The sequence below is a fragment of the Betta splendens genome, chromosome 10, assembly GCF_900634795.4.
Source record: "Betta splendens chromosome 10, fBetSpl5.4, whole genome shotgun sequence".
In the NCBI taxonomy this organism is placed as follows: domain Eukaryota; kingdom Metazoa; phylum Chordata; class Actinopteri; order Anabantiformes; family Osphronemidae; genus Betta; species Betta splendens.
Window position 1 is genome coordinate 613,114 of NC_040890.2, and position 141,878 is coordinate 754,991.

Consider the following 141,878-nt stretch of genomic DNA (forward strand, 5'->3'; position numbering starts at 1 on the left):
CTTACAAGCTGAACAGTCTATTCTGTCAACCATTTGCATCCAAGCACACCTACTCCCCCCACTCCCACACTGTTCCATTATTCGAGGGTAATTCCATTTCTAAACAACAATCGCAGCCCTCATCACAACGGGGGTGCCATCACCTAAACCTGTATGAATGTGGTTAAAGCAACGCGTGTAGCAGAGGTGAACTGGCAGTAACACTATGTATCAGGGAAGATGTGCATGTGGCTTTAGGCAGCTTCTTCAGAATACTTGTACCTAAAGGCCACACCCACCAGTGTGACCCCTCCTCCACCCAGGTGAGGTCTTTTGCCCTTATTTAGTCGTGCTGGGAGCTCAGCTGCTGATTGGTCGAGGATCGACACTGATTGAGACACCTGTACCTGTGCTGGCTTGTACACGTACACATGCACGCGGACATGCATATCATCTCTTAGAACGTGAACGTGAACCACACATGAAGTGTGTCACAGGAAGTAGCTGATGTCAGAAAGCAGTTTACCATCGGGAGGAATTTTAAAGGCATATTGATGTTAACATGTTTAAAGGCATACATTCTGCAGGAGATATTAACACTCTTGTGGGGTTAAAAGTCCCATTTTCAGAATCGGTTTTTATGGGCTTAAGACTCTCTTCTTACCATTTTTAAAGGGATTTAATTGAGATAGAAATTTTTTTTTAATTTCAGCTTTACTCAAATACAATGTTATGTAAAAAAAGTGAACTGTGACATATTTAGGTCTAACTCTGTAATGTGAACTGACAGAAATAGTGACCTCTAGCCGACAAACAATAGAGAACATGAAAAGACGTTAAGGTTGAATTAGTTTTACTAGACAGAAAAGACAGAAGTGGGAATATTCGATTTTTAACTGTTGATTTTATATTCGGTTATAACAGACTGGTTATCATAATAGTTTTCCATGGAGGTCTCATTCAGTCAGAGGGCTCTCCTGCAGACTCCAGTGCAGATAAAATGACTCTGAATAGAAAAGAGAAGAACGTTGGGTTTTTTTGTTAGTTTCTTGATGCATTACACACATCTTCTCCATACAGCAAAGATGGGACATTTGATGAAAGCTGAACAATCCACTGTCCAAGCTCTGGTGCCTGTGATAGGACATGACCAGCTTGGGAAGATTATGAATTGAAATAATTACTAAAAAGCTTACATGATGAATACTGAACCTGACAGTTGATGCTTTACCTTTTATTTTTCATCATGTGTGTTTCTGGTACTCATTTATTGTTTTGTTGCAATTGGCTATTTTCAGTCAACCACTAAGTGAAAAAGCTCATCTTCATGAGTAACACCTGGAATCTAACCTCACCACTCACCTTTGCTCTTCTGTCAGATCAAACTCAGCTAGCGCACGCTGAGCCAACTTGGATGTTGCTGGCAGACAGAAGGCCGCAGACAGCTGGACCAGGTCCACCGCCTTCTGGGCGGAGCCATCGGTGTGACACTCTGAGAGGAAGTCGTTCATCAGCCAATTGCTGGTAAATCCCAGGAGGAAGCACATGGTCACAAACAGCCTAACAAACTCACATCATCAGTGACAGGTGATATTATAGCCACCTGACTTGTTGAACATTGAACAAAATAACTATCATGTAATATCAGAGATTTTTAGATTTAAATGTGACTAACGGGAATTTCACTGCTACAAATAGTAGGTGTGTGGTGCTACCTTTATGAGCTGCTCATAGGGAAGAGTAACTACTGTTTATAAAATCTAAATGTTTTGGTATTATAATTAATTTTCTATATTTATTATATGATTATGTAGTGTGTAGTACACATAGTGTTGTCTTAATAACTGCCGTCAGTGCAAAGACTTACTGAGGAACTCTGTTCTTTTCTTTGAAGAGCTGCAACATCTCCCTGCAGAGAGAAGAACTGCTAAGAATCTCTTCTGACAATGCGTGTTATAAGTCAGGCTACAGTGAATGCTCTGCTGTGAAGGAACAGCTGGAGACAGGTCAGCAGCTGTCTCTCTTACCAGGCTTGTTGGGTCTTGTTGGCTCGCAGCAGCAGGGAGGTTATGTTTGAAAGGGCGTTGGTGCTCCACTCCAGCCTCCCTCTTTCACCCTCAAACACACTCTTTACATCCAGAGCACACTGTGCAAAAGATTCCTGAATCTGCAGACACAGACGCACGCGTTTGTCTTCATCAGACCTTCAAATGGTAGGGAACTGCCAAACCTTCAGACCAGAGATGTCACAGTTTGAGTTAAACCGCCTAATGATGCTGCTTGTTGGTCCCGCTGACCTTAGGACTGTGTTTCTCTCTGGTCATCAGCGTAAGCACGTCCTCTATAACATCCAGCTTCTTCTCATGGCCCAGAGAGCGAATATCTGGAAGCCCAGGTACACAGTATTTAGACATATTCTGCTGAAATGTCTTCTCATAACTTATCCAGCATGTCCAAAAATCTCTCTCTCGCCCTCTGATGTTGAATCCTGCAACAGTAACAGCATCTTGAAACCGACCTTTCCATATACTAGGAAGCAAATCAAGGCGGTTGTCAGTGTCCAGAGCCTGTAGTAGGTCCTTTAATCCCTGTGCGTTCGGGTAGTACAGCTAAAACAGAGAACATAAGTAAAACACATTAATTTTTAAAAAGCAATGATAAGTATATAGTTATAGCCCAGGTTTTATTAAAGACATAACTAATGACCTTCTGAAAAAAACATTTCCACCAAGAGTCAGGCAAAGTTTCCATTTTGTTTTGTTGATGCGCTGAGCTCAAACTACAAAAAAAAATGACCCAAATTTTCAACAATGCCCCATAACTGACAACTGACAACAAAACAGCATCCATGTGCATAAACAGCTCCAGACTGGTCTCATCACAACAAGGAACAGACTTATCTTCTCCTCTCCTTTTCAAATGGAGACACAGGGAAACGTCACTATGTCCTTAATGTCTGTGAAATGAAGCTTTCTTTAACCCCACGGCAATGAAGACACCACAGTCTCCATCTGTAGTGAAACTGTTCTAAACTCACTGAAGGACTTTTACTTACTTAGCTCCGCACAATATTTGTGTAAATCTGTGAACAATCATGTATATTGTTACTGGTAAAAATCTTATACCCATTACTGTGCAATAACCCTGCAATGACCTCATACTCTAACTGTACTGCGTTGTACTGTGCCAACACAAACTGTTCTGTACCTGTATTCTTGCTCATCTGTACTGCTGTTGTGAGAAGTAATTTCCCCACTGCGGGACTATTAAAGGTTTTCTTATTTTATCTCATCTTATCTTATCTTAAGCCTTCCTTCTTGGGATGAGCACCCAGTACTGAACGAATAATGTAATGCTCAAGAAATACATTGCCTATCACTTTACTTTATGTATCACACTTTCCTAAGCAGGACACCAGGTATATCGCCTGCCAGCGTAACCTGTTGCTAAACAAAATGCAGCCTCTTGAATCTTTTTTTGTAAATTTCCTGTGCTGCTCTAAGACAGAATCATCAACAAACCTACTAGATCTTGCAAATGAATTGGAACAGGAAGCCTTACATGGCAGTTTTAGATCGTGTTAATGACACACAGCACCTTGCAGACAGATAAAGTTGTTTGGTGAATCTTACATTAAGGATTTACCTCACAAAGCACTTACTGCTGCTTCATGTCTGCAGTAGTACAAATGAAGAAAACAGTGGAATGCAGAAGTGTACTGACCGAGGGAATGAGCCGTCTGTACCACTTCAACACCATGTCAATGTGCTCCATCATACACAACAAGTTGAAGAAGCGACAACTAGGGACAAGAGGACAATCAAATTAGAAGACACAAAACCACAAATGTTTGGCTTGCGTTTTGTTAGCTTGGTTGATCATTAACCTCATCACTTACTAGTAAATAGTGAGCTGGTAGGGATCTCCCAGCAGTCTCCAATTCTCCCCCACTTCTACTAGACTCTGGACTCTATAACCCATCTCTAGATCTTTAGTGTCCAGACACTATTATGATAAAGATAAACAGAAAAACACATTATGACAGAACAACCATATAGATTCCAATAATTTAGAGTATTAATGAAAACACCTACGATTCGCATTGCACTAGAGAAGAACATAACTTAAAAAGAAGAACAAAAGAGTAAATAAGAAACCCACCTAACAGATAAACCTGTTTCAATTTGGTAAATGTGATTCCACTACTCTACACATTTATCACCATACCGTCATCAGGGTCTTGACAGGTAAAACAGCATCCAGTCACTTCTGACATCACTTCCTGTAAAATGTTCGTGCTGCTTTGCGCAGAGTTGGCTGGAGAGGAATCAGACTTGCTTAATAGCACAAATATAACAGCACCACAATCATGTGTAGCATCAAACATCACTGCTATGTTTACCTGATTTGTAAAAGATTGCCAGCATGTGGTCAAAGGTAGCCAGGCTGGGGGCTAAACACACATACAAACATATAAATGGAGACACTATTTAATAAAATGCTAATGTTGGATTTATTAAGCACACGTGACAGCAACAGATGATAGTACCTATTCCCATAGTTTTCATCTCGTTGAGAGTTTGTAGAGATTGTGACTTGGCCAAAGAGCCGCAGTGCCTCAGAGCTTTGAGAACACTATTGAAGGTCAGCAGGTTGGGCTGCACTTTCTGCTGACTCATCTGTTTCAACAGCTCCTTCAGACAAACAAAGAGATACAAGTGTAAGTGTCTACAGGGTGAGGATAAGTAGAAATATTTCACTTCCTGCAAATGGTTCTAGTACTATACAAACATACGAGGATATAATTTATAAAACTACTCTTTTTATTAAATACCATTCTTTAAAATTACCTTCGGGTAAATCATTTTTACTTTAAAAACAATCCATTGTTATTTTCAAGTAGCATATTTACTTGAAACACTTCATTATTTAAAAATATTATGCCAAACACAATGAATCATTTTAAAGGTAAAGTGGATATTTGTAATGTTTTGGAAACTGCATTTAGCATTTACAGAATACTGAAACCTGACAATTGTAACACATTGATAAGTTTAAAGGTTCTTACAACAAGGAGCTCCAATCTCTCATTGTATTTATCTCTGACATCTGGAACTGCTGAGATCAAAGCATTGAAGATGTGGACATCAGCTGCAGTCAGAGAGAAAATAGTTATTCATGTGCTCCCGATACGCACAGACTTCAACATATAAAGAGCAGTGTGTGTTACATAATCATATGCTGGGATAAGACATTAAAGTGTGACTGCTGGAGTTGGTTGGTTACATCTAAGTCTTTTGCACCATCTACTGGTTCTAACCTTATCAACCAGTGTACTGTAGATGCAAACAAAAAAGAATGAGCTATTTTCTCTACTTGCCATCTCTTAACTCACCACTTAGCCTGTTGTTAAGGAGGTCTGTGAACATGCTGAAGGCCTCTGTGTAGGCTCCATGCTTGGCAGAAATACAAAAAAAACATTTGGATGCAAGAGGTTTCACATTTTTTCTACCGTGCTCGTAAGTACCTGCACCAAAACAAGCAGTAGTCGATCTGTTAATATTCTACCTTCACCATTCCTCTGATCAAAGCAGAGTAACATCGTGTGTCTTTCTCTGGCAGCAGTTTAAAGATTCTCTCAGCGCTGTTGCTTTCTTTCCACGTGGATTTCAGGAGGTCTGAAGCCCACCCTACCCTTACTTTTCTCTTCTTTGCTTCTGCTCCTGATTCCTCCTAAACTCACACAGAGACCAGTAGTAGTATTTATGTAAATCACTGAACATCCCCCGCCATCATGTTTAGATTAGGATTGACTCACAGTCTCCTCCGTCTGTGGTCCCCCCTCTTCGACAGGGTTTCTGTCACAGTAAAGACAAATCAGGTCAAGGAGGTCATGAGTTGTTTCCATGGAGATCGCTGACCCTGGATGGGAAAATTTTTTTAGTAAATTTAGTAAAATTACACCAACTTTTGTATGAAGGAAAAAAGGTAAAGGTATGTGTTCTCACCAGCTTGCAGCAGCTGATCATACATGTCAACAGCAGCTGTAACTTTCCTCAAGTTAATTCGTTCCTTCAGAGCTTCTTCGCTTACCTCCTTAAGATGCAGTGACACTGTCTCGGGCATTAGACACTAAACATGCACACAAACACACAAAAGTCCTTTAAGAATTTAGCCGGCTCTAAATATTCTTTCAAATGTGGGTGAAAAATTCTTACTGGAATATGTGGCTCAGCAAAGTCTTTGGTGAAAAAATTGGGGTTGTTGTTGACAAAGTATTTAGCTGCAGCTCTCCCAGACTCTTGAGAAAGAGTGTACAACTTCTGCAGAATGAAAAAGAATTATGTAAATTCAAATATATGACAAATTGTATAACTTTTAGAAACTGAAATATACTTTTAATCTCTAAATATGAACAGTGGCGTAACAGACATTAAATTGATGATTCTCATTGATATAGAGCAACCATCTTATGCACCATGTTGTCTTATCATCAAAGTCCACAGGTAAAACAAACAGAATCAACCACTGGCAAATGTACATGCGGATGAGTAATGTCAGACAGTAGAAGAATATTTTAACTTACAAACTCATTAAAGGTTCTGGGTGAAAGGTAAGAATCATCCTGGAATTGGTATGGATATGCTGTAGCATCCTGGTAGGAAACAGAACAGATGAGACACATAAACCAAAAATCTGCTTCAAAAACGCCCCGAAAAGGAATGAGAGAACGCTCACCCTGCTGGCAGTTGAAGCCAAAGCTTCCAGCACGGCTTCTTTGCTCCTGTTTTGAAATAATAAAATTTGAATCGACTAACATTTCTTAAAAAGTGAGATATTTTATGGATTATATGGTCAGCTACCATGTTTTCTTCTTGGGGATGACAATAGTCTCTGCTGAGTCTAAAACACAAATGAATAAAGAGGTATGATTTTCATTAACAGTACATTTTTAAAATTACATTGTCATCAAAAACAAAACAGTCTATGATGCAAAGCATAGCCTTTGCTGCTGGCTTACTGTTGTGTTAAGTTATTATAAATTGCCTCCTGTCACAGGAAGACAAGTCAGATGTTACTACAGAGCTGTTTTTGTGTATCTCATTGCAGATCTGAACCCACAATTTTGTTCATCCATCCAACCCAAAGACATACATTTGAGGCAAATGGTGCCAAGTCCAGTCATTTCAAATTACCTTTATTAACCTGGTCAGCTTGTTGTTGCAAAGCTGGAGACCAACTGAAACTCCTGGAAAAAATGAATAAACTGTAACTTAATTAAAAACTCTTCAAGGCATCTATTTTTAAAAAGATAACCCAAACTTGGTGAAACACAACAATACTATAAAACAGTACAATATTCAGCGACATCCATGAGGAGGCTGAAGGTGTAGAACACGGATATCAATCTTGTACTAAAGTTGAACCCACTAAATGGAAACAACTTTATTTGGAACATTTTACGTAAAGATGCCATTACACAGTAGCACGTGTGTTTGAATATTAAAATGCTACTGTGTAATCCAAGGATTGAAATAGAGCGACATCATTAATTCACCTTTTGTCAACTGGTGCAGGTTTTTGCTGACAGTTTCTTTAAAATAACCTATAAGATCGTGTATAAGAACACGTATGTAAGAACAACATTAATAAAGTAAGTACATATCTTAAAACAACTATTACCTGTGAATCCACAATTGCTCAAGGTTATTTAGCAATAACCGACTGTTTCTTTGGATGTGATGTCCTACATGCCTCACGGGCGCCGCCATGTTGTTTCAAAGTGGATTCTGGGTGGAAGAAACCACATGGGCCTGAATAGGGGGACAAACAAATCTGCCTAAATGTAATTTAAGGACAGCATTAAGTGCACACGTTTCACTTAAAGACACGTCTTATATTCTCAATTATATGTTCTAATTGTGCAGGTTAATATTCAAAACAATTTGTGTAGAGAATAGTGATATTGCTTATGTGCCCCCCTCCTGAGGTGCGGTTCGGTCAGGCCGCCCCACGTGCGACAGAGTAGCAAGTTTGTGTAGCATGTGCGACGTGAATTTGTGTTAATAGACACCAAAAGTCCGGTTACTTTTAAAAATGTTGTTTGGAAAAGAAGTGCCATGGCGGCGTTTGGAGGGCATGTCGTTTGGCATGTACACTTCGGAAGAAATAAGGTGAGTGGCAAATTCTTAGCTTTTGGCTAAACAGTTCAAAACACGTACACTGGTGGTAACAACCCTGTAATGGAGCCTTTATTCGAACTTTATCAGCTAGTCACACTCATGCACTGCTGAGTTGTGTGTCAGTGATAATAACTTTTAATGCTGCTTTATATTTACTACGTGTCAAACCGAATCTGGTTTTCCTGTATCAACTCTGAATGTTAAATGAAAGGCGGATTTTACATTATGGTTTTCTCATAATACTTTAAACTTAAACCTATTATCATAATATAGTATTAGAAATACCGTAATGGAATGTAAATCATTCTAACCTGTTATTTTGGTGTGATTTGAAAAAAAAAATAGCATGCTTAGTGCAGTGATAAAATGACCACTGATCAGAACTGGATGCATAATAACAGGGGAAAACAGGCAATGTAAGCATGGATTTCTTTTGTATTCTCTTCAGGAAGTTGAGCGTAAAAACCATCACTAACTTCAGGTTCCTGGATGCTGTCGGAAATGTAGCCCCAAACAGCCTGTATGATCTGGCCCTTGGACCGGCAGACAGCAAAGAGGTACAGATAGAGTTTATTGAAATCATGATTCACACTTTTCATATTACAGTACAATATTTAGACTCTAACTTGCCATAGATTCCTAATTTGTAATCTGATGTATTGTTTATCCTGTTTCCTTTCTTCAGGTGTGTTCAACCTGCTGCCAGGACTTCAACAACTGTCCAGGTCATCTGGGGCATGTAGATTTGCCTCTCCCTGTATACAACCCACTCTTCTTTGATGTAAGCCCGTCCCAAAATACAGTTCACGAATATAGTCATTGTATATATGATTAAACTAAATTCTGGTTTCTAAACGTTTTCCTCAACATGGTTTGAATATGTGTTCATTGGTTCCCATTTTTCTCTACTCAATTGCTTTCATTTAGAAACTGTACCTGTTGATCCGGGGTTCGTGTATGGCATGTAACATGTTAACATGTCCTCGAGCAGCCATCCACCTACTGCTAAATCAGCTGAAGTTAGTGGAGTATGGAGCCATGCAGGAGGCCTACACAGTAGAGCAAGTTCTTAGTCAGGTGGGTTCTCATTTGTACTCGAGACAAATATTAGAAGGCACACAGACGTAATTAAATTTTAATTCTAAAATGGTAATCACAACACAAAAAGAATAATGCACTGTTTTTGTCTTTGTTAGTACCTGGAGGAGAATCCCAAAGCCACTGGGGATGAGATTGCAGAGGTGCTTAGGGAATTTACGGACGCAGCAGTTGCAGAGAACACTAAAGGTTTGGAGAACATCAAACCAGTGAGTACACTTTAAAACACATGCAGTTACATCAGCACTTGAAGAGTGCCTTGTGTCACTTAAATACTAATATTGTTAACCCGTTAAGTGTGATAGTTTTTTGTTGGAACCTTATCAAGGAGCCTAAATGTTAGCATACCCACCTGATTATGCATGTTTTTTTGTTTTTTTTTTCAGATTAAACACCTTGTTGAGAAGAAAAGCAGTCTGATAAATGACTTCTGGAAGGTCCACATGAAAACAAGAAAATGTCCTTACTGCAGGTACCATGACAAAATAATGATGCAAGGGTTGAAGTCAGCTTTGTAAGACCTCTGGAGACATGGGGTGGATATTGATCAATTCATCTCTGAAATCCTCCTTACTGAATCATGGTTTACAGAATGCTTGTGTTTGTAGGAGTGGCAGGTTTACAGTGCGTCGTGAACACAACAGTAAGCTGATTGTCACGATTCCATCAGGAATACAGACCAGTGCCAATACTGACGGTAAGTAATATTAAAAGACAAACATGGAAAACTTTGAAAACAAATATGTTTTGTACATTCGCCAATAAATTATTTGCCATCAGGTTAACATATTAATTTTGTTTGGATTGGAAGGAGCTTCCATTTGCTAGATTATTATTGGAAGCTGCATCTGAAGTATTATACACACTGTGTTCATGCAGTAAAAAATGGCTTGCCTGTTTTTAACTTTTTCCAAAAGAGTTGATGGCTGGAAAGAGAGTTTACCTGACTGCCAGCACTGCCAGAGATCACATCAACAAACTGTGGGAAAATGAAGGTAGAGTAAAAAATCAGCTGATGATGCACTTGATTTTATTAAATTGCTTGTTGTGGCTGCTTTGTTAGTCCCAGATCTCAAACGCATTTATTTCCTACATATTTTAAAAAGAAGGTAGTTAAGCACAGCAGCAGTAGTAGTAGTAATAGTAGTAGTAAAGTAAAACATCATCCATATTAATATATAACAATTGTGTATACATAACTTTAAAAAAATCAACTTTTTTTTCAAATTTCAGGTTTCTTTCTGAAGAGTCTGTTTTCCGGCCTGGAGGGGGCCATGACGTCGCAGGACAGAGAGAACAGTCTTCATCCTGACTTGTTCTTCCTAGAGCTGCTGGTGGTCCCACCTTGCAGGTGCAGACCCTGAATGTATATATCTTAATCTACATTCAATAGTAGTAACAGCATCTGTAAGTGTGAGCAGGGATGCACAGGCGAAATAAACTGCAAATCTAAATAAATAACTATCACAAGTGTTCAGATAACATCATCTTCATCTGTCTTCTGTAATTACTGTAATATGAAAACACCACGTCCTGTCCCTCAACAGGTATCGGCCAATCAATCGACTGGGCGACCAGATGTTTACGAATGGTCAGACAGTCAACATGCAAGCTGTAATGAAGGACTGTGTAGTCATAAGGAAACTTCTGGCTCTCATTGCTGGAGAGAAAACTATTGAAGAAGGAGAGGTAATATCATGTTTGCAGGTGATGATCTCTTATTCATAATGCATAAAAAGCAATAACTGCGAAGATCCTGTTAAATCACCTTGTTACTGTGGGCCAGTCAACCACCACTCAACATGCCTGTCTGTCCTCCTTCATTCATGCCAGGCTCCGGAAGAGACGGACCAGTCATTTCTTTCTGGGATCCCTGGGCAAACCTTAACAGATAAACTCTACAACATCTGGATTCGACTACAGACCCATGTCAACATAGTCTTTGATAGTGACATGGACAAAATGATGACAGAGAAATACCCTGGAATCAGACAGGTATTGCACCGAACACCACACAGCGTGTCACCCTTCCCACGAATAACAGCAGATTTTACCAGCCGTTGTCTGTTACTTACACATCAAATATGGTATGATCCTTAGTTACATGGAACAGTGTAGGTGACTTTCTGTGACGTAAAAAGTGATGATTTCTGTCCTCTCTTCCTGGCAGATTCTGGAAAAAAAGGAGGGATTGTTTCGCAAACACATGATGGGCAAACGAGTGGACTATGCAGCACGATCTGTCATCTGTCCAGACATGTACATTGGAACCGATGAGATAGGAATTCCAATGGTACATAGGCTTCTCTCTCTGATCTTGTTGTGGAAAAGCAGAAAAAATAATCAGACAACAATACTTGTTGAATTCCTCAGTTGACCCACATTAAACTTCTTTCCATATTTTCTTGAAGGTGTTTGCCACCAAGCTGACCTACCCTCAGCCCGTCACTCCTTGGAATGTGAAGGATCTGCGTCAGGCAGTCCTCAATGGGCCCAACGTCCATCCTGGTGCATCCATGGTGATAAACGAGGATGGCAGAAGAACCATCCTATCAGCGACAAATTTAGCCCAGCGAGAAGCAGTAGCCAAGCAGCTGCTCACTCCATGTCCAGGTCCACATAAGATGCCAGTGAAGATTGTGAGTGAAATGCTGTGGTTTTAACTGTAGCCTTTTAAAGACACAAAACCTTCATCAATGAAATAACGTGTGTGTGTGTGTGTGTGTGTGTGTGTGTGTCTCTGTGTGTGTCTCTGTGTGTTTTAAGGTGAACCGTCACATAAAGAATGGAGATGTCTTATTACTTAACAGGCAACCAACTTTGCACAGACCCTCAATACAAGCTCATTGTGCCAGAATCCTCCCAGGGGAGAAGGTAGGATTTGGTCTATGGCTTTGCTATAGAGTGACCTGTCTGCTACAGGATGCTGAGTGTTCCTTTAATACATTTTAATAGATCTTTGTTAATGGTACAGGTACTTAGGCTCCATTATGCCAACTGCAAGGCATACAATGCCGACTTTGATGGAGATGAAATGAATGCTCACTTCCCTCAGAGTGAGCTGGGCAGGGCTGAAGCATACACGTTAGTCAGCACTCACCAGCAGTACCTCGTCCCCAAGGTGAGTCCATGCATTCTGTGCAGAGCAGATTGTCTTAGAACACAGTTGACTATAGGTTTGTACTCAGACAAAAGATTTTCAATTGTTTAATTGTGATTCTGTTTTGCTCATTGTCACCGAGTGGGAATTTATTTCGCATATAAGCATCATAACAAAAGCACAAAATGATAGAACTCCATAATTTAGCTTTTTTTCTTTCTGTCTTTAACAGTAGTGTTTCTGTTAATCTGTGACGTACTGTATCATTTTACTATTTGTACGTTCTACTTAATGGATAAGTACTAGCACAGTGGCATTTAATCTTTTGGTGTAAGCCTTTAGTTTCTTATACACAAGTACATAAACAAGCATCCGTGCTGCACTGTTCTTGTATTTGTAGGACGGCAAACCTTTAGCAGGTCTGATCCAAGACCACATGGTGTCAGGAACAAGGATGACGATTCGTGGCTGTTTCTTCACCAGAGACCAGTACACAGAGTTGGTGTACAGAGGACTGACTGACAAAACAGGCAGAGTGAAACTGCTCCCACCGGCTATACTCAAACCACAGCAGCTGTGGACAGGAAAACAGGTAATTGGACTTAATTGCAAATATGGAGATTACTGAATTTATATGTGAGAAAATGTCATTAATTTCAGCGTTTCTTGTAGGTGGTGTCCACTGTCCTGCTGAATGTGATCCCACAGAAAGCTGTGCCTCTTAATCTGCTTGGCAAGTCAAAAATACCCTGCAAGGCGTGGATTCAAGTCCCACCACGTGCAGCTCCAGGCTACAAACCTGACAGCATGTGTGACTCCCAGGTACTCATAAAACTCCATACACAGGGTGGCACTAATTGACTTTCCTGTAAACTTGTATGAGTCAACAGTGATATCGCTAAATTTTACTGGCACTAGTTTACTAGTCACTGTTTGACAAAGTCCAATTTAAGCTTTGTTCCTCCTCTGCCCTTGGTTTTCCAGGTGGTGATTCGCCAGGGGGAGCTGTTGGTGGGGGTTCTGGATAAAGCCCATTACGGCTCTTCAGCCTACGGACTCGTCCACTGTTGCTACGAGCTGTATGGAGGGGAGACCAGTGGCAAGTTGCTCAGCTGTCTGGCCCGACTTTTCACCGCTTACCTGCAGCTATACAGAGGCTTCACTCTGGGTAACAACCTGGCTACTGTAACAACACCCACATGTCAAGATGCCAGATCTTGGCAGTAGTACAATGTCCGTTTTTGATTTCTGATGCATTTTATTTTTAAATCTTTGTGTGCTTAGGTGTTGAGGATATCCTGGTAAAACCAGGCGCCAACAAACGGAGGAAGAAAGTAATTGAAGAGTCTCTAAAAATTGGAACCAAAGTAAGCTCTTAGTTGGTTAGATTCTGTCAAAAGTAAATGAGCATTTAGAAGAATTGCAGCTTTGTCAAATTCAGTGTTTCCTTCATTGCTGATCCCAGTGGCCAAAATGGCTGCTACATTAAATAGGTAATTGACCACGCAGCGCTTTTAACATGGCTGCTAGGAGTAAATGTCTTCTGCTCACAAACTGGCTAGAATGTTATCCATTCAATAACATATTATTTGAACTGCTTATTCCCCTATGTCGGCTACACAACCTGGACTTGTTGCCAGTTTATCATGAGGTCATGCACAGAAACAGACTGTCATTCACAACCACGCCTTTGGGCAGTTTCGAGTCATCACCTAACCAGGCTGCATGTCTTTGGACTGTGGAGGGAAGCCACATGTACAATATGCACATTCCACACAGAAAGGCTCAAGTTCTCCCTACTTTGAGGCAACAGTGCTAACTACATTTGTCTAATCTTAATTAATTAATAGCGATGTAGTGATTAGAACACTTGACACACAGGTCCTGGGTTCGAAGTGACCTACTGACAGTGACCTAAATCGCAGTATTAATCAATTACGTATGATAAAGGGTGAAAGATAAAGTTGTTGTGTCTTTTTCTCTTCCAGGCTCTTCTGGCTGCATTCAACCTGCCTTCCAGTGTGGATGAAGCTGAGGCTCAGAGCCGCTGGCAGGACGCCCACCTCAACCCAGACCAGAGAGACTTCAGTATGGCCGACCATAAATTTAAAGAACTGGCCAACCAAGTTAACAATGATGTCAACAAGGTAACTATAGCCCACAGTTACTGTGATTGACTGTATCTTACTAGGTATCAGTGCAATCAGCATCCAAACCACATCCACCTCTTATTTTAACCTGGCAGGTAACTTTTCTCACATTTTTTACTGTGGCTGGTGCCCCAGGTCATGATGTTGCAGTGTTTTCCCTGAATTATATTAGGGGTAACCCAAAGGCACCCCTCCGCTACTCTTGAAGTTGATTTTATTTTATTTCCATAAAATAACGAGACATGTTCCTATATAGCAGGTTTGTGCTTTTTTCCACGTGCTGCATGTCCTGCCCCTGACAAGCAGCAAAAGTCTAACCACCACTGAATGACAGAGGTTTTGACTCAGCCAGAGGGCAAATGTTAACTTTTTCTTTTTTAATAAATCCGATGGTTAGTGTTTAGTTCAGTGTACATTTGTTTAGTTATTGTACAGTAATTGTTCAGACATGATATGATATTGGTTTACTGTAATTAAAAGAAAGCTGTGTGTTCATAGGTGTGCATGCCAGTTGGACTCCACACTGCTTTCCCAGACAACAACCTCCAGCTGATGGTCCAATCAGGAGCCAAGGGATCTACTGTTAACACGATGCAGGTAGCCCCAACACTAAGCCCAGCTATTTTTCTATCATACCCAGCTCCAGTTTGACCTTCTGAACAGCTAATCGAGAAAACCTCAAACTGTCCGTTAAAGTGGTTGCATGTCTTTCAGATTTCGTGTCTGCTGGGTCAGATAGAGTTGGAGGGCCGTAGACCTCCCCTGATGCCTTCTGGGAAGTTTTTGCCATGCTTCCAGCCATATGACCCTGCGCTTGGTGCTGGGGGGTTTGTCTCTGGAAGGTTCCTCACAGGCATCAAACCACAGGTATGAAAATAGACTGAGATGCAGGTTGTTACACAGTAAAGTCCTCACCTCTTGTGAGAACTACTATGGTTAATTTATCAGGACTCTTGTTGGTTCATCATCCATGTCCTTCTATGTTTTTGTGGTCAGGAGTTTTTCTTCCACTGCATGGCTGGCAGGGAGGGACTGGTGGACACTGCTGTGAAAACATCTAGATCAGGATACCTGCAGAGGTAATGTAGTGGTCATAGGAGAATATGCATCTCTATGATGGTCAATTTAATGCTATTAACCAGCAGGTGAAATTCATCTGTCTTCTCTCACTCGCCTTCTCTGCTCTGTCAGGTGTATCATCAAGCATTTGGAGGGTTTGGTGGTACAGTATGATCTGACTGTGAGGGACAGTGATGGATCTGTGGTCCAGTTCCTGTACGGTGAAGACGGGTTAGACATCCCCAAGACTCAGTTTTTGCAGCCAAGACAGTTTCCATTCATAGAGGACAACTATGAGGTAACAAAGTGCAAAACCAAAATATGGAAGTATTTTTGTGACTTTTGATATGTTTTTTAACATTGAATAGAAATCCCACTGTGCACTGTGTTTCAGCAAGTCTACTCTTTAGACATTTTCTTATATTTCCAATGCATGTAGTTATACACAAAAGGATTATGTTTGTGGATGATGATAATGAGGTTCTGTTCACATAGATTTAATCTATATTCTGTTCACAACATTCAATTTCGTGCACACAGTGTTCGGGTTTCATTTAGACATTATTTTGAGATTATTGTAATTTTATGGTCATAGCAGCAGATGCTTACTTCTTGTTAAAAATATTTTTGATTCATTTTCACTTATGCAGGTTTTAGCTTAAGAGCGCTGACATATTTTGAAGCTACTAAGGGAAAAATGATCAGCAATGCCATAGGTTGTAGTTTTATAACATTTCTATGACAATGTTGCCCTCCAGAGAGTGATGGGATTGTAGCTTGTAGATTCATGGCTTGGTGGCTCAATTGGTAGAGCATTGGTTTGGGAAGCGGAAGGTTCCAAGTGCAAGCCCACCAGAGCACCAGTGTATCCTTGAGTAAGACACCTCACACTGTGGGTGCCCACCATTTTTGCAGAGATTAATTTCACCAAAGTGGGATCAATAAAGTTTTATTATTATTATTATTATTATTATTATTATTATTATTATTATTATTATTATTATTATTAGAAGCTTTCTAAGAGTAGCTACTGCAGAAAAAACCTACACCGACTTCAAGTCACTGTCAAGTCAGTGAGCAAAAAGCAAAGATGAATGATTATAAAAGTTGCAGTTTTGTCAAATTCAGTGCTTCCTCCTTAGTGGATGCCACTGGCCAAAATGGCTGCTACACTAAAGATGCAGCAAATATGCCCTACACGTCTCTACCATGGTGACTGGGGATGAATATGTCCTGCTTACAAACACAAACGCTGGCCTTCCTCATTTTCCTGCAGAGTTGGTAGAAAAAGTTGCTTAAACAACTATTTCATTTCCCATCAGGTCATTAAAAGGTCTCAGGGCCTTGATAAGATTTTGGCACGTTTGGACCCTCGGTCTGCCAATCAACACTTTGCAGCCATCCAGCGCTGGAAAACCAAGAGAGAGACAGCGTGTCCACGAAAAGGTATGTGGGTGAAAAAAGCATTTCCTGCAATTAAATCATCTCACGCCTGCAGTGGTAACCTCTGTGGCAATGGTACTTTCCAGTCATGTGTGTATGACATTTACTGATAATTTGAATGCTAAATATAAACAATAAGCTTCTTGTCAGTGTTCAGTGGTAATACGTGTTTTGCATTAATTGCCTTTTACAATCTTTGAATATGTAAAAGAAACATGTTTTGGTCATGTGTCAGGAGCGTTCCTGTTGTTTTCCCAAAAGAAACTGGCCAAGCTAAAACAGTCAGAGTTGAATGCCCACGACAGAGAAGCTGCAATAATGCAGGTATTTTTGCACAAAAAAGCTGCTTTTTACTGTAATCTGTGACGTAGGTTGATGAGCATTAAACTTGTTTCTCCCTAGGTTCTACAGCAGTGGCGCTCCCTGGATGAAGCTGGCAGGTCAAAATACACGAAGAAGTCCTCCCGCTGCCCAGAGCCCTCCCTGGGCTTGTTTAGGCCAGACATCAGTTTTGGTTCAGTATCTGAAAACTTTCATGACATTGCAGAGAAATACCTGCAGGATCGAACTGAGACAAGTCCAGACAGCTTGGATACGCACAGGTACTGCATTTTATTTCATAATTGAAACCGTTAGCCTTATCATGAATAATACACACACACTTGTATGAGGTGTGATCTGTAAATTCAGATCCACGTTGTCCGTCTGTCCAGTCTGATCATATCGTTTTGGTGAGCTCAGTAACGCCTTGATGAATTTGTCCCAGTCACTCATTAATTAATTAAAGGATAAATGGAATGTCACTCTTCAAGGAGTCAGGCTACATCATCTCTTGTCTGTCGTGTCCCTCTGTCTAGTTTGTGTTTTGTTTTACTACACCCCTGCTTCTCTCTACCCAAAATCTTTCTTTTAATTTACATCACTGTGAATTGTTCCTTTTTTATTTTTTATTTCATCTAAGCTTTTCTCTTTGGCTTGTTTTCATTTGTTTTCCTAAACTCATTAATAGTAAATTTAAAAGAAAGAATCTATTTCGAACAATGATAAAAATATCTGTTTGTAAAGCAGATGTTTTCTGTTTAATCTACCGATTATGACCGTCAATTACTCATCAATGGTTATTTTTCCTTAGCCTAAAATGTTAAAATTTAAATATTAAATCGTGATTCTCCTGGCTGCCTGTCTACAGCCTTCGCCAGTTATTGCATTACAAGTGGCAGCGGGCACTGTGCGATCCAGGTGAAGCAGTGGGTCTGCTGGCAGCTCAGTCTATAGGAGAGCCCTCCACTCAGATGACCCTCAACACCTTCCACTTTGCTGGCAGAGGAGAGATGAACGTCACATTAGGAATACCTCGGTAATCACTACTTCATTTGACCTTTGCACTCTTTATCGCCATGGGACGAGACAGCATTAGTTAATGCAACATGCTGTTCTGTTACACAGTGGCAACACTGTATATTGTAGATACAAAACCTGTCACCAGCTTGTGTTTTTCAACACCACGCATCAGCAGCATTGACAGCTTTGCATTCAACAGTTCAATGGTGCTGTGTAGATTACCACTTCCATCTTAGACCTTTTTGTATGTATTACTTATTAAGCATACTGCTTTGCCTGGGTTGTCATATCTGGCATAACCACAATTAAACTGACTTCATATCTAGTGGATTAGCTGTATCCCTCAAAGGTTTGTCACCACCACACAATGATCAGATACCTTGTTGATAAGCCTGTATATTTCCGCGTACTTCCCAGACTGAGAGAGATTCTAATGGTGGCCAGCTCCAACATTAGGACTCCTATGATGAGTGTTCCGGTGCTGAACAACAGGAAAGCCCTAAAGAAGGCCAAGACCCTGCGTAAGAAACTCACAAGGGTGTGTCTGGCTGAGGTAAAGTTCCCCCCCCTTTTGTATTTTAGTTTTTATCTCCTGTTTATTCGGTGTGTCTTGCCTTATCTCATTTTTATCCAGTAGTAGTTTTTTTTGTTCCTCTCATGAAGTACAGTATTTAGACATGTTTATAACATTATGTTAAAATTAAACTTTGGCATCCGTAAACTAAAAAGGATGTGTTTAGGTGTATATGCTTGTGTTTGTATGTAGGTGCTGCAGAAGATTGATGTGGTTGAGTCGCTGCGCATTGAAACTCACCAAAAGCTCCGTACGTTCAAAGTCACCTTCCACTTTCTGCCTCATGACCGGTACTGTGACGATAAGATGCTGTCACCCCAACATATTCTCCACTACATGGAAACAAGGTGTGTGTGGATTAAAATTACTGCAAATCTAACCTCAGAGGAATTGCACATTTTATGATGTCTTATCAAGTATCAAAATCTAACGTTTTAATGCTTGCAGGTTTTTCCGTCTTCTCCTCGACGCCATTAAGAAGCGCAGCTCCAAGCTGGCCTCCATCACCGTGGAGATGAGAAAGGCTACTCTCAGAGATAAGGACCATGACGATGATGGAGCAGCTGACACAGCAGGGGTCTGTTTTGAACTTTTATGTTTTTAATTCAGTATTATTTTTTATTTTATTATTTTATTTTTGCATCAGTGTTGTACGTTTTTTTATTTCTTAAACCAAACCATATTCATGTCATCAGGTAGATGATTGGGAGGGAGAAGAGGGCAGAGAGATTGTGGACGACCAGGGGAACGAAGGTGATGCGGATGCTTCAGACGCCAAGAGACAAGACAAACAGGAAGAGGAGGTATGAGGACAGATAAAATATTACAGGATTGCTTGATGGTAAAGTCGGTGCTGTGCTGTGTTGTGGCATGTTTATTCAGATTGCTTCTTCTGGGAAACATACCTCACGTATCTTTAAATTAGCTTAATGGCATTAAACTTGACAGATCATTAACCCATTAGAAGTGATTACTTAAACATGAGTTGACTTGTAAACTAAAAAATGTAACTTCTCCCTCTTGAAGTCAGACTCGAGCAGTTCTGCAACATCTCATCATATCAGAATTACAAATGCTAAGTAAAGCTTTCCTACTAGCATTCATTACATTCCCTTCAGTTTTAGGGCTCGGGAGCTACTAAGCATCCTGAGAGGATTGGGTGTGAACTTTGACATAACTTATATCTGTAGAAAATATGCTTTTTGTGGTTTTAAAACAAGCTGATAGACAGTGACATGATCAGCCACCAGATCTTAACAGATCTTTCCTTTTTGAAAGTATACTCGAACTGGAAGTGACTGTCTTATTTTACTGCTTACATTTGTACTGATATAAAATCATAGTCTGCCACTAAGCCGCTCCAATATTCTGTGGCAAAATAAAGACAAAAACATTATTACATTACAACTTGGACTAGATGTTTGTTGTTGATTTATCAGATACTGATATCTGACATGTTTAATGCCAATTTTTGTTTTCTGCTATAGGTGGACTATGAAAGTGAGGAGGAGGACCTAGGTGACAACACTGAAGATAAAGAAGATCAGTTGGATGAAGAGGAAGAGGAAGAGGATGAGAAAGGGGAGAACAGCACTTTAGAAGAGCTTCTGCAAGAATCTGTGGAGACAAGGATGAAGAAAAAGAAGAAACAACCAAAACAAGGGGGGGCAGGAAGAGGAGAAGCATCCTTGAGTCAAATAAGAATTAACTCTGTTCTGGAGTCCAACCCAGCAATAGAGAGCTACTGCTACGATCACCAGCATGAACTATGGTGTGAGGTGAGTTCATATGTGTCAGCACTAAGATGTTTAAAACATTCTAAGGTTGAATCTCCCATTCATCCATGCGTTTTTTCTGTTAACAGGTTGACATGGTTTTGCCAGTGAGCAAGGTGCACTTTGACCTGACCTCAGTGCTCTCAACACTGGCCCAAAATGCCGTCATCATGGAAACCAAGGGCCTGACTCGCTGCCTGCTGAGTGAAACCACAACAAAGATGGGAGAGAAAGAAATGATTCTTAACACAGAGGGCATCAACATGCATGAAATGTTCAGACACAGCAATGTGCGTAGCACAACACTGTTTTTGGTTTTACACTTTATCACTTGACAGCCGACCGATCATAATGTGACTCTTGCAAAGTCTTATAAAGCTGAGATTATTCTTAATTTTGCTTTAAGATCTTGGACATCAACAGACTGTACTGCAATGAGGTTCATGCCATGGCTAAAACCTATGGGATTGAAGTGGCTCTTAAGGTCATAGAGAAGGAGATCAAGGATGTATTTGCTGTCTATGGTAAACAAAGTCATTCAACCACTTTAAATATAAGGGCCTTCAGACACTACACATGGGTATTTCTTTGTGTTAAGGTATTGAGGTGGACCCCAGACATCTGTCATTGGTGGCAGACTACATGTGTTTTGAAGGTGTATATAAGCCATTGAACCGGCACGCCATCAGGTCCAACTCATCCCCTCTGCAGCAGATGACCTTTGAGACCAGCTACAAATTCCTCAAACAGGCTACAATGATGGGTAAAAAGAATAATCATGTGTTTTTGTTGTAAAACGTGGCATCAGGCCATAATCGGTAAGAGTTTCCTAATGTTACATTTTCTTTCTTTCCAGGGTCGCATGATCAGTTGGTCTCCCCATCAGCCTGCCTGGTGGTGGGGAAGGTGGTTAAGGGTGGAACAGGCCTGTTTGAACTCAAACAACCTCTGCAGTAGCAGAGCATGTTCTGTGGATTTTCACATAAAGACACTGGAGGATGTAGTCTGAACTTTGATGAATTTATGGTTACAGAGCATTCCTGAATGATGTGACACCTCAGTCTTTTCATTATGTTGTCAAGGCATATGTATGTTAGTTGAAGAATGACACAACTGAACAGTCATTAATGAGTTGTAAGTGGGCATTTGTATTAAACTATTATACAATAGAAAGCCTTTATTGAAAGGCTTTTCAATATATACTATATGCAAAATCCTCTTTGTATTTAACAATAAAATTAGAATTCTTTCATTTTGGGCTTTCTGGTGTTTGTAATTTTTAAAGGTTTTACCGGTGTGGTCGTATTTGAGAATACAAAGCTCTTATTGCGAAGGCGGAAGTGATATTTGGTGTGTGGCCGTTGATTGGTTCGTTGGTACGCTGGGCTGCGCAGCTGTGCAACCGTACTCCGTTTTTGTTAGTTTGTTCTTATCCACGCACTCGATCATGGTCCTGCATCTGTATCAATGAAACGGTGAGTGGGTGAGGTCATTCAGCTATCAAATTCTAGGCGGGATGAGACAACTGGCGGTCTAACGACGTCGTGAACGTGACTAAAAGATGCTAGCGGCTTCTTCTATCTGAGCGGCGTCTACTGTAATCGATTATTTCACGTCTTCGTATGAGGCGGTGGGTGAAGTAAGACAAACTGCCTTCTACCTATGGTATTCCAGTGATGCTATGCAAATGAATTTAAGTTCTGATAAATCATCAGCCCCCGGTTCTTTTGTTAGTTAAATCACACGACCCAAAACGCGTTTATACCTTTTAGTAGATTCACATCAAGGCTCGTTTGACGTAGTAACACAAACAGAAGCGTCCTCCCCTGCAGCCGCCGCTCATCCTCACCTCGGTTTCTGCGATCGGATGGACGTTCTCACACTTGGAACATTGTGTAAAGTTATCTTGTCAGAAACCTTTTCCCCGGAGCGACGGTTTTTGTCTGCAGCATATTCTTGGCTGAAAGCTGTGTTGTGATCGACCGTTAGCTTCTTGCGTTAGCTCAGCAATATACTCTCATTAAACGATGATCTGTTCACGTTAGTGTGTGTGTGGTGTGTGGGGCACACGAGAGAACTATAGATATATATTTAAAATTCATTTATTTTATGTATAGATGCTGGTTTGTCTTTATATGTTGACATTTATTAATGCTACTCTTGATACATTCTTGAAGATGTGCTTTCAATGTTCAGGCATTAGCTGTAATAAAAAAATAAATTATATTGTGTATTGTTTTGAAATTGCTTAGAATTACTGGTACTGAAGTTGCAGAAGTTGTTTAGTGAAATAATGTGTTTGTGATCAGCTCGTGATGTACCAAGCATGTGACTCTCCCTCTGCATTCAGGACAGGATCTCCGAGGCCCAGATGCTTCCGGGTTTCAGCAGAGAAACCAAATCTCGTGTCAATGAAGTTAACATGAGGCTTCCCTTGCGGAGGGCGCCACACAGGTGACGTCAGCACCTTCTCTAAGCACTCAGCACTCTTGTGACCCTGCAGTAACACTAACTGAACAATACATGGCTCTTGTGTTTGTGAGGAACACTGGACCTTTTGTGGTCTTTATTTAGCAAAAATACAGGAAACCTGTAATTAGGGTCTCACCTTCTGGAGCCTTCTTACCCCTAACTTTTATGAAATAAACAGTTTCTGCACTATATAGAGAATGTATAAATTCTCTTGATGACAGCTGTTGATGTTTGTCACCTTTTTGAAAGAAATGCAGGGCTGCAGCTCTCGGTTCTTTTAGTGTTCGCTATGAGGATAACATTACTGTCCCATTCAGATACACAGAAACGCAAAGTGATGTGCACATTTAAAAGAATGCATTAGCTTAAACGCAGCGGTCATACTAGCAGCTCTGGGGTGGGTGTATAGACGGACACCCAGGAGTTTAGAAACGAACCCTCTTCTAATTTCTATCTCTATCCAGTCTTGCAACCAATGCCATTTCAGGGTGTCTCCCCGTTTTGAGGACATACTGTAGTGCCTGACCTGCCTGTGACCACCACTGTCTTTCATGCCACAGAACCCATGGCCACCCACACAGACACTCTACCCTTTTTTTGTTTCACCCTGATGCTTCATGAATCCTGTCTGCATGAACCATATGTCAAAGACGTGGAGGTGGGAACTCTAGCTGTGTGGGCCGTGAGTTTATATGTTCAGGGCAGTAAGAAATATCCTAGTAGGAATTCATATAGACTTTTAGTGACTGAGTTTCCCAAGAAGTTATTTCAGTGCCAACTGTTCTAAAGACGTTTTTGTTTTGTTTGTTTTCTGAGGCCGAGATATGGAAGGCTTTCATCTACTAATGCTGTTAGTTAATTTTTTAACTTATGCAGAGCTGCTTCTTATTAAATTATTATTAACTATTAACTGCTGCAGCTGGTATACTGTTTGTTAAAACAGGACAGACAGGAAGCGTCACAATAATGACTGGTCTTCATTAACCCTTTACATAGCCACTTTGGGGAAGCTATATGTTTGATCAGTTCTTTGGACTTGGAGTACACTAATACGGATTTTAATTTTATTTTACTGAACAAAACATGACCCCAGGCTCCACATAGGACAGGGCACTCGATGACGAGGAGTCAAAATGTCACTGCAGATGTCTTTAGTTACACATTTGACTAGTCTAACCTCCGTCACTAAACTGCAGCAGTGAGAGGAGGAAGTTACTGGGCAAACCTGCCTCTCAGTGTTACATTACTGATTCCTTTTTTGTGCTGCAGAGGGAGGGCAAGTTGAAACCTTCTCACTTGACTTGACACCAGATCAGTTTATGCTGATGTGCTGTGTGGTGGGAATTTCCCATAAACAAGCAGATGAGAGAGTTTTCTTTTTATCATCATCAACAAACCAAAAACCAGCTGGGGAGATCAGTGCACACACCACGAAGGTGTGATGCAAAGAGCCCACGATCCTCAAGTTACTTCTGCCTTTTGACCCCTGTCTCTGGCTCTGGTGGAATGTCTCTCTGGACTAATAGAAATGTTTGTGCCACCTTATCTCGCTGTGAGTGAGAATGCAGATGAACCTGCGGAAGGATCATTACTGAAAGCCCCTCAGGCGGTGGCGCCTAGGCGGCCAGATGTCTCAGGACGATGATGCACTGGTGGGTGCGTACAAAGAAAAGAAACATTCATTACATTTTCACTTCTGCATCATCGTGTCTCTTTATCCAAAGGAAGGAACACAGAGCTTCCAAGACAAGATGCATTCGCTTTAACAGCCTTGGGTCTGGTGGGGAGTCCGATAGAAAGGAGCCAGAGTCCGGGTGTAAAAGACAAACATATACTAGAAAAAGTAATTTCTCGAGAAATTACGTGGGAGAGCTGATCTGCTGCCGCAACGATGACAAACGCTGATTAAGCTGCTGACGTCAAAAAAGTTGACTACGTCCAAAAGTTGACTACGGCAAAACGATGAAAACGAGAAAACGATGACAAAGATTAAAACGATGACAAAAGATGGCGATTAAAAAGATGATTAAAAAGATGACCAAGGTCATACTAAGACAAGATTAAAATATGACAATGATTCAAAATTTGAGCAAGGTAAAAAATTAATCAAAGATTAAAAAGTTGACCAGAGTGCATTGTTGACAATCATAAATAAGCTGACTAGCTTTTTAATTTGAAGAAAGTATTTGTAAATAATTACCTGTGTAATAATTTAATAACTAGTAAAAATTTACCAGTCAGAAACAAAAATCTTGCCATTTAAGGTAATAAATTACATTGGTGCTTTTATTTTGAAAGGATTTAGAGGTTGTGTGTGGGCGATTACTAAACTATAAAATAGTTTAGTATTAGATAGTCATAATTTATCATTCAATAGCAACAATAGCCCTATTAAAGCAAAAGATTTAGATTTAGCCCTTTTAGAATAAAAGCACCCTAATAAGTTTGAGTGGCTATTTACTAAACTCTAAAGTAGTCTCTATAACGATTGGCAAGTATTCAGAACCACAAATTTTCTAATCAATCTTGCCATTAAAGGTAATAAATTGTAATTGGTGCTTTTATTTTGAAAGGATTTAGAGGAAATGTGTGGGGGTAATAGCGTAACTGTCAATTAGTCTTTAAATAATCATAATTACCCATTCAAAGGCAAAAACATTGCAGTTAAAGCTAATAATTGGCATTGGTGCTTTTATTTTGAAAGGATTTAGAGGAAGCATGTGTGGGTAATTACTAAACTGTTAATCTATCTTTAAAAAGTCATAAGTACCCATCTAAAAGCAGAAATACTGCTATTAAAGCTAATTATTTGGCTTGGTGCTTTTATTTTGAAAGGATTTAGAGGAAGTGCGTGCTTAATCACTACACAATCCAATAGTGTGGTTGACTAATCAGTAACAAGCATGGAACTGCTCTGTACACTGAGCATCAGCAGTTTGACCTGTCAGTCAAATCTGCAGCTGTGCCGTCGCCATGGAGACAAAAGGCGGGAAAATCAGGCTCACTCTGCTCTGTAAAAGCAGAGTTTCACCCTGTATAAACAGGCTTGTTCCAGCTAAACCATGATAGTTATCACAAAGATTATTTCATTTTACGAGTCCCAAGGCTTCAATGAGCAAATGGTGTGAATTTTATGTTTAAGGACAAAAGCTTGTAGCCACAGTGGCAATTTCAAAATACATCTCCTCTGTTTTTCTCCCCAGACGTCTGCCGAAATTTATCATTAGAGTCTATGGGAGAATTTCGGGATCTCTCTGCACTTTGAGTTCGATAGCGACTAAAGTATAGGTCTGAGGGTAAAGCCAGACACATCATTAAAAAGAAGACAATTATGACTACGATTTAGTGAAGTAATTACGTTGATAGAGTGAAAATTGTGTCCGTAGTGACGAGTTAAAGATAGAAGTTCTGTCTTAAAAAAGTGCACCTTCTCACTGTAGCTGTGACATCACGCACTCTAAATAACCCAATACACACTAATGGAAAAGATGAAAATTGACCAAAAACCACCCAATATTTAAACTTCTATAAATCAGAAACTATTAAAGATATTTAAACAATTTCTGGAAGATTAATAGTTGAATAGTAATAGATTATTTTGTAGTTTAAATGGTGTCTGTAGCTTAAAGTATGCGGAAGTAGTTAAAGCTGAAAGTAGACAAAGTTGAAGAGAATTTGAAAAGTTGTTCCCATTCATTTCAATGGGAAAAAAAGTTAAAAAAAAGCTTAATAACTTGAAAAATATGAAACATATGAATGAGAAAAGTAATAGCACACTTCTCCTTAAAAAGCTGAACATTTTGATATTGGAATCGTTTCTGTAGCTGAAAGTATGCGGGACTAGTTAGATGCAGAAAAACGGGGGGAAGAAAAATAATAATAACTAGAAAAAGTAATTTCTCGAGAAATTACTTGGGAGAGCTGATCTGCTGCCGCAACGATGACAAACGCTGATTAAGCTGCTGACGTCAAAAAAGTTGACTACGTCCAAAAGTTGACTACGGCAAAGCGATGAAAACGAGAAAACGTTGACAAAGAATAAAACGATGACAAAAGATGGCGATTAAAAAGATGACCAATGTCATACTAGGACAAGATTAAAATATGACAATGATTCAAAAGTTGACCAAGGTAAAAAATATATCACAGATTAAAAAGTTGACCAGAGTGCATTGTTGACAATCATAAATAAGCTGACTAGCTTTTTAATTTGAAGAAAGTATTTGTAAATAATTACCTGTGTAATAGTTTAATAACTAGTAAAAATTTACCAGTCAGAAACAAAAATCTTGCCATTTAAGGTAATAAATTACATTGGTGCTTTTATTTTGAAAGGATTTAGAGGTTGTGTGTGGGCGATTACTAAACTATAAAATAGTCATTAGATAATCATAATTTATCATTCAATAGCAAGAATAGCCCTATTAAAGCAAAAGATTTAGATTTAGCCCTTTCAGAATAAAAGCACCCTAATAAGTTTGAGTGGCTATTTACTGAACTCTAAAGTAGTCTCTATAACGATTGGCAAGTATTCAGAACCACAAATTTTCTAATCAATCTTGCCATTAAAGGTAATAAATTGTAATTGGTGCTTTTATTTTGAAAGGATTTAGAGGAAATGTGTGGGGGTAATAGCGTAACTGTCAATTAGTCTTTAAATAATCATAATTAACCATTCAAAGGCAAAAACAGTGCAGTTAAAGCTAATAATTGGCATTGGTGCTTTTATTTTGAAAGGATTTAGAGGAAGCATGTGTGGGTAATTACTAAACTGTTAATCTATCTTTAAAAAGTCATAATTATCCATCTAAAAGCAGAAATACTGCTATTAAAGCTAATTATTTGGCTTGGTGCTTTTATTTTGAAAGGATTTAGAGGAAGTGCGTGCTTAATCACTACACAATCCAATAGTGTGGTTGACTAATCAGTAACAAGCATGGAACTGCTCAGTACACTGAGCATCAGCAGTTTGACCTGTCAGTCAAATCTGCAGCTGCGCCGTCGCCATGGAGACAAAAGGCGGGAAAATCAGGCTCATTCTGCTCTGTAAAAAGCAGAGTTTCACCCTGTATAAACAGGCTTGTTCCAGCTAAACCATAATAGTTATCACAAAGATTATTTCATTTTTCGAGTCCCAAGGCTTCAATGAGCAAATGGTGTGAATTTTATGTTTGAGGACAAACGTTTGTAGCCACAGTCGCAATTTCAAAATATGTTTCCTCCTTGTTTTTCTCCAGACGTCTGCCAAAAATTATCATTAGAGTCTATGGGAGAATTTCAGGATCTCTCTGTGCTTTGAGGTCGATAGCGACTAAAGTATAAGTCTGAGGGTAAAGCCAGACACATCATTAGAAAGAAGACAAGTATGACTACGATTTAGTGAAGTAATTATGTTGATAGAGTAAGCTGTTCAGCTCTCCCACTAATAATAATAAAGCTTAGAAAAACAATACAGTGAATGCTTTGCAGCATTCACTGTGATAAAGCTTAGAAAAACAATACAGTGAAAAATAATAATAATAATAATAATAAAGCTTAGAAAAACAATACAGTGAATGCTTTGCAGCATTCACTGTGATAAAGACCGAAGATAACAATAGTGTGAGAGCTGTTCAGCTCTCCCACTAATAATAAAGACCGAAGATAACAATAGTGTGAGAGCTGTTCAGCTCTCCCACTAATTAGTCAGTCAAATGGAACATCAGATGTTTTAGTTGTGTAAGTGTAAGAATGTTCAGTATTGCACCTAACCAGCACATGACGACTGTGTTGGATAAGAAAAAGCACAAAGGCACAATTTTTTCCATTACACTGCCTTAACTTATAAGTACTTATGTATGTGTTTTTCTCATTTAAATAGACTGGCTTGTGTTTTTTTCTGTTCTGTGTGTGTGTGTGTCTGCGTGCGTGCCTGTCTCCAGGCGAGCATGGGTTCTGGGTGTGACCTTAGGTTTGCTGGCCTTACTGATATTCTGGCTTTTACTGACAAAAAACCCAGAAGATGCTCCAGTCTGGAAAGTCAGCCCTGCACGTAAATCGGTAAGCATGATGTACAGCAGAGGTTCCATGTTGAATCTGTGCTGCTAAATGATTTTGCCTGTGTATTATTTTACTTGTGTGGAGCAGACCATACAGGATGCCTATAGCTTGTATACTTGTATAGCGCTTTTCTACCTAAAGATACTCAAATTTCACATTCATCCGTTCACTCACACAAGCACTCACATATCACACATCTACAGAGCTGCTTTGCAGCTTATGCCAACACCAGGGACAACTTGGGGTTTAGAAGCCAGGAATCAAAGCAGCAGTCCTATGATTGGCAGATGACACCCCTGACAACCCCCCCTTTTACCTCCTTACAGATGTTCCCTTGGTCACAATAAAACAGTAAAAAACAGTTACATTTCCACTCTTTGAGAACCAAATGCTTGACGACCCCCCAGGAGAAACCATACACAACGGACGCGGAGGCCTTAATACTCAAAACAGACATAGCTTTTGTTCACTTTTGTAATATGTTATTTTATTTATTTTAATTGATTTAATTACTTATTTAAGAAATTTAAATAATATTGATTGAGATTCGACTGGTGATGTGGAATGTGCAAACCGGCCGTCATGCTGGCCAAAAGGAATTGCCAAGGAACTATCATTCAACCAAATCCCAGTTGCAGCCTTACAAGAATTATGAATCATTGGCTCTAAAACGACAATGATCCCAGTCCCAATTCTGTCAAAACCAGTGCAGTTGACGCCATCTGATCTGGCATCCATGGCCTTGTACTACTCGGGAAGGACAAAGCTGGTGTCAGATTCATGTTGGACAATCATCCTTTTAACCAATCTTAGATCGCCTTGGTATCCCAACCACTGATGGCACGATCTAGACACATATCTTATTGATCTATATCCTAATTGAAATGAGCACTGATAGTACCAAAGATTATTTCTATGCCCTGCTTCCTATAACATGTCCTATAACTCAGCTCGTGCCAGCAAAGAGGTGGACCCCCAAAGAATGTACTTCAGAACCGAACGAAGGGAACAGTTTTCTTCAAAGAATGCAAATGTGTTGGCCGGTCTATCCTCCATACGCAGGTGAACTACGGACAAAGCAGAAAACAAGCTTTAGTCTTAAGCCAAGGACCAAGGTAAATACTCATCAATTTTTCAAATTACGAATACCTGGAATACACAGTGCTCTAGTGAAGGGAAATGGGAGCACACAAACTGAGAGGTGAGGGCGGCATGGAGAAATGACAGCAGATGAGGATGAAAGCTTGTTGAATGCAGTTATGGCAGTTGGTGAATGTGATCCGATGAGGAGCTGAGGGTTGTGTTTGAGGTGGAGGCCCAGCGGAGTAAATTCCTGAGAGTACCACGGGTGTTTCAATGTCCAGGGTTTTCTGCAGCACTGTAACTGACGTGCTGTCAGTAAGTTCTGCGAAACTGAAAAAAAACATGCAACAAACAAATTGAAGGCGAAACTAAATAGACATACTTTATTGATGCCCTAGGGGAATTATTTCCTTTGCATTTGACCCATACTCACACAAGGAGTAGCAGTGAGCAGCCACACATGGGGCGCTCGGGGAGCTAGTGTGGTGTCACTTGCTCAAGGCCACGCTTGGAGGGATCAGCTGGGTACGAGCAAATGCTCAACCCCCTCATCCACCAGTCCACCTTTACAATTACCAAGCGTTCAGTATGTCTGCAGATGTTATCCATCTGTCTCCTGTCTTCCTCCGAACAGTCTGAGATCTTACTAGTCAGTCCTTTAATCCGGGTCATCCCCTGATGTAATTCATCTAAATGGGCTGAGATGTTACTTGTCAGTCCATCAATCCGGGCCAATCTCTGGTCTAATTCCGTCATCTGAGTAATCATAGCCCCCAGGGGCAGTTGTAACTCCATGGCAGGTGGACATGCCAATAAGCCGGCCGCAAATTTTCCAATCTTCCGATAAAGCAGGGCACCACCAAAGCCAATTATGATTAGCCCTGTTGTCAAAGTTCAAAATATGAATAGATCCTCTGCATCCTCGATCATTGGCTCCAGACACACAGGGCACCAGGAATCCTAAGCGTCTCGCACGTAACCAGAGGCAAAAGTCCCCGATGGGCAGAGTGGTTCTCCAGGTGATTCTTTTCTTTGTCAGAAAACTTTATCCAAGTCGCAGTTCGACATATCCCATCCGAGTCTTTCTAAAATACAAAACCTGAGCAATAAACACTTAAACAGACAAGAAGCTAAAACCTGACGTGGAATCAGAGATCAATAACATTGCTAAGGAGGAACTATGTCCCGATCAACAGTCAATACCGTTCCTCTATAAATAACGCCATGGCTATGCGAGACCCCGATTGCGGCTCCAATCACTATGTGGTCTGACCAAAGATCAAACTGCGGCTAAACTGAGCAAAACCACCAACAAAACAGCCAACCAAACCACCGACTAACATAGAGAACAATGAAAAGCAACTGTCTGAAGCCATGAAATGCTGAAATGCGCTGCTGCGCTCTGCCCACTAGCACAACTAAAAACGCAGCTATGGATCACAGACGAATGCTTGAAACTCTGAAACACGACAATTTCAAACACTGTCGGCAGCTGAATAGAGCAGTCAGAGTTATGATGAAAGAAGATTGTGAGGAATATTGGAACAAAGTAGCAACCTAAATGGATGGAGCTGCATCAAAAAACGAACTGCGGACATTGTACCAAACCATCTGCCGCCTCAGTGGAAAGACCAAATCGACAAATTGCAATATCATGAAGGCTGAGGGAACACTGTCAATCGAGTGTCACAATCATCAAGTGAGCGCAGTGGATGGAGTTCTTGGAAAAAGTGAAACGAGCAATCAAATCGCTCAAGGACAGAAAAGCGCCAGGACAATCCCGCTACAAGAACTAACGGGGCATCAGTCGTATCTCAATCGTAGGCAAAATCTTCATAAAGATCATTCAATCACATTTACAAAAAGCACAAAACAAATTAGTCTGGAACACCAAGCCAGGTTTTGATGAAACTGCGGATGTATAGATCAGATTTTCACGCTCCGACAACTAATGGAGGAACGCATCCGGTGTGCAAAACTGAACTTTGGATCAATACAGACAGTCATGACCACAGATAGCTCACCATCCATCATTCATCTTGATGGAACCCAGTTGGAACAAGTAAGCACTTTTTAATACCATGGCTCAGTGGTACAGGAGAAAAACATGGAAGCGTCATGAAATCTGTGCAATAATTGGATCAGCAACGACGGCGTTCTCGTCCTTGAAGTCGTGCCTTTGAAATAGGCCAATATCTTGACCCAAATTCACCTATACCGTTGGCTCATCTTGCCTATCCTTCTGTGTGGATCAGAACCATGGACGAATCAGATACCAACAAAGTCAAGGCATTCCAAATGCACTGCCTTTGGCTTTGACTTCTCAATCACCACTGAAATGACTCGATACGGGCTGACTGCGACAACGAGTCATCGATCAGCGAATTAATCCAAAGGAGCCATCTGCGCTGGTTTGGACACGTCTGCAGCATGAGCAGCGAGCGGCTCCCATACCAAGTTTTATGGCATAAAACACCAAAAACCTGGAGGGTTCAAAAATCTGCACCAAAGAAGACCTGGGTCAACTATATTGAGCATGATCTACAAAATCAACGCATCAGCATTGAATGAGCAAAAGATATTGCCATTAATCACAGAGTGAAACGGATCGTGATCGAAGCCTCAAAACCAGCGGCCTCCCAGTATTTGACTACGAACCTTTTAATTTTCCATCATATTTATGGATTTCGAATTTTTTGTGTAGTGCTGATGAGCCCTCCCTAAGGCTTTTTGTTTTTGTTTTGTCCTTGTGTTGAAAAGAAAACCTCACCCATTTTCTATGGAGGTTGACCAAAACAACCTTGGGTAGTATGAAGAACGTATGAAGGAAGGGACAGTCAGATTCCTCCATATTTTCTATGCAGAGAAAATATCATTAATTCCTCCTTTAACACACCCCGGCGATTTGTTTGCCATGGGCTCACAGATTACAACTAGTGCTTCCTGGTTTTCTCTGTACCTGCCACAACAACGGCCAGATGGAGATAGGGCGGAGCCACCCTGGTGGAGCGCAACTGCTCTGTCCACCATCGTTTTCCTCACATACGTGTACAGCACTAATATTCAATGGCCAGAGGTCCTGCTGTAGATTATTTAGACAACAGCGAGTTCTTCAGCACAGTCTGATAGTCGTGGTTAGTTGTCTGAACCTGAGTTCAGCGCCGATGAGTTACGCCATTTAGAAGAGGACGAGGCTGCCCGTAAGGAACAGGCACCCGCAGCAGAGAGCCCAAAGCCAGTGTCAGGCAGAGCTAAGGGCCAAATGCATCATGTCTCTGCGCTGAAGGAAGCACAACTGACGTCACGGCCGAGCAGGAACTGAACAGGAACAGAGAGATCAAGGACCCAAATGAGCAGCAAAGAAGACAGAGCTAGAAAAATGAAGGATTTCAATGGCGTAAGTTCCAAAACACAGCAGTAAAAAACATGGTCAGGCAGGCAGCGGTCAAAACCAGTAAATCCAACACAGGCAGAGGTACTGACAAGGATCAGACAGAGTCACAGTCAAAACACAATAACAGGTACTGAGTCTAGCATGGGCAGGAAAACACACGAGAGCTGGGGAATCATGTGACCAGAGATATCAAGCAGAAACTAAACAAGACAGAGCAAAACAAGTATTGTAACATGTATTCAAACTAAAATCTACTAGGAATTGGCACCAGGAGTGGCAATGATTCCAGAGTAGGCATTTGGCAACGACATTGTTTTACATTTTTAACAAAAAGTTATATTTTAAACAGTGTTGAATAAAGACATTATTTGTAAGTCATTTAGCAGCTTTTTTATTTTGAATCAAAGCAGACAGTTTTTAGAAAGTCACAGGTTCTTCATTTAACCAAAACCTTCTTCTTTTCTTCATCTGCTGTTAGTGGCTGGAACAACAAGAGGGTTGTCCCTTTACGGAGTCTCTGTGACGATACGCGACCGGTCGATATTACCTACAAAAAGATGAAATTAATTATTTTATTAGTATTAGAGTTGCTGCCAGCCAAACTAATGCACAGGCTAACGTTAGCAAACTAAGCTAGCGCTACTCCTGACAGTCCAGCAGCTCATAACTGTACTCAAACTTTACAGCACAAGCTAAAAGAATAAACGGTCGAATATATTACTCACTCAGTCCACCGTTCTATCTCAGCTGTTTTTTTCTGGTTTGTCCTTGGCATCCTGAAGCTAGTTTGGACTGCTGCCTTTGTTTATAAGCATCACAAAACTAATGATCCATAATACACACGGTCCCCCGTCAGCAGTAGAATCCACAACTTCAGCCATGAGAAATCGGCAGCGGTTTTACCCAATATTGCCTAGAAAATGAAGTAGTAATATTGAATTATTTGCTGCCAGCCACGCAAAGCTTCTTTTTCTGGTTTCCTCTTCATATCCTGAAGCTAGTTTCCAGCTCCTCTGAACTCATGTAACCCAAAACAGATCACAACAAATACACACAGTCAACAGTATAATGCGCAGCTTAAACCAAGAGGAACCGGTGGTGGTAAATTCATTGGAGCACTGGGATACTCAGTTGGGCTGTCTGCTGTGGGTGCCGGATCCTTACGGGCAGCCTCGTCCTCCAAACGGCATAAGTTGTCGGCGCTGTACTCTGGCTCATACAACTAACCAAGAATATCAGACTGTGCTGTAGAACTTGCTGTCTTCTAAATATTCTACAGCGGGACATTCGGCCATTGAATATTACTGCTGTACATACATGCGAGGAAAAACAGAGGCGGACGGAGCAGTTGCACTCCAGCAGGCTTGCTCCACCCACCTCTCAGCCTGCCCCCACCTCCTCTCAGCCTGGCTCCGCCTCCCTCTCAGTCTGACAGTTAAAAAAACAGGAAGCACTAGTTGTAGTTTTTGAGCCCACAGCAAACCATCTACAGAGGCGTCTTATAGGAAGAATAAATGATAACTTCTCTGCATAGAAATTATGGAGCAATATGAGTCTCCTTTCACTCTTAAATATTATGCGACATCGTTTTGGTCAACCCCCATTGAAAATTGTAGAAGTTTTGCTTTTAAAATTTCCTCTGATCACCCTGTGGTCCAGTAGTTGATCAGGGACACAGCACTGTCTGTATGTGTGTATTCTAGCCAACCACTTCAAGTCATATGTGTAACGACATTGGTCATGTTAGTTAGACAGGTCAGTTAGACTCACCTTTGAAGAGGATGCAGCGTGATAGAACACAGGTATAAGAATCACAATTTAGCAAAAGAAGTATAGAGGTTGTTTATTTATGTAATATGAAATATGTTCCCTGCAACTTGAAAGTTGACTGCATTTAAACAGGTCCTGGGATTCAGTGATGTTTGGTATACTTCTGCATGTTTTTTTTGACATCTGGCAGCAAGTACATGAGCATGTGCACAGTGTTCTGGAGGGAGAGTGTCGCCATGGCAACGCAAGGAAGAACTTGTTGGTCCCCACTTCCAGTCACAAGACCCAGCCCTTCTTGTGGAAAAACGCACCCCTCTCAGAGGACCTCTTCCTTTACCCGCCACCGTTCGGGTTCAGCGGTGTCCAGGACAAGGTCGAGGAGCTGCTACAGCTGGTGAGTGATACATCTTCGGTTTTACTAATGCAATTATTCTATGCATGCTTTTAAAACACTTAAGTGACAAAGAATGTAGCACAATGAATGTAGCAGAATGTACAGTAACTGTAATTTACCTCGAGGCTACGTACAGTATTTAGGTAACTGTCAGGTCTAATTGCAGTTATCTCTCTTTGTTTTTTGGTTTTGTTTACTCGTCAATATAGATTTTTATGTCAGACAGGCAGTGGGGGTTAGTTAGTTAAGGGGCGACAAAATTAGGGCCCACGAACTTTAAGAGACTGGATACAGGCAGGATGGTTGGATCTGCAGCTGCCCATCACAGACAACGAACTTTGAGTCCAATGATACCTGTAGGTAAGGACAGGGGGGGGGGGGAGCTGGGGAGAAACACAACTACTGGAGAGAAAGAGACAAGGTTAGTTAAACATAGAACAATGATGGGAGGTTATTGGACAGAAGAGGTAGAAAGGAACAGAGGAGCTCAGTGTATAAATTAAGTCCCCCAGCAGTCTATGTTTATTGCAGCTTAACTAAGAGATGGTTCCTGTGACTAACAATCATTGCCAGTGACCTGAACCATCTCTAACTATAAGCTTTATCAAAAAGGAAGGTTTTAGCCCCTAATCTTAAAGGTGGAGAGTGTTTCAGCTTCTCAAACCTGAAGAGGGAGCTGGTTCCAAAGGAGAGGAGCTTGGTAGCTAAAAGCTCTGCCTCCCATTCTACATTTAAAGACTCTAGGAACCACAAGTAGCCCAGCGCTCTGAGAATGAAGCGTTTTGCTTGGAGCATAAGGAACTATGAGAAAATTACTAGAAAGAAAATACTAGAAAATTCCACCCCTCTTCCCATTTACTGCATGGTTCTGTCCGTCCACCCGGATCCTATAGACTCGCTGCTGAGTGAGATAGTCAGAGCGTCACCAGTTAAAGCCGCAAGGTCTTTGCGTCAACAAAGCATAAGTCCGGCCATCAGAAAGAAATAGAAAGCTAGCTGAAGCTAGTTTACAAACAGGGAAAATACGTCCAAGATGCGCTATTTGATGAGAGCGGTAAGAGTGCTCGCACAAATTACTTTCCAAGATCCGACCTGTTGTGGAAATCTTCTTTCTTTTCTTACCGGAGATCATCAGTGTGATAAACCATCTCAAAGTTTACTCTCATGTCGACACGGAGTGGATCACAAATACATCTAAGACGTAAGGCACATCTTACTATGTACAAAGTATCCACTTAAGGACTGAGGACACAAGACCTGTATTTATACCCTGTTACAAACCCCCACATTAGCTGTTGACTGGTCTTTGATATACGTGAGTGCAGTAAAGCCCCTTTTACCTTCTTAACAATGTTCCTGTGGTCACTACAGTGAAACCCCATTATTTGATAACCAAATGCTTGATGACCCCCCAGGAACAACCCTCAGCCAGAGGCACAGCATCTCATGACATCAGAAAATTTCCCACACACCTGAAAGGCATCACACTAATTCAATAGCATATGTTTTTCACTATTGAATGTGAAATTGATGTAATTTTGACTGAATACTGATACGATTCTGATGTCAAAACAATAACTAGTTCTGCAGCAAGATTTTAACTTACAACCTTGGAGCAAGGAACCCCAATGGGTCTTAGAAGGAACTAACGATGGAAAGGATTCCTCTACGAGTCAATGGTCTATCTGGGATGGACATGCAAACCTTAAAAGCATCTGACTGCACGCACCACCACACTCCCAAGGCTCACTCTATAGCCAAGAGGTCACAGTCCAAATCAAGATCCTTCACCTCCCTTGCACTTTCTTCTTCGGGTATCACTGCCAACACATTACGGCAATTACTTATCCACTTTGTCAGGTGGAATCCTCCCTCAGTGTATATAGCTCAGAGGTCTGTATTAACAGAGATTGCTTCCCTTTCAGAAACTACAGAAGCAAAGTAGTCATCCACATAAAAATTGTGAGTAGAGTATCAATCACTTGCTGACTGAAGTAGGCTTTATTATCCTCTTCACATTTCCACGGGGCATAATTGGCACAACTGGAGAAGATGCTGCATCAAACAAATGGACAATCATTCTGAATGTCTCCATGCCCCTATGAAAATCCCCATTTGGCCACCAAAGAAATCTTAACAGGTCAACATCCACCTTCAGTACATGCACCTGATGAAATGTGGCTTCAATATCGGACATCACTACAACAGGCTCCTTCCTAAATCTGGTCAACACACCAATTGTGTGTTGATGTATTCGTCACATCAGGACCACTTAAAAGCTGAGTTGAGAGAAATGCCCTTAAAGGGTGCTGCACAGTCGAAGACCACTAGTTTTTCCTTTAATAGGGTGGTAAACTCTATGATATGGGATATGCCACACTTTGCGCTCTAACTCTGCAATTGGCACTCTTTTGTGCATATTCTTTACATAGGAGTTCTTCCATAAATGCAGTAAAGTCTTTGTGGAAATCCTTGTCCTTGACAAAGTTTGTCTTCAAGTTCAAGGTGCATTGTTCTGCATGCATATAGTTGTTTGGCATACTCATATTTCCATCTCTCCATCTCTCAATGGTAAGGCAATGCTGTAGTGGCCATCACGTAAAACCGCTGTGTCACTAATCAACTCCCGGAACTTGGCATCTTCCCTTGAGGGCCCCCATCATGGCTGTTCTCAGGGAAGTCCATCTGAAACTGCTGCTTCCAGAGCTCATCAGGCACAGACAGGCATTTTGCAGTGAAAAGATCAGGCATTTCACAATAGACATCACTGTGTAATGCAGCTACTTTGAGGTCTGGAACAATACAGCGGTTCTCCACTTTCTCTTGTCCCATAGTACGCAGGAGGTCTTGCTTTGAGATTCAATCTATCCATGAGGCTGACTGTACAGAAGGATGCTGAACTCCCTGGATCCAAGAAGGCCTAGGTCTCCACGATCAGCTGACCCTTCTTTGATTTCCCCTTAACTGGTACAATGGCAAGTTTACAATCTTGAACACCAGCCCCAGTAGGACCACTTGTCTGGACAGCAGCAGGATTGCCCTCTGTCTTGATGAGAGCTTTAACATCATTCTTTTCCTTTATGATACATATGAAAAACACTTGGAAGTCTAGAACCACAGATTTCACAGGAGGTGTTGTTTACATTGCTTACTGATGTGCCCAACACACAAGCAGCCAAAGCAGAGGCTGTTTCTTTTAAAGAAGGAAAGTTTGTTGTTATGTGTAGCGGATTCAAATTATTAATAGTTTGATATTAATGCAAAACATTAATATACCTCGAAGTTGGGGCACCAGGTTTGTTTTAAAGCTAAAACCACGCTTGTATCAATCTAGTCAACGCCAGATATCAATTCAATGAGTTACCACTCATGAACAACAATAACCACTTTCTTGTGATAAAACCAAATCAGTCTCTTATGCCGTGAATTCTTGTCGCGGTTCAGTGACCTCTGTTTAAATCTGAAGAACAATGCACACAAAACCAGATTCCTTTTAACGTTTTATTAATCTAACACTACTGGATATATGAATAACAGAATATGGAAATACTCAAATAAACAGAATAGAAAATGAGAGAACGATCAGAATGAAATGATGAACAGTGAATGAATCAATGAGTGAAGACCCAAAGAATGGTCAAGACCTGAGTGTGTGATGGCTTTGATCAAGAGAAAAGAGTGTTTGTCTCTAACTAATTCAAATCTAAGGATAACTAATCAATTTGGAATGTTCAATTTTAGCGCTTTGAGAAACACCAGACTTCTCAGAGGATCAGAGATGTTCGTCTTGCCTTAGTTTGGAGCTGTAGCCGCTGTGCAGCGTCTCCCGTTACCGGTTCGGTTGAGCAGGCGTGCCCTCTCTGGTCCAGGTGCCACGGCCTCTGGGCCAGGAATCGTCGTCCGCGATTGATGATGACGGCTCGGGTTCAGCAAAGTAACAGTCAGCCAGGCTGGACTTCCAAGGTGTTGCAAAGCGTCAGCGCTACTAAACTAGCCCAAAAAGCAAACGGGCTGGAATCTAATTTAATTGGTTCGATCAAAAATAGCGAGTCAATTAAGGACTGGTTGTAATAGTTTCAGTTTCGCAGAGTTTCTTGATGACTTTCTAACGTTACAAAAATCGTTGTTCGTTCGTGTTTCTAAGTTTAACTTAGGTTTACAAAATTTAAGAACAAAGGAAAATTAAAGAAAAGTAATGCGACGCAAAAAGAAAAGGTGAAAGAAGTTTGAAGATAGAGGGAAATTCGTTTTGCCTTGGGTGTCACTGGTTTAAATACCTCTGGGGCAGTGGTCACTGCAGGGCAGAGAAATGACTTCAACCAGTGGTGAAGAGTTCCGCCTCTTCAGATCAGGAATCAAACTATTTGATTTGGATCGCTCCTAAATCTGGGATAACTAAGCTTTCCTCTTTTCATCAAGCTCAAAGTTCCATCACATCATAACACAATAAACATGTAATGATCACTTTGACACTCAAATAAGCAGAGAAGTCAGAATGGTTAAACAGCAATATTAAATGCATAGAATATTAAGGTCTTATATGTGGTCCCTTACAATGCTGTAACAAATTAAATTGTCGTGTATTTCTATTCTCTTCAACCACGACAGAGATTTCACAAGAACTCAACTTTGAAGTTTAAATCAATAGCATACAAATTTATTATACATGACAAATTGAAACAATCATATAATGATTACAAAAGAGTAATAACAAGAGAGGCAGAGACCGAATTCACCTGCTTGTTCCTCTGCAGAGAGAACCGAGAGGTCGGAAAAGGTCCGCTGTGTGCTACCAGCGGACCCTCTGCGAAGCGCTCTGAAAACCCCAGCCTGTGAAGGCCTGCTTTTAACCACCACCTAAAATCTTTCCACATGTCCAAATAAGGACGTGTAGATGTTTTTCTCGGCTACTCGGAAAGTCCTGGCGCTGGGCCGTGTTATCTGTCCAGCTCCAGCTGCATCTGGCCCACCATCAACCTCCCAGTTCCTTTCCCAGGTCGGCGTGACATTTTGAATATTTCCTTAGGAACAGCTTGGATAATCATTGTTAACAACAACAGATTCTGCGAACACGTATTCTGCGAACCCAGTTTACGCAAACTCTTTCACCCCACCTCACACGAACCCATCTACTCTCTGTACTTGTGTACTCTCATAAGCAATGATCAATTTTACTGCTAAAAGTAAATGTAAATGTCTGTTTCCTGGAGTCTATCCCAGATGCTCCCCAGACAACGACCCTGCCAAACTGCAAGGGTTGAGGAACAGTCACTGCATCTTAACCTGACCAGAACATATTGTTCACTACCTATATATATGATACATAAATATACTACAAAATGTTATTCATGATGCCTGGTCTTGTCTTATGCAACACCCAGTAAACACTAAAACATACACGAATAATAAATGCAAGCAAAATCAAATTATAAATGACCTAATCTGGACATTACTAATTAAACAATTGTAACACTTAAAAATGTGATACAATAATGAGGATACCTAATTGTAGCTGGTGGAAATAGTCCATGTGTATGTTGCACAGATTAAAAGAAGTAAAGAAGGTGAGTATCTGTATTTCAACTTTGTGCCTACACACAAAGGAAAGCATGGTGATGAGTTGAAGTCCCTTTGTACTTTAAGAATTTCCTGGCAAATCTGTAGATCAGGCATTGAACATCACACAGGAACCAGTCTAATATCAAATGAAAACATTTTGTCCACAGAATACAATGACATCAGTTTCATGTGAGTTCAAAGTTCTGGTGCATCTGAACCAGAACCTGTGTCCAAATGAAGTCTCTCGTTCTCTTTGATGAGCACATTCCACATTTTATGGCTGGTGGTCCCAGTTCTGGGAGAGACAGCTTCTTGGTGATAAATGTGACAGACTCTCCTTTTGGCATGATAAGAAGAGGTAGAATCCTGAGGGGTTTACAGGTAGATCAACAAAGTGGACTCATGGTTCTTTGATATGGACATTTGAGATGTTGGCGTCAATTGGTGCCTGTGGTGATAGAAGCCAGTCCCCTGTTGTGGAGAAAGGTTCAGGGTCCCTTATCACTGGGGCCTAAAGGGACGTAGGGGCTCTTCAAAGGAGGGAGTTAAGTTCACATGTAGGTCAGGTTACCTCAGTCCAGACGTGGATTGCTACATATGTTGGGCCTTGCCAAGCTGATCACATTTCTCCAGTGCATGATCTTCACAAAACAAGCATAAATCCATGAGATGACCATCTTGTGACTGGATCTTGTGTCCAAATCTTCCTCTCCACAGCAGTAACAGTTGTACAAAAGCTGCTTCTTTTAACCCTTGGATGAGGAAAATGTTTTCCGCTGTAACAATCTTTAACTGCAGTCGCTGAGTTGTCACAAAGATTTCCAGATAGATAGATGTGATCTATAGCAATCTTAACCTGGCGTTCAAGGAATATGACAACATCAGTAAACAAGGCTCTGCGGCGCTGCTTCTCCTGAATGTCACATGCTACTGTTCGCCACTTATTCTTCAGATGCACTCCATGCAAATATTGAACAAACTCGGATTCCATATATAAAATCTGTTTATTCGTTTACTTATTTATAATAACATCCAAATACGTCATCCAGTAATCCACAGAGTAACGTAATGTAGTGGCCTAATAAAGAGGTCAATGAAAATATGCCTTCCCCCATCGCCCACTTACTACAAACTGTCAAATCTAAAACTTGGTGGTGGTAATAATTTAAGGTGATGCACCTCAAGTCATTACCTCCACCAATACCAGTGAGTCCGCACAATGCATCATCACGTGACCCCCCCGTATCTGTCCCCTACACTAACCCACTGCATCAACATACTCAGCTATTCAACAGTGGTCAGTACTCTTTCCATAGTGTGGGGCCCAACCTCAATTTTTTTCATAGCACCCATAACTGTTAGCGGCGTCCCTGCAGACAGGATCACAAAGTGTATCTTCAGGTTATTGGATGTAAAAGTCATGATTCTGTCCATTTTATCCTCAAAAGCTGCCAGACTCAGATGTCCTGCCACAGCTAGCAGCAGATAAATGTCAGCGCTGTGTGGTCATAGGAAATGGAGGCGTCCTCAAAGGTCTGGAGCTGGGCCCATTAATAGACCGATTTGACATCATTATCAGGTCAGACATAAATCAAGTTCTCTAAGAGTAAGTTGAATGAGGTCTAACTGCAATAGGCGTATGTCTTCAGGTTAAACAGCGGTCCTCTGGGAAAGTTCAGTGTTGATGTTGGAAATCGAACCAGCATCAGGATGAGTTACCCCGAGGGAACACCTCTGCACTGGGCCGACACAGACCCACATGCTGTGTTTGTCGGCGTGATGTATAAAAGTGTGGACATCAGCTGGATGTCTGCTATGATCCGCAAGGTTACCGTGGTGAGTAAAGAGTCTGTGTGCATGTTTTTATAAAACTAGATGTAGTTTAAGAGCAAATATGAAACCACTGAATATGTAAAATAACAAATCAGAAATCGACTGATTGATCAAGATTTGTTTATCAGCCACATTTGTAAATACATTCAGAAATTTGAGTAATTAGAATAGTCTGTTTCTGGTGACACAAAGTGGCTCAGCTAAGGAACATGTCCTGATGGAGAGAAACAGTCTTATGCTCATGAGTCAACATCCAGTCGGTGCTATTGTGTCCACTGTACAGTAAATAAGGCTCCAGCTGTGATAGATGTGTACTCTGTGTTACAGTCTTTATGGGACTGGCTGTTCTTCTGGCAAAAGGTTCCGGATCACATCCCCATTGAGCCTCCAAGGTTCAGACTTATAAACCCACACGTGATCAGAGAGACTGCACTAGATCTGCTGAAGTATTCTCCACCCAGACCCCGCCTGTGGGGCTGGGACCAGGTAATGGACGCTCAACCAAGGGCAAGATGGATTTTGGGTGTCTTTTAAAATATTTATTTTGTTTTATATTATTAAAACACAGATTGTGACTCTATAAATTTATTTTAATTAATTAATTAATTTTACCACTGATCTCGATTAGGGTCGCTTTATCATCACAAGTGCATATTGTTATGACAGCAATACTAACAATTGGAAATTGCATTTTCTCACAAAATGTCAGGATCAAATCTAACCACATTAGCCTGAAATAAAACCATGTATAGTTTAGTTAGTTGCCGGAGGCTCTAATTCAATATGTCTTATTCAGGGATTTGTGTGCTTCAAGTCTAACTTATCTTACAAGTGTAGATTAAACCCAGACCTGACCATCAGCACCCATCAGCCATCTGTGTGCAAAGGTTTTTGTTCTGGATGCTCCTAGTGTTAATAGCAAGTAGAATCTACAGTCAAATACAAATTGTGAGAGATTACTGTACGTAGTCCTGTCACATCATTTGAATGAGCAAATAAATAGATGTGAGTCTAAGCTGGAGCTCTTTGCTGCAGTGTCCAAGGCGTATCTAACCTTCAGACAGAACCCTCAGAGTTTATTCTATGGTGAAAGTTTCTGCTCCCTGTCTCTCCCAACACCAACATGTACAAGCAAACAAATTAGAAAAGCAGGATTTAGTCAAACACAACTGAGGATTACAATTACAATTAAGAGATATAAGAGAGAGAGAAAAGATAAGAGATCCAAACTAGCGCTTGGGGAAACATATTTATAATGCTTTTATTACTGTGGAATCTAACTTAAAAATAGAAAATGAACAGTTCAGTTAAAAAATAACGGTAATCATTTTTGTTCTTTATTAACGAATAATGGGCTTGTTTTTCGCAGAATATCCCTACCTTGGGTGTCTCTGCACTAAATCTAGCCAGTCTGCTGTGTGATGAGGTCAGCCTGGCAGGCTTTGGCTACAACCTCTCCCAGCAGGGGACACCACTGCACTACTATGATCACCTGCCCCTCAGCGCCATGTCACGACAGAAGATGCACAATATTGACAAAGAGACTGAGCTCCTCAAACTTCTGGTCAGAGAGGGAACCGTCACGGACCTGACCGGCGGGATTCACTGCTCCTTCTGCCACAGCTGACCTACTGTCAAGGCGTTGTAGATGGCGGAACCACATGCACAGCACAACACAGCGTTTATGAGGTTAAGAGGACAGTTTATTCCAGATACAGAGTCCAATTCAGGCAGAGTCATACACGGGAGATCAGACGGGGTTTAAACAGGATCAGGCAGAGACGGCGTCAGGGACAGGCAAAGTCATACACGAGAGATGGGTACAATACCAAATCGTCGGGCGTCGAATCGTGGGCGGGCGGGCAAGGTCGGTAACAGGCAGTAGCAGGTAATCAAGGCAGACAAGGCAGACAGGGACTAGGCAGGCTCAGAATCAGAGGTCAGAACAGGATGCACGATACACAACAAGATTCGACAATGAACGCTGGAAAGTGGTGATTACACGCAACAATCTGGCGGGTAACAGGTGTGAGAGGTTGAACTTAAATACAGAGCAGACTAATAGCAGATGAGATGCAGGTGTGGGTAATGAAGACCGGTACAAACAGGAAACAGTAGAATGTGTGGTGTTTAACAGGAAGTCCTTTCAGAATAAAGGCGGCTATAAAGCCCGGACGTGACACCTACAGACTGGCAGTAGGACAACTATGTGTTAACTGAGCAAAATTTCTTTTTAAAGTTGTTCCACTACAAAACGTTGAGGTTAAGTTTTATAGTTGAGGTTGAGTTTTACACCAATTATGAACCCAAACAGTATTTTGTGTCTATACCCACCACCCACTGCTAAATATATGCCCACTGTTAACTTTATGGTGTTTTGAAGTCAAAACTGTAGCATCAAACATTACATTACTAGTGTAGTTACCAAAGTATTAAAAAGTCTGTATATATATATGTGTGTGTGTGTGTGTGTGTGTGTGTGTGTGTGTGTGTGTGTGTGTGTGTGTGTGTGTGTGTGTGTGTGTGTGTGTGTGTGTGTGTGTGTGTGTGTGTGTGTGTGTGTGTGTGTGTGTCAAAGCACCATCTCTGTATACAGAGCCATTTGGTCATTGACTGTTAAATTTTGGAATAACAGTATGAATTTATTTGTCTTTATTTCGAAATGAACAAGTACTTAAAGAATGAGCTGTTCAGCCCATTACCGGTAGTTTATTATTTTACTGTGAAACTTTTTATGCAACGCTACAAGATCTGAAAAGTGTTATTTATGAAGGAATTTTTATTAACTTTGTTTTTATCTGTATTTGTTCTGCACATCTGTATTCTTACTTTTAAAATCATGTATTTCTGCTTTAAGTGAGAGACATTCTTTTCATGAAAATATATAAAATACACAAAACAACTGACATCGGCACAAAACAAATGCACACAGCTTAAATGGGAAAAAAAGAAACACTCTTCTTCTACTATCTCTTCTATTATTATGACATATTGAGGAAATATTTACATTACTACACAGTACATAATTTTTATTAAGATGTACTTAAATTTCGTAGTAATGTTTTTAAATTCTCATTTTTTAACAAAAAAAGTTCGAAAATGCAAATGTTGTACAGTGCATCAGTAGGTTTGCTGAATACAGTAACTCCTTTAAAACAGATCAACTGCTAATCTTATCTAGTTTGGATATAATAATTAACTCTTCCAAGTCGTCCACTTGTCTTTTAGATCCATTCCCAACCAGATTACTCAAAGAAGTTCTACCTTTAATCAGCTCGTCCATATTAAATCAAATCAACCAATCTTTACAACTAGGCTATGTACCACAGGCTTTTAAGGTGGCTGTGGTCAAACCTCTATTGAAAAAAACAACCTGGACCCTGGACAACTAGCCAACTATAGGCCCATTTAAAATTTACCCTTTATTTCCAAGATTCTGGAAAAAATCGTGGCTAAACAATTATCTGACCACCTGAGAGTGAATAACCTGTATGAAGATTTTCAGTCAGGATTTAGAAAACATCATAGCACAGAAACAGCTCTGGTTAGAGTCACTAATGATCTTCTATTAGCTTCGGACAATGGTCTAGTTTCTGTCCTTGTCCTGTTAGATCTTAGTGCTGCATTTGATACAATTGATCATCACATTCTATTACAGACACTAGAACATAGAATCGGGATTAATGGAACAGCATTGGGATGGTTTAAATCCTATTTGTTGAACAGATTCCAGTTTGTTCATGTTAATGATAAATTCTCCACACGCACAAGGATTAGCTATGGAGTTCCACAGGGTTCTGTGCTGGGTCCAATTCTGTTTAGCTTATACATGTCTCCTCTAGGTGAGATTATTAGAAAGCATTCTATTAATTTTCATTTTTACGCAGATGATACTCAGCTATACATGTCCTTGGAACCAAATGAAACAGATCAACTAGTCAAAATTCAGGGTTGTTTAAAAGACATCAAATCCTGGATGTCCCAAAACTTCCTTCAACTAAACTCAGATAAAACCGAGATTCTTATTGTTGGGCCTAAAAATCTGAGAGAGACACTATTGAGTCAGATAGCCACCCTGGATGGCATAACATTAGCTTCAGATTCTACTGTGAGGAACCTTGGTGTCATGTTTGACCAGGATCTCTCTTTTACATCATACATTAAACAAATCTCCAGAACCGCCTACTTCCACCTTAGAAATATAGTTAAAATCAGAAGCATCCTCTCTCAGAGCGATGCAGAGAAACTGATCCATGCATTTGTTACCTCTAGGCTGGACTACTGTAACTCCTTACTCATAGGATGTCCTAACAGCTCCTTAAAAAGCCTACAGCTCATTCAAAATGCTGCAGCCAGAGTTCTGACAGGACTTAGAAAGAGAGATCACATTTCTCCTACATTAGCTTCTCTGCACTGGCTGCCTGTAAAATGTAGGATAGAATTTAAAATTCTCCTACTCTGCTTCTTATCTTAAAGACCTCATAGTTCCTTATGCTCCCAACAGAACACTTCGTTCTCAGAGCGCTGGGCTACTTGTTGATCCTAGAGTGTTTAAATGTAGAACAGGGGGCAGAGCTTTTAGCTACCAAGCTCCTCTCCTCTGGAACCAGCTCCCTCTTCAGGTTCGAGAAGCTGACACACTCTCCACCTTTAAGATTAGGCTTAAAACCTTCCTTTTTGATAAAGCTTATAGTTAGAGATGGTTCAGGTCACTGGCAATGATTGTTAGTCACAGGAACCATCTCTTAGTTAAGCTGCCCCCCCCCCCACTCTCTCTCCCTCTCTGTCCTCACCTACAGGTATCACTGGACTCAAAGTTTGGTGTCTGTGATGGGCAGCTGCGGATCCAACCATCCTGCCTGCATCCAGTCCCTGGTCCTACCATCCTGCCTGTGCTCTGTTGTTGCTTGTTGTTGCTTGTTGCTGTTGCTGTGCTTTTCTATCTCTCTATCCTCTCACCCCAACCGGTCGAGGCAGATGGCCGCCCACATCCAGTCTGGTTCTGCTGGAGGTTTCTTCCTCGTTAGAGAGGGAGTTTTTCCTCTCCACTGTTGCTGTCAAATTAAATGCTTGCTGTATGTGGGATTTGTTGGGTTTAGTTGTGTGAGGTTTTAAACCTTACTTTGTAAAGTGCCTTGAAATAACTTTGTTGTGATTTGGCGCTATATAAATAAAATTGAATTGAATTGAATTGAATTGAATTGAATTGAATATACCATCACCTGAGACGCTGGGGTTCTTTAAGAACACATAGTGTTCATCTGCCTGTCCTGCACATGAAACGCACTCGAGAAATATTACTACAGTCAAGTGAGCCGTCGTTCGTTCATCCGTCGTTCAGCCAGCCGCGCTTCAAAAACGTCTTGCGCCCGTATTACGCGCTTTACAGCAGAGCACAAAACACGCTCGTCGCGACTTCCTCTGTTCATAGCGACACGTCTGGTCTGTTCAAAATATGGAAAACTACGAAACAAAATATTGCATATATAGAAAAACTGTCGCCTAATAAAGATCTGTGTCCTTTTACTGTAAAATTAAGCATTTATTAGTATTTAAAACTACCATGTCATACTGTAAAACCTTTAAAACTAATAACTTGACTTTGGTGCATAGTTCCAGGCTCAGACTACTTTCCCCCTGATCTACTAGAGGTGTACTCTAGTAGATCAGATCTCACCACACAAAGATCTGTGTATTTTTACTGTATAGTTTAGGATTTATTAGTATTTAAAGCTACCAGTTCATACTGTAACTGTATGGGCCGTATAGTCAACTTTAATCATTAATAACTTGACTTTGGTGCATAGTTCCAGGCTCAGACCACTTTCCCCTTGTTCTACTAGAAGTGTACTATCACCCCACAAAGATCTGTGTATTTTTATACTGTATAGTTTAGGATTTAGCAGTACTTGAAAGTACTATGTCATACTGTAATACAGTCAACTTTGATGATTAACAACCTGACTTTGGTGCATAGTTCCAGGCCCAGACCACTTTCTCCTTGTTCTACTAGAGATGTACTATCACCCACAAAGATTTGTGCACTTTTACTGTATAGTTTAGGATTCATTAGTATTCAAATCTTCCAGGTCATACTGTAATACTATATGGGCCTTATATTCAACTATGATGATGAATAACTTGACTTCAGTGCATAATGCCAGGCCCAGATTATGTCACTTATCAAATAAAAAACTGAGTGAGGCTAAGCACACACACAATAAATCCTTTTAACATCTGTTAGGACTCCAAAGTGTGACTTTTAATATTGAAACTAAATGTTTAATGTTTAATATAAAGTCATGGAACAGTCAAAAACTAAATATTTATGTGTGAAACATATATTAACGTGGTGGAGGAGATTGTGTGCCTGAATGACCCCAGGAGCTATGTTGTCGGGGGCTAAATGCCCCTGGTAGGGTCTCCCAAGGCAAACAGGTCCTGGGCTGGGCTGAACTGGAGGAAGTGTCCGGAGAGAGGGAAGTTTGGAGTTTGCTTAGACCCGCCCCCAGAAAAAGCGGTTGAAAATGGATGGATGGACGTATAAATACTCATACATACATATAAATGCCAAAATGAACAAAACTACAAGACGAATAGGATATATCCTGTAACTGTTTTATGGTTGAGGAATTATTTACAAAGACAGCAATTCCAGTCCAGTATTCAGTTGTTGCTTTCTTGTGTGTTTTTATCTATATAGAGCATATTAAGCACTGTGCATGAAACCACCTGCAACAGCCATCACACTGTATCTGTAAAAGGGCACATGAACGACCATTTTATAGCACCTGAATGAAATCGTTATTTGTTCTCATTAAACCATTTCCCATGTCTGGAGTTTGTTTTATCAAAGTTATTGCCGTATCTCTTCTTGCACAATTTAATATCTAGTTTTAAACACTAAAATGTAAATACAAAAATGTATATAACCAAATATTCAGGATTAGATTTAATGCAATTATTCTCTCTTCACAATACAGACTTAAAACAATAAAAAAGAAAGTTACACACTACACTGTTTGTAGTGCAGTACTTGGTTTTGTGCTTGACTGTAAGGGCCATATTACAGCATAACATGGTACTTCTAAAATCCTAAACTATACAGTAAAAGTACACAGATCTTTGTGTGGTGAAAGTACACTTCTAGTAGATCAGGGGGAAAGTGATCTTGGCCTGGAACTATGCACCAAAGTCAAGTTATTAATGATTAAAGTTGACTATACGGCCCATACAGTTACAGTATGACATGGTAGTTTTGAATACGAATAAATCCTAAACTATACAGTAAAAATACACAGATCTTTGTGGGGTGATAGTACACATCTAGTAGAACAAGGAGAAAGTGGTCTGAGCCTGGAACTATGCACCAAAGTCAAGTTATTAATTATAAAGGTTTTACATTATGACATGGTATTTTTAAATACTAATAAATGCTTAATTTTACAGTAAAAGTACACAGATCTTTATTAGGCGACAGTTTTTCTATATATGCAATATTTTGTTTCGTAGTTTTCCATATTTTGAACAGACCAGACGTGTCTCTATGAAAAGAGGTTTGTGCTCTGCTGTAAAGCGCGTAATACGGGCGCAAGACGTTTTTGAAGCGCGGCTGGCTGAACGACGGATGAACGAACGACGGCTCACTTGACCGCAGCGAAACGTTTTCTCGTTATACCCAGAAAAGTATGTCGTTATTATGAGAAAAAAAAATGTCGTTATAACAAGAAAGGTATCTCATTATTATGAGAAAATGTGCTAGTTAATGCGAGAGATTTTTCCCAATAACGAGATACCAGTAAAAAAAGAATGTTCTTTTGGTGGCAGTAATAGGTTGCCGAAAAACGGAGACATGTTACAAACACATCTAGAAGGTAGTATTTTACACAGAGTCTACACAAAGCAGAGCTTTAACTTAGTTAAATATCACCAGTCACCTGGTTCTCAACAATTTAGATTCATACTAATCTAGTATGAAGTCTACCGCACTTTTGCAGTGCAAGAATCTCTTCCAAATGCACTCAGCGGTAAAAGTGCTTAGACTTTTTGACTGGACTCAACCTGTCTGCAGACAGAGGTACAGTATAATCACGGAGCTAGTTCGAATATAAGCACAATAATTCAGTGCTACATGCAAAGCTTTTTATTTACGCACACTCAAGTCCTAATCACAGTTTGAAGAAGTTACATTGTCTATCATTATAATTAATGTAAGAAAATGCTTGCTATGTAAAATGTCATTTGTTTATTAATTATATTTAAGTTTAGTCTAATGGAATTTGTGTGCAGCACATTAGTGTTATTTTGAAAGGTTTTTGACGGAAGTTATTTTTACAGCACAACAGGGAGCGCGTGCTCTGCTACAACAAGCCGAGGACAATGGTTACTATCAGGTAGATTATACTTAAATTATTTGTCGCTGGTTTATTAATATTTGAAGAGTGTATTACGTTATGCACGAGGACGTTATGCATAAACTGTTTGGCCTTGACTGGTGCGTTAGAAATTCATTCAAAGTTGCAAAGTTATTTTTCGCTAAAAGTTTGGTGTCTTGGCGCAGAAAAACTCAACTCTCGAACTGCGCTGATTGGACTCCACAGTAACGTTACACGTCTAAATCCGGTCTTTAGCAGTTCTTAGGTAGAGATTGAATGGACTCAAGTGGGTTTTGCCATAGTCTAGTGCTAAAGGTAAATTTAACTTCAAAGTAGGTTTTAGTTTGTCTGAGTCTGTTTTCGACGTGTGGTGGTTACATCCAGTTTCTTTGAGTTTTCTGCAGAAACACAGACTTGATGTGTTGCAGAAGATAACCAGCATCGTGTCTTTGCCGCTTTTGAGGTCAAAAGTCACGTGCCCCTGGTTGGCTGACATCCATGAACCCGCACAGCATTCGTTGTTTTCTTTTTATTTCAACAGACCCCATCCTCCACAGTGCAGTGTCTGCCTCTAACTAGCAAGATGCAGATCCCTCCATCTAAAATAGAGAAGTGTTTCATCAGCTGTTTGGTATAACTGTGTGAACACAAGTTAGGTGAGGACAAGAGACCCCTGTGCTGGAAATTTCCCATAAAGAGGCAGATGAGAGAGTTGTCTTTTGTGTAATTTATTATAAAGATAAAGGAAAATAAGAATAATGGGAAAGCAAATCAAAAGCATGGATGTTGATCGTGCACATCAACAAACCAAAAACCAGCTGGGAGATCAGTGCACACACCACGAAGGTGTGATGCAAAGAGCCCACGATCCTCAAGTTGCTTCTGCCTTTTAACCCTCTGTCCCACTACGGTGAAACGTCTGTGTGGCCCAATCAGACTGATGCACCATCTCCTCCCTGTCACATTGAACAATCTAGGTGAAATGTCTAATACATAGAACAGAAGTAAGACAAAACACAAGATATTAATTGCAGAACATAAGTCATAAATCATATAATAACTGCATAGAATAAGGAAGGAACAAATTTTCTATTACACCCCTAAGTGAGACAAGGTTTAAAGTTAAAGTTTAAGGTTTAAGACCTTACACAACTAAACCCAACAAATCCCACATACAGCAAGTCCTTGATTACAATTTACAGCAACAGTGGAGAGGAAAAACTCCCTCTCTAACGAGGAAGAAACCTCCAGCAAAACCAGGCTGGATGTGGGGGTCATCTGCCTCGACCGGTTGGGGTGAGAGGAAAGAGAGAGAGAAAAGCACAGCAACAACAACAAGCAACAACAAGCAACAACAGAGCACAGGCAGGATGGTAGGACCAGGGACTCCCAGACTCCCAGACCCCAAAATTTGAGTCCAATGATACCTGTAGGTGAGGACAGAGTGGAGGAGAGAGAGAGAGAGAGAGAGAGAGAGAGAGAGAGAGAGAGAGAGAGAGAGAGAGAGAGAGAGAGAGAGAGAGAGAAGAGGTAGAAGGAAACAGAGGAGCTCAGTGTATAAATTAAGTCCCCCAGCAGTCTATGTCTCTTGCAGCTTAACTAAGAGATGGTTCCTGTGACTAACAATCATTGCCAGTGACCTGAACCATCTCTAACCATAAGCTTTATCAAAAAGGAAGGTTTTAAGACTAATCTTAAAGGTGGAGAGTGTGTCAGCTTCTCGAACCTGAAGAGGCAGCTGGTTCCAGAGGAGAGGAGCTTGGTAGCTAAAAGCTCTGCCCCCCGTTCTACATTTAAAGACTCTAGGAACCACAAGTAGACCAGCACTCTGAGAACGAAGCACCCGCTTCGGATGTTATCAGCTATAACGAATGGGCTGATCAGAACTTATCAGCGCATTCGTATGGGCCAGTAGGTGCCCCCTCTCCCTACTCGCGAACAGCTAACAGCTAGCTAAGTTGCTATGTTAAACAGCTTTAGAGGTTATTGTGGTTAGGGTTAGGGTTAGGGTTAGATAACGGGTGGGGGGTTCAGGTTACAGTTAGCTAACACAATACCGCTAGCTACTTGCTAAGTTATGCTCGCTAATAAATCAAAATTCAAAACTTCGATCCTCCCATCGGGACAACAACCGCTCAACAGTGCCCCTACTGACTCTGCTGGTTAAATCATCCGAGCCGTGATCAACCTTACGGATAAATGACGACGATCTACTGCACCTATTCACCGCTGCCAGCAGGTAGATGGGCACCTACCGGCCCATACGTATGGGCTGATAACCACTGATAATGACCATTGAATGGCGTGATAACGTCAGAAGCCGCTCAACGAAGTGTTCTGCTGGGAGCATAAGGAACTATGAGGTCTTTAAGATAAGAAGGAGCTTTATCATTGAGTGCTTTGTATGTGAGTAGGAGAATTTAAAATTCTATCCTACATTTTACAGGCAGCCAGTGCAGAGAAGCTAACGAAGGAGAAATGTGATCTCATCCCAATGCTGTTACTTTAATACCGATTCTATGTTCTAGTCTCTGCAATAGAATATTATGATCAATTGTATCAAATGCAGCACTAAGATCTAACAGGACAAGGACAGAAACTAGACCATTGTCCGAAGCTAATAGAAGATCATTAGTGACTCTAACCAGAGCTGTTTCTGTGCTATGATGTTTTCTAAATCCTGACTGAAAATGTTCGTAAAGGGCTTTGACAGAGTACAACAAAATCACAGGACTTTCAAGACGTTCTGGAAAGTGTGCATGGATCAGTCACCAGGGTAAAAACCCAGAACATGCAGCTAAAGCACAAAGAATGATATCAAATACTTCTGAAGTGGCCTTCTATGAGCCCAGATCTAAGTCCTAATAAACACAGAACTATAAAAAGGCAGTTTAGAACGAGCTGGCTTCACACCTGGGACATCAGGCTAATTTCACTTGTTTTATCATATTATGCTATATACTATAAATTGTATTATATACAACAGAATCAATATACTTGTTTATTCTGTTGAATCAATCAATTGTTGACTCAAAAATGAAGAGGAATGTTTTAGTGGCATTTTTATTTTTTAATTTGCTTGTTTTGTTAGCTGTTTTAGAAGAATACAGCCACAATTTATACATTTACCTTTGAGCTGCGTAAAAAGGCCCTTTATCTAAAATCGTAATGAGTCAAGTAACAGTAGTTACAGCTGTTACTGTAAGTACAATATATCTCCTTTAAAATGTTGTGGAGCTGTTCAAACTCAAATGACTGTACTTGAGTTGACCTCAAAGTTCCTACTCAGCATGCCTTTGTTGTGATAAAGCAATGACAAATCTGTAAATTAAATGGGATCATTCGAATGAATGTAGAACAAAGAAGCCCCCTAGACACTGGCAACATATTTGGATTTCTGAACCACTTTTAACAAGAACTCACAGAATCTTGTTTATACACCAGTGTAATATAACTGTTTCTTAGGGTGTCTCTCTCTCTTTCCCTGTGTTCCGTTTTGCCTTTGATCAGCCTTTATCTCCCGCTCTGTAATCATCTCAGCTGACCACACAGGGTCATAGGCCACTGGGGAAAAGGTGACAGGACTCAAACATTTTGTAAAATTTAGAGTTTTGCAGGGGACTTTGTTAGGAAAGTGGTATTTCTATCTATTGTTGACTATACAGCAATTTTGTACCTTTACAATTGTGATGTCTTTTCTTAGAGCAACCTAAAAGGTCAGTCTCCTATAGTGACAATAATGTGTTCTATACTATACTATCTGGTCTGTTTTACATATGGATGAGTTTACTGATTACTTGGGGCTCAAACACACATACTGTCTTGATTTTACAGCCTGTGGTCTTGTCCTGGCCTATCGGAGCCCTCCCCCTGACCTTTGGTTGGTAGATTAGTGGATATTACACATCACCTAGTGCTAGAGCCTTTGTGACGGTGTTGTGCCAGTGTTATATCAGTGCATCGTCAGTGTGTAGCAGTCGCTGTAGCGGCAGTAAACACAGCATTCCTGGGGTTACTGTTGGAGTATTCTCATGTGAGAAAGGGAAGGCATAGACTCACCTGGCTGCCTCCTGTTACAGGTGAGTGGGAAAGAGAGAGAATCAGGTGTATGGAGAAACATGGATGTGTTCCACTGTGGTCACTGAAACAGTTTAATCCCGCCATTTGTATGTATTCTGTTTGTGGTAAACTGCAGCATCATAGCCTTGTATTGTACAGGTTTTTCCAGCTCTGGTGGACGTAATAAAATCCTTTGCATGATGATCATGTTAAACGCAGCATTTTGCCTTAAGCTAAACTGGAGTGGCTGTGAAAGACAAGACTTAAGCTCAAACTATCAGATTTGTTTGGTTGCTAATCTTGACAACAAATTGCTTTAAATTGACATTAGATGTCATTTTTTCATGACATAGTGAGCCCCTGGGGAGAGATAGGGATTCAGGTTTGTGACTAACTCGCACTGAGGTCACAGACAAAACCACAGATTTGACTTGGAGACTTAAAGATATTCTTTATTTGTAATTATTTCTGTGAAGAGGTAAGAGCTTTGTTGAGTGCAGTAGTTTGATGGAGTCGTAGGCAGCTCTCTTTGGAGGAAAGGCTAAATTAAAGTGTTTTTGCTGATTGCTGCCTGTGATGTAGTGCGTAGATTATTTTAGTCAATGAAGTAATAAAGTAAGCAGAAAAAAACAATAATTACTAATTATAAGCAAAGCAATAAAGCTTTCCGTGCAAAGCGTGCTTTTGTACCTTTTGATGACAGTTATCTGCTTCTTTTTGCTGGGCTTTTCCAATTGCAGAGCTGGTTTTTGTAATGCAGAGAAAGGCTTTGATGAGCAGAGCTGACTGTCAGGTGATTTGCATGCAATGGACAAAGACCTTCCTACTTCCTGGTCAGTTGTTGCTGCATGCTCTGAATTACAGCTGCTTCTACTTCACCTGAAACTCTCATTCACAGCAGTGTGGTTCTCCCTGACATTGTTTGGACTCATATTTAGCTGGACTAAGCTGAAATAGAACTAGCTGTGCTGCTTTTGGAGGCCTGTTGTGAGTAAGGCCTGCTAAATATTAATAAAGCAACTATTACAGGTTAGATTTGCGTTTCAACAGGTCTGTTTGACCTATCATCTTCATTAACATGTCAGTTTAACCTCAACTTGAGCTTTCCGTGTTGATTCACAAATATTAATCATGTCAGATGTGAATGATTAATGTGTGCTACAAATAGTTACACGCACCTTTACATGCCTGCCTCATACTCATCTTAGAACTCTGTGTTTGTCATTTGCGTTTCATCAGACCCTATGATGATGATGAAGCGGAACATGCTTTAGTTCTAAGAAATGGGCTTTATGTGATTTTCTTTCTGAGGGTTCACATAGCAGTGGGCCTGTTTTCACTTTATTTTGATGCAGCTCTTCTAATCTGTCATCTTATACGTGTGTGTTTGCAACAAAGCTGAGAACCCTATTTCCCACCTGTTAAACAAACACAGCACTGGAATCTTACACCTGACAGCCGCTAATCCTATTCAGGCAGAATCTGGTAATTATATGATACATGATATTGAATTATACTGCAAGTGAGAAAGCACCCTTGTAATAGCAGCAGCGCATAACTGGTCTTTTGATGAGTTGATGACTGTCTTAGTTTGCCTCTAACTGTAAAGACCCTATGACTTTATGTAATGCCCTCATTGTTTAACTGTGGTTATAGAGTTATGGGACTTTTCCTTATGTAAGGGAGATGCCAGCGATGATTACATGGAATGAAACCACATCTGATTTTGACATCCTAAAGCTTAAATTAGCTAATATAAAATCATTATGAAATGTAAAATGCTTGTGTTCATGTATACTGTGAAATGCATGCAATGGTTTTTAAAGGTCCATCTATGTTTGAACAGAGCCACGTCATCAGTATCCGGCTGCCGCACTAGTGTATTCCACAGCCAACAAATGCATCACAGTTTGTTTATGTATATTAATGCTTAAAACCACAGTCAGATCAGTAAATTAAACAAAAGTGAGCTGCATGAAAACCATTCTCATTAGATCTGAATGGACTCTATCCCCTCACCCCAACCGGTCGAGGCAGATGGCCGCCCACATCCAGTCTGGTTCTGCTGGAGGTTTCTTTCTCGTTAGAGAGGGAGTTTTTCCTCTCCACTGTTGCTGTCAAATTACTTGCTGTATGTGGGATTTGTTGGGTTTAGTCGTGTGAGGTTTTAAACCTTACTTTGTAAAGTGCCTTGAGATAACTTTGTTGTGATTTGGCGCTATATAAATAAAATAGAATTGAATTGAATTGAATTGAATTGAAATGGAATTGAATTGAACTTCATCTCAAGGTCGGTGCCCTGGTCGCTTACCGATCATGCAGGGGCTCATGCTGACTGAAAAAGACAACCTGCATCTGTAAGTAGAGAAACACTCCACTACTTGTGTTACTACTTGTAACTTTAGCAGGTATTTTGGTGAACTTAGTAATAGGGCTGCAACTAATGATTTTTTTGATATTATTTTGATTATTTTTCTTTAAATCTCAAACAAAACACAAAATCCAGCGTTTGAATAATAAAATAAACAAAGGAATACTAGAGTTTTGTTCCAATGTGAAGATCTGCAGCAGCTCCATCAACCTGTGGTGGCACCGTTCATCACTGTGTAGTGAACGAGATGATGTGCAGTCAGCTGACGCTTGTGATGGAACAGATTAAGTAACAAAGTAACATTTAACACAGCGGCACCTAATAAAGAGTCTTCACGTGATGATAAACAGCGTTTGTCACCGCTGCTACATCCGGGACACTAGTGTTTTATTTCTACAGTACATTCTCATGTGTCGCTGTAGTATTTACAAACCACCAGCTGATCTTTGTGTGACTTGCAGGGTAACGTCGTCTTTGTTTATTTTTAAAGCTCATATGAAGGAATTAGGGCGCAGCCTTTCTCCTGCTGCCGCTTGGTTTGTTTTCTCAGGCATTTTTGCCACTACATAATCTCCCATCTCCAAACACAGTTGTGATCTCTAAGTACGGGGGAAAAAGCAAAATTTAATCAAAAACACAGGTGAAAAACTAATAATCCACTCCTTCACTGCTGAATATGGAACTTGCTTTTTGTGCTGTTAATGATGACCAGTTGTGGTTATATAGCATTATTTGCACAAAACAAGACATTTAGATGTTACGGGATAAAAGTAAGAAATCAAAATGATATGTGTTTAATGTACTGAAATAAAGGACCTGTCTTCTCTTCTTCTCTTTAGGTTCCGTCCTGGCCAGCGTCCCTCCACACACTCCTTCCTTTAACACTCACCTCGATAACTCCCCTTACCTCCGGCACATTATTGTGCCTAGCCTTAATCTAACATACACACACACTAATTAAGTAATTCCATTAATACACACACGCAAACAGCAACTCCCCACAAACTCACAGTTGCTTTTTGTATCGCGTCATGATGCTGAACCAGGACTTTTTTCAGAGGCTGAAGTTACCAGATCTGGATGATGTTAGTCAATACGTCAGGAATGTTTCTACCCCTGTGCTCGTCAGTGTGGGGGCAATGGCTGCTGCAACCACCTACTACCTGGCAACACGGCCCAAAACCATACCTCCGGTCTGCGACCTCCGCATGCAGTCGGTGGAGATTCCAGTGAGTGACCAATCAAAGTTCCTCTGTCCCTGCTTTATCTTTTTTATTCAGAATGACACAAGAGCAAAACGATTCAATATTTCTGCAGTGAACATAGTAAAAAAGAGCTTTTATTTTGCTAAGGAAGATGCTTTTTCAAGGCCCACCTCCAGTGGCCTCTCCTATTTCACCTTTAGTGGTCGGAAAAAGAAGAACACCAGACAAATGGCTGCTGAGAGTGAGGATTAGAGGAGACTACGCTCACTGATGTGCCCTGGCAAACAGCTGTGTACACAATGTGTGTCTATGTCCTGCCAATATTCCTTTCAGATGCAGATCTTTGGCACATATTCTCTATATGTGACATAGTAAAACAATGTGGAACAGCCAACGACTTCCTCTTGCCACAGGCAGAACAAGCACAGTTAAACAGACTAGGTCTAATTAAGCCGCAGGTGTAAAGGTAGAGCGTTACCAAACAGAAATAATGCAGCTGTTGTTTAAGTTGGGATTATGTTGTGTTCAGTCTATTATGTTATAGTAGGAAATGTTCTGGTTAGTTAAGAGACTGAATCCAATGCAAACAGTATGATCAATGTTAGAATGTGTTTGTTTTATCAGGGCGGAGAGTTGGCACGGCGATCAGTTCTGCAGGATGGAGACAGCTACTTAACACATTTCTATGACGATGCCACAACAATGTACGAGTTCTTCCTCAGAGGGAAAAGAGTCTCCAGTGAGTGGAAGTAGTAACATGGCTGACTGTATCTCTTTCACTACAAACAGATGTTTGAGTCTGCAACCTTTACTTAAGCTTGAGTAGTTTGTTTGACTTATCCCCAAACTCTTTGTCTAGATAACGGCGCCTTCCTGGGCTCCAGGAAACCAAAACAGCCTTATGAATGGATGAGCTACAGAGAGGTAAGCCATCAGTAGCTCTTCACTCCTGGATTTACCTTTAGGGGTTAACGTATCTTATTATACAACATTATGGTCTGCAGCTAGTAGTAGTAGCAGTAACGTAGTAGTAGTAGTAGCAGTAGTACAGACAAGCAGCTTGTGGCCACAGTGGTACTGGTAAAGTTAGTGTCAGATACATGGAATATTAGCTGCATGTATTGTTCATAGACATTTGAAGGTTTTAGTTTTCATTCATTTTCGTCGTATTTCGGGGGGGTTGTACCACAAATTGAATGTTAGAAAGCAGGCGAGGGTGTGGGCCAGTGCTTTGCTTGCCCCCTGTAAGTCTGCTTTGCATATGTTAGGTGCTGGAGCGATGTGAGAATTTGGGTTCAGCGTTTCTTCACAAAGGACACTCCAAGGCCAGCAACCCACACATTGGCATTTTCTCTCAGAACAGACCTGAGGTACAGAAACACACGGCCCACACTATGTCTAAAAGTGATTCCTGGTTATTTGATTGAACCACAGTCTAATCCTGTATCTGCCACAGAAGTGCAGCTTCCCGGTGTTTTAATCATTTTGTTCCTAAGTAAATACAACCCACATGTCTTGACTGGGACTTTTTCTAAAATGCTTCCAAAATCAGGTTTGCATTCTTTCAGGTGTATGATGATAAACAGCCCTGCCTAATGTACCACTGTGATGTGTTTCAGTGGACCCTCAGTGAGCTGGCATGTTACACCTATTCTCTGGTCTCAGTTCCGTTGTATGACACGCTAGGGACAGAAGCCATCGCCTACATTATAGATAAAGGTAAGCAAGAGCAATGAAAGTACATTTCCACAATCAGTGTGTTTGTCAGTGTTAGTGGTGCTGGTGACCTGATTGTTCATATGCTTTTTGCAGCTTCCATCTCAACTATATTGTGTGATGTGCTAGATAAGGTCAGCCTGGTGCTGGAGTGTGTTCAGAACAAGACACACTCCTTGAAAACCATTGTTTTAATGGAGACACCCAGCATCGACCTGGTCAACAGGGGGCAACAGGCAGGAATCCACATCCTCAGTCTGCAGGAGATGGAGGTCAGCAGGCAGCTTTCCTTTACTATCTATTTAAATGTTTTTAGTTCATCATAGTATTTCTTGAATGGCTTTCTTTGTTTTTCTGCATATGTTGATTTATTTATTGTTTGCATAGGCTATGGGCAAGGCCAACCATCAGCAACCAGTTGTAAGTAAACACCTTTTATTAAAGTAAAAAAGCTCAGTATTCATTTCTTATGTTTGTTTTTTTTTGTTTGTGGCACACGTGCAAAACGTTGGTGATCTTTGATCTTATTTTAACACCTTGGTCCCTGCAGCCTCCTCGACCTGAGGACATGGCAGTCATCTGCTTCACTAGTGGAACAACAGGTGAGACCCATGGCGATTGAGCTGTGCCTGAAACACGCAGTCCACCTGCCTCATTGCTTCAAAGTACTGCATATGCTCTTTCAGGTAATCCAAAGGGAGCCATGCTGACACACCGCAACATAGTGTCCAACTGCTCAGCCTTCATTAAAACAACAGAGGTGAGTCCTAATAACATTGTTAGAGGCTTGACCTGAGACGGGGCGATTACAGTAATATGAGCTTTACATGAAGACAGAGAGGAGCATGGGCTGAAGCAAGAAGGGAAAGGAGAGACAGAGCAAGTGTGAGAGGTCCTGTTATTGTGTGTCCTTTTCCATGTGGCTGTGAGGGCATTTCATAAATGTTTCCCTCTTCTCTCCAGTTTTGGGCTCCAACCACCACAGAAGATGTCATGTTGTCTTTTCTGCCTTTGGCCACATGTTTGAAAGGGTGGTGGAGGTACAGATATAACACTAACTGCTTCCCCCCCTTGTCCATGTCTGTCTTTGTGTGCGTGTGTAGCATAGCTGTCCATTGAAGTCCAGTGACATCCATATTTCCTTCCTTCCCCTGGCTCACATGTTTGAGAGAGTAGTACAGGTGTGTTCCCTTAGCTCCATCATTTGGTAATCATTGATCATTCATGTTTAGAACACCCTTTAGCTATATTTGAATCGTTCTGTGTTGAATTCCCCTTCTCTGTGTCTCCATAACAATGCTGACAGGGAGTCATTATGTTGCACGGAGCCAAGATTGGCTATTTCCAGGGAGACATTCGTTTTCTATCCGATGACCTCATTACTCTGAGACCTACTGTGTTCCCTGTGGTGCCTCGACTTCTAAACAGGATGTATGATAAAGTAGGTGGCCAAGATGGTGACAGTCTCACAAATACATGCATCTGCTCAGGCAGCAGACTGATTCTAAATAACTAACTAAGCTCACAATACATGGCATTTGCTTTAAAGTGGGCTCATGACTACTTTGGTCCTTGGTCCTCACAATTAACAAGTGTCTTTCTGTAGATTTTTGGACAGGCCAACACCTCTTTGAAGCGCTGGCTTCTGGGATTTGCCTACAGGAGGAAGGAGGCTGAGATAATGAAAGGCATTGTAAGGACAGACAGTATCTGGGATCAGCTCATCTTCAGGAAGGTCCAGGTACATAAAGGCAGTCAAAACCACTCTAACAAATCTATTCTTGTTCATCTGTTCTGCATCTTTAAAGGTGTGTTTGATGTTCTAGTCCATTTTGGGAAAGAGGAGGATAACAACTAAATTGAGGCCTAACCTTTACTGAAACCATGCTAAAGCAGTGGATGAGAAGAACGGTAGAGCAGGGGTGTGAAACTTAAACCAGTCCCTTGCTGGTTTTCCAACTCTCCCTCCACAGAGCCTACTGATTACCTAGGTGTGTTAAGTCACTCAGCAGCTTGATGAGCCAACGGACACACCTGTTCAAGGTAATCAGCAGGGACAGTTGGAAAACCAGCAGTTTGACACCCCTGACCTAGAGTGTCTTAAGTGGCCCATGTGGCAGGCTGGTTGACATGGCTGCTCCCTGCAGGCTAGCCTTGGAGGCCGCGTGCGCATCATGATCACAGGAGCTGCTCCCATCTCCCCTACTGTCCTCACCTTCCTCAGAGCTGCTGTGGGCTGTCAGGTAGTCCAAGTTCAGCTCTTACCTTACACATTATTAAGTCTCTGCTGTCTCATCTCATCGTGATACACTTGTCATGAATAATAATGCTGTTTTTCTTTGACCCAGTTCTTTGAAGGCTATGGCCAAACAGAGTGCACAGCTGGGTGCACCTTGACTGTTTCCGGTGACTGGACTGCTGGTAATAAATGTTACAACTGCTTTAGGTGTTGTTGTTGTTTTTTATTCTTCTTTTGTGAAACCTGCTTTGATCATTTATTCTTCACCTTGTCAAACTTAACCTTGTGTTACCAGGCCACGTTGGTGCTCCACTGCCCTGTAACTCTGTTAAACTGGTGGACGTTCCTGAGATGAATTACCTGGCTGTGAATGGAGAGGGAGAGGTAAAACACAAATGCAAGCAAGGCATGATTACGAAGGTTTTTATAGTAATGCATCTCATTCAAATATCACAAGTATCTGTATCTGTGTGTGTTTTCTTTTTCCCTTAGGTATGTGTGAAGGGTTCCAATGTGTTTCAGGGTTATCTGAAGGACCCAGAGAAGACGGCAGAGGCTATTGATGCAAATGGATGGCTTCATACTGGAGATATTGGAAAATGGCTCCCGGTAGAGTTTAATACCACAAATCACATTTAGTCACATTTCATCAAAACTAAATTGCTTGTAGCTCAGTAGTACAATTTCATTTATATAACACCCTGGTTTAAAAAAAAACTAAAAATGTACATGTTTGTGTGGACAGACTGGCACACTGAAGATTGTGGACAGGAAGAAGCACATCTTTAAGCTGGCTCAAGGGGAATACATTGCTCCTGAGAAGGTAGAGGGTGTGTACCTGAGGAGTGATGCAGTAGCACAGGTCTTTGTGCACGGAGACAGCCTGCAGGTGGGTGGAGCAAGCTCTCAATTAAGTGTACAACTCAAGCCCTTAAGTGCGTGCATGCGTGCGTGTGTGTGTGTGTGTGTGTGTGTGTGTGTGTGTGTGTGTGTGTGCATATATATATAAAAATTCACATCCACTTTCCAAGCTCGGGTCCTCTACCAGAGGCCAGGAAGCTTGAGGGTTCTGCGCAGTATCCTTGCTGTTCCTAGGACTGCACTTTTCTGGACTGAGATGTCGGATGTTTTTCCAGGGATCTGTTGTAGCCACTCCTCCAATTTGGGGGTCACTGCCCCCAGTGCTCCAATCACCACAGGCACCACTGTGGCCTTCACCTTCCAAGCCTTCTCCAGTTCTTCTCTGAGCCCTTGGTATTTCTCTAGTTTCTCATGTTCCTTTTTCCTGATGTTGCCATCGCTTGGTATTGCCACATCCACCACTACGGCTTTCCTCTGTTCTTTGTCCACCACCACAATGTCTGGTTGGTTCGCCATTACGATTCTGTCAGTCTGGATCTGGAAGTCCCACAGGATCTTGGCTCGCTCGTTCTCTACCACCTTGGGAGGTGTTTCCCACTTTGACCTTGGGGTTTCCAGTCCATACTCTGCGCAGATGTTCCTGTATACTATGCCAGCCACTTGGTTATGGCGTTCCATGTATGCTTTGCCTGCCAGCATCTTACACCCTGCAGCATCTTACACCCTGCAGGGGTCTGAACCCCCTCAGAAGGGGGTTCAGACCTATGCAAGACTGGCTATGGATACCGACTCCGGAACGGGGCCACCATAAGTCACCTCCTCTACATGGATGACATCAAGCTGTACGCCAAGAGTGAGCGAGACATCGACTCGCTGATCCACACCACCAGGATCTACAGCTCGGACATCGGGATGTCATTCGGACTCGAGAAATGTGGGAGGATGGTGACAAAGAGAGGCAAGGTAATCCACACAGAAGGGGTCTCACTCCCAGAAGGAAGAATAGCATACATTGAGGACAATTACAAGTACCTTGGAATACCACAGGCAAACGGCAACCTTGAACAGACAACAAGGAATGCGGCAACAGCCAAATATCTCCAACGAGTAAGGCAAGTCCTAAGAAGCCAGCTCAATGGCAAGAACAAATCCCGGGCAATAAACAGCTACGCTCTGCCAGTGATCAGATACCCTGCGGGAATAATAAGGTGGCCAAAGGAAGAGATACAGACCACAGATGTTAAGACACGAAAGCTCCTCACTATGCATGGAGGGTTCCACCCCAAATCCAGCACCCTGAGACTGTACGCTAGCCGCAAGGAAGGAGGCCGAGGACTAGTGAGCGTGAGAGCCACTATCCAGGATGAAACATCCAAGATCCATAAGTACATCAAGGATAAGGCCCCAACAGATGACGTGCTGAGTGAATGTCTCAGGCAGTGGAGAACAGAGGATGAGATGCTGGAAGAGGGACCATCATGGGAGGACAAGCCCTTGCACGGGATGTACCACCGGAACATAACTGAAGTGGCTGATCTCAACAAATCCTACCAATGGCTTGAAAGGGCTGGGCTGAAGGACAGCACAGAGGCACTCATCCTGGCTGCACAGGAGCAGGCCCTGAGCACCAGAGCCACAGAGGCCCAGATCTACCACACCAGACAAGACCCAAGGTGTAGACTGTGCAAAGAGGCCCCAGAGACGGTCCAGCACATAACTGCAGGGTGTAAGATGCTGGCAGGCAAAGCATACATGGAACGCCATAACCAAGTGGCTGGCATAGTATACAGGAACATCTGCGCGGAGTATGGACTGGAAACCCCAAGGTCAAAGTGGGAAACACCTCCCAAGGTGGTAGAGAACGAGCGAGCCAAGATCCTGTGGGACTTCCAGATACAGACAGACAGAATGGTAATGGCGAACCAACCAGACATTGTGGTGGTGGATAAAGAGCAGAGGAAAGCCGTAGTGGTGGATGTGGCAATACCAAGCGATGGCAACATCAGGAAAAAGGAACATGAGAAACTAGAGAAATACCAAGGGCTCAGAGAAGAACTGGAGAAGGCTTGGAAGGTGAAGGCCACAGTGGTGCCTGTGGTGATTGGAGCACTAGGGGCAGTGACCCCCAAATTGGAGGAGTGGCTACAACAGATCCCTGGAATAACATCCGAAATCTCAGTCCAGAAAAGTGCAGTCTTAGGAACAGCAAGGATACTGCGCAGAACCCTCAAGCTCCCTGGCCTCTGGTAGAGGACCCGAGCTTGGAAAGTGGATGAGACCACCCGCGGAGGGTGAGAATAGAGTGTATATATATATATATAGCCTAAATATATATATATATATATATATATATATATATATATATCTATATATATATATATATATATATATATAGTCTATATACACACACACACACACACACACACACGCGCACACACACACACACACACACACTAGTTGCTCTATATATATATATATATATATATATATATATATATATATATATATATATAATATATACTAAAATGAATCAATGAATGAATATATAAACCTTGCATGCATGTGTCAACCTCCAGGCATATCTGGTCGCAATAGTAGTCCCTGACCCTGACTTCCTGTCTGGCTGGACCAAGAGGACTCTAGGACTACAGGGCAGCTACCAGGACCTATGTGCCAGAGCGGTAAGACCTTAATACTTAGAAAACTTAGTTGAACTGATGCACCCACTATGCATTAGGAAATGTGTATTATTTTTTATAAGTAATTGTGTTGATTGTGGTACATAGAAATGAAGGTGACACTTTATTAGTGGGAGAGCTGGCAACACATTGATATCTTCAGTCTTTATTATTCCGCTACTTCTTATTATTATTTCACTCTTTTTTTTCAGTCGGTTTATCGTCTCAACACTTCATCGTTGAAACGTTGTTCAACTTTGTAAACGTGTGTCGTCTTTAGGAGATGGTGGCTATTACTTTTCAACTTTTAATGTTATTCAACTTTTTTCATTGTTTTTTTATTATACATTTTCAGCTTTTCCAGTATTGCGTGAGCTAGAGTGCGTGATGTCACCGCTAGAGTGTGATGGCTCGTTTTTTTAAGACAGATCTTCTGTCTTTAACTCATCACTACTGCCACAATTTTTACTCTATCAGTGTAATTTTTTACTAAATCATAGTCATACTTGTCTTCTTTCTGCCTAAGCCATCAGATCTACACTTTAGTCGCTATCAGCCTCAAAGCGCAGAGAGATCCAGAATTTCTCCCATTAACTCTAATGATAATTTTCGGCAGACGTTTTGGAGAAACACATGAAGAGACATAAATCGCGACTGTGGCTACAGTCTTTAGTTTTTAAAACATAAAATTCACACCATGTGTTCATTGAAGCCTTGGGACTCGTAAAATAAAATTATTTTTTTGATAACTATTATAATTTAGCTGGAACAATTCTATTTATACTGTGAAACTCTGCTTTTACAGAGCAGAGTGAGTCTGCCTTTTGTCTCCATGACAACATCAACTGAAACAGTTTGATTGACAGGTCAAGCTCCTGATACACAGAGTGTGTTTTCTATGTACTTTTCCTTTGATTTCTTACCTGTTTCCTTTATCAAATTAGTCTATTTATCAGCTTATTTAGATTTTTTGTGATCTTTAACAATGTTCCTTGGTCAACTTTTTACTTTTCAATTTGGGTCCCTTTTCAATGTAGGTCAACTTTTCAATGTTGGTCCACTTTTTAATGTCAACATTTTAACATGGATCAACTTTTCAATCTTGATGAACATTGTAATCATACTCAACCTTTCATGTGGGTCAACTTTTTAATGTGGGTCAACTTTTCAGCATTGGTCAACTTTGCAATTTTGTTCATCTTTTTAACCTTTGCATCGTTTTGTCGTAGTGAACGTTTCTATGTGAGTAGCTTATCAGCGTTTTGAGCTGAACACAAACAGAACAACAACAGAACAGCTCTCCCACGTAATTTCTCGAGAAATTACTTTTTTTAGTTACAAATTTGACAGTGTTTTGGGACATTTTTTGTTCAATAGTGTCATTTTTTTTATAAAAGCAAACGTTTATATTAAATAGAAAATAGAAGCCTAGGCTACATTAACCTGACTGGATTTGATCTAAAATATAGTCCATGACTTTTAAAGTGTTGTATTTTTTAACAGGATGTCAAGGCAGCCATCATGGCAGACATGCTACGCCTGGGCAAGGAAGGGGGCCTCAAGTCCTTTGAGCAGGTACAACTGTTGCTTACCATTCTTGGCCAGTTTATCACTTAGTAGCTCTACTCAAACTGCTCATTTTTCACTAAGAAAAAATGATTACGCTCTTGAACACAAACATAATACTTGTGTCTTTCAGGTGAAGGCAATCTACATCAACACAGAACTGTTCTCAATTGAAAATGGCCTGCTTACTCCAACAATGAAGGCAAAGAGGAACGAAATACAACAACGCTTCAGGCCACAGATAGATGAGCTGTATTCTGGCATCTGAGCGCAGGATGTGACAGAAGGCAAAAGAAGCCAAACACCCGTGTCCTGTAACACTAGAAACGCATCTTGATCAGTAACCGATTATTCATTATACCTATGTCCATTGATCAACGTCTTGCCCAAACTATGTACTGTACAAAATGTGTAAAAGCGTGTTGTTCTAATCCAGGGGTGTCAAACTCCCTGGAGGACCGCAGTTTGATAGTGTCTTGCAATACTATCACCATAACACCATTGAAACGAACTGATTGTCCTTTGTAGCGTCATAAAGCTCAGGAATTTTTGCACACTACCTCCTATGCCCACTCACTCGTTTGTTTAAAAAGCTGAAGAATGCCGAGATAAGTTCTCTAAGCGTCATATACAATTTATAACGTGAAGGCCCTCACGCCTCTGGCACTGAAATATAAACATTTCAGTGCCAGATTTGTCACATGACATGATTTAACTCTATGGACAAACTGGACAAACTCAATTTGTCCATTTGAAGATGATATTCACATATGATAGCAGGATTATTTGTGATGGGAGCCTAGTTTTATGAATAACATTGACTCCAAGATCCATCCAGAAGCACTCCTACCACGACCGTGAACCGTATTCAATAACCCATACAAAATGAAGCCATTGACAGGTAGACTGAGAATATGCAAACACTGATATGGAAAGTAAGCATTATAAAGAAATCTGTTTTATTAAATTATATTAGAGTAACTTCATACATTTTAACACATTGTTTACAAATTAAATGTTATGTCGTTGAGACATTAATTTTATTTCACATAAGTTCTTTTAACTGTGGTCTTGTGTGTCATTTCACTTTTCAGTAAATATTTTCATTAAAAATCTTTAAAGAAATGGATTTATGTTGTCCTTCACTTCGTTGTGTTTGAAAATCAATTATATGACATATTATATGACAATATTATGACATTATATGATGCAGAATTCATAAGCTCTATGCAAATATAATAACAATGTATATTTATTTGAATCTGTAATTGAAGCTTGAATGGAATGTTTACAAGCCCATGACAAAGTTTATGCTATGGAGAATGGGGAAACTTCAAGCGAATCTGTTTGCCATAAAGAGGCAGGCGTGCGTGTTTTAAGTCGTTAAAGTAACACAATGGTTATTCACCGCGGTGAAGTTAGTTTGACGTTGGACATTCAACAGACATTCGACCGAAAGTACCTCCAGACAAGCGGTCCGTGTTTGAACAAGCGATCCGCATTTCGTGTTCCCTACGCGGACACAGAACGAGACCGCTCGGTACACGAAGACGTTGACTTAGGGACCGTCGATAAATTATTTGGATTTTCAAGAAATTAATAATTCAAGGGCGTCCAAACCATATGACCTTCTGGTTCAAAACCTGCTCCAAACTATGTGTCTACATGTCCTTCACAGGGCACCATCATTTATATGAGGAAATAGTCATGTTCCACATTTTTCTATAATATTTTTGTGTAAATATTACTGTAATATTTCAATACCATCCACACCATATGACATCCTGGTTCAAAACCTGCTCCAAACTGTGTGTCTACATCTCCTTCACAGGACACAACCGTTTATATGAGGAAATAGTCATGTTGCATATTTTTCTATAATATTTTTGTATAAACATTACTGTAATTTTTCAATACCATCCACAGCATACGACCTATTGGTTCAAAACCTGCTCTGAAATGTTCATCTACATCCTCTTCACAGGGCACAACCCTTTGTATGAGGATAAAATCATCTTTCATATTTCTTTATAATATTTTAGTATAAATATTACTGTAATATTTCAATACCATCCGCAGCATATGACCTACTGGTTCAAAACCTGCTCCAAACTGTGTGTCTAAATCACCTTCACAGGGCACAACCTTTTTTCTGAGAAAATTGTCATGTTGCATATTTTTCTATAATATTTTTGTATAAACATTACTGTAATTTTTCAATACCATCCACAGCATACGACCTATTGGTTCAAAACCTGCTCTGAAATGTTCATCTACATCCTCTTCACAGGGCACAACCCTTTGTATGAGGATAAAATCATCTTTCATATTTCTTTACAATATTTTAGTATAAATATTACTGTAATATTTCAATACCATCCGCAGCATATGACCTACTGGTTCAAAACCTGCTCCAAACTGTGTGTCTAAATCTCCTTCACAGGGCACAACCTTTTTTCTGAGAAAATTGTCATGTTTCATATTTTTCTATAATATTTTAGTATAAATGTTACTGTAATTTTTCAATACCATCCACACCATATGACCTACTGGTTCAAAACCTGCTCCAAACTGTGCGTCTACATGTTCTTCACAGGGCACAACCATTCTTATGAGAAAATAGTCATGTTCCATATTTTTCTATAATATTTTAGTATAGATATTAATGTAATATTTCAATACCATCCACAGCATATGACCTATTGGTTCAAAACCTTCTCTGAAATGTTCATCTACATCCCCTTCACAGGGCACAACCATTTTTTTTTTGAGGAAATAGACATGTTGAATATTTTTCTATAATATTTTTGTGTAAATATTACTGTAATTTTTCAATACTATCCACACCATATGACCTACTGGTTCAAAACCTGCTCCAAACTGTGTGTCTACGTGTCCTTCTTGGGGCAAAACCATATTTGTTGTTTCATTAACTTATTATTGAAAAATAAGCAACATGACTATGTAATCTACCCACAGAGGTTGCAAGCCAGTGACCTTTGATCCAGTCCCAAGCCTGGATCAATAGAGAGTGCTGCATTAAGAAGGGCATCTGGCATAAAACTTGCCAATAACAACTATGTAAATCGTCCATAGGAATTTCATACTGGATCGGTCGAGGTCTGGGTTAATAACGACAACCGATGCTGTTAACCTACAGCGTGTTGTTGGAAATTGGACTACTGTTGGTCAAAGAAGGAGTGCAGACAGAAGGGTTTGGGGACAGAGAGAGAACAGGAAAGGCAGGAGCATAGATCTGAGAATAGAGACTCTTAACGTTGGTGCAATGACAGGGAAAGTGGTGTGTTCTACCATGGTGTGTATAGGAAGAGAAACGAGAAACAGGGTAGGAGTGATCTTGAAGGGTGGGTTGTGAACAATGTTCTAGAGGTGAAAAGACAGGGTGACAGGGTGATGAGCCTAAAGCTAGAAATTGAAGGGATGATGGTAAATGTAGTCAGTGGGTATGCTCCACAAGTGGCTGTGAGTTGGAAGAGAAGGAGAGAGTCTGGAGAGAGTTAGATGAGGTCATAGAGAGTGTACCCAGAGGAGAGAGGGTAGTGGTTGGAGCAGACTTCAATAGGCATGTTGGTGAGAGGAACAGGGGTGATGAGGAGGAGATGGGCAGGTTTGGTGTAAAAGAAAGAGTCCCTAGAAGGACAGATGGTGGCGGACTTTGCTAAGAGGATGGAAATGGCTGTAGTCAACACTTACTTCCGGAATAGAGAGGAACACAGAGTGACACACAAGAGTGGAGGTAAGAGCACGCAGGTGGACTACATCCTATGTAGACAAGGTCATTTGAGAGAGGTTAGTGACTGCAAAGTGTTGGTAGGAGAGAGTGTAGCCAGACAGCACCGCCGTGGTGGTGAGTAAGATGACAGAAAATAAGACCAAGTGGTGGAAGCTAAAGACTGAAGAAACCTGTGAATTAAGGCAGAAGTTGAGACAGGCTCTGGGCGGTCAGGAAGACCTTCCAGGTGAGTGGGAAACTACAGCAGAGGTTATCAGGGAAACAGGTAGGAAAGTGCTTGGTATGTCATCTGGATGGAGGAAAGAAGATAAAGTCACTTGGTGGTGGAATGAGGAAGTAGAGGAATGCATCCAGAGGAAGAGGTTGGATAAAAGGAAGTGGGATGTAGAAAGAACTGAGGAAAGTAGACAGGACTACAAATGAAGCTCAGAGCAGAGTTAAGAGGTGGCAAAGGCCAAACAGAAAGCTTACTATGAGCTGTATGACAGGTTAGAGACAAAGAAAAGAGAAGGACTTGTACAGACTAGCCAGAGAGATAGAGTTGGGAAGGACGTGCAACAGATCAGGGTAATTAAAGACAGTGATGGAAAGGTGCTAACAACCCAGGAGAGTGTGCAGAGAAGATAAAAGGAGTATTCTAAGGAGCCGATGAATGAGGGGAATGAAAGGGAAAGAAGGGAGGAAGATGTGGATGTTGTGGAGCAGGAAATAAAAGAAACAGATGAGGTGAGCAAAGCTATGAGAAGGATGAAGAGTGAAAAGGATTTTGGTCCTGACGACGTACCTGTAGAGGTGTGAAAGTGTCCAGAAGAGACACCGGTGGAGTTTCCAACCAGTTTGTTTGGGAGAAGATGCTTGAAGAATGGAAGAGAAGTTTTCTGGTGTCGAGTATGGTTTCATGCCCCGTAAGAGCACCACTGATGCCATGAGGTAAGGGAGGTGTTGGGGTTCATGCACTTGGGGTCAACAGTTCAGTGCGATGGGGAGTGTTGAAAAGAGGTTTGAGCAAAACTCAAAAGAAGGGTTTTCAAGACAGTGGTGAGACCAGCTCTGCTCTGTGGTTTGAAGACAATAGCAGTGAGAAACAGACAAGAGGTGGAGATGGAGATAGCGGAGATGAAAATGCTGAGCTTAGGAGTGACAAGATTGGGCAGAATCAGGAACAAGCTTATCAGAGGCACAGCTCACGTTGCATGTATAAGCAACAGAGTCGAGATGGTGAGATGTAGACACATATTTTGGAGCAGGTCTTGGACCAGTAGGTCACATGGTTTGGGCAGTATTGAAATATTACAGTATTACTTATACAAATATAGAAAAATATGCAAGATGATTTGATCCTAATAAAAGTTGTCGTGCCCTGTGAAGGGGATGTAGATTAACATTTTAGACATGGTTTTGAACCAGTAGCTCATATGGCGTGAATGGTATTGAAAAATTACAGTAATCTTTACACAAAAATATTATAGAAAAATATGGAACATGACTATTTTCTCAAAAAATGGTTGTGCCCTGTGAAGAACATGTAGACACACAGTTTAGAGCAGGTTTTGAACCAGTAGGTCATATGGTGTGGATGGTATTGAAAATTTACAGTAATATTTATACTAAAATATTATAGAAAAATATGAAAGATGATTTGATCCTCATAAAAAAGGTTGTGCCCTGTGAAGGGGATGTAGACACACAGTTTGGAGCAGGTTTTGAACCAGTAGGTCATATGGTGTGGATGGTATTGAAAATTTACAGTAATATTTATACTAAAATATTATAGAAAAATATGAAAGATGATTTGATCCTCATGAAAATGAATGAATGAAAAGTCTATGGTGTGTGTGTGTGTGTTGATGTGATGATGTGAGTTGCATATGTGGGTGGGTGTATGTGTCTGTGTTTGTGTGAATTGGTATGCATGTGGTGCGGTTGAAGTGTGGGGGGTCCGGTTTTTCGCCCAGGGTACAATGATCGTCTGCCTGGGTGGTCTCTTTTCTGCTGACCCCACCAATTGCTGGCCTTGTGCTGCAGGCCGCTGTGGCGCCAGGGGATGAGGTCGGGCCGATGGGGTCGGCCCCGCTCCGCTCGTGTGGGAGTGGTGGACTGGGGGCGGGCCCCACTTTGGGCGCGGGGGCATCTTTTGGCGGGCTCCCTACGGACCGTGGGTCCTCGGGCTCTACTCTTTCAGGCCGACCCTCCCGCCGGGGGGAGTGTTTGCCCCTGGTTCTCATGGGGCGGACAGCGTTGACCCCCAGTGGCCCACTCTGGCCTCGGGTGCTGTCTCTGTGCCTGCTGCAGCTCTGCCTGGGGGGCTCTGTGTGGGTGGCTTGGGTCGCAACACCTGCCCACCTGGAACTGAAGGTGTGTGGGCTCCCTGGCTGCTGGGATTCCTTCCTCTGCTTGCTGGATGGGCGTAGTGGCCGAGCCCCTCACATCACCCTGGCTTCCACAAGTGGCATTGTTCACGCACCAACGTCTGCCTCACCCTTTGGGTGAATAATAATAAGCTGCAGCCTTACTAACCTTGTAGTGGGACACTTTCCAAATCCAACTGTAAGTATTATTGATACTTATCACTACCGATATGAATAATGTGTGAATATGGAATTTGTGGTGTTGTATGTCATGACTTTTATTAAGTAGTATGGGATATGTATAATAATGCACATATGTATGTATATTGTATGTATATGTTTGTATTAGTATGTGCACATACCTTAGCACTATTATTGGTATTAGTATTAATCTCCAAGGTAAACCACAGTACAAAAATTGTTTAGTTATGAATGTGTTAGCCTAAGGTACATCCCTGCTTCTTCTTTTTTTTTTTTTTTTTCTTTTTGCTCCGATTGTTTACTTAAAAGATTTGCTTGGTTTCAGCAGCTGGTTGCACCCCTTACCCCCCACCCACCCCCCACCCTCCCGCATACACACCCTAAAGCAGAAACCTAACCTGTCCACCAACACAGCAACATCACACACATTTTGGATTAGCTAAATAAACCATTAAATAAACCATAAATCAGGAAGAGTATATATATTCTATATTATACTCTTCTTGTTAAAGCAAAGCTGTCCATCACAATATGGCATTCAGTGTGATATATGCTGCTTGCTAAACTGCTGGACAGAACAAAAAAAAAAAAAGGTCCGTCTGACAGAGGGTTCAGCCAGGCGTTCCCAACAGACCCTCACAATACGTTTGGGCCTGCCAAGTCGTTCCAGCCTCCTTCTCTGCCAGCGGATCAGTTGACAGCTCAGCCCCTCTCTTCACCCGAGTGTCCAAAACATATGGCCGAAGGTCAGGTGAAACGACTACAAAGCCTATCATCGACCTCCGGCCTAGGGTGTCCTGGTGCCATGTGCACCGATGGACACCCTTATGTTCGAACATGGTGTTTGTTATGGCCACAGAAGTCCAATAACATAACACCATTCGGGTTCAGATCAGGGAGGCCGTTCCTCCCAATCACGCCTCTCCAGGTATCACTGTTGTACACAAATATATTATAAAGAAATATGGAACATGACTATTTTCACATAAAAATCGTTGTGCCCTGTGAAGAACATGGAGACACACAGTTTGGAGCAGGTTTTGAACCAGTAGGTCATATGGTGTGGATGGTATTGAAATATTACAGTAATATTTATACTAAAATATTATAGAAAAATATGAAAGATGATTTGATTCTCATGAAAATGGTTGTGCCCTGTGAAGGAGATGTAGACACACAGTTTGGAGCAGGTTTTGAACCAGTAGGTCATATGGTGTGGATGGTATTGAAATATTACAGTAATATTTACACAAAAATATTATAGGAAAATATGGAACATGACTATTTCCTCATATAAATGGTTGTGCCCTGTGAAGGGGATGTAGACGAACATTTTAGAGAAGGTTTTAAACCAGTAGGTCATATGGTGTGAATAGTATTGAAAAATTACAGTAATATTTACACAAATATCCATCCATCCATCCATTTTCATCCGCTTATCTGGGGCCGGGTCGCGGGGGCAGCAGTCTAAGCAGAGAGTTCCAGACTTCCCTCTCCCCGGACACTTCCTCCAGCTCTTCCGGTGGGACCCCAAGACGTTCCCAGGCCAGCCGAGAGACGTAGTCTCTCCAGCGAGTCCTAGGTCTTCCTCGGGGCCTCCTACCGGTGTGACATGCCCGGAACACCTCCCCAGGGAGGCGTCCAGGAGGCATCCGAACTAGATGCCCGAGCCACCTCAGCTGGCTCCTCTCGATGTGGAGGAGCAGCGACTCTACTCCGAGCTCCTCCCGGGTGACAGAGCTCCTCACCTTATCTCTAAGGGAGCGCCCAGCCACCCTGCGGAGGAAGCTCATTTCAGCCGCTTGTATCCGTGACCTTGCCCTTTCGGTCATGACCCAAAGCTCATGACCATAGGTGAGGGTAGGAACGTAGATTGACCAGTAAATTGAGAGCTTTGCCTTTCGGCTCAGATCCCTCTTCACCACGACGGACCGATACACCGACCGCATTACTGCAGCCGCCGCACCGATCCGTCTGTCAAACTCACGCTCCTTCCTTCCCTCACTCGTGAACAAGACCCCAAGATACTTAAACTCCTCCACTTGAGGCAGGAACTCTTCTCCAACCTGGAGAGAGCAAACCACCTTTTTCCGGTCGAGAACCATGGCCTCAGATTTGGAGGAACTGATTCTGATCCCAGCCGCTTCACACTCAGCTGCAAACCGCACCAGCGCACGCTGGAGGTCCTGGCCTGATGAAGCCAACAGGACAACATCATCTGCAAAAAGCAGAGATGCTATCCTGTGGTCCCCAAACCAGACCCCCTCCGGCCCCTGGCTGCGCCTAGAAATTCTGTCCATAAAAATAATGAACAGAACCGGTGACAAATGGCAGCCCTGCCAAAGTCCAACATGCACCGGGAACAGGTCTGACTTATTGCTGGCAATGCGAACCAAGCTCCTGCTCCGGTTGTACAGAGACCGAACAGCCCTTAGCAAAGGGCCCTGGACTCCATACTCCCGGAGCACCCCCCACAGGATGTCACGAGGGACGCCGTCGAATGCCTTCTCCAGATCCACAAAGCACATGTAGACTGGTTGGGCAAACTCCCACAAACCCTCAAGCACCTTGCTGAGGGTATAAAGCTGGTCCAGCGTTCCACGACCAGGCCAAAAACCACATTGTTCCTCCTGTATCCGTGGTTCGACTATCGGCCGAATTCTCCTCTCCAGTACCCTGGCATAGACTTTCCCAGGGAGGCTGAGAAGTGTGATCCCCCTATAGTTGGAACACACTCTCCTGTCCCCCTTTTTGTAAAGAGGGACAACCACCCCGGTTGTCCAGTCCAGAGGAACTGTCCCCCTCCTCCACGCGATGTTGCAGAGGCGTGTCACCCAAGACAGCCCCACAACATCCAGAGACTTGAGGTACTCAGGACCTCAGGAAGCTCTGCAGGAGATGCCCAATAAAAAAGCTCCAGGACCAGATGGATTCCCAACTGAATTTTATAAAGAGTTCTGGTCCATGCTGGCACCCAGCTTTTACAAAATGGTCGCTGAAATTAAACAACAACATTCATTACCCACAAATATGAATTCTGCCTTCATAAGCCTGCTCCAAAAACCAGGAAAAGACCCTACACTCCCATCGAGTTATAGACCAATTTCACTAATAAATGTAGATCTAAAAATAGTGTGTAAAGCACTTGCTAGAAGATTAGAAAAAATCCCTCCATATATAATTCACTCTGATCAAACAGGCTTCATTAAAGGTAGACAGTCAACAAACAATATGAACAGACTAATTATCCATCCATCCATCCATCCATTTTCTTAACCGCTTACTCCCTAGTGCAGGGTCACGGGGGTGCTGGAGCCTATCCCAGCTGGCTACGGGCGAGAGGTACACCCTGGACGGGTCGCCAGTCCATCGCAGGGCAACACATAGACAGACAACCATTCACTCACACACTCACACCTACGGGCAATGGAGAGAAGCCAATCAACCTAATGCACGTCTATGGACTGTGGGAGGAAGCCGGAGAACCCGGAAAGAACCCACGCAAACACGGGGAGAACGTGCAAACTCCACACAGACAGGGACCAGGGCCGCCTCTGGGAATCGAACCCAAAACCTTCTTGCTGTGAAGCAGCACTTGCTCACTGCACCACCGTGCCGCCCCAGACTAATTAATTTAATTGATTATGTCACCATCCATAAACTAGAGTCAGCCATCGTCTCCTTAGATGCAGAAAAAGCTTTCGATAGAGTAAACTGGAAGTTTCTTTTAGCCACTCTGCATAAATTTGGCATTGGGGAAACATTCATAGACTGGATCCAAATATTATACAACTCAGCAAACGCTGCAGTCAGAACAAACAACCAGATCTCACCAAGGTTTAATCTGCATAGAGGGACAAGACAGGGCTGCCCACTTTCCCCATCACTATTTGCAATATTTATTGAACCTCTAGCCGCAGCAATAAGACAGCATGAAGGAATTACTGGAATATCGACCAAATCAGTAAATCATAAAATAGGTTTATATGCTGACGATGTGTTACTGTTTCTCCTGGAGCCACAGACGTCTCTTCCTACAACTATCAGCCTCATAGATGAATATTCAGGACTTTCAGAGTACTCTATTAACTGGACCAAATCTATAGTGCTACCACTTAACCTTAAGGTGACTAACATCTCCTCTACCACACTCCATTCAGGGAACATTAAATACTTGGGCATTGAATTGTCGTCTAGGCTATCAGAGCTTATTGATCTAAACTACAATCCATTATTAAAACAAATAGAAGCCAACCTCAAAAGATGGCAGTCCCTACCCATTTCACTTATGGGAAGAATTGCCACCATAAAAATGATGATCCTGCCAAAAATTAATTACATATTCTCAATGATTCCAACTCAGCCAGCCCAGGCGTGGTTTAAGACATTAGAATCCTACATCTCAGTTTTTGTGGAAAACCAAGCCACCACAAATTAGTTTAAAAACTCTTCAAAAATCCAGACGCTGCGGCGGCCTAGAATAGATAACACAGCAGATAGACTACATGCATTCTGGTCATGCTCACCTGTGCAGCAATTTTGGCAAAGAGTATGTGAACACCTGTCAACCCAGTTAAGCTGTCCAATCCCAGCAGCCCCTGCACTTTGTCTTCTAGGAGATCTAAGTGGGCTTGATCTAGAGACAAACTCATCACACACACTTCTTTCTGCCCTCTGTGTCGCAAAGAAAATTATCCTCATGAACTGGAAAACTAAAAAAAAATTAAGCATTACTCAGTACCTGAACAGCTTGTTAGATTATACCACCTTAGACACATTGTCTGCTTCATCAAATCAATGACCAAAACTATACGCTGATTGATTCCATTTCCAGGTAAGGATGCGTGGGGCTCGGGTACTGCGTCATGTCTGGCACAGTGGTGGTGGGGTGACTAGTGGTTGGGGGTGCCTGCCTGCCTAAGGAACCAGGACAACGGGTTGGTGGACTCTGGGCTGGCCGCATGGGTCCCCTGCGGCGGGGGTGTGGTGGCTGCTGAGACCGGCGGCCCTGTGCCGGAGTAGGGCCATTTTGAGGGTTGGCGTGTGCCTGTCTCCGGGGAGCCGGAGGCAGGCCTCCCTGCCGGTGTGCGGGGGCGGACCTGGGGGTGGAGACCTGGGTGACCTGCGTCCGGGGGACTCCCTCTGGGGGTGCCTGCCTGTGCCCGGAGGGGTGTCTCTCCCCTGGGGCGCTGCCCCTGCTCGGGTGGGGCGCTGCCTGCCCTAGCGGTCCGACGCCCTCTGGTAACTGCTCGGGCCTGTTGCAGGGGGCGTTGGCGGACTACTCAGGCTAGAACCTTCATTGGGCCCTGGGCGGAGGCTGGCCCTCAATGCACAACCGCAGAGTATGTGTGTGGGTTTGAGTGTCACACTACACGGGGCGAGCATGGGCATACTTGAGCGAGAGAATGGGTAAGTGTGAAAGGAGGGTGAGGATGGCTCCAGTGGGGAACCTGGCTCTGCGGACCCTGGTGCTCTGCTTCCCAACTACATTTCTCCGCATTCATCCACTTAGGTCTGCAAGGGGCGTCCTGCTGATGGAGGGACCGGGGCTACTGGGAAGTGGTTCCGTCCCTTCCAAGTGGGATGCTCTTTTGAACCAGTAGGTCATATGGTGTGGATGGTATTGAAATATTACAGTAATATTTACACAAAAATATTATAGAAAAATATGGAACATGACTATTTCCTCATATAAAATGGTTGTGCCCTGTGAAGGAGATGTAGACACACAGTTTGGAGCAGGTTTTGAACCAGTAGGTCATATGGTGTGGATGGTATTGAAAATTTACAGTAATATTTATACTAAAATATTATAAATAAATATGAAAGATGATTTTATCCTCATACAAAGGATTGTGCCCTGTGAAGAGGATGTAGATAAACATTTCAGAGAAGGTTTTGAACCAGTAGGTCATATGGTGTGGACGGTATTGAAAAATTACAGTAATATTTACACAAAAATATTATAGAAAATATGCAACATGACTATTTCCTTATAAAAATGTTTGTGCCCTGTGAAGGGGATGTAGATAAACATTTCAGAGAAGATTTTGAACCAATAGGTCATATGGTGTGGATGGTATTGAAAAATTACAGTAACATTTATACTAAAATATTATAGAAAAATATGAAACATGACAATCTTCTCAGAAAAAAGGTTGTGCCCTGTGAAGGAAATGTAGACACACAGTTTGGAGCAGGTTTTGAACCAGTAGGTCATATGGTGTGGACGGTATTGAAATATTACAGTAAAATGTACACAGAAATATTATAGAAAAATATGGAACATGACTATTTCCTCATATAAATGGTTGTGCCCTATGAAGCACATGTAGACACATAGTTTGGAGCAGGTCATATGGTTTGGACGCTATTGAATTATTAATTTTTAGAAAATCCAAATAATTTATCGACGGTCCCTAAGTCAACGTCTTCGTGAACCGAGCGGTCTCGTTCTGTGTCCGCGTAGCGAACACGAAATGCGGATCGCTTGTTCAAACACGGACCGCTTGTCTGGAGGTACTTTCGGTCGAATGTCTGTTGAATGTCCAACGTCAAACTAACCGCGGTATAGAATTTAGCGTCACGTTTTAGAAAGCTCGTGTTCCTCTGTTGTGTCGCCGGCGTCGTCCTCCCCCGTGCGTCTGGAGTGGAACAACCCGCCCGGAACTAAATATTTGCGGGAAACTATTTCAGGAGAACCGAGGCGTTTATGAAATGGAGTAAGTATTTCGCTTATATATGTGTGTGTGTGTGTGTGTGTGTGTGTGTGTGTGTGTGTGTGTGTGTGTGTGTGTGTGTGTGTGTGTGTGTGTGTGTGTGTGTGTGGTTTAATACGGTTGTACTGCAGTTGGTGTGTTAGCACAGATCCACGTTAGCGTAACGTCTGCACTAAAGGGGCTGGACGTGAACAAGTGGTCAAATAGTTCAGTCACTTTTTGTTGGAGAATGAGGGGCTGCGGTCACGTCAGCGCGTGCGTTGGCGCCTGGCTTTGATCGCTGTCACACAGCTGCTGGCTAGAGGATGGCTCACGAAAGCACACTGACGGGTGTCCATTTGTTCATACAGATCCACGAAAGGCCGAGGAGGCAAAGCGGAGACGCCACATGAAGTAAGTTCATTCACTCATGCTGGTCCTTCTCAAATAAAGTGCTCTGAATATGGCTAGTGACGTGTCACTATGGTAAAGAGCAGAAATGAGTGCTAATATTGTAATGCGCAATGGATTTACTGTTGTGTTCAAATCCAGAGTCATGAGGAGTTTTCCAACCTGTCATCAATAAACAAAGTCAGTTTTCTGGAGGGACTGCAGAAAAATGATGGTACATCATTAAACTCTAGGTCTATTTGATAACATTTTATAAGGTTACACACAAACTTGAGAAGTTTCAATTCATTCAGATCTATGTTTACCATTCCTGTGTTGCCCAGATAAACCATTACACAGCACTGCGTTGGAGGAAGATTTACATGTCGTTGAGGAGGGACAGGTGGAAAATAGAAATCCTGGTAGAAATGAACGTTCTCAGACAGCTAGGACCACCACTCCAATGCATGGAGCTGCTGTGAGGAGGGACCGGCCAAAAACATGTGGAGAGATTGAGACAGAGGAGAAGAGGAGTCAGACTATAGAGGAGGGTGATGTCTCCACAGTTAACAGGAAGTTGGTGGGGAAGAAACCTGCAAGGCTTAGAGGTGGACAGAAGTCTGCAGTGAGGTGATGTCACACTGTTGAAAAACTGTAATAAGTAATAGAAAGAAAATGGTCTTAAAGGATACATTGAACACTTTAATTACGGTGTGAGTTGAAGTAGTGGAAAAAGAAATGTATCTAGTTTATTTTAATGGTTTCAAGTGCAGAAGTCACAATCAACCCCTTTAAAAACAGCTCTAAACAAAAGTATGTAACTAATGTGTATATTTTCTTGTCTTCCTGTCATGTTATTTATCTATGGCCCAACAAGGCCTGTGAAAAATAAGCAGATGAAAACAGTGAGGAAAAGGAGCAAATTAATCAGTGGACGTTCCAGTGACTCTCAGGTAAATCTTATGCTTGTTTAATTTCCTATAGTAATGATGTCAGGTCAGTATTTGATTATTATTAGACCTTGTAGAGATAGATGATTTTAACTTTCATGTTTTTTTTCATAAGGAGGAATCTGAATCTGGCACTAAACAACAGAAATGTCGGAAGGTCTTGTCCTCTGAGGAAAAGGAACATGAGGACACCAGCTGGGTTTGTTCTAGTTCTCAGGCATCAATAACTATGATTACTAGTTAAATAACAAATCACAGTTTATTTTTTATCTCTTCCTTGTGAAGGCCAAGGTGAGCAGAAGTAGGAAGTCTTCATCTGGTGAGGACACGCAAGATCACCATCATGTGACTTCTAGATGAGCTGTTCTTCAAAATCAAGTCTCACTTCAAAATCAAGTCTCACTTCTTAGTATTTCCTCAGTCTAAACTAGTTTAAAAGAATATTAAAAAAACATCGGGGGGGGGGGGGGGGTACTCTGCAAATGAGACAGACAACTACCTAAGCACAAGGATGTGTCAAGCTAACCATGTAAGCGTGTTCTAGTTTTCACAGTACCGTCAATAACGTCAATAACCCACTGTTTTCCGTAAAGGCACATCTGCAGATGCAGAAAAGACCAACATCCCTGATGACAGGAAGTCGCGAGGTCACCGGGAAGAAACAGACTTAGACCTGGTGCTGGCTGCCTTCATTGACTTCTGCGACAAGTACAGGTAAATACATCAGCAGCAGCAGTTGCTGTTCAGGTATATTCTGTTGTGTGGTCAACAGTCTCACTTTTTTATTGTCATTCATTTATCCATAATTTAAATCTGTTTTGTTGCTGATTTCCATTTACAACTGATCATTATTTGTGTGTGGTTATTTTTAGGGAGTCTGTGGTGTCTAAAGCAGTAAAACAGTCCATTGATTCTTTCTCCAACAATGTGAAAGAACAACTCTTGAAAAAGGTCAGACATTTAAAGTTGCTTTAGAGGGATTGAAAAAAGAAACCCCTGAACTCGCTGGACTCCAGCGAGCAACATGCAGTCAGTGGAAGCAACGTTGTTAACTGGAGCATTAGATCGGTTCTCTGATCTAGCTGATGTGTCTAGCATGCTTTTGCAGTATATTCTCATATTAGGGGAGTTTTCATGTGATTTGACACTCTGAGTCCAACTTCTCTTGGTAGCTGCAACACTTTCTGTAAATATCAGTCATCACTTAAACTATAGTGACAGCTGCTGGTGAAGATTCTCATCCCAGTGTCTGAAAGTTAAGTCAACTGGACTTATTTTTTCTAGAAGGAAGAAGTTCAGTTGTCGTGACTCGCCTTTGAGAATATAGTGAAAGCTGGTTTGAAAGGCGAATGTCGGTTCATTTAACTTCAGAGATGGTGGAAAGCAACACTGTGATGTCCTAACATTCAAGCCAAGATTAACATAAGAAGCAGCAACTCCAAATGAATACTAAGATTTATAATGTCGTTCCTGTGACTGTGCATAAAAAAAAAAGTGTAAACGAAACTTTCTGCATGAGAAATTAAAAATCCCCCTCCCTCCAATCTGTTGGACTCTCCCAGGCCGAGGTTTGAAATATTGGGCTTGGTTTTGTTAGTGTTATACTGCCATCTGTTGATACAGTGCTTAATTGCCGAAGCGAAATTTGTATTGTGATGGTTCTTCAGTTGAGAGCTATGATTAATTCATATATTATATAGTCAGTGACGTTCACAAAGTGGAAAAACAAATGTGAATATAAAGGTAAACATTTTAGCCTCTTCTCTTCTCAGATCTCTTTCTACAAAGAGTTCAGGTTTTTAAAAAGACAAAATGCCAAGGTAACTATGCCAACTATTTATCTTAACTATGCTAGTAACAGCTTGAAGATGTTTTACAGAGCAACTAGTGTGTGTGTGTGTGTGTGTGTGTGTGTGTGTGTGTGTGTGTGTGTGTGTGTGTGTGTGTGTGTGTGTGTGTGTGTGTGTGTGTGTGTGTGTGTGTGTGTGTGTGTGTGTGTGTGTGTGTGTGTGTGTGTGTGTCTCTGTCTCTGTCTCTGTCTCTGTCTCTGTCTCTGTGTGTCTCTGTCTCTGTGTGTCTCTGTCTCTGTGTGTCAGGTGGGTTCCTTGATCTGTAGAAAGACTCAGAGACTTCTGGATGCCAAGAACGAGCTGATGAGGTAAGAACAACCAACACATCAATCTGTTAGAACAAACACTGGCTGTGGTCCTCCAACTCACTGACCTTTACACTGTGTCCAAAGGGCAGAGAGGCAGGTGCGGTTACTACAGACTGAGAAAGCTGAGCTTCAGCTCCGATTAGCTGATCTACGACTAGGCTACACCTTCCTCCATGATATCAGAGAGCTCAACACACAGTACCTGCGCTACAGACACAAACACCACAAGGAGAATGAAACGGTAAAAGCAGTCAGCTGATTCTAAAAGCTACGGGATGAAAATCCCGTAAAATTAAAATGAGTTAATCATAACTTCACCCTGCTCCTCTTGTTCAGTATGGTGCCTCCAGCAAACCGGCTATGCTGCTGGAACAACAGCAGAAAGGAATCAATCAGGAGACAGAAAAAACGGAAGGATCGTGGGAATGATAATGTGTGTTGGTCACAAACATACAGATGATAAAGACTGAAATCCACATCTTGTGAACAATTCTAAGGTTGCAGTTATACATGAATCTGGATAAAGTATGTTGTTGGATGTCACATTTGATACATGGCCAGCTTTATTATGCACATATTGTTGTGACCTGATTTTAAGACTATATGTATCTCAGTAATAGGACCGTGTGCTTTTGACGTTTGTGGAAAAGATTGTCGCATTATTTCTTTGATGTTGTTAGATTTTCTGTTTAGCCTGTGTGTAATAAAACTTTGACCTAAAACCACCAACCTGTATTTGGTTATTGTACCCTGTAGTTTTACGCCTCGCTAAGGTGTGCTCGCAGGTGGACCTTGGCCCCGCCCACTTCTCTGATTGGTCACAGGTTTCAGGTTTTACTTACATTTCCTTGTAAGTACAGTATATCAGGAACGAGTGGCAGCGTTTTTTCCCAGTCGTTTATCAAAGGGTAAGTTTGTAGGAATGTGTGTTCATTGTAAATCTTTGCTACGTTTTTGTTTGTCGTTAACTCGTGCTTTTATGTGTTAACAGCGGGTGCTTAGTAAAGCCCTCCGTGACGTTAAGTGAGTTGTTTCTAGAAACGGATCCGTTTGGTGCTAAAGCTACAGGTTCATAGCCTAATGTAACTTCAATGAAGTCAGTTTGTGGTTAACGTCTCGTTTGATTAGTGGGTAGCATCGTAAGCTAACTAATGATTCAAGCACTCACTTCGTTGTAACCATTGTGTCACTGACAGTGTAATAAAACGCTGTATACTTAGTATTCTGACTGAATGCTGTGCTTGCTTGCGTTTCCAGTGTAACAGGTTTTATTGCTGTGGGCCCCACTTTGGTTGCTCTAAAACCCAACCTCGGTAATGGGACGCGATGCTTTTTCAGGAAATAGTCCGGGTTTGTGGTTGTGCTGGTTTGTCTTTGGTGGCAGAATGATCTAATTCATCTTTAAAGAAAGTCCTGCTTCCCCACAGCTGATACCCAACAAACCACATTGTTCATTTTTAGGGAACCTGTTTTACTGTAATAGTAATGTTACAGGGGATCACTGCCACAATGCCATTTTCGGCACTAACTAATATTAAAATCAGTGCAGTGCATATACAGTGTGTGGTCAGACTTAGGACCCTCCAGTCCTAATCGTATGGGGGCAGGGACGTGCACAGGGGGGGTGCTCGAGCCACGTACTTACCCTCAGTCCGAAGTGTCCTCAGAGAAGGCGAGTGTTTTCTTTCTTACTCCACTCCGGGTTTTACCGGTCTTTGCATTTTTTTTATTATTCTTACAGAAAATTAATCGACTTCTATGTATATTATTTGGATATTCTGTAACTGCCCTTTTTTGTTTCAGGCCACTGCCTTAAAAATGTCTGTGCACGATCCTGCCCTGGGGGTCACAAAGCATTAGCAGCTGTTTCATATTCCCTCTTTTGCCTTTGAAGTGTCTGTTTTTTTATTTACCTTCTCAGTTGTGTTCAGGTCTGTGAGAACATGGCTGAGCTTGGTGATGGTGACAAGCCGAGTGGTGAGGATGTCATAGATGCAGCTGGATTTAAACAGAGGTAATTAGTATCTCAATAACTGCTAGTTTGATGCCACCAACACAGCTATGAAATATTAGTTACACATTTTGATATTGTGAATAATCCTCTGCCAGGGGATCGGGGTTTGTGATCAAAGAACTTAGTGATGAACAAATACAGACAGAAGACTGAACAAGTCTTTCCAATCATACAGTACAGAATGTTAACTGATAACAAAATGATTCAGAAACTCTGCTGTTATGATGAATGTATCCAGTAAAAACCAGTGGTACCTCAAAGTTGACCAAAACATCCACAAATGCATTCTCTTCTCCAATGAGAAGGCCATACTTGTGCAGAAAGACTGTGAAGCCTTCTCAGTTCATGTCTGATAATTAACACTAGCAATGTTTTTAAAGAGAGTGCAGATTGCTAACAACAAAGAATGTGAAAGGCAGCCTCTGTGATGGTATGATGTGCACCAGGAGGCGTATTCTGGAATGCTGGAGAGACATGGGCTGTCATCAGTCTTTTCCTGAGAATGTTGGTGAAAGAATTTGAAATTATTATAACTTGGAAAGGTGGTGTAAGCATGTTGGTTAGCCTGCTCATGAGTTGATATGCCATTTTAGGCACTAAGTAACGCAAATATTTGTACAGTACACATACAGTATATGGTCAGACTAATACGATATGATATAATACGATAAACGATTCAGTGCATTATATAATAGTATGGGGGGTGGCAGGGACGTGCACGGGGGGCTGCTCGAGCCACTGCCTGTTTGCCAAAGTGTCTGCTTCCCTTCTGGGCATGAGTAGTGAACTGTGTGTGTGTGTGTGTGTGTGTGTGTGTGTGTGTGTGTGTGTGTGTGTGTGTGTGTGTGTGTGTGTGTGTGTGTGTTCCAGCAAGATTATAGCATCTACAAGCATTAATAAACCTGCTGAGAAAACTAAAGCAGCATGCTCCGAGTCTTACCAATACAAGATGGACTACAGCTGCATTGGAACCTGTGTGATTATCAATAATAAGAACTTCCACAAGAATACTCGTAAGTACACTGGTTCATGCTCAATGTCAGTGCCCTTGCAGCAATGGGAGGCGTGGCACCGAAATTGATTCACTATGTAGTGTACATGCACATCACAGGACAGACACGTCAACACTAACAAATTCTTATGGGCAGACTACCACATGACAACTCCTGAATTCAACCTTCTTGAAGTTATGTTATGATGAATACCTTCAAGATTTCTGATGATGGAACAGTTAGCACAATTGTCCACTCATTGGTGTATGTTTATTATTTACATCCATGCAGCCTTTGGTCAAAACAAGGACAGGAGTCACATTAAAACAGGTGCTACCGGTTAGACATTAGTAGCAGAGGTGTGCGTCACAACTATGTTTACTCCAATAATCTGTTGGGTCTCTGCTTGTGTGACTCTAGAGATGAAGGAACGTAATGGGACTGATCTTGATGCTGCTAATGCATCGGCGACCTTCTCTAAACTTGGTTACAAAACTAAAGTGTACAATGACCTGACTGTGACACAGATGAAACAAGTTCTATCAGATGGTAAGACAAACGAAATAACAGAGTTATTATTATTTCCTTAAAGTTCAATTTATTACATAGATCTCATTTTTATATTTTATTATAATTATTCTGCATATGTTGTACTGTACAAATGTTCTATTACACACAGCAACCACTAGATATCAGTGTATTGCAGTTTATTAGTATTCTATTAAGACTTCGGCACAATTTAAATCTTTCATGTGGAGAACTGCAGTAATACATTTGCCATGAACCAGTACTTTGCCATCTAACAATTTCAGAAATTATACAGACATAAGGAAGTATTTGTTCTGACAGTGTACCTGTACTTGTGTTTGTCTGCAGTATCCAAGGAGGACCACAGTCACAGTGCATCATTTGTGTGCGTGTTGCTGTCTCATGGAGATGAAGGCGTCATATATGGCACAGATGACTCGGAAAAGCTCGAAAAGCTGACGGTTTATTTTAAAGGCAACAACTGCAGGAGTCTGGTGGGAAAACCAAAGCTCTTCTTCATACAGGTTTGTTAGGGGGTTAACGCCATTGCAGTGAATGTACAATGTTTATTATGTTTATTTATTCATGTATCTGTTTATTTAGGCGTGTCGCGGTTCTGAACTGGATGGAGGAATTGAGATGGACTGTGTTAAGCAGCAAACAGAGAAGATTCCTGTGGAGGCAGATTTCTTGTATGCTTATTCCACTGCTCCAGGTAAATGGCAGCAGTAGAAAAGAGATTGTCACAAGTGTTGTGATGTATTTTCACAATGCTTTTACATTACATTCACTTATTCAGATCATGTGTCTATATTATGTTGCCTAGTATTGGGAGTAGTAATTCCTACCAGGCTTTGACGGTCAGTCTGTCGTTCTGCAGGCTACTACGCATGGAGGAACGTGACCAACGGTTCCTGGTTCATGCAGTCACTGTGTGACATGCTGCTTCGTCACAGTAAACATCTGGAGCTGATGCAGATCATGACTCGAGTCAACTACATGGTGACGCGCTACTTTGAGTCTAACTCCAATATAGCTGGATTTGATGGCAAGAAGCAGATCCCCTGCATTGTATCCATGTTGACCAAAGACTTCTACTTTCCAGGATATGTGAAACCCTAAATAAAGCTACGCATCACTGTCCGAATACCGAAACCAAAGAATTCTGGAACATTTTCTGAGGCTATCCACTTCTGTCATAACTGTGTATTAGTTTGAATAAAATATTAGTTTTGTTAGACAGGAATCTCTGTCAAGCAAACCATTAATATTAAGTTAATGGTTTGCTTTTTCTTCTGAGAGAGCAACACACCATGTGTAAGATGTGTAAGACTTTGGCACAGGGGGAGCAGCACTGGTGCCAAACTAGCCTCTTCCCTCCTCCTACTTGTCCAAAAGGCACAGTTTGAAAATTTACCAGAGGCCTCAGCAACAAGGTTGATACAGGCTTATCTGAGAGCCGAAAGGAATGTTTGAACTAAAGTTTCAAATACACAAAATGGGAAATAATAGCTTTACAGATTTATTTATCAAATTTGAATCAATTGTAATCGTACTATTTACCCTATCGTTTAAGTTGAGCAGCTTACGGTACCTGCTCTGTGTGCTCTTTGCCACCATGCGCTTTCAATCTGACAGTGTTACACTGTGTCAGCCAGTAAGAAACAAGTTAAGTCCTATCTGATTTGCTGCAGGTCTCCATGACCAGTTACTAGCAGGGTTATAAGCAGGAAAGAACAGGGAGGCGCATGCTTTCTCTTCAAAATGTATAATTTATATGTCAGCAAAGGAATTCTTTTCATACAAACTCGGGAATTCAATTCAAATACAAGTTTTGACTTTTCTGTGGGCTGAAAACATAAAAAAGCAAAGCAAACTTAAATGTGCTATTTCTAAACCACTTCCCCACCAGAGAAAAAGAGTTGTCCACTGTGTACAAGTCTGGTGAAAAGTCTGGTAAAAAAAAACATTGGTCACAATTCCTGCATAATTTTCCTGTTTTAATGACTGATTCACAGTTTGACAGAATATTATTGTAAGTCTGTGCTTGCATATCAACGCGCAGCCATTACTCCATTTACGTATACAGTACCTGCGCTTTATCAAAGCACAAATAAATACGGGTTGTCATCGTCTTGCTTGCAAGATCACATGTTTGGTGTTGTTAACAGTTGATGCTATTTGTCTGAGCAGAGGGGAAACACTCTCTTTCTATACTACACACTGTACACATGGAATATGAGTGTGACTGTCTTTCTTTACTGTCTGTAGTTCATCACACCCCTCCTCGCTCTCAGCTGCAGTGTGTGGCAGATAGAGATGACACAATCAATAATTTACACAAACACCATATTGTCATTACAGCTATTTTCTGTTTTGCAGTCAAGAGTCTTGTATGGGGATTAAATGACTGGCAGAAAATAATGGATACGTTTATTTAATTTCAAAATCATATGATAACATAGCACAAACTTTGAGACTTGTGCCACTTTTGTTTATAAACGACCACAACTATAATTTACTTTACCTTTGATACAATACAGCTGGGTTCGGTCAATAAAATGTTGTTTTCAAAATAAAATACACACAGCTCAGTCCCGATTTTTCTAACTACAGTCAGTTAACATTATACAAGTAAATCAAGTAAAAACACGTACTATCCAAACGACTGCAGGTGGGCTGCGCTGAGGCGCGCGCACACACATGCGCGCGATTTTTGTAACTTACTAGTTTCATTTCCAGCATCAGCCACCGAGAAGAGGGAGGAGGGGGCGGAGCACAAGGAGGAAGTGAAAATGAATATCCACCTCAAAGATCGTCTATGTTTATACAGAAGCATGTGCATTGATAATAATTCCTGATAGAACTGTGAGTTCTGTTTATGTCTCGTGCTTTTATTTGTGGAAATGAACAAGACAATAAAAACAATGTAGCTAATGTTGAAACATCACATTTGCCTATTTATATATATATATATATATATATTATATATATATATATATATATATATATATTCTATAATATATATATTATATATTATATATATATATATATATAGCTCCTTGTACATTTTTCATATGCTTTACTGAAGTTTTTTTTTCTTTATGTTACTTAACTCATTTACAGTTTAGAGAATTATTTTATTATGATTTTTATTTTTCATCAAACCTTTGGACGACACTTTAGTAGTTTGGGGGGGACATACAAAAACACAGTACACAAAAGTAAAGTTTCTACATCCTGAACCTAACATGACCTTTTGGTCCTAGTCATTGAAAACCATAAAGATTCTCTGTCACATTTTTCTGCTTATACAAATTTGACAGTATTCTACTTGTATAATAATGATAAATTATGAATTGGTTCTTTTGACAAAATAACTGACTATTTATCTAATAAAGCTTTTCAGAAGTTGTGCTTTGAAGGCCCTAAAACAATAACAAAACTAGTCTTTTTATTTAGGCATTTGTGAAAGATTCCTGGACAAGACACAAACATGTGTTTGTCATCATGTGTGTCAGTTGGCTTTTCCAGCTTGTCGTTGACTGAACACACCTGGTCAAGGATTTAAATAGGAGCTGGGGCAGGGAGAAGTGGAAAACCAGCAGGTCAGCGGCACTCGTCGGCATCAAAGCAGAAGGGGATCTGGGGCCCGTTTCAAGAAGGAAGTTTAACAAACTCTGAGTTTAAACTAAACTCTGAGTTGACTTACACTGAGTTTGCAAACCTGGAATTTTCGGTTTCAGAACAGCTGAAAAGGGTTGGTTTAAGCAACTCTGAGTTGACTGACTCAGAGTTAAGCGCGTGCACCGCGACGATACAAATTTCACTTGTAAAGTAAGGACTTGTAAAGTAATTGTTCACTCATCTAAGGAGTTACTTCAGTAATTGCATAAATACCGACGTTTGTATGAATTAAAAGTGCAGTGTTATGTCTATGCATTTTTAAAATTCCTGTTGTGGTTGATGTGGGATTTGTAAAGTAATGATAATTCAATAATCCAATACGTTTTATGGAGAGCAATTATTACATTAATCTAATTAGGTTTTTAAAAGTTACCCAAAACACGTAATAATATAAGAATTTAATTTCAGTTTTTATGTAGGCGCAATCCTGCAGACATAAAAGAACGTGGCTAAAAATGAAATATAAAAACATAATTCAAACAGGTATAAGGCACCATCATATCATGTGTGTAGACTACCTGACTTTACAATATTTGACATATTAAATAAGTAAATAGCATGCAGAGTATAGCAGTGCAGCAGCATTTTCAACATGGCTGTAATGTTTTCACACAGTTAAATCATTTGACTTCTACTCAGCCAATAGAAAGAACGCAGAGGCTAGAACAACTGGTGGAGGACCTGCACCTCCACCACTGACACATGCAGAGGAGAAGGCACTCAGCCTGAACACTGGAAAGCAGAGGCTGAGGGAATTCCAGGATCAAGTTCATCAAAACCAGTCACTTCCCAGCATACAAGTGCATGTGTAAAATGTAAGAGGCCTACCTATATATTTGCTTTTTTACATAGGCTACTTTTGATATATCCATTTCTTAGACTCTGGGTTGGGTTCTTGGTTGGTCTTAACAGATTCTGATGGTAATATGTGAATCCTCCTGTCACGACAGAAGCCAAGGATTTTGTAAGTATACTATTAAATAAAGCTTAGTATTATAAAGTGTAATATTAATACAGTTTATACACATCACATAATTTCTGATGTTTGTGTTGCGTAGCCTAAATGATGCAACTTGATCTCCAAGTATAGTGACATTATTATCTCCCCTCTGCCCCAGAGTGTGGAAGAACAGCAGGAGGAGGGTCTGTCACATCTGCTGCACAGATGCATCTAACAATTGCCTTTGTATTTGTAGGAAATGAAAAAAAAACACCAAATAAATTATGATTTGCATCTATTCAGTTTCTTTTATTGGTGGTGGTGGTGATGGTTGATTAAGACATTACGGCAAATCACATCTCTGACTGTCCATCCACTCTGCAGATTACTGTGATGGAAGGAGTCTCCTCAGGGTCTTGTATAGTTTTAGGGCAGGGTGTTGCTCCTCTCTAATAATTGCAATAATGTGGAGAACAACACATGGCCCATTAATGTCACAGGCCTCTCAGGTGTTTCCCTGAGGTGACGTAGACACTGAAGACGTGCTTTCAACAGGCCTATGGACACTTCCACCCGGGCTCTTGTTCTGCAGGGCCACATTAAAGCGCTGCTGGGGGCCTGCTTCAGGTTCTGGGTGAGGGGTCAGTAGTGTGGGCTGGCATTAACCCCTATCTCCAGCAGAAAGTCGTCAATCTCTCCTAGAAGAAAGTTCACATTACTTTAGTGCTGCATAGAAGTGCTCCTGTGAGTGTGAGTGGATGCATTGAAAAGTGTATAGGACATACATGTACTTACCACAGTGCAGAATGTTACTTAGGGTTGACTCACGATATATTCATGAATATATAAACAGAGCTGGGCCACATGGCCTCCAGGTTTGTGATAATATGTGCAGCATCACATATGATCTTGGTGATGTAAACAATGATACATCAGTTACAGTGACCATTAGAAAGAGTAGTCAGTGTACCTGCACATTTATCAGTTTATTTCAGGTCACAGCAAGATGTTATTACCTGATCATCATTTTTCAGATTAGCCTCATTTAACTAATTAAATACCACATACCTGCAATCCTGTGAAACTCCTCTTTAATGGCTCTGAGGAGTTTGTGTCGTGAAAGCGCTTGAGGTCGAACTTTTCTTCAAACAGTGGCTTCACTAATGTGCTCAGCATCTCCAATGTTATAAAGAAAACTACCGTTTGCAAAAAAAAAAACAAAACAAAACGTAAAGCAACACAAAGAATCTGTTCGGATGTAAAAGCACGGCCACGATGGGTGACGTGTCTGATGTACAGTATTTGTGGATAAGATTATTATTATACGTTATGGAGTCTCGAGAAAAACGGTACCGCTAAAATAAATATGCACGGCGATATGACAGAAAATTAACTCGTGGCGTCAAAATCCTTTAGCGGCGTAAATTCAATGCCGTGTGAATTAATACAGCGTCAGGTTAGGTTCACAGAGTTAGTTGCCATAGTAACTGACTCCGAGTTTCGATTACTTCGCTTCTTGAAACGGGTTTAAACTTACCCCGCTTTACGGGTTTAAGGAACCTTGCTTTTAGAAACCGAAAACTCAGAGTTTTCCTCATTTCGGGGTTAACAAACTCAGAGTTTTAACAAAACTTCCTTCTTGAAACGGGCCCCAAGTCTCTAGCTCTGAAAATAAATAAAATAATTGTTTAATTGAAATAAGTAAATCTCTGTGTGATCTCCGTAGGTTATGCGAACGTAGAAAAGGTTTGTTCTTAAATGCACTGTGATTTTAAGTTGTTTCTTTTTAGTTGTTTATATTTCATAGGACAGTTTGTGTCAAAAAACGATACTTTTAAAGCGACAGTACCATATTTCTTTATTCCCCATCTGGCGACACTGGCCAGGTGTGTAAGACACTTTCACCAGCTCCCTGGCCACCCTGCATGACAGCCCACTGCTCCCCCACGGGATGGGTTAAATGCAGAGCACATTGTAACAGATGTGATAATGATCTCCTTCTTTATTTATGGTTGAGGTATCCATCCATCTTGTACCGTTTGGTCCCAGGCTGAGGCGACAGTTCTACCCACTGCCCCACCGTGCTGCCCATAAAGAGGTATAGAGTTTGTATTTTAATGTTCCTTATTCGTAAACCTGCTTGATTTTTGGCCAGAAATATTAATTTTACCCGTACTCATTTAACTAAACATAAGCCCAATGCAGTCTCGCTGACTTGCAGGGAACTCTGAAATTGGAGCAGAGTGAACACTCGTCGCATATGAAGCTCCTTTCGAAGCGAGCTAAGCTTTCAACGCAGCTAAGACACTTCCGCGACGGCGCTCGAGATCCACCCCGAGCGCGAGCACAACAGCAGGAGGGGGAATTCCAGCTCGAGCCCCACTTCCCGAAGCAGGCGTTGTTTTGCTTTCGGTCTGGACAGAAACAGAAACGACGAGCCATACTTTCCTTTTTTAACTTTAAAACCACAAACAGGACAATTTGTCCAACTTCGGCACCGCTCCTTGTCCTGACAGCGACCGAAGCTACAGGCCGTCCTGACTGAGCAGGTGAGGTTTAATTTCCGCATGTGAACGCTGTTGACTTGTGCTCTCCTCACTCCAACAGGACGACATGACGGATCCGCAGCGCAGCTAAGTGAAAGTACGACTGCACTTTTCTCCGCGTTTGTTGGCTAGCTTTGGCATTTATTTTCACTTTTGGCTCTGTTGTTCGGGGACATGACGGTGGCGGACAGCAGATATCAGGAGACACGCGGCGCGCTTAGCTAATGTTTGACTTAGCTTAACTTAGCCACCGTTGCTCGTTCAAACTTCGGTTACGTCCAAATAAACGCGTCGCTGCCATTTAGTCAAAGAGCTGATGTTTGTGAACGCCTGTTATTTAATGAGGAGTCTCAGCACATGGTTTGCTTTGTATGTCTGAATGGACTAAGCACGTATTGTATGCTTAGCTTAGTGGGTCATTTTTAAACACATTCAGTTCTTCTTGCAGTGTTGTGTAGGTCAATAAAATGCAAATAGTTTGTTACTTCAACTTCATAACAGCTAATTAGTTTAGGACCTAAGAAATGCAGACTACTTGCCAGAAACAAGCAGGATTTTGTGGAAAAAAACTCAGGTTAAAGAATCAGAGAGATAATATTTTTTGACTTACGTGTCTTTCACTTTACCCAAATATTAATTGGAACTGATAAATGTAGTTCTTTTTTTCTTTTAGAAGATTAACTTCAGCTATTGGTGCTGTTTATAATGCTTTTCTGTAAATTGAGGTTAGTGAATGTTCCTTGTGGTGCAATCAGACTCACCAACACATTGCCACACAACATAATGAGTGACAGTGTTGGGGTGAAACTAGTTTAGCCTGAGGTAAGGTCCAAACTATTTGTTTAACGCTTTTTAAAATGATTCTCCACAGCGTTGTGGAGCGAGGTGTCGTAGGCCATAGGTCATATGTCTGTATATGCAGTGTTATTGTTAGCGGATGCAGCTGCATATCTCTTTGTATCAGGCTAAAACTTTGTGTCTGATGCTGTGTCAAGTCACCTTGTTTGACCTGTTGGGGAAGTTTTTTCCTGTCATGGTGGCAGTGTTGGCACGCTGTTATGTACACGGGAGTGTCAGCCTTGCTGTTAACCCATTGGACTTTGGTCACGTCAGATTGCAGGGATCATAACCCTGGTCTTAAATCCAGTGGTGTGGCTAAAGTTTGCTGTTAGTGTTTTGAAAGACGCAAAGTCTTCATTATCTTTGTTTCTGATGTTGTCCCTCTTGTTCTCTCAAGTATCAGTGAACAAAGTTCATGGTGGGGCTGTGCACAGGAAGGGGCTACATGGCTTCAGTTGCAGTTTGAAGAACAGACCTGTGAGACCTGGTCTTTGTAAAACACATCAGGCACTGAGACAACCACAGATAAATGTGCTTCAACCGTTTCCTTTGTTGTGCTTCCCACGGGTAATTGTTTGAGTGAGCGAAATGTTTTCTTACTGTCATAGTGGTTGGTAGAGTATTGTCCATGTGTAATTATGCACTCACATTTGCATTGTTTCCTGTAAAAACATATTCCTATTAAAATAATGCATATTCTTTTAATTCAGCCTAACTGCCGTTTTTTCACAGACACATATTCCTAAACGTGATGTCACATATAGTGTATGTTAATAGGAAACAATGCCTGTAGAAAGAATGAGGATGCGGCCGTGGCTGGAGGAACAAATCAACTCCTGTCAGATACCAGGACTCAAATGGGTTAATAAAGTAAGAACACACTCACAAACAAACACATATGTGCAAGCACAGTATACGTCGGGACCTGACCAAATGTAAATGTTTTGTAGGAAAAGCGAATCTTCCAGATACCATGGATGCATGCTGCACGTCATGGCTGGGACCTGGAGAAAGATGCTCCGCTCTTCATGAGATGGGCCATACACACTGGTAAAACAGATTTAAGTGTTATAGGTGTGGTGTAGTGTAAAATCACTGGTTCTCCTTTTTAGTTTCATTTTTAGCCTACCCCAAACCAGACCAGCTTTCTGTCTCAGATCTAATTAACCTTTGACTGTTTTATTATTTTTTTGGTAAGAAATAAACATTCTCACGGTTCAGGATTGTCTTGTAGACCATATCAAGTATTTGTGGAAACTATCTACCATGAGCCTCTAGCCCTGCTGCTGTTCATTGGTGATCAGTATTCTGACATGCGTTATATTATACACAATAATTAATTAATCACATTTTTCTATTCTCATTTTCGTGTAGGAAAGTACCAGCCAGGTGTAGACCGCCCTGATCCAAAGACGTGGAAAGCAAATTTCCGCTGTGCCATGAACAGCTTGCCAGACATCGAGGAGGTGAAGGATAAAAGCATCAAAAAGGGAACAAACGCTTTTAGGGTTTATAAGATGCTCTCGTTCTCTGAGCGAAGCCAGAAGAAAGGTCAGTGCTGCAGCTCGTTCTGAGAGTAATCATATAACTTACATTTGCATCTCCTATATTTTGATATTTTGGCAGAATTTCAGGGTATAATCATTTTTGCAGTACTTTTAAACTAGTGTCATGTGTCCTTCTATCTGTTTAGGAAAGAAGAAAGACAAGGAGGGGAAGCCAAAGGGAAACAAAGAGGTACAGAAACAAATAAAAGTGCTCTGCACACATAAGAGCTACACGACAGATTTTATGGCCTGTAAGACAAAAATCTCTTTTATCAAGTCTGAATATAATTCTTTTCAATATTTGAAATATTGTGCTGTCACTGTGAGTAGCTCAGTGTACCTCCTTTCGTCTTGTTACTCATAGAAATAATTACTGACAAATGTTGCTGCTGTTTTTTTGCTGTTGAAACAGAGCAAAACGTTTCTGGAAATATTACTCATTCAAGACTTGGCCTGTGTTCAGAGTATCGTACACGAACAATCAGCTGAGGTTCTCACGTGACACAGAGGTTTGCTGCAGAGCAGTGCTAGTAACCAGGCTTTACTTTTCCGTTTGGTTAGGTCTTTTCCAGGCAGGCCACACAAACAAAATCAGGAGCAGCCTGTTCAACTTGTATTTGAATAATGAATCAGCAGTTGACATTGATATTTTCTGAAATAAGTATTGGAATATAAACTTTGATTCAGTATTTCCCTGCAGAACAAAACAGAAATGTGTAGCAGATGCCGTATAAACTAAAATGCATTAACTTGTATGAGAACACAAATGCTTTTTTAAAAGGTTGCTAGGTTTGGTAGATCTTGTCAGATGTCTTCAGCGTTTACATGCCTGGACTGCACCTCAGATCAAGTTGTACAAGTGTCCTGGTGTTGTTACTTTGCATCTTTTTAGACAGTTCACATCAAAAACCCTCAGACTTTTCCAATCATGTCTGAGTTTCAGTAATATATTAAAGTTGGACCAATTACATTTGTAGGGTAGGTGTGCAGATAAGGGTTAACAGTGAACTTGATAATAATTATTATTGAACTCCACTGATTTTTACCCATCCCCTGGGGGAGCAGTGGGCAGCCACAGGGTCACTTCGTGTTCTGGTGGGTTTGAACATGGGACCTTCTACTCCCCAAACCAACACTTTACCAACGGAGCCACCAACTAATCCAACCACTATGGGTCAATGTTTTTTTAAGGGACAAAGGATATGATTACAACACAATTGTTAGAGTTTCTTGTACTGCGATATAGTGCGATGAACCGTAAATCCAGCACTATATAGCGCACCGGAGTTTAAGCCGCACCCACTAGATTTTGATTTAAAATTTTTTTTTTTCATAAATTGGCACTGGTTTATAAGCCGCGTTGTAATGTGAAATATTTACCAGACACAAAAGACATTATACATTACTTCGTCAAACACTTTCTCTGTCTTTCTTTCGCTGTTCCCTTCACGTTTCCTGGGAGGAAGCTTCTGCTGTGCCCTGATTGACAGGCCAACTTGACGTCTTTTAAGGTGGCGATTATTTTTGCTTTTGTTCAGCGCAGCCCCCCCCCTGCGTGGTTTTTGTGTATAAAAATAAGTGAAACGTCTTTACAATGTCTTTTGGCTAACTACCCTTTTATTTAACGCAGAAAGAACAATCCGCTCTGTCCATCTGACGCGGTCGGCAAGTCAATCACATAGAGGTGCTTCCTTAAAAATAGAGCTGTAACGTAACACCGGTAGCAAGAGTACACGGAAGGCTCAAGGCTAATGCATAGCAACGACTAAGGTCGCATAAAACGCGACCTTACAGCTTTCAGTCGGATCTGCACGGTGTAATCATCTAGGCCGCGTTCGGCAGCATGAAGCTCGTGAGCCAGTAAAAATCCACAAATTAGCTGCACTGTAATTGAAGCTGCAGGGTTCAGAGCCCTGGAAAAAAGTAGCGACTTATATTCTGGGATTTACGGTAATAAACTTTAAGTATAATTTGTCAATAATGCCAAAAAACACGTACATAAAATCAAAGTTAATAAACTGTTACATTTAATAACATCAGGTAGTTAGATGAAAACAGCAAACATTATGTCATCTACTGAAACACAAGCTATCAAATGCTGCACACTGGACGTTTGCCTGCAAACCTTTATTTAGTGTTTTTGATAATCAATACAGTATCACAAAGTATTCTCTTCATTCCTAACTATCCTTAGTCTTACAGCCCCTGCCGGGAAAAATGTGCATGTCTCATATCTGGTGTTTGTCTTCTTTTTACACTGTGACCATCTTTTCACTCTTTCAGTTAACGTCGCCATTGCCAGACGAGACTGTTCTCAGCGCTCAGGCTGGACCTGTGGACTACACCAAACAGGAGGAGGTCAAACAGGAAGAAGTGGAGCTGACCGTGGCAGACAGCGCCCTGGGTACGGAACCTCACATAGTCATGGCTTAGTCTGTGCTTTTTCCACCTGCAAATAGACAAAATTAAAAACTGACATTAAATGTCTTTCATTTAGTACAACCTTTATGATGACAACAGTTATACTGTAGATACTGTAGTTACTGTAGTTATACTGTAGTGTGTGACTAGACCCGTGTGTGTCCTGTGTGTGCGTTGATAGCCATTCACAGTTCAGTAGAAGACAGTGTCATCACAAGCGAACAGCTGCCATTTGTCTGTCAGACCATCGAAGTGACCACTGAGAACGAAGAGCAGATGGTCAGCTCCTCCCATTCGTACCCACTCCAAATCTCTCCTGTATCATCATGCGGTGGTGAGTCATTACACGCACACATACAGTGTTTTCACACGTGAAAACTTCTAAATAGGCCAGTTCCACGGCTCTAGAAGCTATTTAGTTGTAGTTGTCTGTAACCCTACTTTTGAACACAGTTGCATAAAAGCCAAGCGGTTACCATGTACAGAAGGTAAGTCCTGTCCAGGTCATATGGCTCCTCCACGCTCAAATAGTTAGTTGTTTTGTGGTTTGCATGTGTTGAAAAAGAAAAAATGTGGTTCAGACAGGTACCCAACACAAAATCACTATCTGTCGCACATCACCTCCTGTTACACAACCAAAGGAGGGAATGTTATGTGTTACAGATTTTGTTTGTAGTAATGAACAGTTTCAGAAGCCATCTGAAAGTGAGAAACGAGTGGTGTCGAGTGGAGTCTGTGCTTTTATTAGGGCTTTCAGGCCAGGTGAAGCCTGTATGCACTTGTTCTTCTATAACCAATGATACAGCCAGTCTTCTTAAAGAAAATGAAGTCATTCCATTCACTGACTCAACCCCTAACTTGATCTAGTTTTTTCACCTCTTTACGTGTTCGTTGTGCATCTTTCAATTGGCTTCAGCTGGTCTCATTACATTTATGACATCTATTTATGTCATTACTCAAAGAGTTGAAGGTCAAATGATATATTTTTTTCCTTATTGATTTTCCATGAGCACATAAGCATGTAGTTGTGTTATTAGCTCCTTTGGTTTGTGCCTCTGTACAGTCAAATGATTGGATGTGTTTTTAAACAAATATGCCCAAACTTTTCACTTTGTGATTTATGGTCGACGTTTCCTCATTACGGTTTGTACCTCCTCATTCTAATAGGCAGTGAAACAGACAGTGACACAGAAGAAACCAAAGAGGTGAGTCCCCAGTTGTAGACACTTAGTGAGATACAGAGAATGACAAGTGAATTATTAACTGGTTTGGTCTTCATGAAAACAGGTTTTAACCTGTTCAAACTTTTGTGCGCGTGCGTGCGTGCGTGCGTTTGTTCCTTCCTGTAAAGTTGCAAGACTGAGAAAAAGGAGGGGCTTGTCAGGAACTGTCAAACATTAACAGTTTGATCAGTGGTTGTTCTTTGTATTGTGTTGTACTCACAGTAAAGACACACTTACACTACAGATCAAGATTACAGACGAGTTGAGTGTTGTAATGTAGAATCATATTCAAATCATAATCATAATCTATGGTGTTCAGTTGTGAACTGTGATAGTTGATAAAACTGGAATTTTTCAGTTGTGTTGTGTCACTGGTGCTTCAGTGGAATACCTTCCTCATATTCCTCTGACCTGTTTTGAATGACAGGGCATTGGTGCGATCTGGAGGCGGGACTACCACACAGCAGTTCTCAGGGTTCCCCCGTGCTCTCTTCCGGGCATGGCCACCTTTGTTGGCGTGAACAAGCCAAACTTCAAGGTCACAAGTACACGGGACCCAGCTCCACTCATCAGCTACCACACTGACGGCTGGACAACCGCCTACAGCCAGAACTCTCACACGGCTTCAGCTACTGCCCACACCCATGAGGTGCGCGCGAGTGTCATTATGAAAACGTCTGATGTCACTTCGTCCTGACCCCAAACAGGAGAGTGTCGTCACTGCCTCGAGGGCATAGACACAGCAGAGTATGTTGCTTTCTTTCCCATCAGGGCCGCGTGGGGCCTAAAGGGGCTAATGTCCAGGTGAAATTTTAAGGCCAGTCTTTACTCTGAGTTTGCATCAAGTAATTGAAATCACCTTCCCACGTCTTAAAGGACTTCTGATGAGAAGCGTGCTGGGGCTTGGTCAGGATCTGACCCATTAGACATCACATCATCATTCATCATCATCATCATCATCATTCATGTGTCAGTGGGAGACGTTTTAGTTTCCTCCGACTTTGTGCTAACACTTTAAAATGACGTTTTATCACGTTTTAGGTTGTTGAATGAGAAACATTTGTGACTAATGAATGAAATGTTTTAAAGACAGTTTTATGAGTTATTACAGATCATGCTCATATTTACCCTCTGTAATTAGGATGTGTGATGTCTAATCACCTGAAACTGGAAGCACTTGCCTATTGCTCAAAGGTAGTGTAAGTGTGTTACCAAGAAAATAGCCTAAAAGCCTTTAGGAGACACATGGATGGAAAAATCTAAGAGCATTCTGTGCTCGTATTAAACCCTGATTAGATCATGTCATGGGGAAATCGCATTTTGGATGAACAAACATATTCAGGATAAGGAATAATCAGCATGATTCAGCCCTGCTGGCCTCACGCTGGAGCCCCTGCTGTTTATGTTTGTGTCTGTCTGAACATCTCAGGACCGTGTACCTGCCAAACACACAGGCAGATCAACTGACAGACTTTCTCCTACTGTTAATAATGTAAATAGCTTGTATGAATGTTTGCCTGCAGGCCGCTTCAGCACCTTACGGACAGCACTAATGAGTGTGTGTATGTGAGAGAGTCTTTATTGAACATGTGTGCCTTTTTATTAGCATGTGGCTGGATCCAAACTATCTGTGCTTTAGTCTGCTGGTGATATGAGCAGGTGGCTGATAAGAATGAAAACTCTCTTGCTATGTTTGCAATGTTTTGAATGCAGTTATTGATGTAGTAGTGACTTAGGTGAGACATCGGATTGTGTTATGGTACTACCATCATTTAATGTCTTGTTAAAGGAAGGAGCAAAGTGCAATTATCAGTTACAGTCATATGCATTTAAAAGAGGACGTGAAAGGGGGTGAGGAGCAGGGCTTCAGGTACATCAGCAGAAGTCTAGCCATTGTTTACTGTTTTTCAAACTTGTCTGTGGAGCCAAACCTCTTCATTTCCCAAATGAGTTTGGTGCAGAGGCCAGAGAGCAATGAACTAGAGCAGCATAGGAATATACATTCTCTTTATTTATTTCACCATCATTAACAGAAGCAAGCGTGATGGTTTAAATTAAGCGTAACTGGCTTTAAGTAACCTACAATGTGAAATGTTTGGTTCAGCTTCTTAGTCATAGTAGCAGCTAGCAGGCTAAAGCACAGAAGCCCTTCCACAAAGCGCCAGGGGAACAGCCTGAGCACTTCCTGTGGGAGAAGCTCCTGGAGGGTTTAACACTGGATGGACATTTGTACCATTATCACTGAGTTCTGGGGGTTCGGCTTTACTTAACGGCCAACGTGAAAACGCTTTACCAAATGTTTCTTCCATGTGCCTACACTTGGAACTTGCTTCACTTACCGAACCCTAGCTGGAAGTCGTCGTGCTTCTCTGTGGAAAGACCTAATGATAGTTCTCTGTGGAGATGCTACTTAACCTGCTATATTTAAACAAATGTATGCTCACTTCTTTGACGGCTCTTTTGCGTCTTCATCTTGTTGCTGTTAGGAGTTTCCACATCAGTGGACAGCTGGAAAACTGTAGTTGTAATGACCAAATAATCACGTTTGTTGTGCCATAATATCCTGACACGTACATGTGAACAGCACTTCAGTGAAGTTTAGTTAATTGTTTTTAGTAATGACGCTCTACATAACCAAGATCAAACTCATCAAATACGTTAGTGTACGTTGCCTCAAAAAATCATAATATAATAGAGTAACTAAAGTGCACTTATTCCTGTGTGAGTGTGTCTCTGCTTCTGTCTCTATTTAAGTGATGACGTATTCGCCTACAAGCAGTAGCAAAAGAGCATTTTAACAAATTTACTTCTGTCCGACTTGTTTTTCTGAATCGTTTGTCTTCAGCTGAGGCGTGTCTCATTCCTGCGTTTTACTCATACTATGAAGCACATGATCATTTAGCTGAAAGAAAAACAACAGGTAATTGCTCTGCTCGCTGGGGGTTTCCTTCGCTCTGTCACCACTGTTTGTTCTGTGTATATTACATGTGAATCATGTAAATCTGAATAAAGTTTTTTTTTGTTTTTTTTAATTTATACTGTGGTGTAAAAACTTGCTTTGTTTCAAAACTGGACCACTGACAGTGGATGTGCACTAGGTCAGAGTCCATCTAAAGACAAGAGTTCCCTATCAGTCAAGATGAAAGATAAAACTGCAAAATCATCTTAGACATCAAGACATGGTTTGTCTGCAGAGACGAGTTGAACTGGATCTCAGGGTTGAGAGGAATTGAAGGGTTGGTGCTGAGCTATGCAAGTTAGTACATGTATGTGCACAGGAACAACGCTTGGTGTGTGTGTGGGGAAGTGGAAAATGCTTTTTTTACGTGTGTGTGTGTGTGTGTGTGGTTTAGCTTTTTGTCAAAGTAGCAGATGTGTCTGTCACACTTTAACGTTTCAGTTTCAGTTGCAGTTCTCAGTTCTTCACTTCCTGTTCGTTTGCCAGGCCTCTGAATTGCTGGTCGATGCCATTAGTCATAGTCAACACTCGTATAGTTTATCTGCCATACTTCTCTCTCTTTCACTAGAAATGTTAATGTTTCCATGCCCCCCCCCCCCTTCTCTGCTGTAATCATCTGGACCAGCCACTTCAGGAAATCCCCACTCAGCTTTCTGTTCCCTTCACTAACTGCAAGAAACAAAACAGTGATTCTTTTTGAAATGTGTTCTCTGCCACTTGAAGGGAGGTAACACAAATGGCACATTATGTTCCCAAATGAACTGATCGTAGATGTCATGTTAGTCTCACCATTCTTTCTCTAACACAGCCTTCAGTCAAGTGTACAGTAGATTAGTGATTTATCATTAATGGAAGCAAAGCATCCACTCAGGTTTGCAATGATGTCTCACTTCCCCCATCTAGTGTTTAGGATTTGTAACTGCATTTCTTTGGACAGTTTTGTCTTTGGTTCCTTTCAGATGCTGCTGTGTAAAGTCCAAAAGTAAAAGTGATGAATCCATCCATCCATTATCTACCACCTTTCCCCCGTTCGGGTTGTGGGGGTCTGGAGCCTGTCCCAGCTTGCTGAGGGCGAGAGGTGGGGTTTATGACAGGGCCACACTGAGACAAACAGCCATTGTCACACCTACGGGTAATGGAGAGTAGCCAGTTAACCGAATGCATGTCTTCAGACTGTGGGAAGAAGCCGGGCTGCACACAAGCATTTATAAATACCAAATGTAACTTTACTAGAAGTACAATCTGGAGTGGAGGGTGAGAAGAATTCAGTAAATGCAGCAAAGCAGAAAAAGCTCCTGGTTCACACGAACAGTTAAAGAACTGTCACATTTGTAGAATCCTACTAAAAACATCTAATAATGCTTTTCTGCATTGTAATATAAAAGGTTATGACCAGGTGACACTGGTCATATTTAACATAACATACCAAAATAAACTAGTAATATCAATTAATGAAATTCACTATATTGCTGAAATTAATGAAAGTTTTGGAACTTTCTTTTTTATGAATGAAAATATATAGAGTAGAAAAATGGTCTCCACATCATGTAATTAGTAGCTTGCTTTTACTGCGTGTGGCCATCAGATGTTGCTGTTGCTTCCTTAATGGGCTGCCTTCTGGCCTTCACGTCCTCAGTTACAAACTTTTAACTTGTAGATATATCTACAGGTTGTGACTCTTGCAGTTACAAATTTTATAGACAACATATATTTAATTTTAACATAAAATTATAGTTTTCTAAACTTTCTCTAATTTAATCACAAATTGGATTTTCTTACATTGTGTTTGTTGCTTTACTTTTCAGTTTGACATTGAATGTTATCACACAGAAATATTGTTTTTTTTTTTTAAAGGAAGGCCAAGTAATTCAGTCAGAAGTGCAGAAATTCTGTAGATATGCATTCAGTGTACAATTTTCAAATGAGAGACTTTGCATATTATGCTGAGTGAAGTTTATTTATTCCTAATAAGCCAACAGTTTATTTGCATAATTTAGTTTTGTGCTACAGAGATACTGCTTCACTTTATTATTTGTGCACTAAGAGAAAACAACAACATGTATAAACATCAATGATCAACGTTGTCAATGGCTCTGGTACAGGCTCACTGCTCACACACACACACACACACACACTGGGAGGTAACCGGCTATTATGAGTCATCAGCAAAGCTCAATGTAAAAGCCTGACTTAGGCAGCCAGAGACAGACTGATTGAGAGAGACAGGCTGCGACAGATGGGTGAGGCAGTGGCGTCACCCATCTCATCCAGGATGAGAGGGGACGGGGAGAAGGAAAGCAACAGAGGCAGGGAACGAGAGGAGAAAACAGACAGAGAGATAGAAAGTGTCACGCAGGGGCGAGTTAAATGACATTAATGATGCGTTGGTGTGAAGTGGCTGAGAATCTCAAGTTTCCCACTTTCCCTGCTTGTTGCCATGGTTGCTGCTGCAGAGCCCAGCGCAGATAATGAAGTCAAGGTGTGTGTGTGACAGACAGAGTGGGGGACGCTGCTGTATCATATCACGGCTTCAAGAAGTGTGACCCGCTGCCATCAGGTCCCTCACGCGTTCCAGTGCTCCACGTCTTTGTGTTGGCTGGGACTTGTCCTGTCTGAATCACCGCTCTGTTTGAAGGAAACCCTCATGTCTCATGCAGTCTCAAACAGGTCAGGTTCAGGTAGAGTCTAATGAAGCTCCCCCCTCCATGTGTGCACAGGGCGTTGGAAGTCATCTCTGAGATGTCTGGGAAGTGTTTTACAACTGGAATCGTATTCGGTTCCTCCCCACAGTCATTCCTTCGATCTTCCATCGTGTCCACTTGTTTTACTGAATATAAAATAGCTTCTTAGTTTCAACTGTGTGCATGGTATGGACGTACTTCGGAGGCATATTTTATTGTGCGATTAAATAGGGTGAAAATGATGCTATCCTACTCTCTTATTTGTCTGTGGAGACAAATAATGGCGGTATGAATTAATGCCAGTTACCTTGGCAACCAATGGGCACAAGAGAAGAGACAGAAAGAATAAGCGATGGTGAGGTAAGAACAGCCAAAAGGAGAAATGCAGGGATCACGAACGTAAAAGATTCAAGCTGAGAGTGGTGCAGAAACGATAATGCTGAGATGCAGTAGCGTCAGGTGCTTGTCAGCGTGAAGGAGGGATGTGATGGATGCCTGAATGCTGCAGCAGGGACTTGGCTGGGATTCAGCTCTATATTAACTGATCCCTGGCTCCTCCTGCAGCCTGAAGTGAGGGTGAGAATGTCCAGTCCTCTTCATCTCTGGTCCTGCTTGGAAATCGCTGTATATGCAGCTAGGCTGTTGGCTGCACGAGGGGCTGAGGCGTCGACGCCCTCTTCTCTCCGCTTTAACGCGCTTGACATTAGCAGCTGGACAGCCGTGCTGTTCAGAGCTGCTGTCACACTGGTCAAACACAGGCTGTCGCTGATGCACTACAAATGCTCCAATCCTGATGTAAAAACATCAGGAAACACAGCAGTGACGGCAGCAGGTCCGGAATTCACCACGGCCCGTGTGTGTGTGTGTGTGCGTGTGCGTGTGCGTGTGCGTGTGCGTGTGCGTGTGCGTGTGTGTGTGTGTGTGTGTGTGTGTGTGTCTGTCTGTCTGTCTGTCTGTCTGTCTGTCTGTCTGTCTGTCTGTCTGTCTGTCTGTCAACCTGTCTGCCTGCCTGTCAACCTGTCTGCCTGCCTGTCAACCTGTCTGCCTGCCTGTCTGTCTGTTTGTCAACCTGTCTGCCTGCCTGCCTGTCTGTCTGCCTGTCTGTCTGTCTGGACTCTTCTGCATATGTAAGATGATACTGTCACTGTGACAGTGATGACTGTGGTTTAACTCTGATGGAACTGATGGTTGTTAGAAGTTCAGGTGGTTAAATGACTTTGTTGTCATTGCATCAGTTTGGATGTGTTTTCATGTTTGCCTGATGTGACTTTGTCCTAAACTAATCACGCGCACTGACATTTACACATTCATGTGTAGCGTGCTCACCATCAGGTCATTCCTTCCAGCTTCATCTCCTGTGCATGAGAACACCTTTTGCTCAGACAGCGCCATCAATTAGACTAATGCCACTGAGTTAAAGTGGGTTTCAGTCCTGCTCAGCCCACCTCGTGTTGAGCCTGTGGCATCTGGCCCATTACGCTCCCAGCTGTGTGTGTGTGTGTGTGTGTGTGTGTGTGTGTGTGTGTGTGTGTGTGTGTGTGTGTGTGTGTGTGTGTGTGTGTGTGTGTGTGTGTGTGTGTGTGTGTGTGTGTGTGTGACTGTGACTGTGTGTGACTGTGTATGTGAGAGTGTGACTGTGTATGTGAGAGTGTGACTTTGTATGTGAGAGTGTGACTTTGTATGTGAGAGTGTGACTTTGTGTGGCTGTGTGTGTGAGAGTGTGTGACTGTGTGTGTGAGAGTGTGTGACAGTGTGTGTGACTGTGTGTGTGACAGTGTGTGTGACTGTGTGTGTGTGTGTGAGACTGCGCGCGTGTGTGAGACTGCGCGCGTGTGTGTGACTGTGAGTGTGACTGTGTGTGTGTGAGAGTGGGACTGTGTTTGTGAGAGTGTGAATGTGTGTAACTGTGTGTGTGTGAGAGTGTGTGACAGTGTGTGTGACTGTGTGTGACAGTGTGTGTGACTGTGTGTGACAGTGTGTGTAACTGTGTGTGACAGTGTGTGTGACTGTGTGTGAGTGTGTGTGACAGTGTGTGACTGCGTGTGACTGTGTGTGTGATAGTGTGTGTGACAGTGTGTGACTGCGTGTGACTGTGTGTGTGATAGTGTGTGTGACTGTGTGTGACAGTGTGTGTGTGACTGCGTGTGACAGTGTGTGTGTGACTGCGTGTGTGTGTGAAAGTGTGACTGTGTGTGACTGTGTGTGTGTGTAAGTGCGTGTGTGTGACTGTGTGTGTGTGTGTGTGTGTGTGACTGCTGTGTGTGTGTGTGTGACTGCTGTGTGTATGTGTGACTGTGTGTGTATGTGTGACTGTGTGTGTGTGACTGCGTGTGTGTGTGTGTGTGTGTGAAACTGCGCGCGTGTGTGTGACTGTGAGTGTGACTGTGTGTGAGAGTGCGACTGTGTGTGTGAGAGTGTGACTGTGTGTGACTGTGTGTGTGAGTCTGTGTGTGTGTGTGTGTGACTGCTGTGTGTGTGTGTGTGACTGACTGTGTGTGTGAGAATGTGACTTTGTGTGACTGTGTGTGTGACAGTGCGTGTGAGTGTGTGTGACAGTGTGTGACTGTGTGTGTGTGTGACTGCGTGTGACTGTGTGTGTGTCTGCGTGTGTGTGACTGTGTGTGTGTGTGTGTGTGTGTGAGAGAGTGTGTGACTGTGTGTGCGACAGTGTGTGTGACTGTGTGTGACTGTGTGTGACAGTGTGTGTGAGTGTGTGTGACAGTGTGTGACTGCGTGTGACTGTGTGTGTGTGACTGCGTGTGACTGTGTGTGTGTGACTGCGTGTGACTGCGTGTGACTGCGTGTGTGTCTGCGTGTGTGTGTGACTGCGTGTGTGTTACTGCGTGTGTGTGACTATGTGTGACTGCGTGTGTGTGTGACTGTGTGTTACTGTGTGTGTGTGACTGCGTGTGTGTGTGTGACAGTGTGTGTGTGTGTGTGTGTGTGTGACTGCGTGTGTGACTGTGTGTGTGTGTGTGTGTGTGTGTGTGTGACTGCTGTGTGTGTGTGTGTGACTGCGTGTGTGACTGTGTGTGTGTGTGTTGTGTTTGTGTTTTTTTTTTTTTCTGCTTGTTTTTTTGTTTACTTCTTTGTTTTTGGTTGACTTCTTGTTTTGGTGTTTTTTTTCTGTGTGACTGTGTGTGTGTGTGTGTGAGACTGCGTGTGTGTGTGTGTGTGTGACTGCGTGTGTGTGTGACTGCGTGTGACTGCGTGTGTGTGTGTGACTGCGTGTGTGTGTGAGACTGTGAGTGTGACTGTGTGTGTGTGTGTGAGTGCGACTGTGTGACTGTGTGTGTGTGTGTGAGTGCGACTGTGTGACTGTGTGTGTGTGTGTGTGTGTGTGTGTGTGTGTGTGTGTGTGTGTGTGTGTGTGTGTGTGTGCACAGATGTCTTAAAAAATGCTTAGGCAGTAAACACAGACGCTTCATTAATCCACATACAGATGAGATGAAGTGATGGAAGTCATGAAATGGCATGAGATGGAAGTGTGTGTGAGAACACTACGGTTTTTAGGACTTTTACACTCAAATGAATTTGATTCCACTGCCCAGTTCTGCACCATAAACCAGCTTCAAGCACAAACAACCACAGGCCTGGTCTGTGTTCAGCTCCACTGCACTGCAGTAGCTATTGGGTACATGCTGAGCCACAGAACAGTGGGGCCACTGGATCAGCCCTATGAAGTAATGGGGAGGCACTGTAATGTTGGCACCTTGACTGTTGGAAGAGATGTGTGTCCAGACTCATCAACAACTACTGCTCTGATGAGTTCTTGCTAGGACGCATTGGCGCTGCGTTCTTCAGCCTTTGCGTGTAGCCATCCACCACACCAGTAAACTTGCTCCTCATGACGATAAGACGACAACTGGGAACCAGACTGGAGACAATGGCTCCAACCTGTGCGTGTGGGTGGATGCAGGGAGTTATTATGAAGCTACTGTGAGACCTGGATGAGTCACTCCGCTGGAACCTTTGTTTCATCTTTCTTTAACCTTACTTCTCTACTGCGTGACTATTACTCATGTCTCTCCCTAATTATTCATTGCTATACTTTCAGTATCAGAGATTTCAGTTCATGTAAGAAATCAAAGAAAAACAAGTGACTTCACATTCAGAAGCCCTCAGAGATGCAAGACAAAAGACACTGTTGCGGCATCCCAAAGGAGACTCTAGGACTCACTTGTTATTAATGATGCACTTCTCAAAGTTTATTCTCTAGTTGCTGTTTTGGCGAGAAACTCACTAAGGTTTCCAAACGGTGCAGTGGCCCACGTCACAGGAGACACGGATCAGTGGGTAAACAACTCAGTGAGATCTAGAAATGATCCTCCCCCAGTCTGAGTAATGGATCTGATGGCTGGTGTTGTCACCTTGGAAACGTGGCCGTTCTCTTCACAAGCTTCTGGTTTGGCCACAGATCCTCCGTCTCCCTCTGACTTCCTCCTGGGTCCGCCTCTGCCCTCCCTCCCTCCCCCCCTCCCCCTCTCTCCCAGCATGCTTTGCCCTGCGTGCCCTTACACTAATAAGCTCTTATCATTAATGTGGATAACAGCACATTGGATGGCGAGCTACTAAGCCCGACAGATTTGCTTCAAAGAACTCATTCAGGTGATAAGCGCAACAAGGAAAAATCCATCTGCTCCTTGAACCTCAGCCAAGATTCAGCAGCAGTCGAGCTCATCGCTTTCTTTTACCTGCAAATTAAAACTGGATAGGTTTCCATCCATTTAATCCATTTTTATCATACACTATCTAATTCAAATTTTGAAATGGAGCTGTGGCAAAGAATAGTGTCACTACTTCCGCAGTTTTCCTGCACCAGCCTAAATAAATAAATATAGTCTATCAGAGATTAGTCATTATGGATGAACAGGTGCGTACATACAGTATAAACTAAACAGTGGTTTACAGATTTATCACTAGTGATGGAATGTTTATAATTACACTACTGTTCAAAAGTTTGGGGTCACACAGATACCCACACAGTGATTTCCATGAAAAGTCACACTTTTATTAACACCACAACATGTAAAATCAATAGAAAATATAGACATTAAAAGGGTTAAAAACAAGGATTTGTATTTGAAATAATAATTTTTTCCTTCAAACTTCATTCTCGTCACAGAATCCTTCATTTGCAGCAATTACGGCATTGCAGACCTTTGACATTCTAGCTGTTCGTTTGCTGAGGTAATCTGGTAATCTCCTTCTAATGCCTTCTGGCGCAATGAGCAGACACCATTACAACACTGCGAGTGATAGTTGCTGGAAATGGGCTTCCATACACCTATATTGCATCAAAAACATTTTGCAGTTGCTATTTGCTGCTAAAACAGCCATTTACCATATTGTCAGTGTATACAGTGTATTTCTGAATAGTTTGAAGCTATCTTTATTGCAAAAAACAGTGCTTTGCTGTCAAAAATAGGACATTTCTAAGTGACCCCAAACTTTGGTACGTCTGAGCCAACAGTTGAATCCATATTAAAACAAATGTTATCTGTCCTGTTCAAGCACATCTAAAAGGCCATAATATATTCAATGGCGAGAGGCAACGCTTTCTGTCTGGGACAAAAGATGGTGATGCTGATGATGTTCTGCATCTCTTGTTCAACAATCTTCAGACATGTGTTTTAAAAGTCGAAGCTCTTAATACGACAATGTCCAGGCATTGTGTAGAATGACAAGTGCTGTTTTAAGCAAAGTGTAAAATTCTTCATTAAACGTTCTTTAATGTAAACTACAGGATTTTACCCTGGAGAACCAGGCCATGCGAAGTGCTAGCTTGAAACACCAGGAGCATTTGGGGTTCAGTGTCTTGCCCAAGGACATCTCGACATATGGAACATGGCGAACCGCCAATCTTGTGGTTAGAGGATGACCTCCCTACTGTACCAACCGCTCTATTGCCACTCTTTTTGCTGAAGTTTCCCCTCCCACCTGTAAACTATGTTCTCATTATGTGAACAAAGGGCTGAACTTGATGAGTAGGTGTGAACTCTCAAGCTCATCCTCCATCGTTACAGAGTCCTTCCTGTTGGACTTATGAAGTGGTCTTGATCTTCTTTGGAACAGATGAAAGGGCAGCATTATGAATGGAGACAGATTGTGTCTGAGGCCTCCTCTGATGAGAGAGGGTGCGTTAATTTGTACATGTAACGTTTCCTTCAGACGAGTGGCCCTTTTCATTCAGATGGAGATCAGTCTCCATTCATCCTTTCAGGTAGTGGCTGTTTGGTTTCACAGTACAGTTCTGAGCCTCTTCACTGCATTGGACTGCATAACTTGTGTTGCTCTGTTTTGGTGTCTGATCTTTTGAGTGAACACGTTTCTGAGTGTTTTAGTGGGTTTGAAATAAACAGCTATGCAGTAGTTCCCAAAACTCCTTTTGTGCTTTTCTGAAACACTGCTCACTGTGAGGAATGACCAGATTCTTCAGATCCTGGGTCTCAGGCAGTTCTGTTTTCCTTCTTCTGGACTGTGACGCTGCCTTGTTGAAGGCCCATCTGGGGCTGCAGGTCTTAAGGGCTGCCTTCAGATGCCTGTCTTCATTTCTCTCGGCTTTATTGGAAGTGGGGATGTTCTCTGCTCTGATGATTCAGGGTCCTAATGACTCCAAGTTTGTGTTGTAATGGGTGATGAGAGTCAAACAACAGGTATTGGCCAGTGTGAGTGGGGTTTCTCTAAATTTCTACTTTGTAAACTGCTGTTGTTCCCTCTGATGACTGCACAATCCACGAAGGCTAATGTGGTGTTTTTGTCTTCTCTGGTGAACATGACGTGCTGTCCACTGCATGTGGTCTGTAAAATGTGCTGAAAGTTGAGGGCAAATCATTGGTCCCAGCTCTTTGTTCACATAACGAGCCCATTGTTTACAGGCGGGAGAGGGATCCTTACTGAAGGATAAATATGTGGCCTTCAACCAACTGCCCTCAGACTGAAGAAGCTACTGGAAGGTGGTGAAATGTTTCCTAGGAAATAAGAAGTCCAGTTGACATGACTCAACCCTCACCAAACTTCACCTGACCGACCTCTGTTGAATTGTTTGGTGACTCTTGGTAAAGTTGAAGCTTCAGTTAGACAAAGTATAATTATTACTATTCTCACTCCCACGCTGTAGATGGCGCCATGGACAAAACAAAGCTGCTGCACACGACAGCTCCGTTTTGTGTGCTTTCCATCTCTCTGCCGTCCACGTGTGTGATGGATGTTACTTCACTAGAGTATGTGTATTTGTAACCAGCCTTCTTGATAAACTGCTCCACACATGACGAGCAGATACTTGGCTCTCTCTGGTGCCACTGGCAGCTCCCTCAGTGCTGCTGCACCGCTGCTCCAGAAGCCTTTTGGCTCTACATTTGTAAAGCATCTAATTCTTTTCTCTTTTGTGGAAACAACAAATAGGGATTTCAAGCGCATCAAATATTGACAAAGACAGAAAAAGAAGAGAAGGGAAGCGTCATTTATCTGACACAAAGCAAAGGATTGCATAGGGGATGCCATCTGTGTCTACAACTGTGACTGGGCTTTATTTAGCGCTGCTCCCTTCACTCTTCACAGCTGTGTGAGGCTGCAGAACTTTGCTGGCTGTGCAAAACTATTTACCTCCACTTGTTTGAGAGAATTCCTTTGCACTGTAGCCTCTCTAAACATTCCACTGTTTGTCCTGCTCTCATGCATTGGAGATGCCGGCCCAGAATCACGATCTTGCCTACAGCTCCGGAGCAAAGTCGGGGGGGTCTGGAGAGGTGGTCACTAGAGACGCAAAATCATGATCTCGTCTGGGGCGCCAACTCGGCCCTGAGGAGATGTATATGAAAACTAAGTTGGCAAGTGATCAGCAGCAGCTGGTGATGACAGAGTGTAGAATGGGCACCAAATTCAGAAATTGCAAGACTGCAAATGTCTTTTCAACAGTGAGGTTTCTATCCACTCCCATGCAAACGTTCCTTCTGTTTATACTGGCCATAAAAAGAAGAATGAAATTGCTCTGACTAAAAATACCCAGTCTTTGCTTTATTGTGGACATTTTATATGTATTGACATGTACAGTAAAATCCCAGTATCGGCAACTTGAAGCTTTTGAAGGTCATTGTCTCTTGTGCTTCTGCCTTCGTTGGCTCCCGCCACTGTTTCACTTGCATCTGTTCGTCACTCACGGTTTTGTATTTAACCATCTGCTCAGCTCCTGTTGGATCAGCAAGCCTACAAAACCACAGGCTGTCGAGCAATATGACCAAGGCAAGCTCAGAGAGTGTCTGTGGTTCTGACCCAGCCCAGCAGAGTCACCGCTATGTTTGCTCCCACCACATAGTGCTGTTTGCTCCCAGGAATTCAAGAGTTATGAACTTTTTAATGTTTTTATTGTCTTATTAAAAATGTACTAGTTTATGCACAGAAGCATGAGCAGGAACGTTCCAATATTTCACTAATTGTGACTTCATATTGAAAGGGTTCATATTTCTTGAACAGGATATTCCTTCCATTGCAGGGAATGAATGGCATGCACATAGCTTAAGCATAAAACAAAGTTAAAGTCTGACTGGCTAAAGGCTAAACAAGATTTAAATGCGGAAATACAGTTTGTGCTGGAAGCAACAGTGTCTCCATAAACTGAAAAGGCTGATTTACACTTGCAATTCAACCAAGTGAGGAGAAATCATGAGTCCATTGTTGAGTCCACGATGTGACGCTGCAAGTGTGTGAGCATGGAGAATAGACTGAACACTGGCCAAACTACTATCCCAGTAGAGACAATGAAGACTTTGGGGGTGAGTCATGGATTCTAATTATATTTTCATTTTGGGGCTGAAGGCGGCGCAACACACAAACAATTGATTTGTAGTGGATAGATTCTGCTGCTTTGATGCTGAGCATCTGTTATGAGAATTAGATTAATTTCATTTTCATCGTCAAACAGAAACACACATACAGTAAAAGAGTGAACACAGGAGCCCACGTTCAGTTAGAAAGACATAAATAAACACTGCTGCCAACAAAAACAACTTAACATTCAAGTCATTAAACTCTTGGCCAGAGGATGAAGAAATAATTTACCTCAGCTATTGACAGAGCTGGTGCTAGCTGGATTAACATACCTCATGGCTTTAAAATAAAAAAAAACTGTCACGCTGCCGCATTCAGAGGACTGGAGAAGAAACGGGAGCAGTACCAGATCTCCTTCCTGTTCAGGACATGGGAGGAACATTAAGTTAAATGATGATGATAGTGATTCTTATGCTAGTACTTTATGAGCAATATTATATATTGCTCATAAATATTTGGTTTTCCAGTCTTTAACCGTCATTTCTGCATTTCACTTGATTCAAAGGACTCGAGATCCAATCAGGAGAAGTTTTCTTCTATTCTCTTGTTTCTGCGTATCAGTTTGATCTGGACCCAGTTGGATCTGATTGGCCCTGATTTCATGTGGCAGCTGGTCACTGTGGTGGAAATTTCCCATAAAGAGGCAGATGAGAAAGTTGTCTTTTGTGGGATTTATTATAAAAATAATGGAAAAATAAAAATAATGGGGAAAGCAAATAAAAAGCATGGATGTTGATCGTGCACATCAACAAACCAACACCAGCTGGGGAGATCAGTGCACACACCACGAAGGTGTGATGCAAAGAGCCCACGATCCTCAAGTTGCTTCTGCCTTTAAACCTCTCTGTCCGACTACATTGGAACGTCTGTGTGGCCCAATCAGACTGATGCACCATCTTTTCCCTGTCGCCGTGTGTGGAGATGTTTACATTCTTACACCTGCATCAGTGGCGTCTGACTATCAGAGAGGACGGAGCACAGACAGACAGAGAGACACAACTCCCCAGCCTTGGGTTTGGGAGCTAGAGTCCAGAGTCTATCAGGCAGAGACAACCATTGAACAATGTAGGTGAAATGCCAAATACATAAAACAGAATTAAGACAAAACATAAGATATTAATTGCAGAACATAAGTCATAAATCTCCTTCTTCAACTGCTGCCTTATCGTGGTGGAGGAGTTTGTGTGTCCGAATGACCCCGGGAGCTATGTTGTCGGGGTCTAAATGCCCCTAGTAGGGTCTCCCAAGGCAAACAGGTCCTGGATGACGGGCCAGACTAAGAGCAATTCACAAACCCCCTATAGGGGGATCACACTTCTCAGCCTCCCTGGGAAAGTCTATGCCAGGGAACTATAGAGGAGAATTCGGCCGATAGTCGAACCTCGGATACAGGAGGAACAATGTGGTTTTCGGCCTGGTCGCGGAACGCTGGACCAGCTTTATAGCCTCAGCAGAGTGCTTGAGGGTTTGTGGGAGTTTGCCCAACCAGTCTACATGTGCTTTGTGGATCTGGAGAAGGCATTCAACTGCGTCCCTCGTGACATCCTGTGGGGGGTGCTCTGGCAGTATAGAGTCCAGGGCCCTTTGCTAAGGGCTGTTCGGTCTCTGTAAAACCGGAGCAGGAGCTTGGTTCGCATTGTCAGCAATAAGTCAGACCTGTTCCCGGTGCATGTTGGACTTTGGCAGGGCTGCCCTTTGTCACTGGTTCTGTTCATTATTTTTATGGACAGAATTTCTAGGCGCAGCCAGGGGCCGGAGGGGGTCTGGTTTGGGGACCACAGGACAGCATCTCTGCTTTTTGCAGATGATGTTGTCCTGTTGGCTTCATCGGGCCAGGACCTCCAGCGTGCGCTGGGGCAGTTTGCAGCTGAGTATGAAGCGGCTGGGATGAGAATCAGTTCCTCCAAATCTGAGGCCATGGTTCTCGATCGGAAAAAGGTGGTTTGCTCTCTCCAGGTTGGAGGAGAGTTCCTGCCCCAAGTGGAGGAGTTGAAGCATCTTGGGGTCTTGTCACGAGTGAGGGAAGGAGGGAGCGTGAGTTTGACAGACAGATTGGTGCGGCGGCTGCAGTAATGCGGTCGGTGTATCGGTCCGTCTTGGTGAAGAGGGAGCTGAGCCGAAAGGCAAAGCTCTCAATTTACCGGTCAATCTACATTCCTACCCTCACCTATGGTCATGAGCTTTGGGTCATGACCTAAAGGGCAAGGTCACGGATATAAGCGACCGAAATGAGCTTTTATTCTTTTTTTGCACGTAAAAAAAGGTTAGGGGAAAAGTTGGAATTCATTTGTTCCTGTTGACATGAATGGAAGCCTGTCACGTTTGAACGTATGTTCTCTCTAAGATGAGCACACACACTTTTTCTTACACTATGAATCCTGTGGTGACCAGTGGTCAATGCTACCACTGTACATTTGTAAAGAACTAATTTTACTAATCTGATTATAATGCAGAGGTTTGGACTAAAACTAAAATGTTGCTCTTGAGATTTAGCTTCTAGCTAAAAACAAACTGACTAGTTGTAGTGAGGTCACACACTCTATTCTCTGACATCATCTCTTCGGGTCACATGACCAAGCAAAATATCAGATTTACTGAGCCTGAGTGTGTGAGCCTAGTCTTTAGTGGAGTCTCAACTTTCTGGAGTTCCACCTCCTCCTTCCTCTTCACTGCATCTGTGATGTTGATCCATGTGAAGGTTGAAGTACAATCAGCAGCTCATCCGTGTGTGGGGAAGCGCTGACGCATGCTGCTGAACGGCGGTGGGCTACATAACTTTGGGGGATTAAAACCACAGAACAATCAGAGGCTCGTTTTCACTCTGGCTCACTGCTACATGACAGGACAAAACAAAACCACAGAGCAATATGTGAGAGACAAAGCAGACACGGGGCTCTGGCTCAGCCATTTAATCACTGGGAGGCAGGGCCGTTCAATTACACATCCATCCAACTGGGCAACGGGAGCGCAGCAGGTAATCACCAAAACAAATGGATGCGTTAAGAAACTAATAATCTGCCTCTTCTTTGATTCTTTTTTAATGTGGTCTCATCTGACAGAGTCAATAAAACAGTGGCAATATTTCCTTCTCATTTTTACTGTAAAAACACAGATTTAGTTACATCTCAGTGGACAAAACCAACATGGCTTCCAGGCCTGTTGCCTTCGGCTTATTGTTGTGAAAGTCCTGTAAATATTAGCAGTCACAGATTGTTCCATACGCTAAAGTAGATCCTTACTATTCAATAAAGGATGAGGCGTGTCCTTATGCTGATCTAACGGATCATACATTCACGTGGAGTATGATACGGAGCTGAAAAAGGTGAATATGGTATAATTAAAACAAGTGGAAATGCTGGATTTGACCTCAAATAAGGAATAATTCATGGCTTGTTTTGACTCAATGAGTCACAGGGGCCATGGCTCAGCAAGGAAATCATGCTGTGCTCAGGATGATCATTTCATTATGGGGTGTAAAATTGATTTCAGGAAGATTTGGAGATGCATCAGTAAAGAAGATTTAGGGAATCATTTCCTCTAATGAAGCAGCTTTGCCACAACACTGGACGTATTTTAAACTGGTCTATATGCACAAGAATGTTAACGGAAGTCAAACCTGGAGGAGAAACCTGTTCCAGTCCTCAGCCCCTTCCTGCCCTTTGTTTGCCTCTGTTCCTGCCCTTGACTCTGGCCACACCTCCTCCCTATCTTCCCATCTGCCGCCTGCAACCTGCACTGACTGACTCGTTCCACTGGCCTGTGCCTTCTACATTCTACCTGCTACATCGTCAGTGTTGTCAGACCATATCACACGTTCCTCCAGTCTTGTGAGCCAGCGTTCCTTGCCAGTAGTGCTTTGTCCTCCCAGTCCCAGTGTTTTAGTCTTTGAATATGGCAGTGTTTTTGGTTGTTTTGTTCTGTTAAACATTTTGCCAGTGTGCCTGTCCTTGGGCCCTCAACCTTTTCAGAAGCATGCAGCTTCAGTGAGCATCCAGCTGGTGCCTCACTGATGTCAGGGATCATTTATTATTCCTTCTGCTTTATTTGTAGCCTCCTACTGTTACATATTGAGGCAAACTGAACTTGAACTGCGCTGACCATGAGCAGGGAAACATCAAACGGTCAAATCTAGATTGGAGGACCCAAATGCAACGACCCAGGGATAAAAAAATAGATACAAATAGTTTATTTAAAGCTCCCTGATCATACAGCTTTTCACTCTAAAGAATATTGGACTTTAATGTCTCAGTAAGGTCTCTGTAAATTTTCATCCCATAAAACCCTGTAGATCGTCCACACTGCCCCTGTCAATATGTGGTTCTCACTCTCCATCAGCAAACGCTGTGTTTTCTGGGCGTGTCGCAAGCGAAGCTGCTCACCACACCTCTGTGCGGAAGCGCATACCTTTTTTGTTGTTGTTGTTTTTTGGCTCCATGGATACGAGCCACCGCACGGTTAGGATACTATAGGTGGCAGTAGTGCGACGTTGAGAATACAATCCACCGCAATCCTCCACAGAAGAAGACGACCCACTACAGAACTGCACGACGTTAGCCAGCCAGCTAGTTCGTAGCGTAGTAGAACCATACGTCTACGATCCCGAATCTGACCCTGAAGCTGAAGAGGAGGCTGTTGAAGTCGCCACATTTCGGCTGATGCAAGATGTCTCATTGGTAATGTCGCATTTACTGCAATTTAATTGATTTATGTAATTTGCAAAGTGACTAGCGGTTGCTAATGCTTATGCTAAATGGCGTGTGCAGCTTCAATATTCACAACACGACTTACCTGGAAAACTCTCGTTAATAGATAACACTACTTTAGCTCACGTTATACAAATAAATAAGTTTGAGAGCATAGCTGAAATAATATAAATACATTTTACATTTACACATTTCACTGTTTTTGTCTTACTTGGGCTGCTGCTCTGACGTAATTTTATTTAAAAATGTGCATTAATATTTAGAGCAATCACTGCATGACCTACCTGGGAACAAAAAGCATTGGTTCAAATTATATATTGACCTAAAGTATTTTTACTGCTTTTAATTATGTTTTTTGTCATTCTTGTTAAATCTGACAGTAATATGTCTCTGTATCTGAAGTTGTTACAGGTATCTAATCTACAGAGGCTAGTGGGCTGGTGCTGAGGATTCCTAGGGTGAAGAATCCGAGTTGCCATCTCTTCATGCTTGGGTTGTAGATGAAGGCAGAGTTTCCTGATGGATAAAACACTAAAACACTCATTGTATGATGGATGTAAACCACCTGTGGAATAACTCCTTTACCATTTGAGTAAAAATGTGTTTTTTGTGAGTGCAATACTCAAAGATTTTTTTTATTTTTTATTTATATATAATTTATATGCTTTTTATTTATGGCCGCTTCAACTTTATAGCTTACCATATTAGAAAGAGAAAAAACATGTCATTTCAATACCATGATTTCCTGAATAAAAGTGTTTTCCCTTCAGAAACAGAGTTCAGTGAAATACATAATAGTTAAAGACAACTTTATTGTAAACCAAAAAAATGCACCACTACTCCAAAGCTAGAACAAACTGTTACCTTCACACTCCAATGTGCAATGTATAGGTTACTGAGTTAATTAAGAAGTCTGGGGGTTTGAGGTCAGAAGCTTTTGCAGGGCCTTGCAGACGAAATGCATGAAAGTAGGGTAAACAGGGAGATGTGGTGATCCTTGTTCTCATCACTATTTGGAAGACTGAGCGGAAGCAGTCCTCTACCAGATGGAAGCTGTGGCTGTCCTCACCATCACCTCATCGAAACAAAAAGGTACTGCAATCAGAATTGTAGATTAGTGAAATGTTCATTATTATGTAGGTCAAAACCTTCTCTAATGTAAGAACACACAATACCAGAAAAAAAATTAAACCAAACAAGAGGACAGGCCTGTCTGTGCTAACAGATAAACAGTTGTTACAATTCAAATATAAAATCTAAACAGTATATACCAATTAAAATCTATTACCTATCTTATTGTTGGTACATACAAACTTACATACCTTTACTCCTGAGCTGGGCAGCAGATGTCCGTGTACCAACAGTCTGCAGTGATTTCTCTGTTTGACAGCCTCCTTGCATGTGGGTAACTGGGATGTGCCTCCCTACAGTATAGAAAAGACTGTTACATTTACTGTAAATTGTATTGGTCCTACAAATATAATGGCTATGGTACAAGCTATAGGTAACTGACCAGATAAGCAGCAGGTATTGTAGAGATGTGACTAATTAGCAACTAAGCTTGAAACACAACACAGTAATCATTCCAACTAATCATGTTAGAATTTGATAGAACAATGACATAACCCCAAATCACAAGTTGATTTAGGCTGGACAGGACGGGGTAATATCTACCGCGTTCATCTGCAGGTTCTTTTTGTAGCGATCGACCAGCTGTAGCTCTAAAGTGCAACGGCCTAAAGGCATACTAACGGCTAACGTAACACAAACAGCAGCACGTCAACAGGACAAAAGCTCGATCCACCGCTTCCTGCCTGTCACCGATCGAAGGCCCATCGCTATTAGCTGTTCCCCACACAGGTGTGTGATTGCACCAACTCAGAGTAGCACATTTGAAAGGGACAACGGCTCGGTTGACTCACTGTAGCCGTTAGCGACGCTAGCGATTAGCTTGTCTCACATGTGGGTTACTGCATTTTAAACAGACCCAACTAACATATTTAGATATCACAAGTATCAAGCACAAACTTACTACAGCGAGCTAGATCCACCGCTTCCTGTCTGTCACCGCTGGAAGGGCGATAACGATCAGCTGTTCCCCGCAGGTGTATGTGATTACAGAAAAAGGACAGACGCTAGACCCACCGCTCCCTGCCCGTAGCCGCTCGATGCCGTTAGTCATTAGCTTTTCTCCACACAGGTGTGTGGCTGCAGGAGCCCACATGAGCACATTTGAAGGGGACAAAGGCTCGGTCGAATGGCTGTAGCCGTTAGCATAGCTAGCTAGTAACTTGCCCCACACATAGGTTACTACATTTAAACGGACAAACTAACATTTTAAAACATTATAAATATCAAGCATGTACTTACTTCAGTGAGTGGATGACGGACTTTAGGAATAGATCCTTTTTTTTCCAACAGGAGCCGTGAAACAAATCCAGCATTGTACGCACCCTCGTTTGAAATGCACATACGTATAGGCAGTGTTTCTGGCACCGGTCCGTTAAAAATAAAAGTGACCCACAAATCCTCACTTGTTGATCCCTTGTTAAAGTGAATAGACTTTGGTGTTGGTTAGAACACCCAAGAACCGAACTATTTCTATGGGAGGACTTGGGCGCTGCCGTGCTGGTCTGTTCACGGTGAGTGAGAGGGGGGAAATGGCGGAAGTCCAGTTTTGGTTCGGGATCATTGTGGGGGTGGTGGTTCAGGATTTGCAGGGAGAACTTTCAACCAGTGTGACGACACATGGGACACGGTCTCAGAGTAGGTCGTGGTCTGTTTTCATTGGGTGAGAAAATTTACGTTTTCAAAATGTGAAAAAAGCAGGAAATGCATTTCTACCGTGCTCAGTGTGTGTATATGTGACCCATAGAGTCATAGGGACGCTCCAAAATGTCTAAAAAGTGGATTTTGCATGATATGAGCCCTTTAATAACTAAAGTAACACAAAGGTTGATAAACTCAAAGCGCTGCCTAAGCACGATAAGACACTGTAATGTATTTGTGACAAGTCCAAACTGTGATTAAAGACTACAACTACATTTTGACAAGTCGCAATTCCAATAAAAATATCTTTATTAGTCAGACATCAATGCCGTGTGAACGGCTCTTCTCCAAAGCTGGACAGGTGTTGAGAAGGTGATTAAAGTCTAGGAGGTGACATCAAACACACAAGACTAAAACTCAAAGCGCCCCCAGCAGGCCGGAGGAGCGAACCGTAACAGCTACTAGTGTTTGTTTCAGGCTTTAATTCTCTTTTCAGCAGACTGTGACTTGAGCAGTCTGTCTTTCGTCTAGTTCATAGACACTAGAACAGACAAATGTTTCTGTGTGTATGTTGTTTAACAAAGAAACAAACACTTACAATTCATACCACTTAGTCTTAAACCACAACAAGAAAAAAAAACAACTTTGACTTTCTGGTACTTTTGGAGGGGAATGTACAGTAGAATGAAAAACATATAACCACAATCTGTATTTACTGGGTGTTTTGAAGTGCAAAAGAATAAAACTAAGTCCTAAAGCAATCAAGAATTCTATCAAGCACTCACAAAATGAATGTTCTTCACCAGGCCAAGAAATTTACATGTTTATTTGTACAACATTAAATGTATTAGGATCCAGGATGCAGGGTTTATAGGTGTCTTAATTAGCATAGCTAACAGCTAAATGAGGTTGACAGGAACACCTACTGTCATTAGGGTCCAAACCTGATGACTCAGCGGTGAATCAGCATCTGGTCGTGTTCAGCCCAGAAGGCTAGAAGCAAAAAAGCAACAATACAATAATCCAACAACAACATTCTGCTTCCAACATTAATGGTGTTACTTGGGTTATTATATTGTTGAATCAAACATTTATGCATTACATTTTGTTTCCGGCTAAACTCTATTAAGGCTTCATATTTAAATAAGTCTGACAGACAGTGACTTCATTTGCGTGTTCTAGGCTTTGTCAGAATGATTTCAACAAAAACGGAGTAAATGAAAAGTTGCTTTTGTTGCTTGGTCAATAAAATGTTTCTAGAGCTACATTTTCTCCCTTCAAAGGCCAGACAGAAAATCCAATACGTGCTCTTCAGTGAAGCTCTAAGTGCCTTTTACCTAAAAATGTCCTTGTTTTCCTCTCTCTAAAAGAAAAAGAGGTGGCGTGTCTGCATTTTACACTCTTTATCTATAAACTCACAAGTGGTTTGAAGCTCCATCTCATTATTAATCTGATTCTCATTCATTTCTTTTTACAGGACACTTTTGTTGACAGCTGACCGTCTGACTCCTTTAACACCTTTCATCTTTAAAAATCTGTTAGGATTCTCACATGTGGAACCACAAACATGTCTAGTTTTTACCGCAGCAGGTTGTGGGAAATTTTGTGTTGTCATGAGATGCTGTGCCTCTGGCTGAGGGTTGTTCCTGGGGGGTCATCAAGCATTTGGTTATCAAATGCTGGGGGTTTCACCATAGTGACAGGTCTTGTGTCCTCAGCCCTACAGTGGTTACTTTGTACATAGTAAGATGTGCCTTACGTCTTAGATGTATTTGTGATCCACTCCGTGTCGACATGAGAGTAAACTTTGAGATGCGTTATCACACTGATGATCTCCGGTTGATTTCTTTATAAGAAGATTTCCACAGCAAGGTGCAAAAGCTCAACACATATCAACAAGCTGCTGTGTTTGTCTACATATGGATGCCTCAAGCTGCTGCAGGAGTTTGCATGAAAGTCACCACCAATCATAGGAAACAGTCCACTCTGACCTCTTACCGTTTGCATTTTGACTTTTGACCTGGTGCAAACTCTGTCCGCCTTAATCAAAAATCACACACACACTTTTGGACACATTGCTGACACTAGCTTACAGGAAACAACACAAGCAGAGAGGCAGCTCAGCTAAATCATCTGGATTAATGGAGGTTCTTCAACTGAGTGGAAGCATCGTGACAGAGATGAGCTGAGCTCTGTATTCAATAAAAATATTTGTGAATTGATGAAACTTGATGAGTTTAATAAAATGCGGATATTTTGATTGAAACCCTACGTTTCTCCTCCAAATATAAGGTTATTGAGATGGTGTTTGCTGGGAAAGGTGTGGCAGGTGTGTAAATGTTACTGACTTCAAAGTGGTTGTTGTCGAACATTTAATTTCATTCAGACATTTCTAACATTTGTAAAGGGGTTAATAGATGATGTGTTCTGCTTTTGTGGTGCCTAAATTTAACACTTGATTATTGTCCCTCTAATGTTGTGCCCTCTCTCTCCATTACTGTATGGGCCAAAATGAACACAAATGTCTTAATGTACCTAGGACAACTGCAGGTTTTCGTCCACCACTTCATTTACAAAAAGAACCCATTTCTACGGCCCAAACTGATCTGCAGCCCATTGCAAACCATTTGATGAGGAGTTGATTGGTCACATTTACACTTCCTCTGTTTGTGCCTTGACTTGGGTTTAGGGTCAGGAGAGTGTGGCCTGATGAGGTCGGCACCAGGAGCTGTTGTCTTATTAACAGTCCATCTGGGTAATTCTCCAACTGTTTGCCAAGGAGGGGCTTTTGGTCTGCCTCCATCATGTTACATGTTACCTTTTCCACTTTTCTGTCCATCTACTGACTACCTTCAGTATCCCTAATATCCCTAGTGTTGATTTTGACAAACCAGGTAAAGCGGCATGGTCAATTTATCGTTAATTAGCGTTTATTTATTTAACACCTTACTGTATCAAAATTTACTTTGACTCATTGTTCTGAGTCACCCGCAGGCTGAGTATATGTTGTGGCTTCCATCCATCCATTTTCTACCACTTAATCCTATATGCGGGGTCGCAGGGGTGCTGGAGCCTAACCCAGCTGGCTATGGGCGAGAGGCAGGGTACCTGGACAGGTCGCCAGCCCATCACAGGCAGACAGCCAAACACAGACAGACAACCATTCACACACACCTACGGGCAATGGAGAGAAGAGATCAACCTACTTTACATTACAGGGAAAATGTCAGATACAGGTAGTGAGTTAGCGAAGGAGAAGGACAGACTACCACGATTAACTTAATTTAACTACATTAAGGTAAGAGATAAGATACGATAAGTAAATAGTTCCACAGTGGGGAAATTGCCTCACACAACAGCAAGTACAGATTTAGAGAATACAGCAACAGAACAGTTTGTGTTGGCACAGTAGGTCATTAGGAGGGTTATTACACAGTAATGAAAATAAGTAAGTAAGTCTTGTACCTGTTTGCATAAATGTTGCACAGCAAATTATGTAGTAGGACGTGTTCAAAAGTTCTGATTGTACAGTCTGACAGCAGCAGGTAGGAAGGATCTACAATATCTCTCCTTCACACAGCGAGGCTGCATCAGTCTGCTACTGAAGCTGCTCTCCAGAGCAGACAGTGAGTCCTCCAGTGGGTGAGAGACCTGGTCCATGATGGATGTCAGTTTAGCCAGGACCCTTCTCTCACCCACCTCCTGCACCGTGTCCAGAGTGCAGCCCAGGACAGAGCTGGACTTTCTGATGATCCTGTCCAGTCTCTTCCTGTCCCTCGCTGTGATGCTGCTGCCCCAGCAGACCACACCGTACAGGATGGCTGATGCCACCACAGAGTCATAGAAGGTCTTCAGGAGTGGCCCCTTCACTCCAAAAGACCGCAGTCTCCTCAGCAGGTAGAGTCTGCTCTGACCCTTCCTGTACAGTGCAAACTGTCTTTTACTATTTATTGATACACCACACATTAACACAGCAGCCTCCAAACTAATGTTTTTGTTGACAAACACAATAGTAGATGTTTAATGATAAACTAGATGTTTAATGATGATGTAAACAAATGCTTTATGAAGTGCTTATGTTGTGCTATTAAATGATAAATAGTAGAAGGTTAAATAAGTACGAAAATGTTATGGATTCAGCATTTTGGTCATGTGTGTGCTTGGTTTCCAGTTGTTGTGGAAATCTTCTTATAAAGAAATCAACCGGAGATCATCAGTGTGATAAACCATCTCAAAGTTTACTCTCATGTCGACACGGAGTGGATCACAATTGCATCTAAGACGTAAGGCACATCTCACTATGTACAAAGTATCCACTGAAGGACTGAGGACACAAGACCTGTATTTATACCCTGTTACAAACCCCCACATGAGCTGTTGACTGGTCTTTGATATACATGAGTGCAGTAAACCCTTTACTTCCTTTAACAATGTTCCCGTGGTCACTACAGTGAAACCCCACCATTTGATAACCAAATGCTTGATGACCCCCCAGGAACAACCCTCAGCCAGAGGCACAGCATCTCATGACAAACACAAAATTTCCCACATTCCTCCCTTTTTGACACTAAGTGTCAAACATACAAGCAAGGGAAATTATTGTCAACATTTGAAGTTATTGTCCATTTGCTGTCTGTCTCCCTTTTAAGTCCTTGATATTCTGTTGGCGCTCGTCCACATTCATAGAAGGAAACATGGTTTCCCTACTCACAGAAGATTCCTTAAACCTGTTCTGTTTAAGGAGTTTCCGATGTTGCTCTTCTGTTGATTCCATCTTTGTTGTCCTTCGTTTTTTCTTTTTTATGTTGATTTGTTTCGCAATCTGAAGACATTCAAACAGTTGAAGTTGATGTTCCACTGAATCTTCCACAATCAGCAATTCCCTAGCAGAAGCATAGTTGATGACGCTTTCATCAAATTTCTAGTCATCCGTTGTCCAAAACAGTAGGTCAGGTCAGCTCCTGCTTTCAGGGGGAGAATCATTAAGGGAAGCTTAAAAGTATAAAACTATAAGCAGTTACACCCTGCACATAAATGACATCATCAATGACACAAAGTAGTAGCAGCTAATGCTGATAAAAGTTAGTTAGATGTTAGTGTTAGTGTTAGTAAGTGTTAGTATTAGAAAAATAGAAATAGAAGAACGGTTTCTTACAGTGTGAAAACAGGAAACATTTCATAAAATTGAAAACATGTTCAAAGTAAAAGCAAAAACTGTTCGAAAGGCTATTGTGGAATAGTCTCAGTAACCATGTTGTTACTGTAGTCAAACATTATACAAATGTAAAGCAGAAAGTATCATAGGCTTCACTGTGAGGTCTTACTATGGCTCCTATGACAATTATATAACACAGAATCATTTTAGATGTTTGTTTGTGAAAATAATAAAACAGTAGCTGATGCATTTTTAAGGAATTTGAATAAAATGAACATCAATAAACAATAGACTCCTGTTTAGTTCAAAACCAATCATTTTGAAGGATCTAATCATTCACCTTTTCAAACCTTAGCTTTGGAGGTTACAGCTGTTAAATAGTTCCTGGTAAATAGTACCTTAAGGCTTTTATGTATTTTATTTTATGTTTTACTGATTGATAATTTGGCTTCTTATACTTGCATTTGTGTCATTGGTCACAAATTTTAAGATTTAATTTAATTTGAATGTATTTTTAATCCAGTTTTGATTGTCATCTAGAAACCAACGCTATCATTCTCAGAAGAAATTGTCTAGGTTAACATCAATGATATTCAGACTCTTTCAACTCTTAATATTGGATGAGAAATCAGAACCACTTTCAAAACACAAAAAATGTAAAAATCACAAACAAATATTTAGACCTCCTCCCTTTTGATACATGGATTTAACCCATGAGTCAATCGTGCTAAAAAGAAAAGAGATGTTAGCATGTGTACCTGGATTAACCCAGGTTCACCCTTCATCAAAACCTGATTTCACAAAGATGATATGGATTGAAAGTGACAAGGACAGAAATGATTGTATACTGTGGTCCTTCAGACATCTGTATAAAGCATCTCATTAGAAAAACTCATTTTACTGCAGATAATCTAAGATTAAAAACAAAAAAAGCATATAAAACAATCAAAAAATCCCCAAACAAGCAAAAACAAAACCATATACTCTATGTACAATGAATTCAGTAACACCTTCTATAACTCTTAGGAAGAAACAAAATAAAAATCAAGCTCACGCTGGGGGCATGAGCTGGAGCTTGAGCTTGGCATGGCTGAGGTGAGGCGTGAGCTGGAGCTGGGGCTTGGCGTGGCTGAGCTAAGGCTAGGGCGGGAGTTGCTGCAACCAGAGACGCAGGAGACGCTGCAGCCAGAGACGCTGGGACCAGTGATGCAGCCAGAGATGCTGGGGCCAGCGATGCAGGCTTAGACGCTGGGGCCAGTGATGCAGGCTTAGACGCAGGAACGGGTGCAGGCTTAGACGAGGGAACGGATGCAGGCTCTGACGGGGGTTCAATGAAACCCAGGGCCTCGCGCAGTGCAGGCTTTCGAGCAATGAGCAGGGCGGCTTCACGGAAGTGATGCTCCTTGGTCACCGGGTCGGTCACTGCCTCGGCGGAGTTCAAATAGTGTGCAAACAGGAACAGGACTGGAGGGGCGCATTGGGCACGGATCCGCTGGAAGATGCTGTCCGGGATGCCTGCGATGGAGGTGGGTATGCCGTCTGATGGGACGAGAGTGCCCTCTGCTGGCGGAGGGGACCGCTTGATTCCAGTGACCGAGGCTTCGGGAGCCTGGACAGGAGAATCCGGCTGTCGTCGACGCCGTCTGGACCTCCGACGACTAGCTGTGGGCTTCACCTCCTCAACCGCCAGGGCTGAAGCAGGAGCTGGGGCCACGGAGCGGACGGAATTGGACTGGGGAACTATGGCGGTAGCGTGGGCACGGACTTGGGCCGATGAGCTGCTGTCTGGAACGGGAGCTGGATCTGCCTGAGCGGCGTCTGGAGCAGGGACTGGATCTGCCTGAGTGGCAACAGGGGAGTGAGCTTGGCTCGACTGAGTGGCGACAGGAACGTGAGCTTGGCTCGACTGAGCGGCGACAGGAACGTGAGCTCGGCTCGACTGAGCGGCGACAGGAACGTGAGCTCGGCTCGACTGAGCGGCGACAGGAACGTGAGCTCGGCTCGACTGAGCGGCGACAGGAACGTGAGCTCGGCTCGACTGAGCGGCGACAGGAACGTGAGCTCGGCTCGACTGAGCGGCGACAGGAACGTGAGCTTGGCTCGACTGAGCGGCGACAGGAACATGAGCTCGGCTCGACTGAGCAGCGACAGGAACGTGAGCTTGGTTCGACTGAGCAGCGACAGGAACGTGAGCTTGGCTCGACTGAGCGGCGACAGGAACGTGAGCTTGGCTTGACTGAGCGGTGACAGGAACTCTCCGGTGAAGCAGGAACAGCTGATGAGACGCTGGCGGGCGCCGCGCGCAGAGCGTGTGCCAAATCCCTCCGCACTGCCTGGAGCCTCTTAAAAAGCGTCTGCACTCCCGGGTAGTCAAGCCACCAAAATTCCTCCTCCAAGATGCCAATAGCCTGCTTTATGGTGCGGAGCCGGACCTTCAGACTGGGGGCTTCCGCATAATCCTTCGCAAGCTCTTTGAAGCACCAGCGGAGGTCCTCCGGCAGACTCGAGCAGGTAAAAACCATCACGACTGTCCTTGTACACAAAAACAAAATCAACAACTGACCTTAGAACAGATGCAGGACGCCGGCTGGGTCCGAGTCTGGCCAGATTGTACTGTCACGGCGCTCTAGGTAGCGGACCCACATGCACAGCGGAGACAAGGCTCAGTGACAAAAGGGTTTAATAGTTCTCGTGGTCAGACAGGCAAAGGCCGGTACACAGAAGAGGCAGTTACGGTACAGGCAAGGATCTGGCAATCGGTGGTCAAAGAACAGGCTCGGGTCGAATACAACGCAATCCGGAAACTCCAGCAACGGTACAGACGAGGGCAAGGCAAAAGACACGGTCAAGACGGCAGACAGAAACTGGTACACGATAAACTTACAGGCAGAACGCTGGAGAGTTGTCACGGGTGGATGAGCAAACAATCTGGCAACTGGGCAGGGCTAGAGCTGGTGCTTAAATATACTGAGCTGATTACTGATCGCATGCAGGTGTGGGTAATGACCGGTAATGGCAGGGAACAGCTGTGGAGTGACATAGCAGAAAGTAAAGCCGAAACAGAAACAGAAACCGGGAGTGCTACCAAAATAAAACCGGAAATGGAAACTGGAACCAAAATAAAACAAGGAACAGAGCCAGAGACTGTGTCAAGGAGAGGGGGGAGACCCCAAATGTACGACCCAAACACAGTGTCTTAACAGTTAACATAAAATGGTTTATTTCAATACAACATAAACTCTCTGCACAGCAGGACTCAGTCAACACAAAAGGAAGAACTAAAAATCACTGCAATGCAGGTAAACGTGATCATTAACCTAACTCACTATCTCAAACTAAACGCTCCGTACACTACGGGCAAAAATCCTAAACATGAAACATAAGACACTCACAAACCTTACAGGACATCAAATCAAAATGCAGGAACTCCACTTCTTACTCTCCTCTCTTTAGACATAACTTGGTGTCCTACAACTATCAGCCTCATAGATGAATTCTCAGGACTTTCAGAGTACTCTATTAACTGGACCAAATCTATAGTGCTACCACTTAACCTTAAGGTGACTAACATCTCCTCCACCACACTCCATTCAGGAAACATTAAATACTTGGGCATTGAATTGTCGTCTAGGCTATCAGAGCTTATTGATCTAAACTACAATCCATTATTAAAACAAATAGAAGCCAACCTCAAAAGATGGCAGTCCTTACCCATTTCACTTATGGGAAGAATTGCCACCATAAAAATGATGATCCTGCCAAAAATTAATTACATATTTTCAATGATTCCAACTCAGCCAGCCCAGGCGTGGTTTAAGACATTAGACTCCTACATCTCACAGTTTTTGTGGAAAACCAAGCCACCACGAATTAGTTTAAAAACTCTTCAAAAATCCAGACGCTGCGGCGGCCTAGAACTACCTAACTTCCACCACTATTTTCTTGCCAATAGACTGAACCATGTCCACAAATGGATAAAACCCATGCCAGCAGACTCCTCCTGGATAGACATTGAACAAACATTTTGTGGAAATATTAAAGTTGCAGATCTGCCCTTTATCAGCACCAAAATCAAACATCATAGTTGTTACCAGAACATTAGCATAAAAGCATCTCTGCAAGCCTGGTGGGAGTTTCTTAAAATTAATGGGTCTTCGCTTACTCTTTGCCAAAACACACCTCTCTGGAACAATCCAGACATCATACAAAACAAAAAGGCAATACACTTTCCAACTTGGCATATCAAAGGGATAACACATCTGAAACATGTTTTCACAAGAGACAAGTTTACCTCTTTTGAAGAACTAGTGTCTCACTATGAAATCACTAGTGCCAATTTCTTAGAATACCAACAACTAAAGTCAATACTTAATGCAAAAAGTAAGAATACTGCCATCCACATGCAACCACCACCAGTAATAGAGCGATTTATTGATATATCAGGGAAAAGGACAGTATCCAAAATCTATATCTTAATTTCCAATGTAGACCAGACAGTGAGCCTTCCGATCTCTAAATGGGAAGCTGATCTCAATATCACCACTAATTACACGTTCTGGAATAACATATGTTCTAATTTATTCAGAATGACAAAAAATACAAATTTACAACTAATACAATACAAAATTCTTCATAGAACTCACTATACAGGACAAAGGATGTTCCAAATGGGTCTCACAAACTCAAATATTTGCCCTCACTGTACAGATAACACAGCAGATAGATTCCTACATGCATTCTGGTCATGCTCACCTGTGCAGCAATTTTGGCAAAGAGTATGTGAACACCTGTCAACCCAGTTAAGCTGTCCAATCCCAGCAGCCCCTGCACTTTGTCTTCTAGGAGATCTAAGTGGGCTTGATCTAGAGACAAACTCATCACACACACTTCTTTCTGCCCTCTGTGTCGCAAAGAAAATCATCCTCATGAACTGGAAAACTAAAAAAAAACTAAGCATTACTCAATACCTGAACAGCTTGTTAGATTATACCACCTTAGACACATTGTCTGCTTCATCAAATCAATGACCAAAACTATACTCTGATTGATTCCATTTCCAGGTAAGGATGCGTGGGGCTCGGGTGCTGCGTCATGTCTGGCACAGTGGTGGGGGGGTGACTGGTGGTTGGTGGTGCCTGCCTGCCTAAGGAACCGGGACGGGTTGGTGGACTCAGGGCTGGCCGCATGGGTCCCCTGCGGTGGGGGTGTGGTGGCTGCTGGGACCGGCGGCCCTGTGCCGGGGTGGGACCATTTTGAGGGTTGGCGTGTGCCTGTCTCCGGGGAGCCGGAGGCGGGCCTCCCTGCCGGTGTGCGGGGGCGGACCTGGGGGTGGAGACCTGGGTAACCTGCGTCCGGGGGACTCCCTCTGGGGGTGCCTGCCTGTGCCCGGAGGGGTGTCTCTCCCCTGGGGCGCTGCCCCTGCTCGGGTGGGGCGCTGCCTGCCCTAGCGGTCCGACGCCCTCTGGTAACTGCTCGGGCCTGTTGCAGGGGGGGGTTGGCGGACTACTCAGGCTAGAACCTTCATTGGGCCCTGGGCGGAGGCTGGCCCTCAATGCACAACCGCAGAGTATGTGTGTGGGTTTGAGTGTCACACTACACGGGGCGAGCATGGGCATACTTGAGCGAGAGAATGGGTAAGTGTGAAAGAAGGGTGAGGATGGCTCTGGCTGTGCTGCGTGTGGCGCCTGGGCAGTAGTACTGCGGTCCCTGGGTCTCGGCTGTCCCTTCCTGGCTGGGGGTTGTGGGGGGTGGTGGGATGGGTAGCAGAGCCAGTCGGGAACCTGGCTCTGCGGACCCTGGTGCTCTGCTTCCCAACTACATTTCTCCGCATTCATCCACTTAGGTCTGCAAGGGGCGTCCTGCTGATGGAGGGACCAGGGCTACTGGGAAGTGGTTCCGTCCCTTCCAAGTGGGATGCTCTGCAGTTTTAATTGCATTAGTCATACACACTTGTCCAGGAATCTGGGGGCTCCTTCCGGGGGGGCCAGTAGACTTCCCATTGATGGCTCTGTCTGCTGGACCCCCCGGAGAATTGGGTATCTCCCAAAGTTCCTCATACTTAGCTACATACACATACATTTAGGGCCGGGGGTGGGCTCTTTCACTGGGGCCTGGGGCTCAGGCCAGTTGTGGCCTCGGCCACTGGCCCTGATGGAGAGATCACCACCCAGTTTTAACTGCAAAAAGACATTTAGGGCGAGGGGGGGCACTGTCCGGGGGACACACCGTCAGCCAGCGGTTGTGCTCCTGGAGGTGTCACCCACCTTCAGTGCACTTTAGTTCCACACACTCACGTCCAAGCTGGGTTGCAGGGTTCTGGGGTACCTATTTCTGCTGCCCTCTGCCTCCTCCGGGTTGGGGGGTTGGTCGGGGCTCGGGAGGAGCTGCGGTCCCTGCCTGGGGCCACATGGACGGCAGGCCGGAGACCTACCCTCCCCACGAATGTGATCAAGCGAATGGTGTGGGTGGGAGAATGTATCTGAGAGTGCATTGGTTCACGTATGATTGACTAGTTTGTTGTGAGAGAGTCTATGGTGTGTGTGTGTGTTGATGTGATGATGTGTGTTGCACATGTGGATGGGTGTATGCGTCTGTGTTTGTGTGAGTTGGTATGCCTGTGGTGCGGTTGAAGTGTGGGGGGTCCGGTTTTTCGCCTGGGTGGTCCCTTTTCTGCTGACCCCACCAATTGCTGGCCTTGTGCTGCAGGCCGCTGTAGCGCCAGGGGATGAGGTCGGGCCGATGGGGTAGGCCCCGCTCCGCCCGTGTGGGGGTGGTGGGCTGGGGGCGGGCCCCACTCTGGGCGCGGGGGCATCTTCTGGCGGGCTCCCTACGGACCGTGGGTCCTCGGGCTCTACTCTTTCAGGCCGACCCTCCCGCCGGGGGGAGTGTTTGCCCCTGGTTCTCATGGGGCGGACAGCGTTGACCCCCGGTGGCCCACTCTGGCCTCGGGTGCTGTCTCTGTGCCTGCTGCAGCTCTGCCTGGGGGGCTCTGTGTGGGCGGTTTGGGTCGCAACACCTGCCCTCCTGGAACTGAAGGTGTGTGGGCTCCCTGGCTGCTAGGATTCCTTCCTCTGCTTGCTGGATGGGCGTAGTGGCGGAGCCCCTCACATCACCCTGGCTTCCACAAGTGGCATTGTTCATGCACCAACGTCTGCCTCACCCTTTGGGTGAATAATGATAAGCTACAGCCTTACTAACCTTGTAGTGGGACACTTTCCAAATCCAACTGTAAGTATTATTGATACTTATCACTACCGATATGAATAATGTGTGAATATGGAATTTGTGGTGTTGTATGTCATGACTTTTATTAAGTAGTATGGGATATGTATAATAATGCACATATGTATGTATATTGTATGTATATGTTTGTATTAGTATGTGCACATACCTTAGCACTATTATTGGTATTAGTATTAATCTCCAAGGTAAACCACAGTACAAAAATTGTTTAGTTATGAATGTGTTAGCCTAAGGTACATCCATGCTTCTTATTTATTTATTTTTTTGCTCCGATTGTTTACTTAACAGATTTGCTTGGTTTCAGCAGCTGGTTGCACCCCTTATCCCCCCTCCCCCCCACCCTCCCGCATACACACCCTAAAGCAGAAACCTAACCTGTCCACCAACACAGCAACATCACACACATTTTGGATTAGCTAAATAAACCATTAAATAAACCATAAATCAGGAAGAGTATATATATTCTATATATACTCTTCTTGTTAAAGCAAAGCTGTCCATCACAATATGGCATTCAGCGTAATATATGCTGCTTGCTTAACTGCTGGACAGAACAAAAAAAAAAAAAAAAAAAAAAAAAAAAAAAAAAAAAAAGACATAACTTGGTGTAGCATCTGGCTACAACCGCGTGTACACACCAACGATGTGTGAAACAAAAGACATCCCCTACATACAAACCAAACAGGTGGGTCAACTAATTACACAGGAAATTAAACTCAAACACAGACCCACCAAAAGTCCCAGGAGCGCCTCTAGTGGCGCGGAGGCTGAATGTCACAAAATTTACTGTTGAAATTTAGTATTGATTTGAGAAACATCCTAATAATTTATGCCTTTTCTATAGGTTTCTATGCTCATGTCTGTGTCTTCTCTATGCTCTGATCTGTTGTCCTCTGCTGTCTCTGTGGTTTAGCTGAGTTTGATGAAAATCCTTTGCTCTGGATCTTACTAGATCTGGTTCTTCTCGATTAGAACAGTCATTATGATTCTGATCACTCTGTCAGTGCTGTTGTCTTCTCCTTCATTCTTTTTCATTGACCTTTCTCACACGAGCACGCACAACTTCCATCACCTTCAGTCCTTTGAAGAGTCAGCAGCTCTTCTTCATCTCCCAGTCACCAACACCTTCCCATCTTCACTCCTGAGCATTTGTTGCATGTTCCCTTTTGTTCTGATTCTGGTGCTTGTAATCAACAAACACCTACTGGAAGAAAATACTTTTTTCCTGGAAGGAGCAGTTAGTCAGAGTCTTGGTCTGTGTCCTGCACAGAGGTCAGAGAGAGGTCAGAGAGTGTCCTTTCTCCCTCACTGTGGGTCTGCAGCTGGTCAACATCAGCTTTTGTTGGTCCCAGATTCCTGCAGAGATGACGTCTCCTTGATGGATCAAAGCTCCTCACACAGAGACAGCAGGGTACAGATCCCTGATTCCTCCCCTACTTGCTAATTTCCCTTCTCCTGGTTCAACCTTTTGCTAAATGAGTGACACGGACTACATAATAAAATGTTATTTGTTCTATATTTTACCTGGTGCCAAATTTGAACATCCTCACCCAGTTTTCCATTGTTTGCAGCTTGTTAATCAGAGCCTGTAAGGATTAAATAGTCATTTCTTTGGTTTTGTTCCTAGACTCACTTGGGCAGATGCTTAGACTTTAACTGGATTTTTTCAAACACACAAGTCTCCACTCATTCTGATCTTCCCATAACACAGCATGGTTAGACATTACATTCACACAATTACCTTATGATGACTCTTTTTCAGCTCGGTAGTTTGTACGACACATTCGTTCAGAGCAACGTACCCTGTGGTGTGTTTATCATGCTGCACACTGAAGGAGTCATCACAAGCTTATAGCATCATATTATTAGATCAATCATATCCCCTTTACTCTAGTGGGACATCCATAGATCTACTATCTCCATAATTAAGTATAATAATAGTTATCTTATATAACAGTTATAATTAATCTAGACTTAAAAACCAACAACAAAAAACAAACAAGCCACATCTGACACAAAGTGACATATAACACACAAGCTGAGCTTAAAGTGGTTCACAATCTTGCTTAATTTTTACTCGTACGGGGATTTCCCTTATAAGCCCTCATGGCTTCACAAATTCTTTGTAATCCTACCAGTGATCAATCAGTTACCTTTCTCTGTTTGTTTGTATTTTTTTTTTTTTTATAAACCCCTCTGAAACCTCACGTCGTGTCGGCGCTGTGCGTTTGGGTCCTCCACCGTGTGTTCCTGACAGAAAAGAAGTAATATAAGCTGATCTCAAAGCTGAAATAACCAATGTTATCACAGATGATGGAGAAGCCCATGTTCACAGATACAGCACGTTACTGATTGTGGGAACATGAACCTTATCGCATGCTTTATTTAACAGCATTTTCAGCTGTGAAAAATATTTCTGCATCACTTATGGCTCTGACCATGTAAAATGTTTCTCCTTCCTGCTTTCAACTGTGCATAAGTGTGTGTAGTCTATAGAGAGACAGATTTGCCTCCTAAAATGTATGGGGCACCTACAGACAGTGATGATGAAGCCATTGTAAAGTATCACAAAGATGATAACGCAGTTCAGTTGCCTATTGCTTACACACTAAAAGTGAATGCTTAGACCAAAGCCTCAATACTTAAACTTATTGTAGCAGTGTTAAACACAGTGTAACCGTAGCTTAAACACACTTTCAACTTTGCACTTTGATTTCATTTTTGTAACACTTATCTTATCTTATCTTATCTTATCTTATCTTATCTTATCTTATCTTATCTTATCTTATCTTATCTTATCTTATCTTATCTTATCTTATCTTATCTTATCTTATCTTATCTTATCTTATCTTATCTCTTACCTTAATAAGGTTAAATTAAATTAATCGTGGTAGTCTGTCCTTCTCCTTCGCTAACTCACTACCTGTATCTGACTACTTGAAACACTACACACGTTTTCTTACATTAGAAACTTTGTTCAAAACCAAAATCCCCTGTTATCATTGGGAAAACACTCTGTTCAAAAAGCAGAAAACACCTGCACAGGATGCGGGCGAGGACGCGGGTGAGGACGCGGGCGAGGACGCAGACGAGGACACAGACGAGGACACAGACAAGGTAGTAGGTAAGGACGCGGGCGAGGACACAGACAAGGTAGTAGGTAAGGACACGGGCGAGGACGCGGGTGAGGACGCAGACGAGGACACAGACAAGGTAGTAGGTAAGGACGCGGGCGAGGACACAGACAAGGTAGTAGGTAAGGACGCGGGCGAGGACACAGACAAGGTAGTAGGTAAGGACGCGGGCGAGGACGCAGACAAGGTAGTAGGTAAGGACGTGGGCAAGGACGCAGACGAGGACACAGACGAGGACACAGACAAGGTAGAGGGTAAGGACGCGGGCGAGGACACAGACAAGGTAGTAGGTAAGGACGCGGGCGAGTACGCGGTCGAGTACGCGGGCGAGGACGCAGACGAGGACACAGACGAGGACACAGACAAGGTAGAGGGTAAGGACGCGGGCGAGGACACAGACAAGGTAGTAGGTAAGGACGCGGGCGAGTACGCGGTCGAGTACGCGGGCGAGGACGCAGACGAGGACATAGACAAGGTAGTAGGTAAGGACGCGGGCGAGGACACAGACAAGGTAGTAGGTAAGGACGCGGGCGAGGACACAGACAAGGTAGTAGGTAAGTACGCAGGCGAGGACACAGACAAGGTAGTAGGTAAGGACGCGGGCGAGGACACAGACGAGGACACAGACGAGGACGCAGACAAGGTAGTAGGTAAGGACGCGGGCGAGGACACAGACAAGGTAGTAGGTAAGGACGCGGGCGAGGACACAGACAAGGTAGTAGGTAAGGACGCGGGCGAGGACCCAGACGAGGACAAAGACAAGGTAGACGTGGGCAAGGACGTGGGTGAAGGTGAGGACAGGGGCTATGACGCAGACGAGGGACGAGGTCGTAGGCGAGGACGTTGGAGAGGACTTAGTAGTGGATGTAGTAGAGGAACGCGGGAGAGGACGCAGACGAGGTCGTGGGCGAGGGCAAGGATGTAGTAGAGGACGCGGAAGCGGGCATGGGCGAGGCCGTGGGGGAGGTCGTAGGGGAAGTCGTGGGGGAGGACGCGGGCGAAGGCGTGGGCGAGACATATATACTTGAGACATATGAGACATACAGTATATACTTCCGCCTCTCGAGGAGTGCTTTCTCTCTGCTCCCACTCTGCTTTTGCTTGCAGTGTCCTTGTCTTGTCTTGTCTTTTTCTGAGCACCCTGATCTGCTATTCTGGAATAACATTTTTGAACATGGAGCTAATCAACTGGTCACTCAGCGCATTGGACAAAATGTTCTCACAAAGAAAAGAATCTCCGGGAGAACCACTCTGCCCCTTGGGGACTTTTGCCTCCGGCTACGTGCGGGACGCGTGGGATTCCTGGTGTTCCCTGTGTCTGAAGCCTCTGTCCATCGAGGATGCAGAGGATCTATTCATATTTTGGACTTTGATAACCGGGCTACAGGCATGATTGGCTTTGGTGGTGCCCTGCTTTATCTGAAGATTGGAAAGATTGGAAAATCTGCAGCCGACTCATTGGCGTGTCCACCGGCCGTGGAGCTGCAAACGCCGACGGGGGCCATGGTTACTCGGATGACGGAATTACACCAGAGGATGGCCCGGATTGAAGGACTGATAATTAACATCTCAGCTCGTTCGGATGATTTGCATCAGAGGATGACCCGGATTGAGGGACTGATCAGTAACATCTCAGCCCGTTCAGATGCCCGGATTGCAGGACTGACTAATAAGATCTCAGCCCGTTCGGAGGAAGACAAGAGACTGAGGGATAACATCTGCAGACAGACTGAACACTTGGTGAATATGGTGACAGCCTTGTCTGACAGGCGAGGAGATGCCACGGGTGACCCATGGTCCCACAAGAGGCGATGAAGCCCTGAGTTCTGACCGATTAGAGTATTGATCTAGACAAATTAGTCATGGATTGTTAAAATGTATTAGAATTGGCTGTGTATTACTCTGTCCCTTCTCCCTCACCCCTCCATCCCGGGTCCAATCTAGCTCACCAGCTGTGCCTCTATCTGTCCTCTTCCCCTTATTGTGACTCCCTTCAAGGACAACTGTTGGACTGACATGTAAACATCTTGGTCGGCCTCGGTCATACTTCTATAAACAACACCTCACTATACTGATGCAGATACACCCCCTCCCACCCCACCTTACAGTCTCACTGTCTGCTCTCCAACCTTATCTATCTGTCCTGATGAATCCAGGAGAAAATTCCAGCAAGGCTTCCACTTGTACTGTGAGCCACTGTATGTGCGTGTGTTTTTTACTGTTTGTACTGCAAATTGCTTCCACTGTCGAACTAGCGCCGGGTAACCTGGCTGCTGATGGGAATTTCCCCACTGTGGGACTAATAAAGGCATTCTATTCTATTCTATTCTATTCTATTCTATTCTATTCTATTCTATTCTATTCTATTCTATTCTATTCTATTCTATTCTATTCTATTCTATACTTCTGATTGAATAAAATACTATAATTACAAGCTGCCAATCAATGGGTTTGTATAACTGACGCGTTATAAATGGTTCATCACAGACTAAGAATGGTACAGTAGGTGCGTTATATAAGGTCTGCTGCCTGTGGTAAGGGGGCAGGGACAGTGTATGACAATGAGGCAACCATGGACCAGCTGGAGTGTAGGCTCCAGCTCTCTCATGACTCTCGTGAGGGTGAGATCAGATGACGAGTGTTTGACTGCGAATTCCAAACAGGATGTCTTAAATAATATGTGTTCTTTTAAAAACTGCCATCAATACAATAAAATTAAAGCATTAAATCAGGTATGGGCTCTTTCTAACATACCAATAAAATACAATCAAAGGCATGTGGGTCGTTTATCCCCCTACTTGTACTTGTGACAGATCGGAGGGACAGGTCTGTGCAAACTCTACAAATTGTCACTGC

At 42.3% G+C, this 141,878-nt stretch overlaps 7 protein-coding genes, 2 long non-coding RNA genes and 1 other non-coding gene across 24 annotated transcripts; 8 read left to right on the forward strand and 2 right to left on the reverse strand.

Moving 5' to 3' along the window:
* Positions 1-815: 815 nt before the first annotated feature.
* Positions 816-7,809, reverse strand: ptcd3 (pentatricopeptide repeat domain 3). The gene is made up of 23 exons (XM_029165507.3): positions 7,663-7,809; positions 7,176-7,228; positions 6,843-6,882; positions 6,718-6,763; positions 6,566-6,634; positions 6,198-6,302; positions 5,988-6,111; positions 5,798-5,901; positions 5,548-5,712; positions 5,375-5,435; positions 5,048-5,130; positions 4,529-4,673; positions 4,382-4,432; positions 4,207-4,296; positions 4,074-4,102; positions 3,878-3,984; positions 3,703-3,781; positions 2,498-2,588; positions 2,277-2,362; positions 2,007-2,146; positions 1,847-1,888; positions 1,342-1,500; positions 816-985 (listed from the first exon to the last, which is right to left on the reverse strand). Exons 1-23 carry the CDS (start codon positions 7,749-7,751, stop codon positions 940-942), a joined length of 2,004 nt encoding a protein of 667 aa, XP_029021340.1. The 5' UTR covers positions 7,752-7,809; the 3' UTR covers positions 816-939.
* Positions 7,810-7,965: 156 nt separating this feature from the next.
* Positions 7,966-21,954, forward strand: polr1a (RNA polymerase I subunit A). 2 transcript variants are annotated; one of them, XM_029165503.2, is made up of 37 exons: positions 7,966-8,153; positions 8,611-8,719; positions 8,848-8,943; positions 9,090-9,239; positions 9,359-9,469; positions 9,647-9,732; positions 9,869-9,957; positions 10,178-10,255; positions 10,494-10,611; positions 10,808-10,967; positions 11,094-11,255; positions 11,431-11,553; positions 11,672-11,899; positions 12,027-12,134; positions 12,235-12,381; positions 12,761-12,952; positions 13,033-13,182; positions 13,345-13,528; positions 13,645-13,727; positions 14,349-14,507; positions 15,009-15,107; positions 15,225-15,377; positions 15,507-15,589; positions 15,702-15,867; positions 16,892-17,015; positions 17,248-17,336; positions 17,415-17,614; positions 18,202-18,369; positions 18,771-18,906; positions 19,120-19,274; positions 19,375-19,504; positions 19,623-19,730; positions 20,415-20,705; positions 20,792-20,992; positions 21,109-21,226; positions 21,301-21,465; positions 21,559-21,954. In XM_029165503.2, the coding sequence occupies exons 1-37, from the start codon at positions 8,077-8,079 to the stop codon at positions 21,657-21,659; spliced, it is 5,097 nt and encodes a 1,698-aa protein (XP_029021336.1). In that variant the 5' UTR covers positions 7,966-8,076; the 3' UTR covers positions 21,660-21,954. The 2 variants fall into 2 exon arrangements, with proteins under 2 accessions (XP_029021336.1, XP_029021337.1); XM_029165504.3 differs by having other exon boundaries at positions 10,808-10,949.
* On the forward strand, positions 16,678-16,814 carry LOC114865103 (small nucleolar RNA SNORA5). Its single transcript, XR_003787482.1, has one exon. It is a non-coding gene; the product is annotated as a small nucleolar RNA SNORA5 (small nucleolar RNA).
* A 73-nt stretch (positions 21,955-22,027) lies between the features above and the next one.
* Positions 22,028-46,102, forward strand: st3gal5 (ST3 beta-galactoside alpha-2,3-sialyltransferase 5). 3 transcript variants are annotated; one of them, XM_029165508.3, is made up of 8 exons: positions 22,028-22,177; positions 23,053-23,156; positions 29,096-29,213; positions 35,651-35,854; positions 42,862-42,992; positions 43,063-43,249; positions 43,574-43,732; positions 44,616-46,102. In XM_029165508.3, the coding sequence occupies exons 2-8, from the start codon at positions 23,074-23,076 to the stop codon at positions 44,871-44,873; spliced, it is 1,140 nt and encodes a 379-aa protein (XP_029021341.1). In that variant the 5' UTR covers positions 22,028-22,177; positions 23,053-23,073; the 3' UTR covers positions 44,874-46,102. The 3 variants fall into 3 exon arrangements, with proteins under 3 accessions (XP_029021341.1, XP_055368555.1, XP_029021343.1); XM_055512580.1 differs by lacking the exon at positions 22,028-22,177 and adding an exon at positions 22,323-22,341; XM_029165510.3 differs by lacking the exons at positions 22,028-22,177; positions 23,053-23,156 and adding an exon at positions 23,175-24,826.
* Positions 46,103-55,706: 9,604 nt separating this feature from the next.
* LOC114864609 (long-chain-fatty-acid--CoA ligase 1-like) lies at positions 55,707-69,445 on the forward strand. Of its 4 annotated transcripts, none has more exons than XR_008695986.1 (20): positions 55,707-59,280; positions 59,881-59,995; positions 60,116-60,180; positions 60,525-60,626; positions 60,876-60,975; positions 61,069-61,244; positions 61,360-61,392; positions 61,523-61,574; positions 61,659-61,732; positions 62,076-62,153; positions 62,279-62,413; positions 62,579-62,713; positions 63,120-63,215; positions 63,321-63,393; positions 63,507-63,595; positions 63,704-63,820; positions 63,957-64,100; positions 64,260-64,465; positions 66,649-66,753; positions 68,254-68,325. XR_008695986.1 is itself a non-coding variant. In XM_029165505.3 (20 exons), the coding sequence occupies exons 1-20, from the start codon at positions 59,083-59,085 to the stop codon at positions 68,582-68,584; spliced, it is 2,094 nt and encodes a 697-aa protein (XP_029021338.1). In that variant the 5' UTR covers positions 55,708-59,082; the 3' UTR covers positions 68,585-69,445. The 4 variants fall into 4 exon arrangements, 3 of the variants coding, with proteins under 3 accessions (XP_055368554.1, XP_029021338.1, XP_040928631.1); XM_029165505.3 differs by lacking the exon at positions 64,260-64,465 and adding an exon at positions 68,450-69,445 and having other exon boundaries at positions 55,708-59,280; XM_041072697.2 differs by lacking the exons at positions 62,076-62,153; positions 64,260-64,465 and adding an exon at positions 68,450-69,445 and having other exon boundaries at positions 55,708-59,280.
* Positions 69,446-81,048: 11,603 nt separating this feature from the next.
* On the forward strand, positions 81,049-85,544 carry cenpu (centromere protein U). Of its 2 annotated transcripts, XM_029165399.3 has the most exons (13): positions 81,049-81,341; positions 81,689-81,731; positions 81,870-81,942; positions 82,052-82,337; positions 82,585-82,660; positions 82,773-82,856; positions 82,943-82,976; positions 83,251-83,371; positions 83,530-83,608; positions 84,430-84,477; positions 84,754-84,815; positions 84,900-85,056; positions 85,152-85,544. In XM_029165399.3, the coding sequence occupies exons 1-13, from the start codon at positions 81,337-81,339 to the stop codon at positions 85,242-85,244; spliced, it is 1,161 nt and encodes a 386-aa protein (XP_029021232.1). In that variant the 5' UTR covers positions 81,049-81,336; the 3' UTR covers positions 85,245-85,544. The 2 variants fall into 2 exon arrangements, with proteins under 2 accessions (XP_029021232.1, XP_040928609.1); XM_041072675.2 differs by lacking the exons at positions 81,870-81,942; positions 82,052-82,337.
* A 106-nt stretch (positions 85,545-85,650) lies between these two features.
* Positions 85,651-90,499, forward strand: casp3b (caspase 3, apoptosis-related cysteine peptidase b). 3 transcript variants are annotated; one of them, XM_029165400.2, is made up of 7 exons: positions 85,651-85,723; positions 86,747-86,829; positions 87,700-87,842; positions 88,242-88,370; positions 88,698-88,873; positions 88,953-89,064; positions 89,230-90,499. In XM_029165400.2, exons 2-7 carry the CDS (start codon positions 86,759-86,761, stop codon positions 89,469-89,471), a joined length of 873 nt encoding a protein of 290 aa, XP_029021233.1. In that variant the 5' UTR covers positions 85,651-85,723; positions 86,747-86,758; the 3' UTR covers positions 89,472-90,499. The 3 variants fall into 3 exon arrangements, with proteins under 3 accessions (XP_029021233.1, XP_029021234.1, XP_029021236.1); XM_029165401.3 differs by having other exon boundaries at positions 85,694-85,723; positions 86,737-86,829; XM_029165403.3 differs by lacking the exon at positions 85,651-85,723 and having other exon boundaries at positions 85,737-86,829; positions 87,704-87,842.
* Positions 90,500-95,274: 4,775 nt separating this feature from the next.
* irf2b (interferon regulatory factor 2b) lies at positions 95,275-104,589 on the forward strand. 5 transcript variants are annotated; one of them, XM_055512470.1, is made up of 9 exons: positions 95,275-95,619; positions 96,760-97,232; positions 97,313-97,412; positions 97,737-97,913; positions 98,056-98,099; positions 100,193-100,313; positions 100,512-100,664; positions 101,498-101,535; positions 101,981-104,589. In XM_055512470.1, exons 2-9 carry the CDS (start codon positions 97,146-97,148, stop codon positions 102,248-102,250), a joined length of 990 nt encoding a protein of 329 aa, XP_055368445.1. In that variant the 5' UTR covers positions 95,275-95,619; positions 96,760-97,145; the 3' UTR covers positions 102,251-104,589. The 5 variants fall into 5 exon arrangements, with proteins under 5 accessions (XP_055368445.1, XP_029021159.1, XP_055368446.1 ...); XM_029165326.3 differs by having other exon boundaries at positions 97,140-97,232; XM_055512471.1 differs by having other exon boundaries at positions 95,275-95,525.
* A 13,156-nt stretch (positions 104,590-117,745) lies between these two features.
* On the forward strand, positions 117,746-121,495 carry LOC129604762 (uncharacterized). The gene is made up of 2 exons (XR_008695952.1): positions 117,746-120,692; positions 121,125-121,495. It is a non-coding gene; the product is annotated as an uncharacterized LOC129604762 (long non-coding RNA).
* Positions 121,496-121,514: 19 nt separating this feature from the next.
* On the reverse strand, positions 121,515-123,652 carry LOC129604761 (uncharacterized). 2 transcript variants are annotated; one of them, XR_008695950.1, is made up of 3 exons: positions 123,093-123,652; positions 122,045-122,146; positions 121,515-121,817 (listed from the first exon to the last, which is right to left on the reverse strand). It is a non-coding gene; the product is annotated as an uncharacterized LOC129604761 (long non-coding RNA). The 2 variants fall into 2 exon arrangements; XR_008695951.1 differs by having other exon boundaries at positions 122,755-123,652.
* Positions 123,653-141,878: the final 18,226 nt, after the last annotated feature.

Coding starts and splice junctions, on each gene's coding strand:
- ptcd3 (XM_029165507.3), bottom strand. CDS start 7,751: ATGGCGGCGCCCGTGAGGCATGTAGGACATCACATCCAAAGAAACAGT. Junction 5,131..5,374: donor CCTTAACAACAGGCTAAGTG/GTGAGTTAAGAG, acceptor CTCTGACTGCAG/CTGATGTCCACATCTTCAAT. Junction 4,297..4,381: donor GGCAATCTTTTACAAATCAG/GTAAACATAGCA, acceptor ATTCCTCTCCAG/CCAACTCTGCGCAAAGCAGC.
- polr1a (XM_029165503.2), top strand. CDS start 8,077: ATGTTGTTTGGAAAAGAAGTGCCATGGCGGCGTTTGGAGGGCATGTCG. Junction 11,256..11,430: donor AATACCCTGGAATCAGACAG/GTATTGCACCGA, acceptor TCTTCCTGGCAG/ATTCTGGAAAAAAAGGAGGG. Junction 15,868..16,891: donor TCATAGAGGACAACTATGAG/GTAACAAAGTGC, acceptor ATTTCCCATCAG/GTCATTAAAAGGTCTCAGGG.
- st3gal5 (XM_029165508.3), top strand. CDS start 23,074: ATGCTTCCGGGTTTCAGCAGAGAAACCAAATCTCGTGTCAATGAAGTT. Junction 23,157..29,095: donor TTGCGGAGGGCGCCACACAG/GTGACGTCAGCA, acceptor GCCTGTCTCCAG/GCGAGCATGGGTTCTGGGTG. Junction 42,993..43,062: donor CGATTTGACATCATTATCAG/GTCAGACATAAA, acceptor GTATGTCTTCAG/GTTAAACAGCGGTCCTCTGG.
- LOC114864609 (XM_029165505.3), top strand. CDS start 59,083: ATGATGCTGAACCAGGACTTTTTTCAGAGGCTGAAGTTACCAGATCTG. Junction 62,154..62,278: donor TGTTTGAGAGAGTAGTACAG/GTGTGTTCCCTT, acceptor CAATGCTGACAG/GGAGTCATTATGTTGCACGG. Junction 63,596..63,703: donor CTGTGAATGGAGAGGGAGAG/GTAAAACACAAA, acceptor TTTTTCCCTTAG/GTATGTGTGAAGGGTTCCAA.
- cenpu (XM_029165399.3), top strand. Junction 81,943..82,051: donor GGGACTGCAGAAAAATGATG/GTACATCATTAA, acceptor TGTGTTGCCCAG/ATAAACCATTACACAGCACT. Junction 85,057..85,151: donor ACCACAAGGAGAATGAAACG/GTAAAAGCAGTC, acceptor CCTCTTGTTCAG/TATGGTGCCTCCAGCAAACC.
- casp3b (XM_029165400.2), top strand. CDS start 86,759: ATGGCTGAGCTTGGTGATGGTGACAAGCCGAGTGGTGAGGATGTCATA. Junction 86,830..87,699: donor GCAGCTGGATTTAAACAGAG/GTAATTAGTATC, acceptor TGTGTGTTCCAG/CAAGATTATAGCATCTACAA. Junction 88,874..88,952: donor CAAAGCTCTTCTTCATACAG/GTTTGTTAGGGG, acceptor CTGTTTATTTAG/GCGTGTCGCGGTTCTGAACT.
- irf2b (XM_041072671.2), top strand. CDS start 96,735: ATGTTGTCCCTCTTGTTCTCTCAAGTATCAGTGAACAAAGTTCATGGT. Junction 98,100..100,192: donor AGCCAAAGGGAAACAAAGAG/GTACAGAAACAA, acceptor TCACTCTTTCAG/TTAACGTCGCCATTGCCAGA. Junction 100,665..101,497: donor TCCTGTATCATCATGCGGTG/GTGAGTCATTAC, acceptor TCATTCTAATAG/GCAGTGAAACAGACAGTGAC.